Consider the following 144179-nt stretch of genomic DNA (forward strand, 5'->3'; position numbering starts at 1 on the left):
CACAGAAAACACAAATATCGGAAGGCAAAGATCGAAAATTGAAAGATCTTAAGTCGAGAGATCAATAAAAAAGGGTGCATGGTAAACGGTACATACTCAATTTGCGCGAGCAGGATACAACAGGAACAAGTGGAACAGGCTTTTCCTCCCGTATTAATGTGCGCGCGCAGAATACGGGAGGAAAAGCCTGTTCCTCTTGTTCCTGTTGTATCCTGATCGCGCAAATTAAGTGAGTATGTACCGTTTACCATGCACCCTTTTTTATTGATCTTTCGACTTAAGATCTTTCAATTTTCGATCAATGCCTTCCGATATTTGTGTTTTCTGTGATTTAACATTCTGGCTCGTCACGGAGACCGCATAAAATCATATGACAATTAATTACATCGTTTAAATGTCACACCATTCGAACAAAGCAAATGATAATATGAATTAACTGTTGCAAAAATTCTACACTGTGTAACTTTCTCCGCGTGTGAAAAATTCACTCGTAGAATTGTCATAACGCAAATAGCATAATACTTCCGTTCGACGAACATTTTTTGCAAAATTTCATTAAAATAAAAATTATAATGAGTATGCGACTAACATTGAGACTGAAATCAATTGCAATTGTACTCCAATTAGATTCGATCATGCACTAAATTGGGATTGAAAAACAATAGCGATATAATTAATTTTACGAGCAACATATCATGTATAATGTATAGCATGTATCTTGATACAATTACTTATGCTCATGGTTTGATTCGGGTGTGGCAAATACGCTTGCTGAAAATCCCATTCACGTTCACGTTAAAATTCACCGTTTATGAACTGAGCATATTTTTGACAATTTCGTGAAATTATAAATTTTACAAATTACGTGCAACATAGAATACAATGTTGTTATAAATCAAAGGTGATACTTTGATACTTGAATTCCAATTCTAGTACCTATTTTGTCCATACAGTTCATATCATAAAAATGTGTCTGGGATCATATTATATAATGGTTCAAATTTCGTATCATTAAGATGTAAATGTATAGCAACTTTTTTAACACCGGGAAACCCTTCAATAGTATGATACAGAAAACGTATTTATTATCTAATAAACTGATACATTTACTAGGTAGTATATATGTATGTACATTTCCTAAAATCTCACGTATGTAAATGTATTTTTACAAACTACTAATTTTACTATAACTCCTTTTTGTTCCTGTATATACATATATTATCAGGTGGTTTTGGAAAGGAATTGATATGTGAACCACACCCAAGGCCATTGTCGCTTTCGGTCAATTCGCACATATACACTGGATATATAATACTCGGCTCATTATTTATTGCTACTCTCTTACTACACCTCCCTGTGCTGCCACCTCACTCCATCCCCGCACTCTCGCCTGGCCATCCGGGTACAAATAAACATACGTCTCAGTGGACACGGCGTGATCTCCTGCATTATTATGAAATTATGATAATTTTCATATTTAATTTTTAATTTAATTTTAATATTTATAAACACACATACATACATACATACTTCCGTTTTTATAAATATATTATATATTATATGTATGTATTGAATTTTATTTTTATATGTCAACTTTTATTTTTGTGTTTAATTATATATATGTATATATGTATACATTTATTTGTATATTCAATTATTAGAAAGCCTCGCTTCGCTACTGTTTATTAAATCGAAATCGTAAAATATTTAATGCAAACTAAATCACATTCGTAATGGCATTTTAATCAAAAAGTTTATTTTTTCCACAGCTAGCGACCGATTCGTTTTAAACAGATGCCACCATCACTTTTCCTCTATTTTCTAAATCAATTCTAAAATGATTCAACTATTTCGACAATTTCTAATGCTTTTCAATTCGACAGTTCACTTTCGCTTTCGATACAATGAAAATAAAACCTTTTGTTATCATCATCAATGTCTGCACGTCAATCAAAAATATCACGAAGCACATACATATGTATGTACTTAGTACATGATCTTTCATTTGGTTTAAGTAAAATTTTATTTAATGTTTCCATTATAATACCTTTGGGTATGGTTGGTTCATTAGAACTAGAAAATTCATATGCTCTTATTTTTTTTTATTTTACATTATCTATGTACATTCATTATATGTATGTACATATATTATGTGAAGGAAAAGTTTTTCAATTTATATATTGAAAGTTCAAATCTGAATACCATTCCCAAACTCGATTACACAATATATATATATATCGGTTAGTGGAGTTTAATTGTATTCCGACAACAATATATGTATGTACATTGTTGTGTGTATTTTATATATGTATATTGTTATGTGTAGTTTAATTTAAATTCACTACGCTTTCCTAGATTACGCACAGAATACTAAGAGAATCTTAAATTCAAATTTACCAAGAACTGTACGGTAACTAAATCGTCAGTGCTGTGAATTCATAATCAGATCTCCTCGGTCTATTCCCAGTACGATTGAAAGATTTATTCGACTTTTCGAAAGTTAAATAGCGTTTAAATATCTTACGATGCGAGAAATCAACGATTGTATAATACTGTATAATAAGAGTGGTGCCCTTTCAACGATTGTATAATAAGAGTGGTGCCCTTTTATACGTATTTGAACGAATGTTGAGTTTTACTTTATTTCTTTGTTAACAAAAATTTAAGTTCAATACAATCAATGAGGTATGGAACGCTACATGCTTGGCATAATGAAGAAAGACGGAAAGTGGAATAAGGCTTTGGGTGGGTCACATAGCCAGAAGAATGGACAAAAGAAGTGCTAGAATGGTAGCCGAGAGAGTGTAAAAGAGTAAAAGGAACACCGCAAGGTAGACGAGATTGGGAAAATGTGGAAAATGTGTGGAGTGAGATGGATGAGAGTTGCGCAAAACAGAGACGAGTGGAAGTGTGAATACCTGTAAATGACGACAATGATGATATGTACATATATGCACACTATGAAGCAAAAAAAATGCGATTTAAACGCGAAATCGGAGTCGGATTCCCTTAAAGTGGAATAGGTTAAATACTCCGGCTCCAGCCAAAAAGTCATGACTCCAAACATCCCTGAATTTTCATAACGTAGAGACAAACATATGTATGTATGTATGTTACTAGCTGAATTGCCTGGGTTTGAAAAATAAGTAAAAACTGATCTTTTGTTATCTCATACCAGTCAACTTGACCGTAAGCAAATCCTAAATATGTATCTCTTAGTGTTGTTATAAATTCGCGATCCCGGTGATCAGATCGTCTAACCTGACCAATAGAATAAAAAATCGCGTATTTTTTCTTCCTACCGTCAAGTTAACTAAATTAATCAGTGAGTACTCTGATTATACAATACCAAATTTGTTGGAAAAACAAATAAACATCCATCTTCACATAATTATATGTAAATATTAGATGCGATTCGATTCAAAATTGTTACATGCTTTGTAACCACTGCATCGTTGTCTCCAAATAGTCCTTTCAAAATACGTAGCTGAATAGTAATAGTTATAGCATCACCGAATTATTTCTAGCACAATGCTATTATGTATATACAATTCAGCCACAAAGGCAATTATTGCCTTCGTGCAGTCAAAGTTCACAGAGACGAGACCATGTCTGGATAGAAGATTTTCCTCTTTCCAAAACAACGTAACGGAACTCAACATGGCACACAATAATGATGTCACGCGGCACGCGTCGGCCGCCAGTACCGCTACTGATACTCTAGCATAGTGACACACTTTGTCTTCTCCTCGCTTAAGGTGATCATGAGTTATTACTAGGACGCTATTGTGACAAATTTTGTTTCTATCATAAATGAGCGTTGCATTTTCGTATACCACATATTCCGTGTTCGAGATTTTCGTGACGTGTGCGAGATCACCATGTGCGAAATTGTCATCGAATCGTCAATCACAGCGCATGCGTATTGTCAGTATAACGTCTATACCAGTGGTTCTCAAGTGCGGCCACCAGCGACTTAATAGTAAATAATACTAATATTTAAAAAAAATTAAATATATTTTAAAAACTACAAAAAAGTAACTTAACAATAATAATAGAAACCATGCTCATCATTGACAAACTAAAAAATATAGAGAAAAGCCTTGTGACAGAAGTTGAAAATGACAATTTTTCAATTTTATCTTCTGTTAGTGATTTGATAGATAAGATGACAGACACAACTTCAAAATTTAAATTTAAATTTAAAATAATAGAGTGTCTTAAATCTCTGAATCTGGAACTTGATAAAAGGTTCGAAGAATTGAATTTTTTTAAAACTGTTTCTTTTGTATCTTCTCCTTTTATTATGATGACAAATGAAAATTTCATAGTACTACAAAATAGATTAAAATCATTTTCAGTATTGAGATGAATTAACTGGGCTAACGTAAAATATGCATTATTAGAAATTAGTCATGATCAAGTACTTAATAACCATTTTAATAATATTTCGGTTCAAAAATTTTGGTCGGAAATATACGTTGACAATGAAACAAACCAATATAAAGATTTGGCAACAATTGCTTTATTAATATTGTCTATTTTTCCCACTACCGTATATTGCGAAAGATCATTCAGTGTAATGCACTTTATTAAAAACAAATTTAGAAACCTGCTGACAGACGCAAACTTAGAAGCAGCAATGCGGCTTGCATTGGAAGAAAGGAGTATTGAGCAATTTCCATTTGCATTATTATTAAATAAATAGATACCAAAATGTAAAAATTTCTTTTATTTTATGAATAAATTGATCCACTTTTTTTGTAACTTTAATTTATTTGATTAAATTTGGTGCGGCCACCAGACATTTCCATGGGACCACTATTATCACCTGTGCGGCCACGGTAAAATTTCGCCTGAGAACCACTGGTCTATACGATCAATTAAGGTCAGTTCATACATATCTAGCACGAACCGGCAGCAGCAGGTATCCTGCAAGTACGGACAGTATTCTTTGGTGCAGTCTATATGGATGTATCCATACTCCATTCGCGCATGCGCATTCACGCATTCATACGCGTCCATTTAAAATGTACCAAAGAATACTTTCCGTACTTGCAGGATATCTACTGCTGCCGATTCGTGCTGGATATGAACAGACCCTTACCAGTGTGGCTAAATAACAATTATATTTATCCTTTCCACCGAGTATCAAGTAAAAGTCTTCGGACGTAATTCATCATTTTCATCAGCATAATCTTTGAGCTTAAATGGAAACTCTGGAATAGTTAGGCTCCAACAGGATTCGATAAATACACACTGAACAATATCCTAAAAGTAATTCAAGATTTGCTCTGAGGGAGTCCCTTGCCATATTTGTACTTTTCTCCAAAATCTACTCGTATATAGTGTTATTTTAATTTAAAAAGTTCAGAATGGTGTTTGATAGACACAAATTAGAATAATATTAGTAAATATTCCATAAATGCTTGTAGAGACGAGTAAATTAAAAACTGTTTTGTCTTTTATGGAACGCCTATACACAATTCGTCAGTACCGTAAAGGGAACAGAATTCAGACTGCGAGTCCGTGCAAGCGAACGACGTGGCGGACCATACCATAAGGACGAAAACACGCTGAGTGGTATGAAAAGTCATGTCCTTGGCTCCCCGCTGTGACAGTGGGTGTTTCCCAAACCGAATTCTGGTGTATGTACATACATAGTTGCACGTGCAGAGTGCATATGTTTTTCCTAAATTTCTTCAAATATGCGATTCGCCGTTATTGATCACTATCAAGCAAGGATAAATACAAGGATAAAATATCACCCAAAATACTCCAAGGGGTGAATTTTGGGATCGTTTACCATGTATATAGGCTAGAGGTGCTGCGTTTTTTTTCACATTTTTTTTACATATATACCAGGAAGGCCTTACAGGTAAACCCCAATGCGCCTTCCTGGCCAATTACAAATTACAATGCAGCATTTTTATTACAAGCAAATTAACGAGACATCTATGAATTGTACATAAATTTTATTGTACATTAATCATACTTCAAATAGTGGTGACATAGTAGGTAGGAAGGATTTATGTATAGCCATTTTTTTTAAACGGGAACCGTTTCAACAATGAAATCAGAGAAAATTGGCAAACTCTGATAGGAAACGATCGACCTGGAGTCACAATATCCAAGTCTGACCAGCAGCACTACAGATGTACTCAGAAAAATTCTTTTCCAATCGAGGTCAGCTCATGGGATCGAACACGGCGCCTCTCGGTGCTAAGCAGAACCTTAACGACCGAGCTATGCTGCTGGCTATGTTTCAAAAGCATCTAAAAAAAACCCGTACCACGTACCATTCAGTGTGTTTTCGTCCTTACAATCTACTACCACTACCTCAAGTCGGGCCGATTCCGGTTTCTGAACTTTGCTAATCTGAGTGAACGATTTGAATTTATTGTAATTGAATTTTAGGTACTAACCTAGTCCCTTTGTGCAATTACGGCACGCCACTAGTATATATGTACATATGTATGTATATATTTTGTATGAAAAATCAGTATTTCCAATCAATATACGTTCTCCAGTTAAGGTCTGACCGCACTATACGTCTGCGACACGAACGGCAGCGTGCGGCCAAGTATTGTTTGTATGAAATTGTATGAGATATAACGCACTATGCGTCACGCGACAGAGTTGCCTTTTGTATCAACTTTGTCGTGCTGCAGCAGTCGACGGCCGCATAGTGCGGTCATACCTTTAAGCTCTAGAGAAAGGTTCTGCTTCTGCTTCTGTCAATAAAGAATAGCTTGAACAGGCACTAGTCTTATTTCGTCACCCTTGCCACGTGCCCCATCCGAATGCAGCCACGTTGTATGATAAATCTACGCCGCTCAAAACTACAAAGCTAACATTGTTTTGGGATACGCAAGCTTTTGACAAATAGTTACACATTTGTCGCACTACATGCATATGTGTGTATATATTAAAGCCGTGCGTGCGCAAATCAATCAAGCGGATTTTTACATAATTTGCACATCAGTTCACTTTTCGCGGTGTAACCGATGTGAAATGGCAAGTTTTTTTTTTTTTTTAAGAAACTTTTAAGCTCAGCATTGCTTAAAAAGTGCACCGATAAGTGGGTCACGTATCTTAGTTCGAAAACAGCACTGGCCGTTTAATTTAGACATGTTACTTGCGAAGTTGCATAATGATAATGTGTGGTCGATACGATGCGATGACACGTTGACGAGTTCACTTGGTGAGATGTTTACAAGTGCAAAATCTCATTGCGGAAGCTGCGGTTCAGATGGTCAACACTTGGTTGGTCTCATGACGGAACTTGTTTATTTACACTTTTTTTTTGTGTTTGTAAAAACGCTTGAGAGTGTTTTTTGACCGAAAAATTCACCGGGTCGATTACACGTGGGAAAGATAATTTGAACTTGACCTAATTTATCGTTTAGTTAAATTCTACAAGTTTTCTACGCGTCCTTGATTATATGCATATGTATGTATGCAAGTCTAAAATAAATAAATAAAGAAAAGGTACTAAACATAAAAACATTACCTTGTTTAAATATTACACAATATATGTATGTATATTATTATATCAACTGAAGTGCATTACTTGAATGAATCCTCGTAAACAATTCCAATTTGTTGCTGGCATTTCATAAATTTTGAGCAATTTAAAATGGTTTGGCTCGTTGCCTTTAGAATTTCTCAATAATTTAACATTATTTGAACGAATTTGAACAGTGTAAGCGAAACAAAGAAAAAAAAACAATATGTGTATTTTAGTACGAATTTTCATTGTTTCGGATGTCGAAGGACGAGTCAAATGTTAGAACAATAGACTAAATCTCCATACAACGTAATAAAATACGTTTTTTTATCGGCAACTTCCGAAAAACACCCATTTAATAATATATCATCGTTTAAATCTTTAATTAAAAATTAAACAATAAAAAAAAGCTTTTAAAATATTAATCCTCATCGAAATCGAAGGGTCAAAATTTATTTTTAAATGAACTTGAACGCAATTTGACAGCCGGAAAACCGGTCACAAATGTCTCCGGATATAATGTAGTCGGATTAGTATGTAAAACCAGTTTTTGCGAATGGGTATTAAATGCCCATTAAATGGGTCAGGATTTTATTCATATATATACGTACATATAGAAACCACATATACATATGTATATACATACATACATACATATAATACAGGGTTGCCATAATTGTCGAAATGCTAACTGGGACATTTTGAAATTTAATGATACGTGGTAAAATTGAAATCCTGGGCCATTGAATTCAGATCATAAAAAACTTTTAATAGGTTTTTGAGCTCTTTTTCCTATTATGCTTTAGATTAACATTAGAATAATATAATACTGTGATTACTAACCAAATTAAATTAAAATTGTAAAATAGAAAATGATCAGTAGATCAGTAGCTATTAAAATAGATATAAGATGTATTGTGAACATAATTTCGTAATAATAAAAAGCATTTAAAAATCAAAAAAAAATAAAAAACTTTTGACTATTTTAATTTATTTAAAATATATATTAGGTAATCAGAAAGATAATCAAATTATTTATATTTCAACCGATGGCAGCGGCTATATAAAAATCTTCATTTTTTTATAATTTGGGGTCAAATTTAAATCCACCAATTAGTAAAAAAAACTTCGTCGCATTCATTTAAAATTTAAATTCGTGATGACGATTTCCGGGCCCCTTGATTTTGAAGCCCGGGACCGTTGCTCCCTTCACACCGCTCTGTGTATACGATTAAGTAATTGCAGATCGCACGATGAAAATACCACATTCGCATTCAACTCGAAATTACCTCATATTTACTTGTTTTTCTTTATTAGTATTTGTCTCAATATTTAATCTTAGTCTAATTAAAGGCAAACATGAATTATATGTATTACATATTCATATAAAAATTCCAAAAATCCAAAATTAAATTTCAATGATATTCATTATCCAAATATTTCAATGATCTTTACTTTACTGGAAAATTTAGATTTCTAGATTTAGATTTTAAGTAAAAATTGTTCCGATTTGTTGTTGAAATTTTTTAATGGTGTTTCAAAGAAAAAAATAATACATTTATAATTTTTCATGCTGATTATATATGAACATAGTATGTACGTAGTTACATATGTACATACAAATAGACTTTGAAACAGTCACCAAAAGACTTGTACTTTTAGAAAATTAAAGAATCCAAATTTTAATATGCAGTCGACTGTTGCAAACTATGTATGTGTGTAGTATAATATAATATTGTGGTACGTATGAAATTGAACATTGCTCAATTTCCTACATAAAATTTGGAGTGGTAGAGCGAAACGGTTCTGCGTACGAAATTTCATTAGGTAAAGATTCAATCTTTTATTACACACGCGCACCACACTTTTGGAATCGACGCATGTGCACACACACATACATACATACATATTTACATATGTACATTCTTTGTTTTCCAAGGTTGGAACGCTAAGTTCGATTAATCCGATAAAGTGAGTCCTTGCATTGAAACATCTTGTTCTTGTCAAATTTGTCAAACGTGCATTCGTATTAGGGGATAGTCGGGTATATTGGTATAAGTTTTTATATCATTTCAAATTCTATCTTAACATACACTCAGTGGTGTCACCCTAATGGTTTCCATGGGATTCTGGAAACCCGTTGTTAATAATCAAAAGTTTCAGGATTTGACAAAAATTCATATAATTTTTGTCAAAAATTATACAAATCTTGAAAATTTAATGAACTTTCATGTAATAATGCCTTGGACGAAAAAAAAATGTATTGTGTATATTTTCAAAATAATTTTATTGAAAAAAAAATTGGAAACCGGTTGTTCCAAAATTGGGGTGACACCACTGCATACACTACCAATTTACACAGTCGAATTTTTCCTTGTACAATCATATAATTTAATACTCAATCATCAATTGAAATAACATGTCGACGGTTTTCGATTACATTTCTCCCGAAAAAATAGTGTTAATATACATACCTAAATAAATTTATATGGTAACCAAACTTGTTCTAGTTCAATCTCAAGATTTTTAATTTAATTGAAATTATTAAAATATCTAAGAAATTCCTACTTGTTTCATATTATGTGTTCATATGTACATACGTACTGTGTGTATAAACCTTTTTCACACGTTTGCTTAACTTAGCATTCTATCACTTTTTTATTTCAATTCTTCTTCGTTTAACTCTTCGTTCAATTTAAATAGCATTCTAATTTCTTCCATTTAATCTAACCCTAAATATATCAATTTTTCACTTACATATTTATTATTTACTCAGTATCTATTCAAACTACATAAATTTGGTATCGCAATTCCACATTCGCGTCCTTTTTAATATTGAAATTTTATATAATACGTAAATATTAACTCACCATGGTCCGCAAAACCCATACGCTGTATTTTTTACTAAAACTTCATTGAAAGGCCGTCAATGCAACGTTTTTTTAAATCCCCCAAACTCCATAGAAAAAAAATGTTTAAAAGATTCAGTTTTAAACTTTCATTCATATATACATATATGTATTCCTTTATCCATCGATATCGATAAATAAATTTAAAAAAATGATACATTTCTATTGTTTATAAAAGCTTCGGTTGTCCAAGGAATGAATCGATAATATTCCAAAATAATTATGTTCAGAAAACATTCCAAATCATCGGATATTTGAAATTGACTGGTTTTTTTTTCGCGTAGCATACATATTTCTCAAATTGAATCTTTCATTTAAACGAGTAACACAATGAATAATGATCTATGTATATATTATATATTCTATAAGATAGATATCGTTTATTATATAAAAATGTGTTGAAACCTTTTAACATACATATAAAACATATATAAATCATATACAAAATTTAATATAGAAATCGCCACAGTTTGAGAAATATCGATTAAATAATTCATACGATCGAAGATAGTGTAAACATGCATTTTTTTATTTAAGCAATAGAAAGGTTTAGGATTTATATTTAATTTACAAAACCTATTATTTTCACCGTTACTTTGCGAAAACTACGAGAACTCTCACAGAAAATTTTCCGAACATTCGGGCGGCCCATAATAAGTTAATATACAAATGAATATTCATGATTTAAGTATTTTTTTTTAATTATGTACAAATGCATATTTTAAGTCTATTTCTAATTTTAAAATAATGTTTGTGGAAAAAATATTTTTCATTAAATAATTGACACTTATTAATCATTATGGTTTTAGTGATATCTAGTCGTAGTATATGTATTTTCAGGCAGAATTCTTTTCAGCACATAAAATGGTTCACTATTGTCTATTATTCGGAACGGTATGTAGAAGTATAAGTGTATACAAAATCTAAATATAACACAAAATCCAAAACAATGACATTTTTATCAGATTAAAATTCAACCATCACAATTAAAAATCATACCATACACAAAGATACGATTGTAGTCCAAATTATCCTACTTTCCCCCAAATAATTTGTAGATCATACACACGGAGTCAGTAAAAGCATTCCAGCTGTTGTTACAAGCTGTTTGGTATCTTATGAAAGGATCGACAGATGCACATGGCTTTTGAAACAATTGATCGTAAGTGGAGAAAATGACGTGCTAAATCGAAACAGTCACACGATATCGCAGGACTAAGGACTGTGCGGAAAATTCTTCCATTGAACACCCTAGTCGTGCAACGATTTTTCACATTAGTTTATGTATGATTGAATTTTGCGAAGTCATGTGAACCGATCCGTTGGAAAATGAGCGGCTTTCACCATAGATGGATTATTAATTCCATGGGATTCGTCCCATATCTAACCGGTTTTAATTTGATTTCTCGCCGACAAGATGGCTCTTCAAGTTCACATGCAAGATGCACTTGTAGCGAAAGTCGATACTTCGAGTAGATCGTAAGTTATGAAATCATCTTCATTTATAGTATTGTTGGGTTTTCTTATTTTTTTTTTATATTTCCAAAAGTCTCGAAATACAAACACAAGTGAAGTTCGATAGGGCTAATACGAGTATTTACTCGGAATATTAATAGCATCCGTGTGAAAGACAGTTTTGATGCTTGATTAATGTATGACCTTTAGCGGTTAGGAATCAAGACATCCCAAAAAAAAGTGAGAAAGATTATAGTTATATAATGGAATATAAACTGTAGCAATAAAGATTATAAAAATATTTTAGGGTTATATATGTTTGTACCTAACTACATAGGTCACAGTCATAAACATATCAAAAACATACTAAATTATAATAGATAATCTTAGGAGCAACACATAAATAGTGTTTAAAAATGAATCTTAAATATGTCTATATACAGACATTAATGGGTAGGAAGATTAGACAATATATGGGGGTCAAAGACGCGTGAGATTAGAGAAAATTCAAAATCCAGATCATCAATTACATATGCATTGTGATAATACTAGCAATTGTAGTTTATAGATTTTTAAATTGCATCCATGTTGATTTGATGCTATTCTCGTGACATATCAAATTATTATAGCAATGGCTATAGCACAAGATTTTACGGGAATAATATGTAAATAAACAAGTAAACATTCAAGAACAAGAAGCCACTGGGTGATGGCACTGTATATTTTTAATATTGATTTTTATTCAGTATTGACAAGTTTTCAATTAAAGTTCATGCATACGTACATATGTATGTATGTAATCAAATGAGATAATTTCACGTGTACCAAAACGCAATTAGCAAATTCAAGGTTTCACTTTAGGCCGTGGTTATTATGATGGATATGCGAATAACAATTCCATGCAAATGCTACATAGATAGAGATAAGAAAACGGATCGAGATTTTTAGATATAATATACGATTGTCGTTGGACGAAGGTCGATCATGAATAAAAACAAAAAAGAAACACGTTCCTACAGCCCACTAAATTACTTCTACATATAACCCTGTGTTGACCATTATTTCGCACAATGGAATATACATATGTATATCTTCTTGAGAAGTAAACGTTGAACGGAATCCAATTCATCAGACGAATTGACATGTTGTATTGCTAAATTGAGGAATAGGGCCGGCTTAAAGGTACAGCAGACTAGGCACGTGCCTAGGGGCGCCATGAGGCGCCTTATTTTTTTGTTTCATTAATAAATTGAAAAAAAAATATATATTTAAAAATAATTAACTTTTTTTGAATTTATACAACTTTATTACTATACTAAAACTATAAAACTTATATTCAACTTTATTTTTCTACTCGAAGTAACAATACTGACTGTAAAATATTATAATTTACGAGTAACGCAAGAAATTGACTGAAATATCAACGATTCACGAATAAAATATGCCAAACAATAAACTGTCGCCGGTACAAATGGTAACTTAGAACTGTATTTTAATAAAAATTCTTCTGAAATATATACATATACATATGTATATAAGGGATGGATGAATATTATATATTGAACATAAAACGTGTATATTTTTAATAAAAAATTGTAAATTTAATTTTATGTTTTTTTACTATTAAATTTTTCTTGAACATAAACTTTTATAAAATTTATTATTTAAAAAAAATTAGGGGAGGGGGCGCTGAAACCAATCTGCTTAATAAGCATTACATTCCTGTGAGAATTTCGCAGAAAACGTTCATGGTGGTAGTGTCTCAGTCAGAATGAAAAAATGTCATTCAAAATGCTCTCAAACATTCTAGAAAGTCCTATTACTCCTATTAGGTTCTGAAAATATCCTAGAATCATATAAAAAGCTAATAAACTATCTAGAGATATTTTGTAACCAAGAAAAATGAAAATTCTCGGCGAATAATCTTTTGGAGTACATATATTCTCGTTCTGCGAGAATATTCTCGAATTACAATACTAAATATAAGTAATTGAATAAAATTTAACAATTCGTTTGGAAATTGAATATTGTCTGGCATATTTTATATATTACTTAATTACGTATTCTCTTAAGAAAAAAAAATAAATAATAAGCATAAAAAAGTCATCGTTAAACAAATTATTATAAATATGCAATCGATTTTAAAATATGTTATGTACATACATATATACATATGTACATATATATCCTTTATATTATAATCTTTATTTGTTGATAGAAAAGTTGTTCATCACTAAAAAATCGCTAGATCAAGCTAAATCTACTGATTTGTCTACAAACTTTAAGTCCGACATATAAACAGTGCTGTCATCCAATTTCCATAACAACGAGTTTTCAACAAAAATTCTTGTCACAACTAGCTTTTAGAAAAACAATAATTAATACCTTTAACTACATTATATTCAATCGAAGATTGAACACATTTTGAACAAAGTGTTTCCGGAACTCCACTGTAAATGTACGTATCTGAAGTAAGAAAAAAACATTCCTTAGCCAATATTTTCGGAAATGTCACATGCAACGGCAATTACCGACTCAGGAGTCCGGTACAATCGCATAAAGGTCAAAATTTTGAACGTGCACACCAGAAGGCGTGGTGAGTGGAGACCAAACCAAGCAAGGCCAACTAGATTGGTAACCTTTGCGAATACTAAAATTGTGCACAATGAACGCCGAGATTCGGACACTTGTCTCGGCGATACGATACGAGCACTGAATAGTCGAAACAAAGACGAGCGGAGAAAGTGAGGGAGATTGTTTTGAACAATTGTGTAAGCTCGGTAATGAGCCAAGTGCCAAGACCGGGAAGAATTAATGGCTGCCGATCATTTCGAGCTGATGATGGTGCAAAATACGATATACTCCGTTCGCTTTAAGTATCCAATAAACTGGCTACGTCATCGAAGTGCCGAATAATTAATTGTATGTACACTCTCTAAATAATTTGATACCCAAAAAGCTAATTCGCATGCTTTTGAAGATTATGATTTCATAATTCTGAAGTTGACAAAAGACCTACATACATATGTATGTAACTCTGAGATGACAAAAATTCTACTTCCTGTTATTTTTACTTTATCTTTGTGTGTGCGTAATAACTATAAATAAAGTTTTAGTCTTAATCTTAATCTACAAACCAACAAGAAATTACAGTTTTGGAAAAAAATGTCTAAGCTCGAAAATAAAAGCATTACTTCCGATTGAAAAAAATCATTTTCCGAAACTCGCTATTCTTTAAAACCATTAAAATGTGATCAGAGATCGATAGTGAGTATCATACCAGTCAAAATCTCTCACGAGTACAATATTTAATGTATTAATATTTACACCAATTCAAATGCACTCAAAGAAATATGGAACGTTGTATGTTTAGTACAGTGGTTCTTAACCTTGTTGGAGGTACTGAACCCCACCAGTTTCATATGCGCTTTCACCGAACCCTTCTTAATTGGAAAAATAAAATATGTTTTTTTTCAAATTCAAAACATAGGTACATATATATTTTACTGGTGCACAAAATGAACCGTGCATCAACATCACTGTATTCAAAGAACTAAACCATTAAAACATTTATACTTTCACACAAAAACATAATAATGAATATAGATCAGTTCAGAAATGCGCGGCTTTAACTTGGCAAGTGCCACTCTCATGTTATTTTCGCAAAAAATTCTGTTCCTTTTCTTCGTTTTTATGTCCAGCATCCTCGAAAAGGATTGCTCGCAAAGATATGTTGTAAAAAACGGTATGAAAATCTCCAGAGCTTTCTTAGCAATAGCAGGGTACGTTACCATTTGTTGACACCAAAACGTTGAGAGCGTTGTTGTTCTGAAGAGTTGCTGTTGAACCTGGCTCTGCTGAATTTCCGCCGAACCCAGGTTAAGAACCTCTGGTTTAGTATAACGAGATGAGAAGTATGACAACAATAGACAAAACAGTAGGTCGGTTAAGAGATTGAAATTTCTCGACCAGTACATAAAATAATCTAAAAGAGTGTATGGAAGACCAGAAATTAGATGGATGGACAGAGTAAGAAAATGTTGCCCAGAACAGAGAAGAATGGAAGTGTGTAGAAGTCTTCATCCAGTAGTGGATAAGTGAATGGTAAAATTTGATATATTTCGATATCCCAAGAATCTGTGTTTATAACTTTTTTGTTTCATTTGACGAATTTCACCTGTCACGATATAAGGATAGATAAATAAATACAATACAAATAAAGTAAAAATAGTCTTCGTATCAAAAAACAATACTTATCAATATATAAAGAAAAAGCCCATAAGAAGTTAATGAAATGTTCACATTAGATAGTAAATTAGCAGTCATTAAGAGGGCTGAACAGCAGCACCTTGTCCATACAAACGAACTATACTTCTCCCTTCCTCAATTATGGCACTAGAGAAATTATTTTTTAATATGCTATGGATATCCACCATTGGGGTGCATCTATCGTTTTATTTTTTTGATTAATTATTTTTTATAGGACATAGGAGCCGCCAAACATCTATAAAATCGCCTCTTTTTTACACCCACGAAACGGGTCCAGCGTGCTTATTTAACGGTCGATTTAAAAAAAAATACGCCGATAGATGCACAGAAAGTATCTTTCTCATACCGATGATGATTTTTTTTTTAATTGGTCCAGTTTTGGAGGTGAAAATAGTAGAATACGAAACCTCGATTTTGTCAATTTAAAATACGTTTTATCTGGTCGAAGTGCAACTGTCGCATTCACTCAATATATATATATTGATATATATTGTCGCATTCACTCAATATATACAAACACTCAATATATATATCGAAGAAAGGAACGGTAACAAAATTAAGGTTTCGGGTGTACAGCTCTCTTAAGGGCGAAATCACAGAAGGAAGAACGGCACATCGTGTGCTTGACTCGTGTGTGACGTCACGTGCTCGTCGTGTGACATTTGGTTCTTCTACATTTCTTCAAATATGGGATACACTGTTATCGATCACTGTCAAGCAAGGATAAATACAAGGATAAAATTTTGCCGAAAACACTCCAGGGGGTGATTTTGGAAAGGTGTGTGCTGGGGTTGCCTGTTGGTCAGTACAGCTCACAGACATTCACTCAAACTATCAACATTAATATGAAGATGATTTCTACTATGCATATGTACGTATACATTCATATGAGCCGTTATATTTGAAAGTGTCATAAGTTAACTTTTCTCCATTTCGAGAAATATCTCGTAAAACATTAAATATAATGTTTTGTTTGCATTTAACAATATTTAAAAATACTGGTGACCTATATATAATACGTTTATTATGCTTTTCCAAGATTCTGGACATATCGAATTAAAATAAGTGATAACAATTTGTGAACTAAGCCAAACAGAAATAGTGTTTTTGGAACTGAAAATTGGACTTTCAAATGTAACGGCTCATACGGGTACACATGTGTGCATGAAAATACACAATATGATGAAAAAACATTGAGCTAATGTTTCCAAATTACCAATACCGGTTTTCGACGGGTTTATTTTGGGCATTATTTAAATCGTGTGGGAAATTTTCGTACAAATTAACACCGCATTAATCAATTGCGAGATTCGGAGTCGATCGGATCGCTCAAGTAACGGAACGTTCGGCCGCGTATAATCTCAAATTGACTCAAATGTGAAATAACCACACGCGCGTTCATTTTTTCCCCATAATGGGAATACACATATGTATACATATGTTGTTTTCGCATTCTTAACCCCGAAAAGAGCCAAATATCGCGTCATAACGGTGCAATATTATTTATATGCAAAATTTGCACACTTGGGTTAATGCGTTCGCCTTTGGACTGACACTGTACACACGTATTTATGTGTGTGTGTGTGTGTGTGTACTGATCGTGCGTTGAAAATTCAAATTTTGTCGAACAGGCAACTACATACAGTGAGGCTCGTAATGAAAGAGGACTGTTGAAAAAATAGTCAGTGTTGACAACCTTGCATTGCCAAATCGTGATTTAAAAGAGAACATTCGAAAAAAAAGCGGCTTACAACGGCCCGACAACGGAAGAACACTCAATGCCGTTTTTCACCGTCGTTTGTAGATTTCACTTTTTCAAATCGCAAATTGCTCCGCTTTGAAAACGTGCACACGATTTTACGAATGTGTGATTAATGATATTTATCGCCAGCGGCTCCCAAAATGTCCCGCATAGCACACGTCGACCCTTTGCACACTCGATTTTTAACGTTTCAGCGAAATGAGTAAGTCTAGACCGAATTTGAAACGAAACACTTTTGCCTAGTAAGTCACATTATCACTTTCTTTGAAAGCTCGACAGTTTGTGCTTGGCCTCTGATGTTTGGATGCGAAATCAGTAGACGCATGTCGCTCGCTTACGGGAGTTTTTTTTACATTTATATAAATAATTATTTATATTTAGGTCAAATAATTGACATGTCCGGTAGTAAAGAGGTTGGAATAAAGTGACGTATAAAATTAGGATGAATTGGACGAATGAATGCGGCTTTTATCAAATCAAAAATGCCACTTTGCCAGAAGAAAAAGATCTTCGATCAATGTGTTTTGCCAGTGATGACTAGAGGTAGGACCGGAAGCGTGCCGTTTATTGTTAAATTATTGTAAATGCTTTGTAAAAAAGGTTCGGCAAACCTTTAACAATGCATTTACAACATTTCAACAATAAACGGCCCCCTCAGGGTCCGGGCTTTAGTGATGACTTGAGTACGAACCCAAAACGCGCTGCCCATTGTCCAATTGTTGTAAATGCTTTGTAAAAGAGGTTCGGCAAACCTTTAACAATGCATTTACAACATTTGAACAATGAACGTCACCCTGGTTATCCGGGCTTTAGTGATGACGTATGGATGTGAAACTTGGACAATGAACACCGGTTGCTACACAAAGTCCAATGCACTCAAAGAAATATGGAGCGTTGTATGCTTGGCATATCGAGGAAAGACAGAAAACGGAATACGTAGGTGAGAAGTATAATAAGCATTGAAGTAGAATGCTTCATTATACTTCAATGATAATAAGGGTTGTGGATATAGTGTAGAGATTAAAAGGCCAATATGTGGGCCACGTGGCTAGAAGAATGGATGAAAGGTGGACAAAATCAATGCTAAAATGGTACCCGAGAGAATGCAATAGGGTAAAAGAAATACCGCGTGGAACATGGGTAGATAAAATTAGGAAAATGTGTGGAGTGCGATGGACTAGTGGAAGCGTGTTGGAGAGACCTTCATCCAGCAGTGTATGGCGAATGGCTGTAGATGATGATGATGATAATTCAGGTCCAACATCAAGAGAATCTTGACCGATTGATTAATTTCTTCTCCTGTTCTATTTTTCCAATACTTCCAATATTTTTATACTTTAGTTTAGTTATGTAATGTGCTATTTAATCATATTATAGCTTTCATTATTTTCCTTTTCATTTGTTTATTTTGTATTTACCTTTTTCATTTGTTTTATATTTGTAAATTTCAATTTCTTCTTATATTCTATTTTATAACCTTTTTCCAAATATTTTAATACTATAGTTTAATTATGCAATGTTCTACATATTTTGTCATGCCTTTATTATTTACTTTTTAATTTGTTTTCCTTATATTTATCTTTTTCATTTTTGTAAAAATCTATTATTGGACTCGGATGTTACATATATTATTTATTTACTATTTGTTTTTTTATACATATCTATGTACATCCTGTCTGTTGATTTTTCAATTAATAAAATAAAATAAAAATAAAATAATGATGGTGATATCGATATGTATGTATATTTCAACTTTAAAGGTTAAACTTCTATCGTGCGTGACTTTTCAAACATTCAGCTTTTTTCAATTCATAATCCATTCCGAGCATAGCAATAATAGTGATACTCGTAATCATTGATATAACGTCCTGTATAATAATTATTATTAATAACAGACACATCGAGACGCACATGGCGACACAAGGCACTCATACGAGACACAACAAACGCACGCACGTAAACATGCTTCAAGCGATACGAGTCTCATTTCCATCAACACATACCCCATGTCCCACCCGAATTTAGGGGTTCTGCAGCATGTCTGCCAAAAAACGTGATTTGATCCGTACCATCGTATCTCTGAAGACAAGACCGTGTAATTGCGTCCGTTAAATCTGTTGAACCGTTGAATCGAGGTTTCACTGTGCGCACACCTAACTATGTGTATACATCTGGCAGATTTCCTTCTCGGTCTCATTTTTCACGATATCGATCGGTTGCGCAGCAGCTCGATCGTGCACTTGATTTATCATGTCTGTAACACTTCCCGAAAACTCAAAGTTCTGCCATTGTGTTTGATAAGCAAAGAGGTGTTTCAAAAAGCAATAACAAAGACATCACGACTTGTTGTGCAATATAACTCGGGTCGAAGACCTTTCTTTCGCTCTCGCGGTGTTTGGCTTTTCCAGACAAATTTGGCAATTTGCGTAGCCGTTTAGAGTCCACTTCAGAGTAAGTCGAAATGACCCAGGTTTTGACTGTGTGTGTGTGTGTACGGTATTTGTGTAGTCATCGCTTAGCTCACTTTTGCGTGGGACGATCGGAAAGTCGCCGTTGACCAAAAAGAGCCACTTCGATTTTGGACCAATCTGCCAAGTTGCCAATGATATTATTTATGGTCATCGGTTAAGATAATTGCGGTGTATAATAAAAATAAATGAATACTATACATAAGGAGAATGCCTTGAAATGTAAAAGATTGAACTTCGAATACAAAAAAATTCCGATTTTATAAATTTGCAATATGTACTATTAACTGGTGTGAACCATTTTTCGACTCCAATGCGATGTTTAAAATGGTATTTTGTTCAATTATAAAATTATTTTCCCAATCCAGTAGGTAGTGCTCATACTGGTGAGATTTTCCAAAGGAAAAATGTTACAACATACTCCCCCCTCCCTTAGTTTAAGGAAGTTTTCCTGAGTGCTAATTTCAGCACATGCAAAGGAAGCTATGGGGTGGTGGAGGGGGCAATAGTAGCAATCATCCCCCTTCCTTTATCTATGGGAATGAAATTTGAAATGGACATAGACATGGACATTTACAAGATATTTTATACTTACATATGCTCGTTATATTTTGCACATATGTATCTATGTATACATTGACACTAGTTTATAAATAAAAAAAATACTAACTCCTCAACATCTATGTATTATTTTGGCCATTCTCTAGATAATCATACAAATGTATAAAGTTTTTATTTATTTTTCAAAAATCTCGCCCCCCCCCCTTTCAAAAATGACTGATTCCGTCGCTGGGTACACGTGCAATAGGTAATTTTTTGAATGCTGAATCAATATAACGTTTCAAGTGCCAGAAAATTAAGTTTTCAGGATAGACTTAAAACTATTAAAAAGTAAATAAATAATGAATACACATATTAATAAATTATAATTCTTCTCCGAGGTCTTATATACATTCAATGAGCAATCAATAAGTCTTAGATATAAGAAAAAAATAAAATAAAAGTACAAAACGTTTTTAGCGCCATCATTTATGCAATCATTAAGTGCTATAATAACGTTGTATGTATCACTTTTATAATAATAAATGGACGAATTCTATAGCGTCATCTCTCTCAACTCTCAGATGTTACCCTGATCATGATGGATGAAGATATCATCAGCTTTTGGGTATTAATCATATCTTAAGCAATATTCACCGTGTTAAAGAAAGTCGTAGAACTCAATAAATATACATACATATATCCATCTTAACGATACAAGTGAGAATGCAACTAATACTTAAAACGTTATGACTTGATACTTCAAGTTTCTACCCCTATTAGGCGGTATTTCAAAATTGTCTTAAACTCTTAAATAGTCACCGGAGCCTGATGGGGCCGTGTATTGTTCAAAGGTTGTAAATGCATTGTTAAAGGTTTGCCAAACAATGGATAGCACTGTGACTATCCTACCTCTACTCTTAAACTCTGCAAGTAAAGGCTGACACATACATTTCAAATCACGAATAAAACGCATTTGAGCCTACGTGGCCCTTACAACTATCTGGTTTGGCACCACTCATATCATGTTGATTAGAAGGTCCAGAACCAAGCTATCCCGTCGTAGGTTTAACGGTCTAAAAGTTTCAACTTAACACATTCAGCCCGGCGCATGATTTCATACATTTGCCCATGTGGCGGCACTGTCACGCGTATCGGCACCCAATTACGCGTGACGGAATTAAATCACTTTATATAATGAGTTGTCCCTAAATCTTTAGAATTTTATAGGAATTTTAGTGTTGGGGTGCTCAATGAAGTGGAACCGTAAAATTATAGTCTGCTATAGTACTATCCGCGTGGCCACCGGTGGTACACGCCGGGTTGAACGTGTTAAATTGAACTATTGATATATTTTAATGATATACATATACATATATGTATGTATGTAGAATTTGCGGAACAAACTAAAAATAGTTACTCTAACTTTTATTTCAATATTCATATCTTTCTACATAATAAGCTAATATATAAAAATATTCGCACGTTATATGTAGAAAGTCGTGTGATTGCCACACATACACACACAAATAGCATTCCGTAACGAGCGAAAAAATGTAGTAGACAATTAAATCTATTTTATCTTTCGAATTTTAGAATTCGAATTCGTTCTGACTATTGTTTCCGAATTGCGTATATAAGTATGTACATACATACGTATTAAATATACGTACATACACATAATATGATACACGTACGAAGATTAATTCAATTTTCGTATGAAATCGTTCGAATTTCAGTGTGCGAACGAAATGTTCATTGTTGGCGAGCGTGCTAAACGAATCATAATCGTGATGGATCTTTTTTTTATATTATTTATTGTTATTTTGTTTTGTTTCCGTACATTTTTACGCGTGATTTCGTTATTATTATTTTTAATGTGACCACTTTTGACTTTCGTTCGCGTATATAATAATAATACAGTGTGTACTTTATGTTTTAACTTTCTATCTCGACCGAGCGCGAGAAAATAAAAACACTATATTGCACATTAAAATATTGGATGTTAACACTCTGGCTGCGGGGACTCAAAATATCCGCGTCTTCTGAACTGGTGGAGGACGCGGAATCTGCGTACTTACGAAAAATCGTACTTCTTCCCTTTATCCAAGATTAGGTTCGAGTACTAACGTATTAAAGGTTTTTATTTCCTCCATAACTTCTAAATAACCGCCTCGACTAAGCTATACACATATGTATGTACCGGTCTCCGTGACGGGCCGGAATGTGAAATACCGAAAACGAAAATATCGGAAGGCAAAGATCGAAAATCGAAAGATCAAAAAAAAAGGGTGCATGGTAAACGGTACATACTCACTTAATTGGCGCGAGCAGAATACAACAGGAACAAGAGGAACAGGCTTTTCCTCCCGTATTAATGTGCGCGCGCAGAAAACGGGAGGAAAAGCCTGTTCCTCTTGTTCCTGTTGTATCCTGCTCGCGCAAATTAAGTGAGTATGTACCGTTTACCATGCACCCTTTTTTTTATCTTTCGACTTAAGATCTTTCGATTTTCGATCTTTGCCTTCCGTAATTTTCGTTTTCGGTAATTTCACATTCCGGCCCGTGAGGTAGACCCGTATGTACATATATATCGCTGTGGGTTTTGATCGATCTAATTCGCGATATGATCTGATCTTAGGAAGAATGCGTGCATAATTTCCCCGAAAATTGGAATCCGAATCGGAGCTGACAGGCGCGTAAATACAAAGCAGGGAGCAAAACAATGGTGATTGTGTACGAGCGTGGCGAATGCACAATGGCGCAAGAAATCGTTAATTAATTTGTGTATCGTTTCAGTTGATCAAGAAGTTCAAGCGAATTTCTCCGATCGGTCAAATTAGCGTTCCGATTGCAATTTCTCTTTTGTTTTTCATCGTGGAAAAACATCGCCATTGAACTTCCGCCAACATTGCTCTCGATTGATCGTCTAAATCTAATTACCTTTGTATGTATATTGTTTCAATGAGTCTAAGACAAAACACTCCTCTAAGAGATCAATAGATTGACAGATGAGTAAAAAATTTCTATTCAATTCATTTTACATTTATTCGTATGGAAGTACATATGTATTATATGTAGCTGACTAGCAAGATATTAATCTACATACATACACCAGACTTTGACCTTTTCTTAAGACCTTTTAGATCTTTTAGAATAGAGATTGGAAACATTCAGTTTATATTTATTAGCTCTTACATTTCCAAACAACTCAAATAATCGCATTTTGATAGTGTTTAATACTTTTCTATGTATGTATATGTGTTATTGTAGAATAAAATTTGTAAAAGCATTTAAAATGCTTAAAATACCATGGACTGACAAAGTATCAAATGCGGAAGTCATTGGAAGAGTAGGGAGAGATATGAAACTTCTGGAAGCAATTTATTAGAAGAAAAGCAAATATGATGTACACAATTACACAATTACAAAAATCATTCCTTCAAGGGAATTCATAGAAAATTAATCGCAAGAAAGTATTAGATACGGGGACGAGTAGAAGTAGATAAATAAATTATAAACAAAAAAGGTTATACATATCCCTAAATACTAATTTATCTAAACGAGATTTATGTCAAAGTTTTCAAAAGTCTCAAAGTACAAACATAAGTTACACATTGTGGGCTATCAGAAGTATTGATACAATCAGAGTAATAATTTTCACATAATCACAGAATTCTGCTTCGACAAACAAAGTAATTAAGATACGGAGCAGCATCCGTGTGGAAGATAGTTTTAATACTAGATTTATGTGTAGCCCTTGAGTGTTGGAGATAAACATATCACAAAACCGAGTAGATTATATGTACCTACACATTGTTTATTATACGGTTCTGGATAATGAATGATATTAGTATATGAGGGTTGCGCGGGTCGTGAGAAAGACGCAACTGCAACAGTAAAGATTATGGAAAATAATACTTTGGAGTTAAACGGGTCGTGTCACTGTGGTGTATCGCTTTAAAGTCACAGACGATATTGAAAACCCTAATAAATTTAATTAGATAAGAACGTGTGGCTGTAGAATCTTAGAGCAATAAAGATATCGAAAAATCTAATAAATTATAGCAGATAATTCTAATAGCAAAACATCAATGGTGTTAAAAAACGAAACGTATATACAAATTGTTGGGGAGATTAGACAATACGTGCATACGTGGGGTTAAAGGGTATTAAACATATGTATGTACATAGGTTGTGGGATCATACCACATAAGAACAGAAAAAAGTTGTTTTAGACAAATTTATGTAGTTCAGTGCTACTCAAACTTTTTCAGTTGGCGGACCAGCATATATTTTTCAGTAATTCTCACGGATCAGCATCATATTTTTCGCGACCATTTAGAAAGGTTGAGTTAGTTTATTTAATTATGAATTTATTAAGAATTCTTTTTTTTTCTATGTCATGTTTTATTTAATTATCTTTTCCTTATTTAATTTGTATATTTGTATATCTAATTTTAGTTGTATTTCATGTACCCTTTCTTAATCTTTTTAGCACACTCGTCGCTTTGGAGCAATATGTTAGACGAGAGTGCTTGATTAAATGATGTTGTATAATAAATAAATAAAAATAAATAAATAAATCTATATATCATATATGTATGAAAAATGAAAAAAGACAAAGATGAAAAATGAAAATGAAAAAAAAAACTAATGAGACATGAGCTTGTTTGTTATTAGATAACTTATCCAGTCGTGGTTTTATCGAAGACAATTAATTCCACACGTAATGGATCATGAATATTTACATTATTACGATATTTTGTCTTTATTAAACTAATGGTTGAGAAACCAGTCTCGTAAAGGTAAAAGTGTTTCAGTGCATATTCTTAAATATCTGGGAAGAATTCTGCTTTCAATTTGATCTAAAAGGACGCAAGTGAAGTTGTGGTTTCAAAACACTTTTTTAATTCGTCATTTGTAGTCAGATCAATTAGTTTATCTTCCAAATTAATTAATAGATACATACATACGTTATAATAAGCTATTGTTTTAATTTTTTATTTACTTCTTTGTGCACGGACCGGCTACCGCCGGTACATGGACCAGTACTGGGCCGCGGACCATAGTTTGAGTAGCACTGATGTAGTTGTTTCAAACATAACAGGATCGAAAGTTATTCACCCAGGTGGTCGCCAACTCCTGAAAGGAGACGGTTTTCAGAGAGGAATATTGTAGGATATATTCATTTAATATTTTGTCTACTCAAGATATTCTCAGTATTTTAGTGTAGCTCCACATTTTAAAGGCTGCTTTATTTTCATCTTAGATTGCGTGATCTTTCAGATATTCGTGCTATAAGTACGAATATCTGAACACTGTAATCGGACAGGTGTACTGCATAATGAAGAAGTAATATCTCAATCCTGGTGGTTTTGATTCATTTATTGAATCCTTCCAATTATATTACTATCTCTTCCCACTTTACGTTCATCCTCCAAAAGGCAATCTCTTCTGCTTCAAAACGCATAAACTTTGAATCAAAATTAGCCTAAATATAACAGCATCCATAAATTAAATTTATGTTTCACGTAGAAACAAATGCACTCTGAATATTAAAATGGAGTATAAATTAAATTTGAAAATTGTTAAAAGCAACCTCTGAAGTCTGCGAAAAAACTTACAAAGCATTTAAAATTCAATGTTTTTGACCTTTTACTGTATTGTATTGCCGAAATTTGACCTGTCGCATGTGTCCTATTTTCTCAACTTCACCAATGAGAAGATCAAGGTTTTTTCCTATGAATCTACATACATACATGTGTGTGAATCATCGACACATTTATTTCAACAATGTATGTCACAAAACCAAGTCAACCGCATCACAATGAGATAATCTTTATTTACGACGCACTTCCATCATCTCAATCTATACAACAATAGTTTTACATATGTATGAAAAATTCGATTAAGACATTGTCTTAACCGGCGATTTTTCAACCGAAAAATTTCAAGAAGTCTGGAGTTGAAAACTTCCCAATTTGTTATAAGTACTTACTTTGAATTCTCCCAATTTATTTTATAGTAGTATGTATTTATGTATGTATGTATGTAGACTATTTTCAACCATTACAAAATTCTTTTAAAAGTTATTTCTATTTTATCTTAATTTTGATAAATTTATTTATTTAAAGTTTGGACCATTGTAGCATTACAGGAATTCCTAATGCGCCAAAATGGTCAAAAATATAACAGAAAAGAAAATAAACAAAATAATAACTAAAGAAATTAGACATAACAAAAACAAAACATATATGTATATACACAAACAAGTAATAATAATAATAATAATAATTACAAATTATAAAAAACAGAAAAGAAGGGAATGTATGATAAAAGAAAAGAGAGAAAGAAAAATAAATGTAAACATATGTTTATACATAGACAATAATACATGTATACATAATCATAAAAAAACAATAGCAATTATAGTAATTAAAGAACTTTATAGTAGGTAATTAAAATTTATATATCAATGGAACTGATTTCCATTGTAATTTAGTTTTATGCAAGTTAATTCTGAGATAGAGTCCATCTGTGGCTTACAAAACGGTCTATATGTAGTGCAAATACTAAAAACCTTGTAAAAAAAAGTTTAAAAGCCCCGTCTTAACTGAAATCTGTTTTTGTTTTAGGTTTAGAAAAAAAATGTGGATCTCCACCAGTTCCAGTCAACGCACGAGTAAAACTCTCAAACGATGCACTGACATCCGGCACCACAGCCTCGTACACCTGCGATGATGGATACGAGCTCTTCGGAACGTCGATGCTGCAGTGCACACCGATGGGCAGATGGAACGGAGACTTGCCCTTCTGTGGTAATTTCCACACATCACACTAATTCAATGTCACAATATGAAACACACGTATAAAACACATCTCAACATGTTGCAGGAACAAATGTTGCTTATCGCAAGCCCGCAAATCAGTCGACATCGGTCCGCGGTGGAAGTGCATTCAACGGAAACGATGGCGAGAAGACGACGGAACATGACGGCAAAAGATGCACAGAAACGCAGAGGGAAGCGTCGCCATGGTGGCAGGTCGACCTCCTCAGACACTATCCAATCAAAGTCATCAGGGTTACGACGAGAGGCTGCTGCGGTGAATAACATTATTTTATGCATAATGCATCCATTTATTTGGACGCACTCGCAACGTATTCATTTTGGCTTGTAATCTGATATAGATTGATGCTATCGTCAGAAGGACACTTCAATTTCATCTATCTATTATAATAGTGTTGATGCATAACATGCATGCTCGTTGATACAAATAAAGTTAATGAAAATATTTTTTTTAATAATTTCAGGACATCAACCGCTTCAAGATTTAGAAATAAGAGTGGGAAACAGTAGCTCTGAACTACAAAGAAATCCTCTCTGTGCTTGGTTTCCTGGTACCATTGGTAAATATAATATATTTACATTATGTACATAGATGTTTTTCAAATTAGCACAAATAATACAAAAGTTGTGCTTCAATTATAAAAAATCAAAGCTATAGCCACCTTTAAGTATATAATTTGCTAATTGCGTGTAGTTAAATTGACCTTTAAATTCCTCCCTTTCAGATGAAGGTATTACAAAAACATTCACTTGTGCCAGAACTGTGATAGGACAACATGTATTTTTACAACTTGTGGGAGTAGAGGGCTCATTGTCACTGTGCGAAGTAGAAGTTTTCACAACAGAAGGTAATATTTTGTTTAAATTGAAATAATTCAAACTTTAAACGAATAGGAAACTCAACAATAGTAATAACCGAACGTTTTTTCTGCTCTACATTATATGAATTTGCCATCATGAACCAACAAGTATATTAAATTGAATATGATCAAACTTTGTGACAGGAGAATAATCAATGATTTATTATGTCTGTTTGGTGTACTCAGCGGAGTTATGGACTGTAGTGAATTAGTGGATCTCATAAATTTTCATATACCGGGGAGATTTACCAGATGCAACTATTTATTCCACATCAAAAATTATGCCACTAGTTTAGGGCTGCCATACGTCCCCGTTGACAGGGACATGTCCCAGTTTCGAGGTCTGTGTCCCGGTGTCCCAGTCCGAGAGTCATTTATCCCCGTCAATTTCAAAATTTAGACATTTAAAAAAATTATTCAATTATTTTTTAATATGTATCGAACAAGACCTTTTGAACCAAGAAATCTCAGGATGCACTCTCTATACTGTGGTCCTAAAAGGAAAGACATTTACACGTCAAAAATTGTACCCACTTAATATCTAATATGGATACGCGCGCGCATATTGGCAACACTGACAACAACTGCCCACTGCCGGCCACTGCCCAATTTCGCCAGCTGGCAACACCGACAATGACACTGACAAGTACGAAGCGCGCGCAGTTCGTTTACTGTCTGCTGATAATATCCGTTGTTTCTGTTTGTTTCTGATCGAAGAGGACTGATATTTTGATGTAAGTTTTTCAATACATAGATATATAATAATTTTCAATGATAGTAAATATCTAGGTAATCAAGCAACCCAGGCATACAATAAACTGAAAAAACACATATACATTACGACGACACAAGTAGAAGCATTTGAAAAAGATGTAGAGAATTTTTACAACGTTGGAATTAATTATTTGGCAAAGTGGTCAGTTCCACTGGCGAAATATGATGTTTTTTCATGGATGCTTCTCCATGAAGTACCCGAATGGGAACATGTTGAAAAAACTATTGCTTATTTAAGTGAAATGGGAATATTGTTCACGGATTCAATCTATGAGGAAGTAAAGTATATGAAGTCATTTATCGAAAATAAAAAAGCCGAAGAATGGAAAACGAAAGATGTGCATGATAAATGGTTATACTATTTCAAAAAAACTGAAGAGACAGAAAGAAAAGCTAATCTACTGAAAATGTGCCAATACTTGTTCGCCATCCCACCGCACAATGCACATGTTGAACGTGTGTTCTCATTAATTAAAACTCAATGGACAGATGAGCGCAATTCGCTTTCTATTGACACAGTAAAAAGCATAATTCAATGTACTTTAAATTATAAAATGTCATGCATTGAATTCTATAATGATATAAAAGGGGAAAAAGAGTTACTTCAAAAAACGAAAACATCGGAAAAATATGATTGGGCAAAGAAGAGCGATGATAATGAAGTCACGGAAATCAGAGAAGAGTGAAGGCGATAGAAGAATAGGCTACTGTACATGAAATACAATGTTAATGTAAGGTTTCATTTAGTTAAATTTATTTGAATCGTCCAATTATCTATATTTATTTATTTTAGATTTGGTACAGACGCTTCCACAAAAAAAACCTATTATCAATCTTTAAATTTTTCTTTCAATTCAATTTTTGTTTAGTTCCAATTACTTGTTGAAATGTTGTATATTTTTTTATAATACAGCTATGAATATCGATAAAAATGTTTTGTTTTGTTTGTTTTTTTTTTTTTTTTTTAGGGGGTTGTCCCCGTCGGTGCTCTGACACTTATGGCAGCCCTACACTAGTTATAAAAAAAATTCAACGTTACCCCGACTTCATAAACTGGGAAACGAATTTAGCCAAATTGATTCTTTTAATATTAGTAAATATAGTTTAAAAAAATTGTTACATCATCATTATTCTAATTTATACAAATGCTAAATGCATTTTATTTTATTGTTTAAAACTCATAATTAGTTTTCTTTTCTTTTCTTATATTAATATTGTGTTTTTTTTGTTTTATTGTTCTATGTATTATTATTATGTATGTTCTATATTATTATTGTTCAATGGTCCTTGCGGCCGATTATAAAATAATAAAAAATAAAAATAAAATAAAATGAAGTGATGAAATTAATTGCAATTGGCCAAATTAAGAATTAACTAGTGAGGGAGAATAATATAACTTCAATTATGTATTTTCAGAATTTTCAAATGACAGATGTGCTGTAGGAAGCTCAACGGAGAATTCTCAACTTGCCGTCTTCTCCAGAACTTGCTACGAGTTTATCACAAGTAAAGGTGGCTCTTTCGACGATGCTAGAAAGCATTGTATGCAACAAGGTGGTGATTTAGTAAACAATTTCCAGGTAAATATAAATGAGCTATAACGCAATAGTTGTTTATACTTAAGTTTGGATAGAATTTTAACTCACCTACCCATTAATTCTATGGCGCTGCGGCATACAAATTCTTGTATACTCAAACAATTCATATTATTTCAGGGTGCAACGTCTAGTTTTCTGCTGCAAGAGTTGGAGAGGGGTAAATCTCAGCTGAAAACCAATTTGGTATGGATCGGTGCACAAAAGGATGCCGGAATAGCGTCGCGAACATGGAGATGGGTCAACGGTAAATCTACGCTTTAACATATTGTATCGATACAGATGGCTAAAGCTTGCAATACTCTCTTACATAGCTTTCCTCATCTGAAACGCCTTATTCTTATCTAATGTAAGCAATGTATAATTCAGGGGATACGGTGAACAAACCAGCCTGGGGGAAAAACCAACCGAACAATTACAACGGTGAACAGAATTGTGTGGTGTTCGACGGAGGTAACGCATGGCAATGGAATGATGTCGGATGTAACCTCGACTATCTCCACTGGATATGTCAACACTGTGAGTGATACTATATCGAATCCAATTGCTTTGTGATACTGCGCCACGTTTGCTGAATTTTGATGATTTTTGCGATTTTTAAATTGTTTGTACGATTTATGTTCAGTTGCTTGCGTGTATGTTTTGCAGACTGCGCTAATCTTGTTCGTGTATTTCGCATAAGAGTAGAAATGTGTGGTTTAAAATGTGGAAACGCATAATTTATTGAATATTTCAGCACCGGTGACGTGCGGCAGTCCTGATAAACTATTGAATACGACAATAGTTGGAAAGAATTATACTGTCGGAGCTAATATCGGCTATAAATGTCCAATTGGACATATGCTCGTCGGAAATATAAACAGAACGTGCAGCGTTGAAGGATTTTGGACTGGGTTAGCACCCTCTTGCAAATGTAAGTTTTATTGAATTTGATTTTTACTATTTTTGTATATCATTTTAAGTGGTCTCCGTCACGGGCCCGAATGAGAAACGCCCGAAAACGCAAATATCGGACGGCAAAGATCGAAAATCGAAAGATCTTAAGTCGAAAGATCAAAAAAAGGGTGCATGGTAAACGGTACATACTCACTTAATTTGCGCGAGCAGGATACAACAGGAACAAGAGGAACGGGCTTTTCCTCCCGTATTAATGTGCGCGCGCAGAATACGGGAGGAAAAGCCTGTTCCTCTTTTTCCGGTTTTATCCTGCTCGCGCAAATTAAGTGAGTATATGTTTACGCGTCGTCAACGGGAATTGAATGCGTTATTGTGGCATTACTACTAAAATACAGATTAAATATCCTTAAGAGGGCTGTACACCCGAAACATTAATTTTGTTGCCATTCCTTTCTTCGATATATGTATATATTGAGTGAATGCGACAGTTGCGCTTCGACCAGATAGTACGTATTTTAAATCGATAAAATCGAGGTTTCGTATTCTCCTATTTTCCCCTCCGAAACTGGACCAATTTAAAAAAAAATTTCATCATCGGTACGAAAAAGATATTTTCTATGCACCTGTGTGCGTATTTTTTTCAAAATCGACCGTTAAATAAGCACGCTGGACTCTTTTCGTGGGTGTAAAAAAGAGGCGATTTTATAGATTTTTGGCGGCCCTAGCTCCTATAAAAAATAACTAATCAAAAAAATAAAACGATAGATGCATCTCAATGGTGGATATCCATAGCATATTAAAAAATAATTTCTCTAGTGCCATAATTGAGGAAGGGAGAAGTGTAATACGTTTGTATGGACAAGGCACTGGTGTCCAGCCCTCTTAAGCTGTGAGGTTTTTTTTTTAAAGAAACTCTTTTTAATAAAATAAAATTAGTATTTTTTATAAATCTAAATAAACTTCCCAATAGTCAATTGTCAATGTATTATTTTTCTTGAAAATATTATTAATATCACTGCACTTTTGTTATTCACATTATTTTATAAAAAGTGTTCTCGGGCTGCAGATTAAACAAGGTTGGCTTAAAAACCTTAATTTTTCAAAATACAAAGCAAAACTTTTTACTAATATTGCCAAATATATATTTATATATTCCAGATGTTGATTGCGGATCACTGGTCCCCATGGAAAATGGTACTATAACGTTCGCAGAAAACCGAACGACACATGATGCCATCGCAGAGTTTCAGTGCAAGCAAAACTACACTCTGATCGGGAACAGAGAACGTCAATGCGGAAACAACGGAAAGTGGTCTGGCGAATCTCCAAGGTGCTTGTTCGATTGGTGTCCGAGTCCACCAGCGGTGTCCGGGGCTACGGTGTCCGTTGACGGTAACAAAGCTGGTTCTATCGCAACGTATGCGTGCTATCCGGGATTCATTCTGTTCGGTCAACCGGTGAGCGCCAATATTACACATTTATTTACCGTTGAATTCGATCCAAGACTTCCAGAGCTGATTATTGAAAATTGCTATTTCAGAACGTCGAATGCACACTGGGTGGAACTTGGTCCGGAGTCACGCCATCGTGCAAATACGTCGATTGCGGCACTCCGGCTCATATAGACCACGGAAGTTTCAAACTCCTCAACGGCACGACGACGCATGGCAGTGTCGCTCAGTATACCTGCGATGAGGACCATTGGATTCTCGGAGATGAAATGCTGATTTGCAACAGGGATGGAAAGTGGTCTCACGACACTCCGTCTTGCGATCGTCAGTATTACTTAACAATCATTAATCATATGAAACTTACTTGTTTCCGGGAATTTGCGGACATTCTTACGACCACTTTTTTTTATCACCGAGTGAATTAATTTGGTTTATTTGTGAATGTTTCAGTCATCACTTGCGAGGAACCGCAAGGACCAGCAGGTGGTTATGTGGTTGGATACGATCTGAACGTTCACTCCACTATTGAATATCACTGTGAGGCCGGTCACAAGTTGGTCGGCGAAAGTGTATTCACTTGTAAAAGTAACGGCGACTGGTCTGGCGAACCTCCCGTATGCGAATGTAATGTCTCACATACAATACATAATCAGTAATGCACCATTTATGTATGAAATTAATATATAACGCTTTTGCAGATGTTGACTGCGGAAAAATTCCACCGATGCTGTACGGAGTCGCCGAATATATCAACGGAACCACTCATCTCGGAAGTCTCATCAAATATTCGTGCTCGCACAGTTACAGACTGGTCGGGCCTCATGTTAGAGTCTGCCAGGAGAACTTTCAATGGAGTAATTCGTCGCCGAAATGTGAAGGTATGCCCCATATTTTTGTACCATTTCTGAATCTGGACATTTTCCACTCGTACTTATATCTGAGCTAAGATCAAATTAAAGTTGTGGTATCTAATCAAGATGCTAAACTGGTGACGTGATATCTGGTGAATCTAATATCTGTTAAACTGGTGACGAACACCGATACGGATATCTGTAAACAATCGACGAGGTGGTTGTCAACGTCCGGATGCGAACAAGGCATTAGATGAAGAAGAAGAAGTAAAAATTAAAGTTCTATATAATCTATATGTTAAGCTGGTGACGTAATATTAAAGTAAATATGTATATTGTAAGATGTCATTTAAGAAAGTTGGAACATGTTTTAAAAATCTTGGAAGATAGGATGTCGAAGAGGATCCTCTTCGGAAAACTTTAGGGTAAAGTAAAAGGACAGTAGGATGACCTAGAAAGAACTGGAAAATGTTAGACGAGCTTAGCCACTGTTAGATAATCAACACTGTTAACCAAATGTTAGATTAGCTAGCAGTATACATATTAGCTAATTAAGCTAGGTTAAGCCGACTGAGAGATTCCGGGTTCGAATCCTAGGTTAGACTTCGATTGACAAAAAACATAAGATTTTATTTTATTATTTTTATTTTTATTTAATTTATACCAGGAAGGCCTAACAGGTAAACCCAATGCGCCTTCCTGGCCAAAGACAATTATATATACATACATATATGTACACCATCCATATATACACAAATACTTACACGTATACACAAATACACATACATACATACATAAATATAAAAATACACATATATACGGGTCTACCTCACGGGACCGAAAGTGAAAGTGACCAAAGATCGAAAATCGAAAGATCTTTCGATTTTCTTAAAGAAAGAAAGAAAAAGGGTCTCTCTCCCCGTCGTACATACTCACTTAATGTGCGCGAGCAGGATAGAACAGGAACAAGAGGAACAGGCTTTTCCTCCCGTATTCTGCGCGCGCACGTTAAACAAGGCTGTATGACAAAAAGAGAGATAATTTCACCGCATGCCACTCATATATATTATATATACATAGTACCCTTTAGCATGCACTTTTTTTTTTGATCTTTCGACTTAAGATCTTTCGATTTTCGATCTTTGCCTTCCGATATTTGCGTTTTCGGGCGTTTCACTTTCGGTCCCGTGAGGGAAACCGCGAAATATGTAGCTAGAAGAAGAAAGATGTATGATTTGAAGTATTTCTGCAATCAGATTTGGATATTTGTGACATCCAAGTCGATCGTTTCCTATCAGAGTTTGCCAATTTTTCTGACTTAAATATCGAAACAGATATTGACTCATTATTGTCACCAATAGGATTTCAACTGATAATTAATTATATGTATATATTAGCCAGCAGCATAGCTCGGACGTTAAGCTTCTGCTTACCGTCAAGAAGGTGCCGGGTTCTATCCCTGAATGAAAATGAATTTTTCAGAGTATGCTGTTGGTCAGACCTGGATTTGTGACTCCAGGTTGATCGTTTCCTATCAGAGTTTGCCAATTTTCTCTGATTTCATTGTTGAAACGGTTCCCGGAAAAAAAAATTGGCTAAAAATCCTTCCTACCTACTATGTCACCACTATTTGAAAAATTTGATTGATGTACAATAAAAATTTATGTACAATTCATAGATGTCTCGTTAATTTGCGAGTTTTTTCAGTGTCTCGCAATTCAACGACTTATAATAAAAATGCTGTATTTGTATTTGTAATTGGCCAGGAAGGCGCATTGGGATTTACCTGTAAGGCCTTCCTGGTATATATGTAAAATAAAATAAAAAATAAAATAAAATAAAATATTGTTCACGTTTAGCCACAGTGTCAATTAAATTTCCGGTTTGCTAAAAATATATCCATAAAAATTACAGAAATAAGGTGTCCAGAGCCAATCGTCGCCGAGCACAGCATACTATCGGTGACCGGCAACGACAGAATGTATGGACGCACTCTGATTCGAACCGTAGAATCAAGCTTCAGCGGAATGACCACATACAAAATCGGAGCTTTATCCAAGTATCGATGCGAACGAGGCTATGTTATCGTCGGCGAGAGTCTATCCACGTGCGAAGATAACGGAATGTGGAGCGGAGATACGCCTCGTTGTCAATGTACGTACATACAATACAAATGTGCACATGTAGCTGAACTCTTCAGCTCAACTCTGCTTACTTACAATAGAATCTAACATTTGACTGTGCTTTTAGACGTCGATTGCGGAGAGCCGGGAACCATCGTCCATGGAAAAGTCACCCTCGCTACGAACGCTACGTATTACGGAGCAGCGGCGCTCTACGAGTGCGATAAAAATTGGCAATTGGACGGAGTTTCGCGTCGATTGTGCCAAGACAATGGCACTTGGAGTTCGGAAATTCCAGCATGTAAAGGTATACATATTAAATTTATATCAATGGAAAGTCTGAGCGAAATGTGAAAAATATGATGATTTGATTTTGATTTTTAAATGCTTTTTATTATTACGAAATTATGTTCACAATACATCTTATATCTATTCTAATAGCTACTGATCTACTGATCATTTTCTATTTTACAATTTAATTTAATTTGGTTAGTAATCATTGTATTATATTATTCTAATGTTAATCTACAGCATAATAGGAAAAAGAGCTCAAAAACCTATTTACAATCCTTATAAATGCTCATAATACATGTAATACATAATATTAATTAAAGACTCTCTAAAGTCGATGATCTAAAGCAGATTGTGTTTAGGTAAGTATGATGATTTCACAATAATGTTTGATTGTAGAAATAACTTGCGGCGATCCATCAGTTATTGATCAGCAGCAATACGCTGGGTTGACTGTACTAGTGTCGACCAGAAGCGTTACTGGAACAGCTGCATACCAATGTGACAAAGGATTTGTGATGCAGGGCAACAAAACCAGAGTTTGTCTGGCCAAAGGAGCGTGGAGCGGCATACAGCCGCACTGTCAACGTAAAACTGATCCATCAAAAGAATTATTTCCATACGTTTCCTTAGTCATTTCTAATTTATGTGTCGAATGTTTTCAGCCATCGATTGCAAACACCCTGGAACGATCGAGAATGGTCGAGTTATAATTACCAACGGGTCTACGTTGTACGGCAGCGGTGTTGAATATCACTGCATACCACATTTCCAGAGAGTGGGTCCGTACCTTCGCAAGTGTATGGACAATGGATTGTGGTCCGGCGAGGAGCCAACCTGCGAGATCATGTCGAACGAAACACAAAATTCGAGCAACTTGGCCATGAACGTCGGAATCGGATGTGGAGTTTTATTGTTCCTTTTGATTTTATTGGGAATCGTTTATTTGAGATTGTAAGTGTATTAAAACTTGATTTTACAAGCCATCACTATAAGTTTAACAACCGAATTAAAAAAACAATAAAAAATTTATGGTTCTGAAGTGAACAAAATTATGAAATAAAATTTCATATATACTATTTCGCTTCCGCAATATCTTGAATACCATCTAGCATCTCTATTGTTCATTTCTGACTGATGGTTTCGATATGTTTCCTGCTCATTGCATCTTTTCACTATGTAGTTTCCAAATATTTTGTATCTGTAGTTGTATTCTTGAGGAATTCTGCAGCTTTTTGTTTGGTCGTTGAGCTTCATTCATTATTTATTTGAATTTGGTCAGTTCCATTTTTCAAGGATCTGCGTGTTCCTCTTCTTCTTTCCACACTCATGACTACAACCAATATTTCAAGATATCTTTTCCTTAACATGAAACGTGACCGAGAGATTATGGAAAGTCTATCTTCAACTTCGACCTTTCCAAGGACAGAGATGTTGGAGCAATTGACTTCAACACTTTATATTCTGTCTTCTTCTACCTTAACTGCCCATAATTCGACAGTAAAGATAGTAAATTTGATGCATCTATATTTAAAACGTATATGTATGTATGTATTTTTATGCTTTGAAGATGTTCATTGAATCTTATGTAGCATCTTAGAGAAGCTTTCGTTAAACCTAAGTTTAACAAAATATATGTAGAATCAAACCTAACCCAACACATTCTGTAAAAAACCGATTCAAATTCATAAAAGTATTTCCATTGTGTTTGTTATCGTAATTACATATATAGTAATCGAGTTCCGCTGTGTTAAATGTTGAAAATATCCATACGCGTGTAATAAAATTTTACTTTTGCGTTTTTAGGAGGAAAGCTATGCCTGTTAAAAACACAGAAAACATTGAAGGTGCTGAAAGGAAAGAAGATCAGAATGCAGCTGTGATGAGCTACGCATCGTTGCACGACGGCACAAATGGAATTAGAGGAAATCACATATACGACCACGTTCAGGATAACGTCTATGATGCACCATACGGTGATCATTTGACGGATAATCATACATATAACCAAAGTCAGAGTGGAGACTCAGATACCACGTATGAGCCGGAGCCACAAACAGGCTACGGTCCCAACGCTGTAGTAACAATAAACGGGGTGGCTGTGCGTTGAGACAACAATTTACAGCCTCAGAAGTCTGATTGTAATTTTAAATCGTATCCCAAAGTAAATTTTTATATTTAGAGTGTTTATACGATGTTTTTGTACATTCGTTTTCCTCCTGTATGTTTTTTTTTTTTTTTTATATTATGCATGTATTTATAAATCTATAAATATTTGTCTCCTTGATTTTTGTAAGATATCTGTAAGGTTTTTTTATGTGATTGTAAAACATCTCATATTTGATTTTTTTCTTATTAGATAGAAATGTTTATGTTTTAAATAAAATAAAAAAATATTACAATGTAAGTAATATACTAATGATTCTTTTTTTTACATACCTCCTTTACGTTTCACTTACGATTACAATTCAGGAAAAAGTTTGCCTCTTATCCGATCGTTTTCATACTTTGCCATATTGCTCATTTTGGTCATCAATACAAGTAAATGAATCCTCCGCCATTACGATAGAGATAAAATATCGTTTAAGAAGCGAAACAAGTCCGAATATTTTTAAAATCGGTGACAGTTGGTAGTCATTAATTTTATACATAGATGACGGTAGTAAAATAAAATTATTGGCATTTTTATTCAAAATAATAATTTTATATACAAATTATGTATAGAAGAGGTATGTTTTTAAAAACTGTTTTGCACATTTTATGATGAATCACTCCCATAATTTATATGTAGTTATATAATGGACATTGGTCCATAATTTATTCTAAATGGACACTGGTCCATTTAGAATAAATTAACAATTTATTCTAAACGGACCACAGTGAAAAATATATGGAATAGTCCTCGTGCTATTTTACATTTGTAATTTCACCAATTAAAATAAAACAAATGGATTAATTTTCGAAGGTATCTGGAACTGATACAAAGTAGCGCATATGTGGCGATTTGATTTAAGTCTTTAGTTTTTAAATTAATTTTTTAATATTTTTATAAATAACTACCTGCAACTTACAAAATGTACCGTCTTGCCGAATTTATCAAATATCGGACCTCTCCTAAATTTGGCCTAAAAATGAGATAAAGACAAAAATACCGCGGGTATCGATCTGCCTAAATTGGGAATTGGAGAGTTAGGGTGAAAACACACAAAGTGGGACGTGGGAGATGTTTTTTTATATGCTTGACAGTAATCAATAACGGTGAATTCCATATTTGAAGAAATGTATATGCAAACACATGCAACCTTCCAAAAATATTCATTCTGCCCGTGCACAGTGGGAAGCCTAGGACACATGACGTACCATGCCACTCTGTGTGTTTTCACTCTTACGTTCGTTAGTAATTTTTGTAAATGGATTATTGCGCAAATTGCGAACGTGCGCACGACAATCGTTGCCACAAAAATCACGAATACGGAATATATGGCACTCGAGTTCTCGTTAGTACAATTTATTAAGCTTTCGATTGATGGAGTTTTTGGGTGCCAGATGATACGTTATCGAGATTTTAGTGACGTGCACGAGATCGCTTTTTGCGGAATAATCACCGAACCAGTAATTTTACATTTAAATACATATATGTATTATTAATTATTATTGTTTTCAAATCAAAAATGCCACTCTGCCTGAAGAAAAAGATCTTCGATCAATGCGTTTTGCCAGTATTGACGTATGGATGTGAAACTTGTACACTGGACGCCAAGTTGCTACACAAAATCCAATGCACTCAAAGAAGTATGGAACGATGTATGCTTGGCATAACGAGGAAAGACAGGAAGCGGAACACGTGGGTAAGAAGAATGACAAGGGTAGTGGACATAGTGGATAGAGTGAAGAGATTGAAATGGCAATGGGCGGGTCATGTAGCTAGGAGGATGGACGAAAGGTGGACAAAAGAAGTGCTTGAATGGTACCCGAGAGAATGCAAAAGGGTAAAAGGAAGACCGCAGGGAAGATAGGTAGACGAAATTAGGAAAATGTGCGGGGTGAGATGGATGAACAGAGACGAGTGGAAGCATGTTGGAGAGGCCTTCATCCAGCAGTGGATGGTGTATGGCTGTAAATGATGATGACATTGATGTATAATACACTAGATGGGCCCAGACGTGTTATTTTGGTCGGAGATCTTGTCTTCACTAACTGAGGGGTGCGGGGGGTTTAACTACCGGGGAAGTTGGGTTTTTTTCCCTACGACGCAGCGGTACCTACCTACCTACTAACAGAAACTGTGCATGCGCCAAAAGGGACACAAGTATAACACGTGAGGGCGGATCTAGTATATTCTAGATCTATGGATGATGATGATGTATTATTAAGTAAAAATGTTGAAACCAGAGTCGCTCGATTTTTAACGACGCCGAATCTAGCTCCACAGTCCCGAATTTAGCTCTCGTCAAAATTAGCCAAATATTGAAAATTTTCCCGATTGAAATACGGAAATATTTTATTACGATGGCCACCCCAAATAATAAGCGCAAGCCTGGCCGCCATTTGGGATATTTTAGCTCAGTCGACGGGTTCACTCCGAATCGTTAATAGTACATCTCGTGGTTCGGAGAGGTGACCTTGGTGGCTCGGATAAGCTCGGTTTGAGACGGAACTACCCGAACGCTAGCCGGTGTCACCCGGGCTAGGGCTGTCGCCTTCAGGTTTATTAATACACAGCATTTTTAGTATTGATTTTAAATTTGCATTTTTATTGTACGTATTTGCGATTTGTAACGATGGATATGGATAATCTATCCAATTTTTTGTAATACATTACCAATGAGTGAACTTCCACCACGATTCTCAATGATTATATCGAGGGCGTCATTTTTTTTTTTATAATGATCACAAAATTAAACAGGAGATAACAAAACTAGCACTAGACAAATAGCACTATCGAGGTGACAAAAAGTGTTCAGTAATTTCACGGGGCTCAGCCTTTTTTCAATTTGAAACGTATTCAATATGCCAACGACTGCAGCGTTTCTTTATCATTTATTTGTTTAATATTTAGTTTAAACATTTGTTTGCAAACAGTGATGGTTAAATTGAGACCACTTTAGATCCTCTGTCTCCTTCAATATGTTTCATATTTATAACGTTGGTTTAATTTGTTCTGTTCTATTTGTTGGTAATTTTTTTTGTTTTTATAATTCGCGTATTGTTTTGTGTGTGAATATTAAAATGTTGCGATTTTAATTGCATTTTGATCAATTTCATCATTTCTTTGTCATAATTTTTTTAGCTTTTTTTTTGGACAAAAACGTGGATGTGGATAAAAACCACATCCAATTTTTCATGTATGCAGTGCGAGTATTAACACCCAATTCCTATTAGTTTTTTTTTTCGACTATTGCGACTTCTTAAATGTAATTTGTAATTTGTAATTTGTTTTCTATTTTTACATTTTGTGTTTGTTTAGAGTGAAATTCATATGTAAGTGTTGTATAAGGCTGGATATACATATGTTATGTACATAGAATAGAGGCTAATAGACGCGTACCGCGCAATAACATATGTACATGATGTATATTGCTGGTTGTGGAGTAATGATTTTATGGCCGCAGTCGTAAATAAGTAAAAAATTGAGCGAATCCAATTTCGTATTTATGTGAATATTAAATTAATAATTAACGTTTGGGATTGTGACTCACCAATACCCAATATGTACAATATGGAGATCCGAACAGCGTGGTTCTATCGTTGTTTTTTTTTTACAAGCCTTTTCTATGTTTCGTGTTTAGGTCAAATTAAGAACATTTGAAAAATCAAAAAAAAAGGTTTGATTTTCGTTTTCATAAATAAAAATACAAAATATTAAAAGAAAAATAGTTTAATTTAAAGTTAATGATATAAATATGCGCCACTTTGTATTATTCGAAAATTAACCTTTTCGTCGTATACATAGGTTGATGAAATTTCTACCGTATGTACATACATACAATGTATGTACGTGCCTATTTTTATGTCTGTAATATGTGTCATTTTATTACACTTATTTGCGGTTGCACAAATTATGTCAACATATGCGCAACATCTAAAAATAATGTAAAAATTGTCATAAATTTAAGCCAATTCATCGAACATTCTGGTATGAAATCGAAAAATTATTAGACTGAAACAAATGATGTTTGTGAAGCTGTGAAGGTTTTGGAATTGATTTCTATTTGCCCCAAACGCTTCATTATTGCTCCACAACAATTGTCAAGAATCGTATTAAAGTACGATAGGGGCGTAAACACACTGAGTCACGCGACACGGTTTTTTTTTTATATACTTTTGAACTCGCAAGAAAAAGCAAGTACGCCTAGCCTTACCCGAGGCACGTGGTCCCAAAAATCATCCCCTGGAGTGTTTTTGGTGATATGTTTCACAATGATCGATAACGGTGAATCCCATATTTGAAGAAATGTAGAAGCAACTTATCGAAATAATAAGATTGTACAAATTAACAATGAACTGGGAACGCCCTTCTTTGACTGGAAGCCCTGAAGACGTGCCGTGCCGTTCCTTTCAGTGTGTTTTCGCCTCAATTGATGTCCTTCCTCATAATCAAAGATCAGCTTTGGGACGATGCTTTTGGTACAAAAAATGGTTCAATTACTATTGTCAACCATGCTTTTTTGCTTTCTTGCTTTTTAGCGATCTATTGTTATTTGATGAGCACCTAGCCTATCGATCTCGGAAATCTAACTAATTGTATTGTGCTGTGAACAAAAACTAACCGGGTGGGAGGGGGGGATTTTCAAGCTTTGTACCAGGGCTCATACTATTGATGATACGCCACTGGGTCTACACATTATATATAGCATATCAGCTGTGGCGAACTTATGGCACACATGCCCAACAACATAGAATTTCAAAGAATATCCGACAATTATACATAAATATTCAAATATAATTTTTTGCTGTGCCATATTTTGAACAATAATGAAAAAATAATTCAGTTATAACTAAATTGAATGGTTATTAATACAAAAAATTCTTTCGAAAAATAATATGTGGCCTCTGAAATTATAATACTCACATTTAAATAGTTGAAAATACTATTTTAATTTTGAATTTTGAACACGTGAATTCAAAAAGGTTCGTCATCACTATAATGTATTCTATTCGAATCAGTCGGATGTTGGCATTTATTTAATTCTGAACCCCTTACAATGGTACATATCTTCATGACTATCAACGTTTAGGAATAGCAGATGGCTTTATACATGTACACACTGAATCGTACGACAAGCCATGCCTAGGTAGACTCCAACTGGGATGGACATATCCTCATGTCATTGTTATTTCTTCAAATATGGGAATCACCGTTATCGATCACTGTCAAACTTATGTTAACACACGAATGAAATATCACCGAAAATACTCCAGGGGGTAAGTTTTGGCCTGGGTGCCATAGCATAGATTAGGCGTGCTACCGTTTTTGCATGTGCAAAACTATCTTAAAAAAAACACGTGCCGCGTACCATCCTTATACTTAAAAAAATAATAATCCCATTAGAAAAATTACTAGAAAAACAGAAAACCAAAACTAGACAGAAAACCAAAACGTTAAGTTATGAACAGGACCAGACGACAAGAAAAACTGAAAGTTTTCAAGTTCTTTCATGAAAATTTTGTGTTTTACCCCCAATCCCACATTTAGGACATTTTTCTTTCGGCGACCAACCAATACTCAACTTCCTTGAAGAAATACATCTGGCAGTCGCAAATATAATAGAACATAAAATACCTAGCCCTATGCGGACCGACGCTATACCTGCTATCCCGTTTTTTTCCCCGAATTACAGTTCAGGTATGTTACAAGTTGAAACTTGCATCAGCCATCCACAAGTATACAACGGTGACACGACAACTCGTTCACAGATTTTCCGTAAACCGAGGATGCGCTCCAGGCATTACGTATACGGCCATCTCTATCTCACCCAGTCTGTTCACCAAGATCTCGTTTACTATGCCATTACGTATGCAGCCATCTCTTTCACAGACCGTCTGTTCACCGATAACAGACGGTCTGTGAAAGAGATGGCTGCATACGTAATGGCATAGTAAACGAGATCTTGGTGAACAAACGGGGTGAGAAAGAGATGGCCGTATACAACAAGCTAACCTAAATGCATTTTAAAAAGTACGTCTTGCTTCGTATTTTTTAATGAATATAATTTTTTCGACTCATTTCTTTCGGCCGCCTTTATATTTCGGCCGCCTGTGTGCGTTGCACACATTTGTACATATGCTAGGCGCGGCCCTGTACGTTTTGCTTATAGTTTTTCAAGTCAATTCAAATTATTTTGCACTTATTAGCTCAAATGGCAGTTGGGCAAAATATAGCATAATATCATTATGTCGAATTTCATAAATGCAGAATATTAAAATGTGGGGAATACAGTGTTCATTTGTATCAGGGAACAGAAACGTACGAAAAGGTGGATCAAACAGTAAACTCAGCGTTCAAACAATTACTTGTAATATTAGGAATATTGCAATTTACTGTGGTATTTTTATGTGAAAACTCTAAAAATTGTCAGTCAGCTGTTGTTAAACTTCGATTCAAGGACAGTGACTTCCAAAGCACACATTAAATATTCGTACCAATTATTTTTTAACAAGCACACTTCATGCCATAACACTGCAAGCGTTTGAGTCATAATTTCTCAAATAATTGGCTTATAATTCATCAGCCAATTTTTTTTTATAAAATATAAATTATGTTTATTTTATAACATTTCCGCTTTTAAACCATAACAATTATCGTAGCACGCTCTTTACAATGAATCAAGCGAAATGCGCAACAGCTAGAATTTTTGTAAATGTATAAGTATTTGGTTTTTTTTAAGTAGCACAAAATTATGCAAAAGTTCAATTTTTTAAATATGTACAATGATTTTGATTGATAAATATATTTCTTTTCTTGATTTTCGGGCGAGAGGAGGGGGATTGTGTGATGCATATTAAATTTTTGGCAATGCGGTATTAGTATTTTATTAACTATTGTTAAAATTCTTAATTTTAATATGTAATTTATTTATTTTGCAGCTCAAGTCAACTCATTAGCACTTGATTTGTTCGCAACTGGGATATTTGCAAAATGGGGACCCAACCGGTTCAACTATTTGCCGACTCCTTAAGTCTAATCACAATCGCATCATGCCTTGTGTTGAAAGTGCCTCAGATCATGAAAGTGAAAGAGCTGAAATCAGCAGCAGGAGTAAACCTGCAAGGCTTACTTTTGGAATTGTTTAGGTATTTATTTATTTATATTTTGAGGTGGACCCAATTTTATATTTTTCCCATGATGCCGTTATCGGGTTGCCCCTGAACAACATCTATGGTATTAAACTAGTACATATATAAATTGTATTGATTTTTGAAACCTTATTCAAATAGTGGTGACATAGTGGGTAGGATGGTTTTTGGCAATTTGATGAGGAACCGTTTCCACAAAGAAATCAGATGAAATTGGCAAACTCTGATAGGAAATGATCGACTTGAAGTCACAAATATCCGATTCTGACCAGCAGCACTACAGATAATACTCGGAATTAATTCTATTCAGTCGAGTTTAACCCACGGGATCAAACTTCTCGATGGTTAGTTAGCATTAGCGCAACCACCAAGCTATGCTGCTGGCTATGTATGTAAATATACATTAAATATTTGAAATTTCCCATTACAATACTAATATCAAATATATTGTATGTATCTCGTATATACAGTGGAATTATGTAATATTCCAATATTCTTGAAACCTCTGCCACTCAACTCTTTCACTGCGGAAGCTGCTATAGCAGCTCCGTCATATGCAGACGAAAATTAAAGAGTTGACTACAGTGCTCCTCAATATTGCTGCTGCTTTACGATTATTAGAGCCATGTAGAAATGGTTATAGCGCAATTTATCGCAAGAATTTTAAATAAAGAAGTGATAATTCAATACGTAGATTCTCTATTGAGACATATATTTAACAATTAGTTTGCAAACATTTTCAATTTTGAATAAGGGGTTTCCAGAAATCTTAAAAAAAAACCATTGGGTGAAAGCACTGGGTTTGTATGTACATATGTGTATGCAAATGCAAATTAATGTGTTTTTTAAATTTATTTTTTCAAGTTATTCAACAACGTTCCTGTACAACTACTGCAATTCGTACAGCTTACTTTCGTACATGGAGTATCCAATCATATTGTTACAAGAGATTGTTCTGATATATTACGTATTGTTATACTCGAAAAAGATTGAAAAATTCAGCACACAGATGTACGGTCTGGTTTATTTTGGAATTATGGCATTGTTCTTGGTCGACATATTGTCTCCGAAAATTTTATCGTTCCTATTGGTAAATTTTTATTTAAGCAGTTCACTCATGCTTTTAAATAATAATATTACATTTTATAGCTTAAATTAACAATATCATTAATGTTACTATAATATTTTCAGCCTTTTACAACTCCGATTAGTGCTTCTAGTAAAATGATTTTCTTATATGAAATCTACCATACTAAGAATTCCGAAGCTGTTTCACTTTTGACTTGGTTGCTCTCGGCTTTCACAAATTTGAGTGAGTAAAATACAATAATCCTATCACCATTCTAGGGAATCCCTATTTTTTTTTTTTTGATTTTTAAATGCTTTTTATTATTACGAAATTATGTTCACAATACATCTCAATACAATTTAATTTAATTCGGTTAGTAATCATAGTATTATATTATTCTAATGTTAATGTACAGCATAATAGGAAAAAGAGCTCAAAAACCTATTTACAATCCAATATAAATGCTCATAATACATCTAATACATAATATTAATTAAAGACTCACTAAAGTCGATGACCTAAAGCAGATTGTGTTTAGGTAATCTGTGTTAGGGAATCGCTATAAAATCTGCCAATCTATGTAAAATCTAGAGAATTGCTGACATTATCTGAATTTTGTTGACAGAATGTTTAACTATTGTTGTTTGACTTTTGATCAAATTCAAAATCAAAAACCTTCAGTTTCATTGAGAGCGATAAAACAATAATTTTACCCTCTAATTCAGTCGTTTTGTTTTGATAATGGGTGACCGTCACCGCACCGATAGTCAAAAAATATATGTTAGATTTATACGGTTAGTATGTATATATGTACATATATCAGTGGCGTGCGGTAAAACTCTCTCTCCCCCCATCGTACATCCTCACTTAATTTGCGCGAGCAGGATACAAAAGGAACAAGAAGAACAGGCTTTTCCTCCCGTATCCTGCGCGCGCACATTAAACAAGGCTGTATGACAAAAAAAGAGATAATTTCACCGCATGACACTGATATATATTATATATACATATTACCGGTTACCATGTACCCTTTTTTTTGATCTTTCGATTTTCGATCTTTGCCTTCCAATATTTGCTTTTTCGATCTTTTGAATTTCGGTGCCGATCTTTTTGAACGCCCAAAGTATATAACTTTGTGAATTCTACTATGTATAGTCAACTATTGATTCTTTCTGAGTGTACAGCGTATTTTAACCATCACAATATGTTGTCAAAATGGGTTATATGTATGTATAATATTTCAAACATTTTCTCTCTGTATTTACAGCTCGAATATTTACCGTGGCTGTTGACTCAGGTGATATAAACCTACTGGCAAACTTCACCATATCCACCGCATTGAGCGTCTCCATTCTATTATCAGCTTGGTTTTATAAGAAGAGGCGATATGCCGACTAATTTGACTCTGTCTTTTTTACACTTTATGTGGATCAGCGGCTAACTTATTATATATTTTTTTTATTACAATTTTACATTATTCATTTACTATAAGTATTTAATATCGAAACATACATACGTTCAAAGCTGACTTGACAGAATATTTTCTGTTGCACAATTATGTAGTACTGATGCTAAAATTTTACTATAATTAAATCATTTACTATAATTAAGTATATATGATGCTAAAATTATATATAAGATATAGTGAATATTTGATTATTAGGCAATAGATAACTCATTGTGGACCGTCCGAGGTTTCTGAAAACTCTCTATGACAGTCTGCGCATTTTTGCAAAGTATTACGTTTTGTAAATTAAACATAACTCTTAAACCTTTCTGTTAATCAAATTAAGAATTGGAATACAGCTTCTTTACAGTAAGTTGTCTTCGACCGTATGAATTATTAGAGCAGTATTTCTCAAACTGTGGTGATTACTGTATTAAATGTTGTATAAAATTTATATACATTTCACTATACTTTCATGTAATAAACGTTATCTATATTATAGATCATTGTGTATAAGTCATTAGTCATTTGAATATGTATGGCATGTGAAAAATAACCAGTCAATTTCAATATCTAGCGATTTGGAATCTTTTCTGAATACTATTGTTTTGGAATGTATCCATCAATTGCTTGGAAAAAAGCCAAGCTTTAAATCATATAAGTTTTTATATTTATTAATTTATTTATCGATACTCTGTATTTTGAAATTAAATCTTTGAAAAAATACTTATGAAATTTGGAGGATTTAAAAACACACGTTGTGTTAATTGTCCATAGTGAGTTTATATAAAAAACAAAAACTCAAAATTACTAGAATTTTATTTAATATGTGAATTTAAAACTCGTATTTGCTGTGTATGTATAACTTATTGATTATAATACTTGTATTTAATTGAATTTAATATTCATAATTGATGTGTATTGATATTGTACTTTATCTCATATGTATTATTATATGGTATATTTTTATCCTTGTGACTTTTAAGAGTAATAATTTACAATTGTATTCAGTGCCAGTATTAATTAGGGTGTGGGGCTGGGTCGGGTTTTTGTGGTTTTTTTTTTGTATCTTGTAAACAATCTACAGGAAAGAGCCTAAATTAAGCTCACAGCGAATTCAATATCTCATATTATTAGTAATGAACTTTTCGATGAACTTATTAATTTAAAAGCATTTCTTTCAAATAAAGTTAAAGGTAAAATTAATCCACTCATTGTATTCAATTTTATAGCATAATTTATGGATTATATCCGAAAATTTGGGTTGCTATTCGAATTTTGCTGACACTGGGACTCTATCTATTGAAAATGATATCGCACCTAAAATATAATTTTATTTATTTACCATCAATTGGGAAAAAGGAGGATGGTAACCCATTTTTTATCATTTTTTTCTAAGGGCGCTTACAAAATAAGCACTGGTTCTACTATGTACTGTTCTCTTATTGATATTAACAATGTGTCAAATTATATTGAAACCTTGCCGGTCAAATTGTACTAGTATTTATAGAAGTATTGCATTTTATTAACTATTTTGCTTATCGACCGGTAAAGTATAATTAGCAATTTTTTTCTGTGATTATATATGTACATATGTACATGTATACAGTTTTTTTTATATTATTTATTTATTTTCGATTAGCGTAAATGTAGAATGAATTGCATATTTTAAAACAAGTAGAATGCTTTAAAAAAAGTTGTTTTTTTTTACTATAAATACATAATTAATGCCCAACCTAGTCTGGAGCTGCGTTCAATCTATTTCTATCTTTATCGTTTATAAAACGGTATCAATTTCCGGATCTTCAATCATCGACTTCGATTAATTAAGATAATGTTTATTAATTATATAAAAATATTTATATTTTTGATTATTATTTATTTAAAGTTTGGACCATTGTAGCATTACAGGAATTTCTAATGTGCCACAATGGTCAAAAATATGACAGAAAAGAAACAAAACAATAATAAAGAAATTAGATATAACAAAAACAAAACATATATATACACAAACAACTAATAATAATAATAATTACAAATTATTAAAAACAACAAAGAAGGGAATGTCTTATAAAAGAAAAGACAGAAACAAAAATAAATATAAACATATGTATATCATCATCATCATCATCATTTACAGCCATTCGCCATCCACTGCTGGATGAAGGCCTCTCCAACACGCTTCCACTCGTCTCTGTTTTGCGCAACACTCATCCATCTCATTCCGCACATTTTCCTAATTTCGTTCACCCATCTTCCTTGCGGTCTTCCTTTTACTCTTTTGCCTTCTCTCGGGTACCATTCAAGCACTTCTTTTGTCCACCTTTCGTCCATCCTCCTAGCTACGTGACCCGCCCATTGCCATTTCAATCTCTTCACTCTATCCACTATGTCCACTACCCTTGTCATATTTCTCACCCACGTGTTCCGCTTCCTGTCTTTCCTCGTTATGCCAAGCATACAGCGTTCCATACTTCTTTGAGTGCATTGGATTTTATTTTGCATCTTGGCGTTCAGTGTCCAAGTTTCACATCCATACGTCATCACTGGCAAAACGCATTGATCAAAGATCCTTTTCTTCAGGCAGAGTGGCATTTTTGATTTAAAAACAGCATTCATCCGTCCAAATGCACTCCACCCTAATTTCATACGTCTCTTTATCTCTTCATTTTTACTACCAGACATGTCAATTATTTGACCTAAATATAAATAATTATTTACTACTTCTACTGGTTTATCATCTAAGGGGATGCTATCAGGCATGCAATAACTATTGAACATTAGTTTAGTCTTATCTACGTTAATTTTTAATCCTACTTTTCTACTTTCCCTGTCCAGCTGTGTTAGTCTGATAAGTAGGTCAGCTGAATCACGAGCTACTAAAACTATATCGTCTGCGAACCGAAGGTGACTCAAAAAGCGACCATTGATGCTTACTCCGGCTGTATCCCAATCCAATTTCCTGAAAACTCCCTCAAGCACCGCATTGAATAACTTGGGCGAGATTGTATCTCCTTGTCTTACTCCTTTTCCTATGCTAAATCTATCTGTACCTGAAAAAATTTTAACCGAAGCTGTGGCATTCTTATATATTGCAGCTAACAGTCCCACATAGGGTTCCGGCACTCCCTGTGTTTTTAGAGCGTTAAGTACTGCATTATGACTAACTGTATCGAAGGCTTTCTCATAATCGACGAAACCTAGGCACAATGGCCGTTGGTATTCGTTGGCGCGCTCGATTAGTTCGCCAACTACTTGGAGGTGGTCCATTGTGCTGAAATTTGCCCTAAACCCTGCCTGCTCTATAGGTTGGTTCTCGTCGAGGATATTCTTCAGCCTTTCTGTAATAACCTTCGTGAAGAGCTTGTAGACCGCTGAAAGTAGACTAATGGGTCGGTAGTTCTTGATATCGCTTTTGTCGCCTTTTTTGTGTATTAAAATGATAGTTGCGTTATTCCATCCTTCTGGTATAGCTTGGTTCTGGATGCATTTGCTGAAAAGCCTAGCTAAGATATTAATTAGGGGGGGGCCGCCACATTTTAGTAAGTCAATGGGAATATTATCTTCCCCTGGGGTTTTACCGTTCTTTGCAGTTTTTAGCGCGGCCTCTACTTCGCTAGGCAATACTGCAGGAACCCTTTGGCCGTGTGTCGATTCCAGAGCGGGGAATTGGCCGTTGTCGTTCTCGTATAGTTTTGCATAGAACGTGTAAACTCTGTCTATGATTTCTTCTCTATTCCTAATTATTACTCCGCTCTCTGATCTGATTGCGATCATTTGGTTTTTGCCTAAGAAAAGATCCTGTTTGCACTTTTTCAGGCTACGGTTATTCTTAATGGTATTTTCTATTAGCTTGCTGTTAAAATCCCTGACATCCCTGACTATTCTCTTTTTAATTTCCTTATTTACTAGATTGTATTCTTGCTTATTATTATCCCTATCTAAATTCCTTTTATGCTTAATTAGGTTTTTTGTTTCCGCTGAAATTTTGCTTAATTTAATCTGTTTCCTGAATCCACCTAATTTCTTACCTGTTGAGGTTAGAACCGAACTAATTACAGTGTTCAATTCCTCGATGTCTGCTTCTGGGTTTAATTTCCCGTATCGATTTCCAAGTTCGAGTTCGAATTCCTTTTTCCTAGACCTTAGTTGAGCGAAATCTGGAGAGTTACTGCATCCTTTTATTAATTTCCTTCGTTCGCAATTTATATTAATGGCCATCTTGGCACGGACTAATCTGTGATCGCTACCTATATCTACTTTACTTAAAACACTAACGTCTTTAACGGAGTGCAGGGCATTTGTTAGGATGAAATCGATCTCGTTTCTGTCTCCTTTAGGACTCTCCCAAGTCCACTTATTGTTGGTGTTTTTCCTGAAAAATGAATTAGTGATAAAGAGCCTGTTGTGTTCTGCGAATTCTATGAGGCGATCGCCTCTGTCGTTTCTTTGGCCGGTACCAAAATTGCCTACTGCTCTTTCTGTATTTGCCTTTTGTCCTATTTTTGCGTTAAAGTCGCCCATGATTATTTTAAAGTGGTGACGGCTGTTATCGTATGCGTCCTGTATTTTTTCGTAGAAGTCTTCTATTTCCTCGTCTGGGTGGCTAGATGTGGGGGCGTACACTTGGAAGATTTGACAAGTGTACCTGCTCGAGATTCTTAATACTTATATACACAGACAATAATAAATTTATACATAATCATAAAAAAACAATTGCAATTATAATAGCAGATACATAAAAATATCAAATATAAAATATAACATAAGGAATGCCTTGCACCTACAGCCAGTTCCAATAAATAAGAACCAACTGCAAATACAAAACATCCCTGTGAGGCCTAAATGGAAGAGAGTTAATCGAAATTCCACTCATAAATCACAATCAATCATGAAAACAATAATGAGCGCAGACTACCAGATAAATGGGTTAGAGTAATATCCGATAATTTACGCTTACTAAGGTGGAAAATATCACATTCAGTCTCGGCAGCAACGATTTCATTAAGAAGTCGAATAGCTCTTGGAATAGGAGCCATTCGAAAAAGGACTGTGCAGGTAAGAAATGATGATGTCTACCAGGCACATAGTTATTAGTGACATAAAGTCCCAACTGCTCTAGCAACAACGGCCATGCCGTATTACCACGTAGTAGCTGGAGAACGAAACGAATTAATGAGAAGTTTCAAGTGAATTATACCCAAGCATGCCCAAAAGGAAAGGAGTAGGGTAGAGATATGGGTAATACCCATATTCTTTCCTACATATATGTATAGGAAACGAAGAAATGATTTTTGTACTTTCTCCATCACCAAAGAGTAATTTGTTTCATGCAGATTCCACACTAGTGGCAATGCAATGCAATAATTTCAAATGTTTTCGCGTCACCACCTACGTTGTTAGGGTAAAATAAACAAACAATTGAATAATTTTCAATGTGTTCGCCGCCTGCATTTTTCCGACAAATGGGAACGGGAACGGAAATACAACGGGAATTGCATGCGCTATTGTGGCATTGCAACGCATGTTGGGTTCAGCTGGTATATTTATAAATTAAAAAAACTTGTTGCTAAAATAAATTTATTTGAAATAGCTTCTACTAAATAGCTAGTCTACATCTATTTTTGACACAAATTTTATTTTATTGGAGTGCATATAATATATGCATAAAATACAACACAGTTTATTCATTATTCAATAAAGCCATTGGCACAAATATTAAACTGAAAGAACTTCGCAGTTTTGGAGTAGGCATATCATGTTCCTTCCATTTGTTTATACTAGGATCATATTCCATAATTGATGGTGAACTCGAACCTAAAAATGAGATGAAACATTTATCAAAAGAATAATTATTTTATAATCATAAATGGTACTACATATGTATAACACGAGGGACTTTTTGTTACATTCCAACATACATATGTATGAACAACAATAATAATATAATATATAAATGTGTCTTCATAAAAATACTCGGATGATTTTTATATTATTTTCAAACTCGAAACTAAAATTTTTGGACACGTGGGCTCAAAAAAGTGCGTCACTATTATAAACTTTATGGAGACATAATAATGTATGTCTCGTTTATGTTAATCAAAATGAGAATGATCCCATGAAAACTCACCTATGCAAAGAATTCTTCCATCGAAAACTACTGCCCTGTGTCCGCACATAGATCTAGGAAGACTAGCCACCGATGTCCAGGTTTGAGTCTTGATGTCAAATCGCTCCACTGAGCTTTCGATCTTTTTAATAGTACGACCTCCAATTGCATAGATGTGATCTCCCAGTGTGACAGCCTGTAAGTTGCAATATGAATATAGCATTCGGAGAACACCTTTAACGTTTACAATTTGCGTTTAAAGGTCTGTTCATACCTATCCAGCACGACCCGTATCCTGCGAGTGCGGATAGTATTCTTTGGTACATTATATGGACGTATATGTCATACTCCATTCGCGCATGCGCATTTACGCATTCATGCGCGTCCATATAGAATGTACTAAAGAATACTGTCCGTACTTGCAGGATACGGGTCGTGCTGAATAGGTATGAACAGACCTTAACACGTTCAACCCGGCGTGTACCACCGGTGGCCACGCGGATAGTGCTATAGCAGACTATAATTTTACGGTTACACTTCATTGAGTACCCCAACACTAAAATTCTAAAGATTTGGGGACAACTCATTATATAAAGTGATTTAATGCCGTCACGCGTAATTGGGTGCCGATACGCGTGACAGTGCCGCCACATGGGCAAATGTATGAAATCATGCGCCGGGCTGAATGTGTTAAATAAATGTGATAAAACTAATAATTACGGCAAACGACATTCTTTCCACTTTCATTGGTGGGGCGGCAGTCCATTTATTTTGTCGTCTATCATATATTTCCATAGTATTGAACACATTTGTACCGCTATATCCTCCTATGACATAAACTTCCATTCCTACTACTGCTATTTCGTGACTGTAACGTTGGGTCGACATGGCAGCCATATAAGTCCACGTATTCGTACCTGGATCATACCTTAAAAAATGAAATATTAATCGATATTTTTTATTTTATTATAACATGTATAATATTTTACGTTAAACGAGATTCCTCGAGATAACGGAAATATTGCATTGACAGTACTGTGAATATGCACTAACCTTTCTACAGAGTTCAATGTATGTTCATAAGATTCAAAACATCCCCCAAAGACGAAAACTTGACCATCCATCACAGCAGCTTTAAATGATTGCCTTGCTTGTTGAATTTCTTTCAATTCTGTTATTTCTTTTGTCATAAGATCCAAACAGAAAACCTGTGATAATTATGTATGTATACATATATTGTATATGTTATCCGTGTTCACTCCAATTCGTTCATAAACATACTAATTAATTCATGCACGAACTATTGGTTGTAGTTTAAGTGCAAACAGGCGAAAGCTATCTTCAAATAGACTCGCCGGTTTCGCGTGAAAATTATTAGCTGTTTAAAACCTTTGAGATGTTAAAACGCCAAGTATTTGAAATGGGAAATCCTATGGAAACCTCATTACAACGTTAAATTTAACGTACGTGCGTACCTACAATTACAAATATTGCAACCCAGAGTAAGCGTCCATACATTTAGCATAATTAAACTTATGCCTAGTACATATAGTACATATAGCCAGCAGCATAGCTCGGTCGTTAAGCTTCTGCTTAGCGTCGAGAGGTGCCGGGTTCGATCCCATGAGCTGACCTTGATTGAAAAGAGTATATCTGTAGTGCTGCTGGTTAGACCTGGATATTTGTGACTCCAGGTCGATCGTTTCGTATCAGAGTTTGCCAATCTGATTTCATTGTTGAAACGGTTCCCGGTAAAATTGGCAAAATATCCTTCCTACCTACTATGTCACCACTATTTGAGATTGATTTATGTACAATAAAATGTATGTACAATTCATAGATGTCTCGTTAACTTGCGAGTTTTTCATTGTCTCGTAATTCAGCGACTTGAATAATAAAAAAAATGCTGCAATGTTTGTAATTGGTCAGGAAGGCGCATTGGGGTTACCTGTAAGGCCTCAAAATCTAAATCTCGAGTTCGAATTTTCGCATGATCACAAAACTTCATCTATTGTTACTACGTACATACATAGATAAAGTAAAAATAATATAGATACATTTAGATTTTTTCAGTGACCACCGCATCAGAACATCTTTCAGTAATCTTTAAATAATCAAAAGTTTTTTGAGATTTTCAATGGCATAGGATTTCAATTTTACCATTTATAATTCAATTCCCAAATGTCCCGATCAACATCTCTACAATAATTAGTGCATGAACAAATTATTCGTTTATCAAATTGTTCTTTTGTGTACACTAAAACTGGCCAAGTTGGTTCGTGAATATGACACAAGACCTACGACCCAAGCTCTCTCTATCTCAGTTTGAAATTATTGGGTTAAGCCACTTTTTTGCTTAAAATATAATATTCCAATTATCGTTTGAACTAATGATACCTTGTTGGTAGGTTCAATTAAAATAATACCGCTTATCATCATCAGTTTGTTATCCAACAAAACAGTTTCAAACCAACAAGTATTACTGTTTAAATTGTAAAATGTAGACCACTTATTAACAATGGGATTCCAAGTTTCAATTTCACTAGAATTCTGAAAGTCATCAATAAAATAATGTTTAAATAAATAAATTTTATCTAAATTAATCAAAATAATAATTCGTACTGTGCGATCCATTCCTCCAACAATTAACATTGTTTCTTTGTAGATATTTCTACGTGTTGGAACTAACCAAGACAGTTCTGAACCCATTTCGGGATTGTAAGACGATTCTAATACATCTAATAGCAGTTGACAGTTATAAAATGAATCGTAGCAGAGTGGCTTCACTTCTTTTATTAAAAACTGAAAATTCAATATTGAATTTAAGTTTAAAATTAGCCAAACGATTAAAACAAATTATTCGTAAAACTGGAAAATATCAATTACTTCAATGGAAAACTGTCTCCATCTGATGTGTTTCATCAGGGTATTTAAATGCGTCTTCCGAGATTCATAGTCATGTAGCACCCACATCTTCAACCCTGTAAGTACCTGTTCTTCCATTATCACATTTAATTCATCAAACTGTAGCAATTCACACAATCGATCACAACTTATATTGAAAAATTCTTCTCCTTGAATTACCTAAAATAGCAATAATTTCCCTGTCAATTGCAATGAATTTAGTGTGCACACATATATAATGATAAAATCTGACATGGTATATGTACATATATGTATGTAGTATTGGAAAATGAAACATGTAATTTCAGCTGTAATCAAAATCAATATAAAACCTATGCACCTCTAAATAATTGCTTGCAACATAAAACTTTGTTTGCTCAAATAATTGCAAATATCCATATTCTTTTGCAATGTTTTCAATGAAAAAAACATTTTTGCTATCTATAATTTTCTCTAGGTACTTCTCACAATATCCTTCAAGTTCACACGCCTGAATCATTTTGCAGAATTCAATTATGTTTCGTATTTGATCTAATCTCATGTCTGAAATAAAAATAAAAGTGGTATGGGGTATGTGCTATATTAGTATTTTATAAATTGGTGTCTGTATGCATTCTTACCGACTTGTCCCAAGTAAAAAAACTTTATAGCCTTCTTGACAGACTCGGCAAGAATATCTTGACTTCCTTCCAGAATTATTTCAGTAGTGGTAACATTTATGTTGTTTTTAAAAAAATCGTTATTGCTCATCAGTATTAGCTTATGTGTAGGGAATCTGGAAAAGCGCAAATTTCACGTGTCAGTCTTAAACTCTTAACCAGTGTATACTAAATATAATTTTTCTGTGTCCATGTCATAGAGGTAATATGTATGTATGTATGTACATATATACCTCTTAGGTCCACTGTGTAATTTTAATTTTAAATGTGCAATCATTATTATTTTTTGTTACATACTATTTGAGGTTTACTCAAATATTATAAGAAAAAATAACGTATTTCACCTTTTTTTTGTTGAATATTGACCTTTTAAATTTGCATGAAAAATCTAGCACACAATTTGTATGTACATATGTGCGTATGTAAATATTATTTACAAAAGTATAGCTAACCATACTACATAAATATATCAACATTAAAAGTAAGATTTTTTTGTCAAAAATACGTACATAATTGCATGTCCTTTACACATGGTTTGCATTACACATGCAAACCGGTGCAAATAGGAAAAAATTTCGCGGAGCACTATTCAATAAAATCACGGATCAATGGCTACGTTTACACTACCGATATCTACACCCGATCCCATATTGCAACCTGTGGTTGCTATTTAGGAACTGGTTATGGAAAAATTCCTAAATATCGGGTGGATCGGATGTAGATATCGGTAGTGTAAACGTAGCCAATAAAAACGGCTATTTAACAAAGAATTTTGTGTATTAGGGTTGTCAACTGGGAAGTTAAAAAAGGGGACATTTTTCAAAACTATTTGATTTTATTAAAAAAAATAATAAAAGCTTGAAATCTATAATGTCGTTATTATTTCGACAAGTTCTCCTACATTTCTTCAAATATGGGATACACCGTTATCGATGACAGTCTAGCAAGGATAAATACAAGGTTACAATTTTAGTGAAAACACTCCAGGGGGGTGATTTTGAGACATTGTGTGCTGGGCGTTCCATAAACATGCGCAAGGCATTCCACATTTTTTTCGCATGTTAAAACTATCTAAAAAGAAGCATTTGCCACGTTAATCGCTGTGTGTTTTCGCTCTGGATATAACATTTCGGCTTGCTCATATTTCAAGCAAACATACTACTCTGGGAGTGGTTTATTTGATGAAAAAATAGAAAAGAATTATAAATATTTTAAAAATATCACGATCAGGTCAAAAATGCAAGAACATTTTAAACTTTTTTTCCAGTTTCTTGATTCGTATTGTGCGGACCACCACTTTGGTTAGCGTATTTGCGGACCACCACTCTAGGTGGCATTAGATGACGTCATTGCCATGAACACGTAAATGATTAAATACAAATACATACTAAACATGATATGTATATGTTATATGCATATGTATAATAGAGAATGATACGCTCGTTCGTCATCATTACAAGGTTTTATCCGGCTTCGCTCTGTATTTGTAATACACATAAACCGCTAAAACATGGCTGATCTGATAGTAAACATTCTATTAAATTTATTTGTATAGTTTTATTTCATATATTTTTTTTTGAATATTCATGTGTTTTTTTATTAAATTTAATGTCACGGATTCTATGAACCAAAACTTACATATGTCAAAAAAATATATGTATAGACTAGATGTTTTACCCGGCTTCGCTCAGTATTTGTAATATAAATAGCGTAAACATAGCGAATCTAATAGTAAATATTCATTTGTTTTTTTATTAAATTTATTTGAATCGAAAAAAAAAATCGATTTTGACATGTTTACGAAATTCCCAACCGACAATACTTGCATATAAAGTATCTTTCGAAATTATATAGTGGATAAATTATATATACATTAATAAGTTATAATAAAATATGACGTTCGATATATTATGTTATAGTTATAAATATTAGTCTGTTATTATGTTTGCATGTTTTAATTACTAATTTGCTATTAAATAAATAAATAAATGATACTGACCTATTTTTACCGACTATCAAATCGACATTACACAACGAATTTTCTTCATAAAAATTGTACATTTGTTTTAAAATAGTTACTGCGCGTCGACCTCGAAGAAGCTCATCGTTGATTTCTGTCATCTTTTACGTATTTTTATTATATTTTGATTTATAAAACAATTTTAATAATTTTCCGATTTTGATGACACCGATGATAAGTTTCACAGATGCGTCAATGCAAATCCGACGCTTGGAGCCAACTGGTATATATACTACTGGTACATACATATTTACATAAATCGAGGAAGCATTCGCTAGGGTTCTCAATTATTCGTAGTTTTCGAATATACTAATATCGAATAAAAATTGATGAAATACTCGTATTTTTTATTTCTGAGAACCTCAAAAGCAAATTTAAAGTGGGTATTATGTATGAGTGGGGGGGTATTACACTATCGGTTCGGTGATTATTCCGCACAAAGCGATCTTGCAAATGTCACTAAAATATCGATCACGGATATCTGAAACATCTGAAACCTGAAAATTCCATCCTTCGAGATTTACCCACGCCAAATGTCATACTAACGCGAACTCGAATACCAGATAATCCGTATTCGCGGCAAGAATTATCATTTGCGCAATCGAAATGTGCGAAATAATTCATTTACCCACACTACGTGATTCTAGTATCGCGTATTTCAAAACAACCCGGATTCGCTACTGATTATCACCAGTGGCGTAGCTAGAAATTTTGGGCCCTGATGCAAAAATTACGTAAGGGCCCTTTGATTATATTTTATTTAAATAAGGGCCCCTTTGTAAATTACGTAAAAAATTACGTAAAGGCCCCTTGAAATAAGTTTATGTACATATTTTACATAATAAATATTCATATAATAGAGAAAATAATAAAATAATCTAGAAATAAGCTCAAAAATTTTAATTTTAGTGTTCTTGTCAACAATGTCACCAGTGATTTTTAAACAATGTTCTGCGGAGTCATAAATGCTCTAGTAAGAACAAGATATCAATAATATTTTTGAAACGTCAAACATTTCATCTAAATAATACGGTGCTAGCAAAAACTAACGCTTTTAAATCTTTTGGGCTTTGCACTTGCTCTTAGGCAATATTTGAAGAAACATTGAAGTTAGTATTTCTTCTCGAGAATTTGTATACTTAATGCATTTTTTTAACATTAAATTTGTATCAGTATTTTTAAAAGCTTTGAACCACAGCCTTTATTTGGTTCGGTGATTATTCCGCAAAAAGCGATCTCGCGTAATTCACTAAAATCTCGATCACGGAACATCAGGCGCCCAAAAACACGCGAAATATTGTACTAACGAGAACTCGAGTGCCAGATGTTCCGTGATCCAGATTTCGGTGACTTGCGCGCAGAGCTGTGGAGTCGGAGTCGGAGTCGTGGAGTCGCGGTGTTTTGGCCGGAGTCGGAGTCATGAAAAATGAGCGATTCCGACCATTTTTTCTCCGAACTTGAAGTCTGGCTTCGTCATCCTTATATGGTGACAAAAGTATTGCAAGCAAAAAACTTGACTCCTGGTGAATTTTACAAGGAGTGGATGAGCATTATTTTTCGTGTGTCTAAAATTCAGAATAATATTATTGAAATAATACTAAAAAAACGGCATGCTATTCAGAGAAAAACATTTACTGGATAATGATATTCTATTGACTGGGATATATGTTGACCCCATGGTTTGATCCATATTCACAAGAACATATAAATAGAGCTATGAATGCTCTGTTTGAATTAACGTATGAAAGGTCTTCGAGTGGGAAACGAGACGAAATCAGGCAGCTTTGATCAATCAATACTTGAATTATCATCATCTTCATCCGACACCACTGAATCTGGAGACGAATTTGAAAAACATCTCAATGAACAAGATGAAATAAATCGTCCTCGTTTGAGTCCCAATATAGCAGACGAAGGAGACTTTTTCAAAATTTAAAAATGAATTTTACGATGCATTGAAAATGGTGGAAAAAATTGACTGAGCTTATAATTTAAATGTTAAAATGGCAATACAGCAGTATCCAGAAATCTTAAAAGATTCAGTGTCGATCGTTACAGTATTTCCGCCAATCCAAGTATCCGTAAAGCGGTTATTTTCCGCTCTTAAAATCCTCAATTCTGATTTGAGATCTTCTACGAATACAGATTTAATAGAAGCAATGTTGTTTTTAAGAATAAATTCAAATAAATAATTAATAAAGTTTGATCTTGTTTTATTTTTATGCCTATAACATGAAAAATATTTGCAAAAGTAGAAAAACAACCTGATAAAATTTAAAATTTTTGAGTCGGATTCGGAGTCGGAGTCGTGTTGTTAGTAAATATCCAATTCGGAGTCGTGTTGTTGGTAAATATCCGAGTCGGAGTCGTGTTGTTGGTAAATATCGGAATCGGAGTCGGAGTCGTGATTTTTTTTAACGACTCCACAGCCCTGCTTGCACGAGATCGCTTTTTGCGGAATAATTAATCCCTTTACCCCTTTATAGGGGTAAACGGACTACTAATCATATGTGAACCAGTCACAAGACAACCGGTCGCTCTAGATCAGTCACACGTGATCACTCGTCAAACTAAAACTTGTCACGAGAAAACTGGTCACACCCTAAGACTGGTCACGAGAAAACTGGTCACATCCTAAAATCGGTCACGAGAAAACTGGTTGACCGATTTTAGGGTGTGACCAGTTTTCTCGTGACCAGTTTTAGTGTGACGGGTGATCACGTGTGACCGATCTAGAGCGACCGGTTGTCCTGTGACTAGTTCACCGGTCTCCGTGACGGGCCGGAATGTGAAATTACCGAAAACGCAAATATCAGAAGGCAAAGATCGAAAATCGAAAGATCTTAAGTCGAAAGATCAAAAAAAGGGTGCATGGTAAACGGTACATACTCACTTAATTTGCGCGAGCAGGATACAACAGGAACAAGAGGAACAGGCTTTTCCTCCCGTATTATTGTGCGCGCGCAGAATACGGGAGGAAAAGCCTGTTCCTCTTGTTCCTGTTGTATCCTGCTCGCGCAAATTAAGTGAGTATGTACCGTTTACCATGCACCCTTTTTTACATACCTCTTTTGTTTTTGATTTTTCCACTTAAGATCTTTCGATTTTCGATCTTTGCCTTCCGATATTTGCGTTTTCGGTAATTTCACATTCCGGCCCGTGAGGTAGACCCCTAGTACACATATGACTAGTAGTCCGTTTACCTTATAGCAGCGGTTTCCAAACTTTATGCTACTACGCCTCCCTAAAAAAAAATTTTTTTTTGCGCCTCCCTACTTTTTATTTTTTAATAGATATTATAATATAGACACGTTTTAAATAATAAACCTTTATTTTTAAAAAAATACTGAACACTACAATGGACAGAATAATAAAAAATAAGGGGTAAATGGACTATTCGTCACATTGGGGTGGTCACAAAGACAATTTTTGCCATGAAAATCGCGAATACACAATATTTGGCACTCAAGTTCTCGTTACTATGATAGTTATCGTTAGTATGATGGACTTTTCGGCTGCCAGATGTTCTGTTATAGAGATATTAGTGACTTTGTGACGAGTAATTTGTGACCAGTAATCACCGAACCAAAATAAGGCTTATAGGCTAACATGATCAGTCGACTATTTGTTAATGGCAACTCTGCAACAGATCTTCCGACATTGACAGACGGCTCTCTGACAGCTGGTGTCGCCGTATCTTCACCTTCGACTCCAGTCCAATCAAGTACATACTATTTAATTGCAATACACTTTTAAATGATAACCTGCACTGTAAGGGGGTCTGCACACTTGCCGGATCGTCCGGTGCGGCCCGCAAGCTGCCGGTAGCCGTTCCGAACGATCGCGGCCGCATTGAGGGCGTAAACCGCAATCCGCCTCGATCGTAACATTTTTTAAATTTCGTCCCATGCTCGTCTCTTTGCCGTCCTATCACTGTAGCTTTTGTCTTTCAAGTCCCAAAGGCATACTCTACTTTGGACCGGTGAAAAATGAATCGACCGGTGTTGAACATCGTGTAGTAATCGAGCTGTACACGAATGTGCGCGCCGACGACCGACTGAAAACCGCACCCTGAATTGAAACATCCGCAGAAGCCTGCGGTTCGCACGACCGCATAGTGTGGCGGCTATCGCTCATTTGTATGAAAACGGACAAACGGGAGAACTGCACCGGTCTGGTAAGTGTGCTGACGCCCTAATACAACCATTTGCGATGCGAAAAAATTTTTTTTTATATGTATTTCAATCTCATGTGCAATATCGCGCGTTTCTCTAGGCCCCATATGGAAAAACCGTCTATCGACTTGCGTATCCATATGGCCACATACTTCCAAGTGTTGCAATGAGCAATCCTATTATTTCCGTTTTAGCATCTTTTGATTTTCTGCCGGCTTAAACTCAAATTTTCATCCTATTGAGATTATGAGGTTAAGATTTAATACAGATGGTGCTTTTTGTGCAATGTAACCTGCTCTCACTGATTTTATTTCTAATGATTTATCCAGTTTAATTGTTGTGACGAATCCAATAAATGGATATCCTCCCCCTTAGTTTCTAGCAAATTCGAATTATTAGCATCTCGAATTTGTTGAATCTTATAAAATGCTGTATATCATAAAATATTGATATATTGTATATACAAATATACTCTATTGTATTATACTCTATTGTATTGTCCTGTTATATTTGAAAATCTAACTATATATGTCGCTTTGGGGTAATTTCTGTCATGGCAAAATAAAACAATACATATAATGTGAAGTTTAATTTTCCAGACCACGGTACGAAATGCAAGCGAATTGATTTATTCGAACGGACTTTTCAGAGGGCCTTTATAAAAATCAATACATAATGTATTTCTCGCAAATTTGCTCTGTATCATAAATTTGTTGATTGTCTCTATTTGTATTCTATGTACTGTTACGTTTGTAAAATTATTACTTATGTATAAAAAATTGATCTAACCATATACATATGTCGTCTTGGGATAATTCCTGTTACGGCACATGTGATGTATGTTTGTAAAAATAAATAAATATATGTATATGTATGGAAGTGGTATTGCACCATCGCGTAACTTGCGTTATTAGTTTGATTTTTGATTTTTAAATGCTTTTTATTATTACGAAATTATGTTCACAATACATCTTATATCTATGTTAATAGCTACTGATCTACTGATCATTTTCTATTTTACAATTTAATTTAATTTGGTTAGTAATCATAGTATTATATTATTCTAATGTTAATCTACAGCATAATAGGAAAAAGAGCTCAAAAACCTATTTACAATCCTTATACATATAAATGCTCATAATTACAGAGCGGACCCAAAGCGCGCTGTTCATTGTTCACATGTTGTAAATCCATTGTTAAAAGTTTGCCGAGCCTTTTTTACAAAGCATTTACAATAATGGAACAATAGACGGCGCGCTTCCGGTCCTACCTCTACTCATAATACATCTAATACATAATATTAATTAAAGACTCTCTAAAGTCGATAACCTAAAGCAGATTGTGTTTAGTTAATCTGTGTGTTATACCTGAAGGGTATAGACATTTTGTTGTAATCACCGAGACTCTTCACAAGTGTGTAGTATGGTTATTAGTGATTCTGTCATAGAATCTACTGGTTAGTTTGTTAGTAATGTCTGTAACAAACGGAATATTATATATGGCATGCAGTTTTTTCAAGTATATATGGGTGTATTATAAATTATTTTTAGGGATTTATTTTGTATTACTTGGAGCTTGGAAAGGTTAGTATTCGAGGCGTTATTCCATACAGGTGAAGCATAGGTTAAGCGTTATTAGTACATATGTACATATGTATGCTTATGCGAACGATTCTTTACTAATAACTCTCGTTATTCAATATATTTTCTGATTTACAACTTAAACAACCATAGTTGTTTCTTTTTTTTTCAGATTTCGTTGTATCTTTCGAAAGAGGAAGTTCTTTCGAACATATCATGTCTTCAGATTACAATAACGATTCGTCGTCGGATATCGATATGACCTCAGAAAGTGGTACCACGGAATCTGAAATGCCGACAGAACATGAAATGTCTACTGACGAATCATTGCCAGAATGCAATACGTTTAAGAAAGGCTATATTCACACCTCCTTACACGGTTGCATTGTTTGTAGAAGAGCCGTGAGCAAGTACATATATATACTGTTTGATATTATAGTACAATGACATTTGAATGTGTAAATGTGTTTGAAACGTGTTGTATTTGATGTATTTGATGTCCCCATTATATTGAATGTATGAATTGACTTGTGATCGCCAACGTGTTGAGGACTTCAGGAAGTGATGTTAGCGGCAACCGTTCGGAATACCCGACACGGCGAAAAGGTTAAGGTTGAAATATTAAGTTATAGTTCTACTCTGGAAAACGTATATTTGATTTTTCATTGAAAATGGAATGGATAATAGAAACCTGTGTATAATATTATCCAAACGAAAAATCGTTTTTGCAAATAATTTAAACGACTCTTTTCTTATTTCTTGAAGTCTTCTCATGGATGGTGTCGCATTCGTCGAAACGCGATTCGATAAACTACAGCACCATACTGCTATACAGGGTGTTCTGAAGCTAAGTGCAAGGCCTTAAAAGGATGATAGCTCATATCATTTAGAAAATTTTGAGCCATACATACATACTTTTCAGTACAAAGTTTCATATTTAGTCATCCTTAAAAATGAAATAAAAAAAAAAACCGTGAGACTTTGTGCTGAGGTATGTATGGCTCAAAATGTTCTAAGTTGTGACGCATTGGGGCAACCTGTCAGGTCACATTGGTCATTAATTTGTTATTGTTATTCTTTATCCATTTATTTATATTTATTATATAATCTATATATATAAAAAAATAATGTTTGTCTGTCTGTGTCGTATGCGTTCCTATACCATTCAACCGGTTGCGATGAAACTTACATGAGTTATTGTGTGCATGCCCACGATGTTTTCTGTAAAAAAATCCCACCCTAAAACGGGAATTGCATGCGTTATTGTGGCATTGCAACGCATGCCGGGTTAGTAATAAATATAATAAAATAAAAAAGTATGAGCTATCAAAGGCCTTGCAGTTAGCTTCAGAACACTGTATATTGCGATCTATTTTTTTTAATACTCTCGGATCTGCGGAACGATTTTTCGTACCATATACGGAGTTTCGGAAAGACACAATAATATTTTCTGTTTTCGGAGTTTCAAATATATTTACTAATTTTTAATACTAAGCAGCCACTGCAAAGCTACGTTTTTTTCAAAAATATTTTTAATCTTTTCAAAATTTGTCCTTTTTTATTCAAAATTTACAAGCTCGCCCAGGGGAACCAATCTTGTGCTGTTTCCATTAAATCCACCTCTATCAAGATACCAAGACGAACTTCGAATGAAAATGCTGGATATGAGGAAAAACAAAATATATTTTTTCATTGAGCCGATTATGTTTATGAAATGATTGTTTGTATAAAAATACTCTGTGTTGTATTTGAAGTACAATCGAAAATCACAAGTAATTATATGCATGTACAGTTGAAATGATTGTATAATAATTACTTGTGTTGTACCTTAAGGTTTCCACCGCATCCTAGGTTTATACAACTCTATGAAGAAATATAAGTAAGTATAAATTTTATATATTTTGCACATGTTTTCTAAAAATTTTTCACCATTTATATGCACCTATGTATGAATGTATGTATTGTTTAACAAAAGCTTTGCGAACATTTGATAAATTGTTTGTGGAATTTTAGATGATCGCATTAACTGTTGATTGCTTGTCTAACGACCGACTTTCATATATACTATACTATCATTTATTATTTTCTGCTTATATCACGCGACTTGTTGACGTGTAACATACCACTGAATCCATTGCTTCTTCATTTATAACCGAATGACTTCACATTGATATATATTTTTTTCACTTAAAATTGAATGATGAAAAGTCTAGACATGAAATGCTCGCATTTAATGTACGGTCAACTATTATTATAATCAAGGCTGTGGAGTCGAACGAAAACGCTTCCATATTTGATTTCAATGCATTGCTGAATGATTTGAAGAACATTCAGAGTGAGATTTTTTCACGACTCGACTCGGCACCGTTGATTTAGCAACTTTATATGTAAATTTATATATTATATAATGTATACCTGTGTTATATATAATGCTTTATGATTCGTGTTTTGATTTATATATATATATATACATACTGTATGTATGTATATATACACACACGCACACACAGAATAGCGCTATTATATTATATGTACGATATACATATCTTTTTCATACGATTTTTTACTTACTCACAGTTCTAAATTCGAGGAAGCCTACCGGTATGCTTTAATAATAATGACAGCATTTAAGGAGGACATCAGGTTGTTTAGACGGCTGGTCAGTGAGATTAAAACTGATATATGCTCATCGTGCTTGATGCTAGTGTACAAATACAAAAAATATCCCCCCGGAACAACAGTGGACTGGAATCACGTCAGTTGATATATAATATTCATTTGAAAACGTCTTTAGATTTATTATTTGAATTTTGAGTTCGACCAAACATTACAGATAATCGACTCGAGAATTCCTGGCGAAGAAAAGGCAGAGGCAACAATGGTTAATGTAGACCCTCTGGTACCACCAGCTAGAGAAGTTGAAAATCCACCAGACCAGCTCGATGACGATTGAAACACTGGATTTAAAAACGCATGTAATTATGTCAATATTGTATAAAGAATAGATATTTTTGTAAACGTGTACTCGATACACGGAAGACTGAGAAGGATAGTCATTTATATATAGTAGTATTTAAAATGTGATAATTAATATGATCAGTTTACATACATGTGATTGCTGATTTTTTTTTTTGTTTTTGTGAACTGATCGAATGAGATGTGTGAGCATGATGTTAAAATACATCAAATATTTGGCTGTGATTTAAGACGACCTTTGTTTTGTTTATTAGCTTGAAATATATATAAAAGTATATCATAATATTAGATGTATTTTGAAATTAAATTATACGTACAGAATTATAAAAAAATCCCAACAGTATTTAATGTATATATATATATATATATATATATATATATATATATATATATATATATATATATATATATATATATATAAATTAAATAGTAGAGAGTAAGACTGCAATTTATGGACTAATTTATTTGTTTATGTTAATTGTTATTAAACATGTTTACGTTTTGCTATACATATTTACAATGCATATATGTATGAATGTATGTATATATTTTATAGTTTATATGTTATATTTGTTAAACTACTGATTTTTAGTTACATATATGTATGTATGCTACCAGAAGATAGCATAGATGTTTATTTATTTGTCATGTAAATTTTTTTTAAAAATATACGCTGTACTTTGTTTTGTTCTAAAAACGAATAATGAGCTCTGACCGAAAAAGTCTTTGAATCTTGTGATTTAAGACGATCTTTGTTTTGTTTATTAGCTTGAAATATATATAAAAGTATATCATAATATTAGATGTATTTTGAAATTAAATTATACGTACAGAATTATAAAAAAATCCCAACAGTATTTAATGTATATATATATATAAATTAAATAGTAGAGAGTAAGACTGCAATTTATGGACTAATTTCTTTGTTTATGTTAATTGTTATTAAACATGTTTACGTTTTGCTATACATATTTACAATGCATATATGTATGAATGTATGTATGTACATATGTATATATTTTATAGTTTATATGTTATATTTGTTAAACTACTGATTTTTAGTTACATATATGTATGTATGCTACCAGAAGAGAGCATAGATGTTTATTTATTTGTCATGTAATTTTTTTTTAAATATACGCTGTACTTTGTTTTGTTCTAAAAACGAATAATGAGCTCTGACCGAAAAAGTCTTTAAATCTTGTGATTTAAGACGATTTTTGTTATGTTTATTAGCTTGAAATATATATAAAAGTATATCATAATATTAGATGTATTTTAAAATTAAATTATACGTACAGAATTATAAAAAAATCCCAACAGTATTTAATGTATATATATATAAATTAAATAGTAGAGAGTAAGACTGCAATTTATGGACTAATTTCTTTGTTTATGTTAATTGTTATTAAACATGTTTACGTTTTGCTATACATATTTACAATGCATATATGTATGAATGTATGTATGTACATATGTATATATTTTATAGTTTATATGTTATATTTGTTAAACTACTGATTTTTAGTTACATATATGTATGTATGCTACCAGAAGAGAGCATAGATGTTTATTTATTTGTCATGTAAATTTTTTTAAAAATATACGCTATACTTTGTTTTGTTCTAAAAATGAATAAAGAGCTCTGACCGAAAAAGTCTTTTGAATTTTAGTGTTTTTGGCAATATGTGTGCATAGAGAAATTAGCTGTTTGAAAGACAAAAATTTCGAAAGTTGTTCAAAAAATATTTTAGAAAATCAATGTGTATACTTGAAGATTTCATCAAAATATATATATTTTTATTTCATTATTCTTTTTCTTTGTAAACAAGCTTTCATCAATTTCCATGGTTAATCTATTTTTGTCTGCTATATTCTGTTTTCGTCGTTAAGATTCTTGGCGCAGATTTCTCATGTAATTATTGCAATCGACAGTTGTGTTCTTGGTTATGTCTATCACCTTCTTGGAAAATTTGATTGAAATCAATTCTTTAGCTCAATAATGTAAGAAACAAATATCTGTCACAAATGGTAGTCGGCAGTTTGTTTCGATTAGAGGATTAAGCACAATTCAAGATTCAAAAAAGGCAAAAGATTTTTCTCTTTTGTAAGAATACCACCATCTTCTTCAGTAGATGATAGAGCGAATGAGTCAAATAAAAAAAAATGACTAAGGATAATAAAATTTAAATTTATTAAACGTTAGCTATTTCCACATACGAGTAAAAGTAATAAAGGTATTATAAAACGTGTGATGTGGTCCAAATTTAAAGCAATTGAATTCTGCAATGGCAAAATCCAAATTATTTGTTAGTCTTCTAGCTTTAAAATGTCTTTAAAATTTACACAATTCGTCAGCTCTGCACGAATTTTTTCAATAATTGATTGCAATGAACTGTTTAATCATAACAAGGAAGTGGAAGAAATCATAAAAAAAATGTATACAGCTGTCTCATTTACAAGCGATGACTAGAGACACGTATTTTGGGCATTTTGCTATTAATGCTTAATTGATGCTAAAATTCGGAATATATGCTAATAGATTCTAAAAGCGTAAAATATGCGAATAGATGCTAAAATAATAAACAAAAGTGAAATTTGCATTAAATTTATAAAATTAATAGACAATTTAGAAGGTTCTTCCTATCCCTTTGCCCATTTATTATGTGAAGAATTCGAGGGGATAAAACAGAGCTTGCAGTTTACCATAAATGGTGTTTTTCCTGTCGAAACCAAGCAACTGCTTTTGTCTACTACTGTAAACAAAAGAAGACAGTTGGAGCTGTGTATCCAAAAGGCTGCTCAAAAAAGCGTCTTAAAACTAGACTCGCACTCAAGACTAAATGAGACAAATCTATTCCTCCAAACATTGAGTAAACTATCCAATCCATCTATGGCAGGCACAAAATCTAATATGAATGTTAAGGAAACAGTTTTGTTTTTTTAGAAACCTGCCATTGTTTAATGTATTAAGAGGCTCAATGTTTGGAAGGATATCAGCACTTTTTTTAATAGAGAATATAAAAAGTGAATCCACGCCGGATATATTGCTACTATTGATGGCAACAAAAATTAAATACGAAGAGTTTGGTTGTGCAGCTCTAAAATATAGTTGATGTCCCGTCAATAGTGTGGATGCTGAAAGGTATTTTAGTAAATACAATATACCTATAATAGTTACCGATCGTCGCACGAATCGGTAAAAAAGAATCTGTAGAAATATGCTCTATCTATGTTGAGTTTTAATAAATTTTAATTGGTATTATATTTTTATATTCATATTTTTTGTCTTTGTATTTTTATATTCATGTTTTTTTCATTGTAATTTTAATTCCAAAACATTTTAGAATTTTTCTATTATTTTTTAATTGTTGTGTTGTCTTTAAATTGTATATATGTATGTATATACATTTTATTAAAATTCATTGAAATTTTTTATTATTTAAAATTAAACTCTTTATAAAAATAGATACTAAAATTGAACATTTTTAATGCCCTAAAACGCTAAAATGCAAAACTGAAAATGCTAAAATTGACAAAAATAGATGAACAAAAATACGTATCTCTAGCGATGACATAGATGAACCTAAGTACAAAAATAAATTGAATAGTTATCCTTACAAATTGTGATAAAAAGAAAATTAACATAAGAACTAACAAATAACATTACATTTTACTGATAACGGATAACTCATATTGTATTATGTAAATATCCAACTCATGGCTGCGACTCTACGACTGTTTCTTCACCATTTATTGATTAAACGGGTATACCACTTTTCAACCATGAAATTGCTGAAGATACCAGAAAATAAATTTGAAGAATATGCTGAAATTATCAACGATTTAAGTGGTGAGTTTCCATGAAGATTTGGCGACTTCCGAAAAATTGAGATAGACTTGGCAATTATACGAGATCAATTGCAATATATATATATATATATATATATATATATATATATATATATATATATATATATATATATATATATATATATTGATAGCGTATCGACGGAGTTATAAATTAAGATTATATATTTACAGTGGGATGCTGATTTAAGGGAATTACACCGTCATGAAGAAATTTGCAAATTTTACAACGCCCTTAATACGGAAAAATTCGACAAACTTAGAGATTTTGCTCAAAAATTGTTGGTGGTTTTTTTAAACAAACATTTTCAATCATGAATATCAATAAAAATTCTTTACAATCAAGCATCACAGATGAAAATTTACAAGCATTTTTAAGAATTTCAACTACAGAATTTTCTCCTGAAATTAAAAAACTGTAAAAATGTAAAACAGTTTCATTCGTCAAATTAAATTGTTGTTTAGTATGAAATTTAAAAAAAAATTATGTTTTAATTTCTTTCACGATAATAAATAATCTACATGTATCTAAAAATAGCATTTTACTTGCGGCCCGCCGCTCATTTTTAATTTATAATTTGGCCCTTCATCCAAAAAGTTTGGCCAGGCCTGCTCTAGAGCAGTGTTCCTCGACCGGCGGTTCGTGGTTTTGTCTCAGGAGTCCGCGGGTTACCTCGCCTTATCGAAATATACAAACAGAGATGAAACAAGAAATTTTAAAAAGAGAAGTAATCCACTTAAGCAGATTTCTTTTGAGAATGCTGCTGGTATATTTTCCATTTTGAATCATCTCAATCTTTCTCTACAAGGTCGACGAAGTATCGTATTTGTAATCAATGACAAAATTACTGCTTTTAAGAATAAAAGCAGTGCAAAGGGGTTGCGACTTTTAAAATTCAGTTCTCGTTCTCGTTTAGTTCTCGGTATTTCTGTGATGGCAATAATCAAAACAAACAAAAAAATCGACTTCAGAATGGTTTCGAAGCATATTGTATGTATGGATGCGCTTGGCCCTTTTGTATTCACTAAAACTAAGGATAGATTTTTTAACGAAAAATATTCTAGAACCAAAATAATACTAACTTTATCATATTGATAAAATATTTCAATTGTTTTTTGTTTTATTTCTTAAATTTAATTAAAATATATAGTAACATTCTTTAATGTTTTTAATATGTTAACATCGCAATAAATTTATATAAAATTTGAGTAAAAATGTAACATTTTGAAATATTGTTTTAATAACACATTTTTTATCACAGTGGTCCACGAAACTTCAGAGACATTTTTAGGGGTCCGAGATACCAAAAAGGTTACGGAACACTGCTCTAAAGCAGTGCTTCCCAATTACTTTGATGTCACGACCTCCTAAATCTGAAAGAATTAATTCCCGGCCTCAAAAAAAAATTTTTTCTAGTTAAAAGGTTTTTTTGGCAGTAATTATTACAATTATAATACACATATTTATATTTATAGCACAAAATTATAGGAACTTGCTTACAAACATTTTTTTTAAATAAAAACTATACACACATGAAACAATTTAATGCGATAGATGAGGTTGCATGTTTTTACATAACAAATCGATATCGGGTTCAATGTCAGAAATGCTAACTTGCAAAGCATCTTCCAAAGTCTCCGTGGAAAAGTATGACCTTTGCTTATTTTTTAATATAAATAATGACGAAAATACTGTTTCGCATAGGTACGTAGTCGCGAAAGAAATAAGAGTTATCAGGGCTTCTTTTCCAATAGCAGGATATTCTTGCTGTCGCCTTAACCAAAATTCTGAAATACTTTTTTCATTAAATTCCACTTCAAGCAAATTATCTGATCTGATATCGATCAACTCTTCTTGGGCTGTCCACGTAATATGATCATATTGTTGCGTACGGGGTGGGTGGAGGATCCAAGTAAAAGGCCAACAGTCGTTTCACAGCATTTATTGATGATTAAGGAGATACACGTATTGCCACTGTTCAGTCCAGAATGACCTGATATCGCTTACGTACCGCCTTATAAGGGGTAGATCTCTCAGTACGTCTAATCTGTTTACCTACTGTATAGTCACGTATTCGGATATGTATTCCCACGGTATGAGAAGTGCAATCATTGTTCAGCTTTCATGCACTTAGCTTGTCGCTAATCCCTAAAACCACTTACACCGGTCTCACGGTCTCTCAGGACGTCTAATCTGTTTACCTACTGTATAGTCACGTATTCGGATATGTATTCCCACGGTATGAGAAGTGCAATCATTGTTTCATGCACTTAGCTTGTCGCTAATCCTTAATACCCACTTATACCAGTCGCACGGTATGCATTTAGTTAATCCGTTAACAGATATCCGTTACAGATAATCTTTGAACGGTCACAGTCTCTGGGATTCTATTCGCTTAATCCGCGGCGTACGTTACAATATTTTAAGGACTTGGCAAATGGTGTTCTTATCCAATTGTTCCTTTCATCCTCATTCGAGTTGGGAAATATTCCCTTAAATATATACATTCCCTAAATATGTAATGTGGAAAAATATTCATAAATGATTATTTGTACATTCTATTGAATATTTTCGCGGCCCCCGCGAGAAATCCTAAATTGGGGGTCGTGACCCCCAATTTAGGAAGCACTGCTCTAGAGCAGACCCAAAATCTAGGAAGGCGAATGCTCCCCTCTGAGCCCCCAAATGATGTCCCGACAGTCCCGCACAATCTGGGACGTCTGGCCACTTAACCATGCGCAAGGATGTTTCATTTAAAAAGTAGCCATTCTAGAACGCGACCGGTTTGGTTCATCGTTTTTTTATTTATGGGTTGCTCCGCTCGCTTTGCCCAAAAGTCGGGCCTGGCTGTGGGAAGACGGTTGGGTCGGTGCAGTAGCGTACGCTTGCACAACCCGCCCCCGTGCGTTGCGTGACTTGTCCGCTAGGGGGTGGCGACGGGCAACAAACGGCGCTGGCGTAGCGCTCGGCCGTGGAGTAGAGGAGTAGGAGTAGGAGTAGTGGACGTTGAATAGCGGTAGACGCGCACTCGCGCATGTTGAACGCCGCTCGGGGCGGGGGATATATGCTTTAGTGTGTCGCGCGCCGCGATGCCGCTCGGGTGTACCCACGCGCTTGTTGCGCGCGTGCCTCTATCTTTGCGCACGCGCGCGCAACTCGAGCTCGACGAGGCTCGTCGTCAGCACGATTGCTATGTGAGGCTGTTGCGCGAGCTCGGCCTCGACGTGCTCGAGCTGCCTCCGGACGAGGATAGGCCTACGGCCACCTTCGTCGAGGAGGCTGCCATCGTCTGCAACGGCACCGCGCTCATCACCAGGCCGGCCAACCCTCGCGACCCCGCACAGGTCTCTCAACCACTACACTTTCTTCATATCACATTTCTTCACAGGGCTGCCATCCCCTATCAACTTTTTGTCTACCCTACGCTGTTCGTTTCCTTCTTTAGACCGTACATATCCTCTTTTTACTTATTAAGGGCGTCAATTCACCGTTAATAATTAGCAATTGTATGCAGTTACTACGTCCCTTGGGCAAGGTTCAAAATTCCCCTTTAAAAATATAATAAGATCGATTATTTTTATAAGTGGCGTAATCTCCCTGGTGCAGGGTTGCGCAACTGCAGCAGGGCCCCTAAGCCTTGAGGTGAAGAAGTCGGTAAATGATTTCTAAAAACGCAATTGTATTACAAATTTCAGAAATGCCTCCCGAACTTTAATCACTTTCATACGATATGGGATTTTAAAGAATGATTCTCTAAACATTGTAGACGAGAATTATAAATACGTAATTACAATATTGTCCTCACAAAATAACCTTAGACTCGAAAAATGTCTTTCAAACAAAAAACTAGAGATTCCTTCTTTTCAAATAGAGTGGTTCAAATTCGGAATTTATTACCTAATGAATTAATAACTTAAAAAATAACTTCACTTCCTAAATACGTATTATTTTTTAGTTTTGATTTGTTTTATCTTATTTTTTGTTTAAATTCTTGTTTTTATCTTATTTTTTATTTCAATTCTTGTTTGTATCTTATTTCTTTTTTTTGTTATTATAATTGATAAACCTTTGAAACCTCATCTATGCCGCCTCTTCGAATTGTTTTTAAATAAAGTCTCACTATTTCACAATTTGCACATAGTGGTTAAATTGGAGTATTTGACCGTGCGTAGTTCTATAATTGTTTAAGTAATATAAATATATGATCAATTTAAATGTTGAGTATGGTAATATAAGATAATTTGCAAAAACTAAATCAAGAAAAGTTAAAACCCCATTCAATAAGGCGATGTCACGTTGTTTCTACACTTATTTCCGAACCATTAGCCGCTATAAACTCTGATTTAATATCCACGGCAGTTTTGAAGCGTTCTGACGACAGGAACACTTCAAAAGTAGATCTTCAGGAATTGACGTCTTTTTCGTTCTTCCTGGACCTTTTTTTTCGTTCTGGGGGTGTAGGATTTAATTTCATCTTGATATATTTGAGCACTGATGTCTTGCTGCATCCAACTTGACTAGTCATAGATCGGGAGCTGACGTGTTTCAAAGCCAAAGTTGAAATTTTGACTTTTTGCGCCGCGGTCAGTTTAGGATAATTTGGCATAATTTTAGTAAACAGCACGGGGACGATGTAAATGAGCCGAAAATCACGGCTAAAATGACTTAAATAAAAGCAAAGGATCATATTCATAAAATAAAAGGGCTTTGAACAAATCCCAAGCCCCCGAAAAAAAGTATATCTGCATTTAACGTAATTTAAAAGTGGACACTTTTTTATTGACCGCTACGGTATAGTATACAGTTTTTTTCGTCCAAGGCACTATTACATGAAAGTTCATTAAATTTTCAAGATAAGTATTATTTTTGACAAAAATTATATAAATTTTTAGATTAAAAAACGGGTTTCCGGAAACTTTTGATTTTTAACAACTGGTTTCCGGAAACCCATGGAAACCATTAGGGGACACCACTGGGGGAATCCACCCTGTTGATGATACGTCACTGCACAACCTTCTACCACTTTAATTCTGTCTTGAATAGTTCCTAAATCGAGATTTAACATCAACTTTCAAGAACATTTTTAAAAATTAGCGTACGAGAACTGAATCATCCAATTATGGACGAATTGGATGATTCAGTTCTCTCTTCGTAGAATTGAGAATTCATACAGTATTTTATCCATAACGTTCACTGCATAGATTTAAGGAAACAAATAGTAAGGTTTTTATAGAATAGCGCATCTTGTGCAGAATCAATGAAAATTTTTTTTGCAAACATTAAAAAAAATATTAATGAAACTACCCAGTAATCTCTTATTTTATATGTTCTTACTAACTTCTCAGTTAAAATTAAAAAAAAAGATATTGAATAGTTTTTTTTTAATTAAATAATTACTAGGACTTAAGGCTCTTGGAATTCTTAACCCTAGGAAATACTAGGGGATTTATCCAGTATCGTCCTAATAAAAATGTATTCTTAAATAAACAAAAACAAAAATTATTTGGATTTGTTTAAAAAATGTTTTTATTATTTCTAAAATCTCAATAAAAGTTTTATAATATACGAATCGAAAATCATTCATATTTTGCATTGTGAGAATTTAACAGTAATATGCACTTACTATTGAAATCAATTTCAATTTACAACACATTTCAATATACATAATGCATACCCGGCTTTTCTGGTTTGGACTCGAAAAGTTTGGACATTTCGATTTTAGACATGTGTCTCACGTGTCAGAGCTCGATATATTATGTAGGTAATTTTCAAATTGCCTTTTTGGTTTTGTTTTGCCCAAATTGCAAAAATTCAGTGGTTAGGGTTCAAACCGGTTTGCACTTCTGAAATTATCATAACAATTAAGTCGAAAAGTTCCTGCACATGTCTTAAATACCTTTTGGGAATCGTAACGAATCAATGCATCGATGTTATACCGTTTTCACCTCATGGAGATGTATTTAAAACATTTTATTGATTAGATTTTAAATATGCATATTCGAAATGAATACAAGTACATTGTTACTTTACATACTTAGGTGAATTAATAAAAGATTCACGAACTCCGTGACAAAACAATGGAGTTTGAGAAAGACTTCTCAAGGACATCTAAATGGGGAGTACATACATATTTAATAAGTTCAAACAAACATACAAAAGATTTTTCCGGCGAAAATCTGAATATGAATATTTACAAATGCTACATCTCCATGTTTGTACATATGTATTAATGTATGTATGTACAAAAGTAGCAGCCGTATGCAATGTTTTTATATCATAACGGCAAATTTAAATCAAGATTCAAATTAGAAAATTAGGTGTGAACCTAGTGTACAGAATTTTTTTTATAATTATTGGCTACTGATCATCATTGTCACTGCAATTCGCCATCCATTGCTGGATGAAGGCCTCTCCAACACGCTTCCGTTCGTCTCTGTAGCAGCTCTCACATTTTTACAAAGTTTTTTTCATTTTAAATTAACTACCACACAAGTCGGAATATCATATAATATATAACATAACAAAAACGTTAATCGGAAAATTTTGCAAATTGTTGACTAATTTTACAAAAATAAAAAGACGCATTCGTCATAAGTCGCATGGGACTCCTAAATTCTAGGGTTTGCCGTCATAATGACAGTTTTACAACTTTAACGTTCGTGTTGAGCAAAAGTTACATTTCAATGAGCGACAACATGCATTATTGTACATTTTTATTAAATTATGACACAATCAATGGATATATGTATTATAATATACTAGTAACCGGGTTCACGCAATCGTGCATTTGATAAAAAGTGAGCTTCATTTAAAAACCTACGCTTCACGTCTGTACGAATAATCAGTGTGATGTCAATTGACAAGCTGCGCATGCGCATGGTCGCTGTAACGTCTGTATGAACAATAAGTGTGACAAAATAAGCGTTTAATATATGTACATATGTACAAGATAAGAATGTTAACTTGATTGAGTGCAACTCTCGAGAAAACATTTAAGATATATCTACATATCTAAATAATTGGGAGTACGTCGTTTGAAACAGGATGAACTTGATAACCCTCTCCTACACGCAGCTGACGGTTTTCGTTATTGCTTATAAGATTATTATTTCATGTGTCGAAATGAAACTATGATAAATCGTAGGTACTTTTGGGTATCAATGTTCAATAGTTCATTCATTACCCCCGAAACAATTTGTGCCATTTCTGTTTATTAATATTGGCCCTTATTATCACAGATAAATCTATGAAAGAGAGCAACATCGCTAAAAATAATCAGGTTGCCCATGATTTAGATATTGTCCTATATTTTAAACGGGCTAATCTTATTCTATATGTATCTTCTTATATGTATATAAAACTGAAATCGCGTCTGTAATTCGTTTCTGTTTGGCTGTTGACAAATTCGTTTCTAATTGGCTGGATTGGTCAAAAACGTTTGTGATTGGTCGGTCGTTAAATAATATTAATTTTTTCGATTCAAATAAATTTAATAAAAAACAAATGAAGATTTTTGTTCATGGTTGGACGGTATTCTCACTACATACTACCTTGCTAAAATAGAAGAGATTTTTGGTTTAAAAATTCCAATGAAACTTTAGGAAAACTCATTTAGGGGGTGAAATTACACAATTCAACATCTGCATACATACATAGTACGTATGTACATACATATATAATATATACCAGCCTACCGTTGCCTAGGCAACCAACAAAATACTAATCCAAATACATATTGTGAGAATTTTTTGTTGGAAACCTTTGTCTAGAAAAAGATGACAACACGACACATAAAAACAGCACATATGTATGTACATATACATATGTACGTACATATAATCAATATTAGTTAGCCCGTGAACAGCTGGATACTTTCGCACGTTAATTTTAGCACTTTGCTTGCGGATCAATCGAAATTGCCCCTTGCCGTGTAGCGGGAAAATCAGATAAATTTTCAAAAAGACTGAAAAGATTATGGAAAATTGCAAAAACATTGTGAAAACTTTTATATATGTATGTTTGTAAATTGAACAAAACTTTTAAACCTATTAACTGACAAATAAAATTGAAATGGAAGTTCTTATGGTTGTTCAGAGCCTTCTAATGAATCGTTCTATTATATTAAAACAGGGGTTACCAACCTTTTTTTATACAACAAAATTTTTGAAGTGACAAAAAATTCCAAAAATATTCTCATCATATTTATGATATAAATGATTGAAAAATTTAAAATAAACTTATTTTTTGACGGGTAACTAGCGCTTTTTTATACAAAATTTTTTTTCAAGCGAGAAAAAAATGGTGAAATATAAAATATTTCCATCATCATAGTGCTATAAATTATTGCAAATTTTAAAATATAATTATTTTTTGGACTGGGGTAACCAGCCTTTTCATACGACAAATTTTTAAAGTCTTAAAATGTATTCGGAGGTGGCCGACCCATGGTTTGGATTCAATCAGGTAATTTATAGAATTATAGCCATTCACCATCCACTGCTGGACGAAGATCTCTTCAACACGCTTCCATTCATCTTTGTCTTCCATCTTTTTTGTGGTGCACATTCTCTCGGGCACTTCTTTCGTCCATTCTTTTAGCTACTTACTCGCCCATTGCCATTTCAGTCTCATTGAATATTTTGTAATAATAACACCTGAATGAAATTCGAAATTTTATTGCAATACCGAATTTTTGATGGATATTATTTTCTTGTAATTAATAACGCTAAAGTTCACCCTATAAATTTATCGTTCCTGGACATTTTTTTTTCATTATAAACCAGAGCTATTTATTTATGTACATACATATGTATGTCTCCATAAATCTTGAAATTTATTTTTACTTGAATGTTTTTTTTGTGTGTATGTATATCTAGACAGCACCGCCGAGAAGGGGGGTAAGCTGGGGTTAAAGTTCCAGGGCACAGACTACTTGAGGGGCCCCCGTGTTGGGACTTTCGACTGTTAATATTTAATATTATTTTGCATAAAAATTCATATATTTATTTAATGCTAAATGTTTATTATTTTTCAATCAAGTGTCAATGTGAAATTGTACCTATTATATCATACTTTCTTATTCGATTATTTCAAAAAATAGCATTTAACATATTCATAGGTAGTTTTATAGTAGTTCTGATTTTTCAGAGTTTTCGCATATTAAAAATATATCTATAAGATTTTTTTTTAGTTTGTCATAGGGTTTGGCATTATTTTTCCAGGGTCCGGGCTTCTTCAAGGCGGCCTTGTATATACATACATAGGTATAGATTTCATAATATATAGATTTAATTATGTATTGTATGTACGTGTGGCAGTGGCGTAGGTAGAAATTTTGGCCTTTGCGAAATTAATCCAATAATTAATCCAAAAAAAATTGGGAAATTAATCCAAGACCCACCCCCATTAACGTGAGTTTTAAATTATGAAATAAAATAATTCAAATTTTTTGTCAATACATATTGTATAATAATTCTACTATTTTTTTTTTTTTTTTTTTTTTTTTTTTTTTTTTTTTTTTTTTTTTTTTTTTTTTTTTTTTTTTTTTTGGTGCCATCTTATCGATTCCCGATAAATCATCACCAGCGATATTGTTGCTCTTCAGATCATGTACGGGCACTACGGAATCATCACTCCGTCCCCAAAATTGTGAATTGGGCTTCTGAATCTCTCACATTCAGAATACCAATTCGTGAGGCTTTTTTCGCTTTAAACGCCTCTGCTGGTGAGTTGTGTCCAATAGCTGCAGCGCTTCTATGTTAGGGTGACGGTGCAGTCTCAACTCGTGCCTCCCGGCGCATTCTCGGATGACTTCTTTTACTTTTTTGATTTTAAGGTCCTTGTGGATCTCTTCATTTGTGACGAAGCGATATGCATCGGTGATAATCCTCAAAAACTGGTTTTGACATCTTTGCATTTTTTCGATATTGGATGGCTTACTGCATCCCCACAGTTGTATGCCATATGTCCATATTGGCTTCACGATTGCCTGGTATATCAGTTTTTTGCATTGTAGGTCTAATTTGGAGTGTCTTCCTATTAGCCAATGCATTTCTCTTTGTTTAATTCGAATCTGTTCTATTTTTTTTTTAATGTGATGCCTCCACGTAAGCCTTGAGTCAAGATGCAGTCCTAAATATTAAGCTGACAAAGCTTGTGGAACTTGGATTCCGTTTATGAAAGTCTGAGTGCTGACACTATTTCGTCGCAGTGCAAATGTGACCTGCATTGATTTTAGCTCGTTGAGTTTCATTTTCCAGTCCTTGGTCCATTTGCTGATCTTGTCCAGTGCACGCTGCAGGCGTTCAAATGCTTCCTCCTGTGACTCGCTCGATGACATAATGACTGTGTCATCTGCAAATGTTCCAATGAATGTCTCTTCGCTTGTCGGGATGTCAGCAGTGTATATCAGGTACAGTATAGGCCCTATTACGCTTCCCTGTGGTACTCCTGCAGAGGCTGTGAAAAAGTTAGAGAATGCCTCCTCATGAGCAACTCTGAATTTGCGTCCGGATAAGTATGATTCCAGTAATTTGACATAATTTCCAGGTAATGACTTGCTGATTTTGTGGATAAGTCCTTCGTGCCATACCCTGTCGAAGGCCTGTGAGACATCAAGAAATACAGCCGGACAATACTTTTTTTCCTCTAGCGATTGCTCTATTTTTGAAATAACACGGTGCACTTGATCGATGGTAGAATGTTTCGACCTAAATCCAAATTGGAAGTCGGGAACATCGATTAAGGGCTTGAGTCTTTTTAATAATAGCTTTTCGAATAGCTTAGAGATCGCAGGCAACAAGGATATTGGTCTGTATGATGTTACTTGTTCGGGTGACTTTTCTGGTTTCTTCAACATTATGATTTGAGCAGTTTTGAAGCACTCTGGCACATGCCTGAGCCGGAAACATGCATTGTATAAGTATGTTAGCATTATAATAGCCTTTTTCGAAAGTTCCTTGAATAGTCCCGGTGAGATTTCGTCAATTCCAGGTGCCTTTTTAGGATTTATGTTGTCATCTATTTCTTTAGCTACTTCCATAGGGGTGACAGTTTTGATTAGTTGCTGTGGTTGATACATTGGTGTATAATCAGCATCAGATTGAATATTGTGTGGTTGGAATACTGTCTCTAAGTGTTGTGCAAACAGCTCAGCTTTTTCTTTGTTGCTTCTTATCCACTCTCCTTGCGCATTTTTCAGAGGTGGTATTTGTAGAATTGGTCGTTTGAATTTCCTAGTTGCTTTCCATAGTGAGTGATTTTTATCAGCTGCAGGGCCCAAACCTTCCAAATATTTTTCAAAACAATTTTGTTTATGCTCTTTAATAAGTCGGTTAACTTTGTTACTTATGTGGTTAAATTCTCTTTTGTCTGCAATATTTCTGGTTCTATGCCATATTCGTCTTGTTCTACGTCTTTCTTTAATCAATTGTCTAATTTCCATGGGGTAATTAATGATTTGGTCTGGTTTTTCTTTTGGTACAGGTGTAGCTTCTTTCGCAGCCTCTCGTACATAGTCAATAAAATTTTGAGTGTGTAGTTCGAGATCTTCTATAGTTTTAAGTTTCACTATTAAATTTATTGATTGGTCTAGTTTTTTCCTGAACATATCCCAGTTAGTGCGTTTATTTGTCAGGTTCTGTCTCCTTATTCTTTTAATTACCAGTGTGCTCAGTGTCATTAGCACTGGTGTGTGATCAGAAGTAAGGTCCTCTATTCCTTCGACCTCAATGTGGTTTGGGGCTATTCCTTTGGATATAAAAAAGTCAATTAAATCTGGTACCTTTTTACTGTCGGTCGGCCAGAAGGTTGGTTTTTGTGAGGAAATTCTACTATTAGTATAATAATTCTACAAAAAAAATAATTTAACTTGGCCCACCGATTGTAAAAATTATTTTTTCCATATATAGTTTTCAAAATTTTGTGATGAGTCTTATGGATATATTCCCAATTAAGTATTTTTTTTAATAAGGACGTTACGTGATTAATTGTCTCACTTTAACTCATATGGGTGATTCTAATATCGCGGATTTCAAATATTTCGATATTTTGATATTTTCTACAATGTTAAATTATATTGAGTGTACTGATGTACATATACATATATATATATATATATATATATATATATATATATATATATATATATATATATATATATATATATATATATATATATATATAAATTTGGACTCCCTGTTAAGCTGGGCTCTCATGATTTTCTCATACAAAGCATGAGAGCCCAGCTATGAGGTAGCTTCGTATGTGGTTTCTGCTATGAGGTAGCTACCCCACTGACGTGTGGCTAATCGGGTTGAGTGTTGCCGTCTACGTAGTTAATTAAGCTAAATGTTCGAACCCCATTGGGATTCCATTTAATGGAATGTTCCGTAAATGGATCAAATCAATTCTTGGATATTTTAGTCAGATTCTTGGATAAATAATTGGTAGCAAACAGTATACATATATAGAAGTTTTTTTCTTTTGTTATTATACCCTTTTACGTTTTGTTGGCAGTGACGCACATATGTACGTCGAATAGAAACGACTATTATAGTACGGCGAGCGTTATCTCAGACAGACAAATAGACAGACAGAATGGCGATATTATATATGTATATGATTATTTTTACTAGACATTTTGTCACCCGATGTAAAAGGAAAAATTTGCGCCCCTATGTAATAATTTCTTAAATAGTATTTTTTTGGTTGCCTAGACCAGCGTTTCCCAACTTTCCCGTTTTTTGACTCGCGTACCACTTGGTAGTACATAACGCTAAATTGTACCACCATATAAAAATGATTGTATTTCATGAAATTTGTTTTTGCAAGAGTAATTATTATATATAGTATTTGCATGGTAAAGAATGTGAAGACAGGATACACGCAATATGTAGATCTGTTTTGGCAAGAAATTTTACGGAAAAAAAATTTCACAATTATAATATGCTCAAAGTTTAAATATACTATCTTGTCATACTTCTATTATTGATGGTTTTAATAAAAACACAAAATTACAAAGTACATAATATAATATGCTTTCTTATCATTAAATCTCATTACAAAATAAATTTAATGAGATCCTTGTACTTAGTTTTTTTTAATTTGGTTCAAATGATGCGATATTTACCTTTAAGTTTGGAGCTGGATTCAATCAATTTCTATATTTGTCTTATTAAAATATATGAAAAGAAAGCTCTCTCAACCAGTTTAGTGCTAGTTAACGGCGACAGAAATTTAAGCGCTATGTCATAAAGCTGTTCATATTCTTCACTAATACTTAGCCAAAAATTAATAACCTTATTTATTTCGAATTCAGTTTTTAAATGCTATAATTTGAAAGTTTAATCAAGTTCTCCTTTTCCTTGTTAGCTGTCCGAAAATATTCATTATCAAAGGGGTTTGAAATCAAATTGTTTGCTTCTTAAGGTTTGGGAAAGCACTGCGTAAAAGACGATTTCATCCCAATTAAATATTCAATTATTTTTTCACGTATGTATATCCCGAGACATACGACTCTTGTTTTCAGATAAGAATTTATGTCAAGTTTCAAATACTCAGTTTGATCATTTTCGATACATAAATTCCAAAAATCTAATTTTTTATTCATATGTACTTTCAATTTTATCTGCAACATTAAAGATTATTATCGAACTGCTCTCAAGTTTCAAATTCAAGTTATTTATTTATTGGAGCGTGAACGCGGTAAGTTTTAAAATCCATGCGGGATCTGAGGAAAACGTATCGATTGCCAGATTTTTGATCATCGACTGTACATATTGACGTCGATGATGACTAATTAAGATAATGTTTATTAACTACTAGTTGTTTTACCCGGCTTCGCTCAGTATTTGTGATATAAACAGCTTAAACATGGCGAATCTAATAGTAAATATTCATTTGTTTTTTTATTAAATTAATTTAATCGAAAAAAATATAATATTCAACCATTTGAATTGTCGTCATGGAAATTTTAATTTGGTTTTGGAAGTTTTCAAACAAAGATACAAGCTTACAAAGTCTCTTTCGAAACTATATATTAGATATAAAAAATATTTCTATTTTTATGATTGTAAATCATTCATTCCTGCGTGTCCGCCATTACTGATTTTTTTTCGCGTACCACCAAGTGGTACGCGTACCACAGGTTGAGAAACGCTGGCCTAGACAATGTTGTACTAGTTAATTTCGGACAATTTTATTTCTTAAATGAGTTCCTAAAATCGAGACACATTTCATTTGAATTTTTGGGATTGAAATGGGAAAATAAAAAGTTTCATTAAAATTATTATTAAAACCTTTCTAAATAAAAAGTCAAATGTATATACATATATACACATTTATACTATGTACAATGGCTTGTTAAATAATATAGGATGTATTTCTTAAACGTAAAAATGACGTTCGATAGTTGTTTGGTTGGTGTTCTTTAGCATCGTCAAAAGTCCAAGGCCTCGTGTTGAATTTTTAAAAATTCATTAGAAATGGAAACGAATAAATTATCCAGCATTTTCTCGAAAAAAAATAGTCATTTCTGTATTAAAGTGTACGGTTTGCATAGTCCGTTGCAACGGACCAATTAGTGTGACCACGCGTTTAATTTTCATGGCCCGCATTGCGCCAACATCAACGGGTTATTTGTCGACCCCTAGACGTTCAATTTAACATCAAATCTCTCCACGAAATCGTCGCAACCATTTAAAAAGAAGAATTTTTACACCGTGAGTCATGTGTTATCATAAATATGTATGTAGGTTATGTACATATGTACATACTTTGCGAATGATGAAATTGATGATTGACCGCAAACGTTTCATCATATTTAACCACACGCACAAATCATTCACCGACTCTATATTATGGAAAAATAATATAAGATTTATCGGTTTGACATAATACACAATATCATTAGTCAATTTTTCTTAGCAGAATGTAATGGATCACGTTGACAAAATAAACGAATCTTCGTCGTTAAATATATTCATAAATTTTTTTTGTTATTTTAATTTTAAATCTATTATTTGATGTGAGTTCTTGAAAAAAAGTGACGATCACAAATCACAATATTAGAATCATTCGATTGTGTTTTACTGCGAAAAAGTCGTTTCTGTGGACGCACCAGACTTTTCTTCGAGAAACCGCTACAACAGATAAATTACTACATCAATTACGTGAATGAGTAAGGTTGAAATCACTCAGCGGCGAATGTGGCACGTGGTTTTTTTTAGATACTTTTAAACATGCGAAAAAAATGACCCTCTGGACCTTTTTCGGTCAAATTGTATGCTTGTATTTGTCCTTGCTTGACAGTGATCGATAACGGTGTATCCCATATTTGAAGAAATGTAGGAGACCACCCACGGCGAGGAGCCATGCACACGATGTGCCGTTCATCGCTGTGTTTTTTCGCCCTTAAGGTATGCTGCAGGGAAATTTTTTTAACTAAATAGTAAAATATAGAGCCCTCCTATTTTTACAAGCTTTTTATTATGAGCATTTTGTCATACCAAATATGCCAAGATACCAAAAATATACTACTGTTAATTATTATTATTATTAAATTATATTATTATTATTATTAAATTATATTATTATTATTATTAAATTATATTATTATTAAATTATATTATTATTATTATTAATTAATTATTATTATTAAAATATTATTATTATATAATTATCAATATTATTGAATTATTTTTTTTATTATCATTATTCCTTTTTATTATTTTAATAATAGAGATTTTTATACTACAAATATATATATTTTTTATATGGTATTAGCTTTATATTTCATAAATTGTGTTACAAAGTATTGAAACCTTGTCATTTGCTAAATAAAGAGGCTGGTATTGAACATTTTTTTCGGTAACTTTTGAACATTTGAAATGGAACATTGAAAAAAAATAGATTATAAAAATTATATAAATTTTCACTTTTTTTCTTAATACCTCACAGAATCATTTTTAGGAAGGAGAGAATGTGCCAAAAAATTTCAAAAGAAATCGTCATTCGATATTACAATTGATTTAACACCTTAACACAAAAACACTCTCGATAGGTACCCAAGTATTTCGCCAGCTTCATGAATAAAATAACGAGTTCGTCCTTTTCATGAATTATGCATTTTTTGCCCATTTCAGGTAATAATCGATTTCACGAGTTCGGTGCAGCATTTTTTATACTCCATCTATGCATGCTTGTATATTTGGCACTGCATTTACATATGTATGTAAATATTTGTCAGTATGCGCTAGGTTTTGCAACAGTACAAATACATACATATATAACCATAGTTATAGTAAAGGTCTTCGCACTTTTTGCCAGCGCTTCTCATTCTTTCACCTACGCCAATTTAGCGCCAAATTCACCTTGCAAATTGGCCTAATTTAGCGCGCTGGGTGGATTCATCTACGTCATTTCTTCGTTAGGTAACTCTTTCGACGCTATATTGTTTTTTATGCTCGAATTTCATCTGACCCGTCTAATCTCGTTTGAATTTTAGTATAAAAAATTGAGAACATTTTCATTGAGGGCGTGACCATTTAGTACGTCGACTACCAGTTATGGAGTACATACATACATACATATACATTTGTATATACATATAATAGTTAGTATTGATATAATCAGTTATGTCTAAACATGGGAGGTTATAGACCTGTGCACATCAAAGATTTGTGTGCGCAAGTTTTCGTAGTGCAGGGACTGACCGGGAAACGAGGACTCGTTCCTGCATCGATAATTGGTCAGTAATCTAAGCGTCGCGTAATCTTTTGATCCATTATATCAGATGGATGAATACAAATGAATTGATATTTTTGTTTCGTACTTAAATAAAGTCGGTGGACCCGCGCGCCATCTACATACGTGTACGCAACAAGTAATTTTTTATTTTTTTTTTATTTTTATTTTATTTCATACCAGGAAGGCATTACAGGTAAACCCCAATGCGCCTTCCTGGCCAAATTACAAACAATACAGCATTTTTTTATTATATAAGTCGCTAAATTACGAGACACTGACTTAAACTCGACAATTAACGAGACATCTATGAATTGTACATACATTTTTATTGTAATATTTACATTAATCATACTCAAATAGTGGTGACATAGTGGGTAGGAAGGATTTTTAGCCAATTTTTAATCGGGAATCGTTTCAACAATGAAATCAGAGAAAATTGGCAAACTCTGATAGGAAACGATCAACCAGGAGTCACAAATCCTGGTCTGACCAGCAGCATTACAGATATACTCAGAAAAATCAATCGAGGTCAGCTCAAGGGATCGAACTCGGCGCCTCTCAGTGTTAAGCAGAAGCTTAACGACCGAGCCACGCTGCTGGCTAATGGTAATGATACGTGTAAGTGATTTCAGTGTGGTTTTATGAGCATCTACCAAGAACTATTGAATTGTAAGCGATTTGGCGTCGAAAAAATGTCAAGCAGGCCATTCGCAGGGCAATTTATTCGCCGATAAATTGTTCTCTGTGGATTTTTTTTTCGTATGAAATTAAAGCTAAAACGTTAGTTTATAATATGTTTAGTGTGCGAATGGCAGTACATTTACACAATAACCAGCAACATAGATCAATTGTTTATTCACGGGTTCTATCCCTGGCCTTGTTGCTGGCCAGACCTTGGATATTTTATTTTATTTTATTTTTAAGACATTAGCCACAGTTATATTTACAGAGTACTCTATCGCGTCACTGTGGTCAGTCAAACAATCATAACACAAATAAAGGTATATAAGACATCCGAGCTTAATCGGTAAAATCAACTAAGCTCCAAGTATGTGACTCCAAGGTCGATCGTTTCCTTTCAGAGTTTGCCAATTTATCTAATTTCATTAAAAACGGTTCCAACAAATTGGCGATCCTGTTCAATCTCTCACAGAATTTGAGTTAACAGCGTCTCAAACATTTTTGATATTTAAAACGCTACAAAAATTTGTCTTTAAATGTTTCTATGATTGTTAATCGATGTTTGCAATTGGCCTTGAATCATACTTACAATGTTTTACCCTAGATGTCAAAATAAAAATGGGTGTATACCTGTATAAATAAATAAATAAATGTACATATTATTTTGTGAACAAAAGCCTTATCAGTTGGCAGACAACGGGTGCATACCAAAATAAAAATGGGGGTATATTCGAATTATTATTTTTTTCACTGACACAAATAAACGCTAAACTTTCTACAATTTGATGTTTTGAATTCGAATAGTTGATGTTTTACATATTTCATATTATATTTTACATATTTCATATTATATTTTACATATTTCATAGTACATATATATTTTATTTCAGATTCTACATATGTATGTAGATTATGATTCAATTCGTTAAAGTACACGCGGTATCGGTGGTAATTGAGGCTCTTTCGGCGCTTTAAATTATGTTTATTTATCAATACACTCAAATGAACTGTCGTTTGGTCGCAGGTTTGTTACACTGCATACCAACTCAAAGAAATACACTCGGCCCAGCATGCCAACATTATCGTTTGCAAATGTACTCTTCTGGGTTTGAAAATTACATAAATACCACATACATAATAGAATCGGTTGATACTGAACGCACGTTCAAATTACTAACGAAGAAAAAAGCCTTGTGAAAGTGAACGGTCTTGTTTTGAATCTTTAACACGTTCCAGTTAAAATAAACACTGAAAATGCGTTTTGTGTGCATTGTTTTAAAACACGTTTTGAGAGCGAGCGTTGTATTTACGGAACGTTTGCACTTTCAAATGACGTATTTATTATAATAGAATATGTATGTATGTATGTTTTTGCGCAGATCGTGTTGCATACTATAAAAGGACTCGATCAACACGAGGTATAATATGTTGACGTTTTGCACGAAAAATGCGCCCTCAGAAGAAACCGCACATTGATGAATGCACAAATTATCATTGCGCAATTTTCGGTGAACGATATTTACGCGATTAAATATCTTATTTTATAGAAAAATATTTTACGATTTTAGAACGTCGACTTTTCTTGCCAGCAAATAATAATAGTGATTTTAAAAATATAAAAAATTAAAGGATTGAAAATAAATCACTAAAAATTGACATGTTACCTAATTTATTGAATTTCATACACAATAAAAAAACAATTTAATAAAAAAGTATGAGATGGAGGAAACTATCGGTTTTGGCCACAACATATCAAAATAGTGCAATTCAATGATTTTGTTTATAATATGATTTTAATTCGAGATTGAAATTATTAAATTTCAATTTATAATATAAGTGCACTCTAAGTTGACGCATACCGAAATAATATTAATTAAAGAAAATAGTAAAAATAAGTCGTAGTTGGTTGATTTTTTACGACTCCGACTCCGCTCGAAATGTTGACTCCGTATTTTGAAATATCTACATACATTAACAAAATTTGATATAAAATACGTAAGTTGTTGATATTGTTAATTTATTTATGGAATACGTATATATTTTATTTGAATGGAAATTAATATTTTTTAGACGATGTAATTTTCAACGTCATGTTATGGACAGCATAACTTACAGTAGTATTGTAAAAATTAATATATATGAAATAGAAATTAATATAAAAAAAATATTTTAAATTACGTAAGTCTCACGCTAAATCGGATCGACTGTAGTTATATGTACATATATATTTTATTTTAAATTAAAATATATGGACATTAAAATATACTTGTATATGTGAAAGCATTAATATTATATAAAGCAAACATGTTTATGCTTGCTGTTATTAAACTTTATGATTTTATCTGCACATACATACATTATACGAAAAAGATTTATGAAGTTGCACATGTCAGAAGATTATTTGAGCGTTTGTAGGCTTTTTAAATTGCATTATAAAGTGGGGGTACCATGTTTGAAAATGTGCCGCTAAGGTGTATAAATGCACGGAGTTGGGACTAATATGTACGTAATGGAGAAGAATGAAAATTCCTGCCAAAGGGTCATAAAAGGCATACACCCTTTGACCCCCCCCCACACATGGTTTTGAACTCGAGCTAGAGCAATTAAAAGCTTGCTTGCAATTAGTGTCGCATGAGGGCAATTGACCGCGTGGTGACCCTAATGGGCGTCATTTGGTCACCCGACTCGGTCACCCAGTGGGCAGGTGTGTGTGTGTGTGTGTGTCTTCGCGTACATTTTGGGTCAAAAAGAACTGGTTTTGGATTATGGCCGTGACGCAATTTTGTTAAGCGAATTACCCACTTATAAATTATGTCACTTTTTACATGGACCGCGCCCAACGATGTTAAACTCAACTGTTATCAATACTGAAAATTTTATAACCGAATCATTTTAAAGGACATTTATTTTGTATTTTTATTTATGAATAGTCGAATATATACATATTTAAATTTTTTTTTACTATAAATATTATTAAAAAGAATAGCCTTCAAATTGCCGCCATTTTCAACTTCAACTTCAGGCTCATTCGAATACATTAAGTTTGTCTACCTGTCTGTCTGTCTCGTATGGGCTCCTAAACTACTCAATCGATTACAATGAAACTTTCAGGATTTGTGGTATGCATGTCCGGGAAGCTTACTGTGAAAAAGAAAACTTCTTAATAATAATATTCGTAATTACGATTTTACGTAGTCAAGGAAATGTGTTCGTTAGTAACCACGTTACCAGTTGGTTTATTACGACACGGCGTTGAAGAAACGTTAGTTCACTTGAACCATCACTTGAAACGGGAACGGGGATTGCATGCCTTAAACCAGCAGCGTGGTCTAGTGGTGAGTGTTTATATTCTCTCGTGCTAGGTGTCATGGGTTCGATTCCTACTGGAGTCTCGTTGCTGGCCAGACCTTGGTTTGTCGAGGTCGGTCGTTTCTTATCAGAATTTGTTATTTTTTCTGATTTGAAACGATTCCTGTAAAATTAGCTTTTCCTATACAATTTTCTATTGCGAAAACCTTGAGTTATTCTTATTTCTCAGGTTTCGCCAGATTTTCTCTCCATAGATGTCTCTCTATGGATGATTATTGTATGTAAAAATTTCGTATTGTTACATAATAAATGCTACTATTCATATTGTTTACGTTGTCTGACCATAGGTGTCAGGTATTGTTTCGATATGTATGTATGTTATAATTATGTATTTAATAATATATATATATATATATATATATATATAGTATATAATGTTGGAGCAATCTGTTAGGCGAGTGTGCATGATTAATTGAAAAAAAAAATATTCTGGCATTGCAACGCATGCCGGGTTCAGCTAGTATACATATATTATTCAATAAATATATAAATGAGAGTGAAAAAAGTAACTGTCATAACTGTTTAGTCTGTGAGTTGTGAAGGGGCGGTATAAAGACGTGTTTGGATAGCTAGCTGTCATCGCTTCACCTCCCCATTACCGTACAAAGCAAGAATCTAGTGTACAATAGTGAACCATTTTTTGTGCATATATTATCGTCCAAACCCCGCCATTTAGTCATGACCAGACTTCGGTGGCTGAGATGTCGCCATAAAATAACAATAGATCTCTCCATTGTCCGAGAAAGCAGGAGAGCAAAAAAACTGGTTAATAATAGTAATGTATAGAGGTAGGACCGGAAGCGTGCCGTTCTTTGTTTATTGTTCGTTGTGCATTGTTCATTTTTATGATGAACCTTTGTTAAAGGTTCGCCGAACCTTTTTTTATTGCACTCTAGCTTTGTTAATAGACCCAAAACGCCGTGTTTCCTGGAAAAAGCACGCTCTCTATCCGCCCTTTAGTAATGTATAACAGTGAACCTTTTTTTTTGGCCGTCAAGCATCGTCGCCGTCGATCTCTGGTCTTGACTAAAGTTTCCATTTCCCAGGAGAGATAGTTGACTATTTTCAATTACTAGTGTCCTACTAACTTAGAGAGCAAAAAAAAAGGTTGACATAGAAATTAACAATAGTGAACCCATTTTTTGTCCAAATAGAAACCGGCCACCGTCCCTTAGTCATGATTAAAGGCCGGATCCACAGCGCGCCGTTTATTGTTCAATTGTTGTAAATGCTATTGTTCAATTGTTGTAAAAGGTTCCCCCAACCTTTTTTTTGTACTCTAGCTTTGTAAATATCGCCAAACCGCCCCGATCTATTCGCAGTCTAGTCATGACTAGAGGTAGGACCGGAAGCTTGCTGTTTATTGTTCAATTGTTGTAAATCCTTTGTAAAAAAGGTTCGGCAAACCTTAAACAATGCATTTACAACATTTGAACAATATACAGCCCCCTCAGGGTCCGGGCTTTAGTCATGACACTTGAATTTGTTACGGAGATTTGTAGGAGTTGGTAAAATAGTACTCACACTGGTTTTCTCAGATGCTTAAATCCCAATATTTATTTATTTACAGGTAAGACCCATTTTAATACATAGAAAAATAAAATTACATAAAAATAATAACAAGAGAAAAAAAAATTAATAGATAAAAGTAATAACACATGTTATTTAATCATATAAATATGACAAAAACATGGTAATATGGAAATGTAAAAATAGTAAAAAACAGAATAGATAAAAGATAAAAGAAGAGGACAATAATAAAATTCACAATAAAAAAAAATTGTGCTGTATAGAAGTAATAAATTGACCATATAAATATGTAGATATTAAATAGTGACGTGTTATTAGGAATGCAACCAGAGTAATAATTTTAACTAATAACTGAATTTGAAACGCACTAAGTAATTAAGATACGTGTAAGACAGTTTTAACACGAGATTTATGTATAGCCCTCAAGTGCTATTGTTGATAAAGACATACATACATACATAGCTTATTGTGGAACTATTTGAGAGTTGCATGGGTCATGAGTTATGACTCATGAGACATATGCAGCTATGTTCATGAAAATAAAGCTCGTGCGACCACTTTGTCTTAAAATAATTAATCAACGTATTGAAAACCCTAATAAATGATGGATATTTTTTTCGAGTTAAACAGGACGTAGTCTTGAAATAGTAAAGTTATTGAAAAATCTAATAAATGCTGACAAATAATTTTAAGAGTAAACATCAATAGTATTTCAAAAAGAAATTGTATTCAACTAGTATGTATGTATTTACGTATCAGTGGGGTGCCGTGGAAATCTCCCTGTTTTTGTGGCACAGCTTCACAGGCGAAAACACACAGCAATGTACGTGGCACGTGGTTTTTTTTTGATACTTTAAAACATGCGAAAAAAATGTACCGTACCTTGCACATATTCATGGAACGCCCAGCACGCCCCGTCCCAAAATAACTCACTGGAGTGTTTTCGGTAAAATTGTATCCTTGTATTTCTCCTTGCTTGACACTGATCGATAATGGTGTATCCCTTATTTGAAGAAATGTAGCAGACCACACACCGCGGGGTGCCATGCACACGATGTGCCGTTCTTCCTTGTGTGATTTCGCCTTTACATGTATGCGAGCAGGACAGAAGGTGATTCGGTATGACTTCACCATGTCTGAAGAGTGAATACAATATCTACTACTTTATTACAACTTAAAAGTTCTTATCTATCTTTTCTCTTTTTCTCGTTTTCTTTTTTCTTTTTTCTTTTTTCTTTTTTTCATTTTCTTTTTCTCTTTCACTTCTCGTTTCTGTTTGTATTTTCCGATGTGTCGTTACAGAAAAATGTTGAGAGTTCCTATCCCAAATTTGCTATTGCAATTTTTTTTTCAACTTTTATTTTCGGTTACGCTCCCGACGGTAATGTTCATTCACTTCCTCTATCTGAGAAATTTGACTTTTAAATAAGAAATTAGAAATTAACTGCTGAATGTCTTAAAAAAGAAAAGCGGTCGTTGCACAATAAAGGAATTCAATGACTGTGTAAAACGTGCCTGAAATACAAATTAGGCAAAAAGAATAACGGAACCTTCCATAATAGTATTTCTACATAGGTACGTGCGAAAAAAAAAATGTTCCGAAAAGCCAGAGCTGGCTCAACTGCGAGTTCAATTTGTTATAGTATGACACTAAATTAGACACAAGATTGGTTTCGGAAGGGCGCGGAGCTCGGAATCGATGAGCTCTCATACAAAAACACCCGGTCTACGCCATGCGTGTGTTGTCAGCTATGCAAATTTACACCTCTCATGTTAGCAAGGTTTGATTTGTTATCATATGACTTTAAATTAGACCCAAGATTGGTTTTGGATGGGCTTGGAGCCCGAGATCAAAGTTCTCCAAATGTGTATTTTTTCGCTATGAAAATCCACAGCTTTCGCTTTGGAACTAAAAATTAGATCATATATGGTTTTCAGAAGGCGTCGGAGCCAGAAATTTAGGGGCACCCATACAATATTATACATTTAGAAAGTCGCGTAGACAAGATTCTCTTCAAAGAAGAAATCCATCAAGCAGTTAGGTAAACAATCGACAGTTGGTAACAACGAGGTCATGTTGATACATTGTGTCAACTGTAAAGTAATAAATACTCTTCTGTTTCAAGGTTATTGATTTGAAATCGATCTTTTAATGCGATGAGTCGTTTATTTAACCATTTGCTAAAAAAAATCGCTTTATCACAAGTGATATCTGAGAATATATGTACATACGTATGTAGTTATTCAAAGTTATGATCGTGCGAATTGACTGTCGCGAGTCATTGCTGACTTTGATTGAGGTGTGACCAGAAATTTTCGTTCATAGCTTTATGATACGATCCATTGTTCGACGAAGAATGCGTCTAAGTTCTCCAATGCCAAAATTTGACTTTGAATGCTGATTGGTGTGTAATATAAACTGGCACATCCGTTCCTGCAACACGTCTGAAGTTTGATTGTATGCGAAGTATGTATACAGGGTGGGAAGAAAAACTTACACAAATCAAGCTGAGCTCAGTGCTTTCACTAGTAATTAGTAGAGGTAGGATAGCCAAGGGGCCGCTCATTGTTCCATTGTTGTAAATCCTTTGTAAAAATGGTTCGGCACACCTTTAACAATGCATTTAAAACATTTGAACAATACGCGGCACCTTCTGGGTCCGGGCTTTAGTAATTAGAATCCAGAATCATAGGACTTACACATATCCGGGCAACGCCGGCCAACTCCATAGTTTTCAATAAATTGGCAACCGAAAGTGACCAAGAATCCGTTGGCTCCTTAAGAGTTGTCAATGTATGATTATACAGTCACACGTGAACATATGTAGCTTTTACTTTATCTATGTACGTAGTAACAATATATGAAGTTTTGTGATCATGCGTGAATTCAATATTTTTACCTGAACCGGAAGTAATAATTTTACTCTAGAGAATATAGTTTTTTTTTTTTGTTTTTCTTATAAAACCTTTTGGTTAATTGAACTGAAATTTCATATCTAGAAGTTTAAGCTTAATACCAAGTTATGTATAAAATTTGGTAAGCATCCGTCAACCAGAAATGGCAGTTTACTCTTTTCCGATTTTTCTTTCACTATTTTTTTCGACCCCTTAAACATGTGTGCTCTTCGCGAAAAAAATCAAGTACAATTCTTGTATCAATGTGATAAAAATCATTAAATTTAATAAACCGGAAGTGGAATTTTTTCCACTACTCATTATTACTCATTATTTCCACACCCTGAACGTATCAAGCTGAAAATTTATATTTGTATTCTTTATGTACTAACTTAGAGCTGATAAGGTTTTGGTCCGAATTAGTGGTGGTTACTCCAGCAATAAAATCACCGTGACCAGACTAAACGTCGGTAACCGATCAGCCGACTATATTGATTGGGAAACCAGTGAGTTGCCTAAGCAATTGCATACATTTGATCTGGTCGCGCAACTAAGTCCCGGCCAAATTGCTCGCAAGTCTCCAGGTGTGGCCCGGCGCTTACGATGGGTCGACGGGTGAAGCGTTTTTCACAGCATGTTTTTTCGTGAATATTGGATACAAGCGGTATCAATACTGTGATACAAGTCTAGTTTTCTGATGTGCTTTTTTTTTGCATGTAATTCGATCTTATTGTGTATTGACAGTTTCTAAAAGTTCCCATGTAATTGTGTCGCGTCAATTTGGTCTGTCGCTTTGGCTCGAATCGAATTTGGGTCAATTTGCGGCATGTCGCGTAAACACATTACGTACAAAGCCAAATGACCGACAGGAAATTGCCGGAGTTGACACGAGCGACACCTCAAAGCAACCAGGATATGCGAGTTCGTTTTTTACAGGAAATCTGAAATTTCGATTGAGTATCACTGGTATGTATAGTAAAAATTTGCAACCGTGCAATTGACGACCGTCGCGCTCTACATGTTGTAGCCTCGTGCTCTACATTGTATGTATGTACGTATCGCTTGTATCTTTTCCAACTCTAATATCATAAGGAATGTGGAATCGGAATTGTCGATTCAAGAAAATTTGAAAAAAATTTCGACAGCGGCGCATGTCTTTATTGCTATATTATTTATTATTATTATTTTTTTTTTACATATATACCAGGAAGGCCTTATAGGTAGAGTACGGATAGCCAAGGGGCCGCTTATTGTTCAATTGTTCTAAAATTCTTTTCAATCGAGGTCAGCTCATGGGATCGAACCCGGCGCCTCTCGACGCTAAACAGAAGCTTAACGACCGAGCTATGCTGCTGGCATATATATGCCAGCAGCATATATGTGTACATATATTGAATACTAGTGGTTTTACCCGGATTCGATCGGTATTTGTAATATAAACCGCATAAACATGGCTAATTTAATAAATAGTAAACATTCATTTGTTTTTTTATTAAATTTATTTGAATCGAAAAAAAATAATATTCAACGATATCGATATCGTCGTCATAAAAACTTTGATTTGTTTTCGATGCTCCCAACCAAACCTTACATACATATGTAGTTACAAAGTTTCTTTCGAAATTTTATATTAGATGGTGAATATTTTTAAAATTTGTCTATACATTTCTCTATATGTAATATTTTATTAAAAAGTACTCGGGTGACCCCGCCACACTGATAAAAGTTGCAATACACATTACGTAAGTAAAAATTCCACGTGAAAAATCTAGGCTAGGAGGGGAAGAAAGGGATGAGATGGTACGCATCTTTATGTTTGCGTTATGTGTACAAGCGCAGCACACATAATCATACGGTACGGCATGCCTAGGTAGACTCTAGCTGTGAATGGGCGTGTCTTATGTCACTGTCAATTCGTACGATCTTATTATTTTTCCAACATTTCTTCAAATATGGGGTCACCATTATCGATCACTGTCAAATCTACGTAATTACAATGATAATATATCACTGAAAACATTCCTGGGAGTGAGTTTTGGTCTAGTATAGATCAGGTATACTAGCGGTTTTATTCTGCGTGTCTGCGCCCTATTAGTTCAGTGTTTGAAAAGCTTTGTAATGCTGACGTCACCATCAAAGTGATTCTCCCCCGCCCTTAAAGAAGTTGAGGGTTTTTTTAACACTTGCCGCACGCAAGTAACAGGGACTTATATTATATTTTATTTCTCCAAATGTACTGAATGCAGGGTTTTCATATTTTATGTATTGCTCATCAAAACCTCTATGATTCTAATTATGTCATTACGAAATTAAAACGTTGATCAATATCAACGGAAATAATTATTTTCGCGGGAAGTCCTTTCTAGACGTGCCCCACAGATGCGAGGGGGGGGGGGATTCAGTACGCGCCGCGCTCAACGTTCACTTTGAGAATGAAATCCGCCTTCAAATGACGGCTCTGCTTTAGCCGTTATTTTTTTTTCCATTTCTTGCACTTATTTTATATTAGTCGACGTTTAATAACAATAATTAACCTCGCAGATTTTGTATTATTTCAACTTAAAACACACATTTTCAACTGGACGCTTGGTGTTAGTGTATTCTTTTAGCACAGTAAGGCAAGTGTTGAACATAAAAATTAAAAGAAATTAAATTAAAATAACGTATAGATTGAAAATATATCATACGGTGTGACAACCTTCTAAACCCCTAAAATTAGTGTTTGATTTTAGTCACTGCATTACGAAATATTGCAGTTTGTGCAACGACGTTGACACCCATCCCGATGAAAGCTTGTTTAGATTTGACTTTCAGAATGATTTCTGCGGATATAAGAAATTGAAGTTGACGGTCTCCACTGCGAATGACGGTGCAGCCCTTTGGCGAATACCTGATAAAACAAGTCTCAAAAAGATTCTACTCGCATAGATTAATTTTTATATCTTAAAGATGATATTACATACATATGTACATATGCATGAAAAATGGTACCCGACAAACAAGTGCACGCAGCCCAACATTTGGAAATCGACAAAGTCAAAATTCAATAACAGCATTGAAATGTCTGATATGACTACATATGTATATAAACATAATGTTTGAAATGTTATTCTGCCTGTCCGTTAGCGTTTCATAATTTTCAACTTTGAACCAATCGGTTTCTATCATAGATACGAGCAGTGGTGTCGTTTAATTTTCGTAAAAAATCCAATTCATACTGTATGCATGTTTTTTGAATCAAATAATATTTAAATATCCTGAACTTGTTTATTTTAAACGAATGATGCTTGATCTATGGTAATTAACAGACATCGCATAGGGACTATCAGTACTGAAAAGTTATTACAAATAATGGGTACAATAACCGAACTCAATCAATGTATTATTAAGTAATGCTACACCTTTTTTTATGGAGAGTTCGTAATTACAACGAAAATCCCTTTCCAAAACCAATCGCTGATTACAATTGGCACAACAATAGTTTTATAATAACTTCACAAGCCATTTAAAAAAAGCTTTTTAAATGGCTTGTGAATATATGTTAAAGTCGAAGTGTATTTTCAGTTGTAATATGTACATATGTATATTCCAACTGCCGTTTTAGGTCATTCATATTCGAATACAATTCAACTAGTAAATTTTATGTCTATAACCGCAAATACACTTTTAACAGTGTGCGCTAGTTGTAACAGTTGAGTTATGACAGCTCTGATGTTTTTAAGAATTCAATAATGCGTTAATACTTGCTAGGTATTACGAATAAAGGTAAATGAGTACCGTATTACGATAGCTCTAAGGGCCGGGCCGCACCGCTCAACTCGCGAACAACTTGGTTGAGGGCGACCAGACCAATGCATGCAGATAGATGGGACATGCCGCACCCGTCAACTTGTTTGTCGCACACATTTCCATACATTTTTTCATGTCGCGCGACTAGTCAGCCGACAAAGTTGCACGGTGCGGCCCGGCCCTAAGGATGTGTTTAAAACAAAAGTGTGACTTTTACTAGTGGAGTGGGGTTTTCACGAAAGCCTACCCTCTCTATTTAACCTGGTATCATCTCATAGTTGAACTGTATTTTCAACTGGAAGATACATTTCAGATGTAACACATATGTATATGACCGAAGTTTGGAAAAAAATAATATCGATGTCAGTTTTATGTAGGTTCGATTGGGATGAATTTCAGTGCTCCACTTCGCACGCGATGATCCGATTAATTTCGCTTTGATGTTGATTGCCGGTCCATTCTATTATGGGTCAGTCGGCCAGTCGGGCATCGGGCGAGTGATTTGGCAATCAAATTCTCTTCAATGGCGAACCGCATCCTGCAAATTGTCGTTTTGTATATACTCGTATTCATACATTACTTTTACAACTCTTTTTCACGTGAAATTAATGTGTATACCGCAGTTTTGTTTGAGAGTTGATTTAGTTCATTCGAATTAATCCTTACGGTGCGTTTCTGTAGTTTGCGACCATAAAGATGCCGACCTAACCCCAGGCCTAAAATCCTTGTATTGAAATATGTAGGTTTGACAGTGATTTCCATATTTGGAGAAATATTGGAATTGATTTTTCACCACAGAGGCCAAGTATGTTCAATTCGGTGTGTTTGCGCCTTAAAGATGCAGACACACATGAGGGCGAAATCACACAGGGAAGAACGGCGCGTCGTGTGCTTGGCTCCCCGCTGTGGGTCTCCTCCATTTCTTCAAATATGGGATACACCGTTATTGTTCACTGTCAAGCAAGGATAAAATTTTAGCGAAAACACTTCAGGGGGTGATTTTGGGACGGTGTGTGCTGGGCGTGCAATGAATATGTGCAAGGCATGCCACATTTTTTCGCATGTTTAAAAGTATAAAAAAAAACCATGCGTTTCTTCCTGTGTGATTTCGCCCTAATAGTTTTGCACACGCAAAAAAACCGCTAGCATGCTTAGTCTGTGCCGTCTCGATTTTTCCAAAACTCGCCCCCCTGAAGTGTTTTCGGTGGTATTTTATTCTTGTACAAGCTGAACCCGGCATGCGTTGCAATGCCACAATAACGCATGCAATTCCCGTTCCTGTTCTCGTTCCCGTTCCCATTTGTCGGAAAAACGCAGGTAGCGAAAACATTTGAAATTATTCAATTATTTGTTTATTTTACCCTAAAAAACACTTGAAATTATTGCGTTGCAATGCCATTCATTCCCGTTTTTCCCGTTTCCGTTCCTGTTTTTGGCCGATTTTTTTTTACAGTAATCTTTCATGCATACAACAAGTTCTGAAAGTTCCATCGTAATCAATAATAATCAATTCTTTGGTTTAGGAGCCTATTCGAGACAGACAGACAGACAGACATTGATTTATATATATATAGATATAGAAGATGACATAAGTTTGACACTGATCGATAGCGATGTTTCCCATATTTGAAGAAATGTGCGAGAAAATTGTCAAAATAATAAAATCGTACGAATTAACAATTACCTGAGGATACGGATATAATTACCTGAGGATACGCTCAGTCCAAAAATCACCCCATAGAGTGTTTTCGATGATATTTTATTATTGTATCGACATAGGTTTGACAGTGATCGATAGCGGTGATTCCCACATTTGAAGAAATGTTTGAGAAACTTAATAAGATCGTACGAATTGACAATGCCATGAGGATACGCCCATTCACAGCTGTAGTCTACCTGGGCGTTCCGTGCCTTACTATTCTGTGTGTGCGCCTTTCTTAGTTTGTACTTTTTACCTTCTATCACACTACGATTATTCGATTTCGCGGTGTCGAATATGGCATTGGTTTTTTATATGGAAATTATTTTCATTAGGCACCACTGCTTACTGATATTTTTATTCCTACAATAACGAACCAGATTACTTGTATATCACTAATAGTCCGGTGCACTTATTCGTGTACTTGATAAATATCGTCTAACGGAATTTAAGCTCAATTAAACTTAGCCCTTTATATAATAAGATATTGTCATTTTTAAATTACATAACAAGGCTTACTACATGTTACATATGCCGGCTTATTTTAAACATACGTTTCGTTTCCTGATTTCAGGCTGATATCATTCGAGCAATACTGAAAAAAGAGTTGGATCTTTCAATAGTGGAAGTGACCGACGAGAATGCCAAACTCGAAGGCGGAGATGTTCTTTTCACAGGTATTAAAAATTTCATAATGATTTATTTGTATGTATAATAGATACCCTGTCATATTTGCATTATGAGTGATGTATTTTTTTTTTGTGATGATGCTCATCGTTGTATATATTATAATATATTTATTCATACATATATTGTATACCTTGATAGAATATTTATTCAAAGCGAAACTTCAACGAGAGAAAGCCGTCTTCGATGATAGATTCATCCGAAACCATAATAAAACTGAGCGACTCTTAACCGAGTGTCGACAAGTCATCTATGGCTAGTACAAACTAGTTTATGACAAATTTTATTTCTTAATCGCTCCACTTGAAATTTTTCTGCACTTTTGATCTTTCAACTCTAATTTAATTCGAATTCAATTGGCCCAGTTCAAAGTGTATAATAATATAAAAAGTAATCATGTCATAAATAATTTTCAATTTTGATTCTTTGTTACAATTATTAATTTCTGTGGCGAAATAGAAAAGCTAGTTTTTATTTTAGTAATTTTGCTTGATTTGGTCAGTAAATATATTGGCAATATTTCATGTGTTTGGCTGTATTAGTCACCGATTGATTGACTATTTTATATTTGTCAAAGAATTACTTAAAATCGGAAGCAGTTTGTTGTTCATTTTGTTTTGTATGGTACTCTACGAATTTTTGCTCAAGTTACTGTCCACTTAATTTTTGTCGAATTAGAAAAAAATAGTATGTACATACATATATGTAAATGATAGTAAACGGATTATTCCGCAAAAAGCGATCTCGCGCACGTCACTAAAATCTCGACCACGGAATATCTGGCACTCGAGTTCTCGTTAGTACAATATTTCGCATGGGTAGCTTTCGATTTATGGAGTTTTTGGTTGCCAGATGTTCCGTGATCGAGATTTTAGTGACGTGCGCGAGAACGATTTTTGCGGAATAATCACCGAACCGTAATTGATATACCAAAATCGATATTGTTCAGTGATCATAGAACTATTTCAAATTAACCATACATATACATATGTTCATATATATCATCATCGTTCACAGTCATTCACCATCCGCTGCTGGATGAAAGCCTCCAACACGCTTCTATTCGCCTCTGTTTTGAGCAACTCTCGTCCATCTCATTCCACACATGTTTCTAATTTCATCCACCCATCTCCCCTGTGGCTTTCCTTATACCCTTTTACATTCTCTCGTGTACCATTCGAGCACGGGTCTACGTGACGAGCCAGAATGTTTAATTACAGAAAACACAAATATCGGAAGGCAAAGCTCGAAAATCGAAAGATCTTAAGTCGAAAGATCAAAAAAAAGGGTACATGGTAAACGGTACATACTCACGTACATAATCACTTAATTTGCGCGAGCAGGATACAACAGGAACAAGAGGAACAGGCTTTTCGTCCCGTATTCTGCGCGCGCACATTAATACGGGAGGAAAAGCCTGTTCCTGTTGTAATCCTGCTCGCGCAAATTAAGTGATTATGTACCGTTTACCATGTACCCTTTTTTTTGATCTTTCGACTTAAGATCTTTCGATTTTCGATCTTTGCCTTCCGATATTTGCGTTTTCTGTAATTGAACATTCTGGCTCGTCACGGAGACCGTTCGAGCACTTTCATCCATCTATAGTCGTTCTTCTAGCTACGTCATCTGTCATCTGCAGAGAAAATTTCTGCGCTATCTCTATATGAGAGAGTTTGGGCGCTATCCCTATTTTTTCACACTAAGTTTGTCATGGGCTCTTTGGGCTGTGACTCCTAAGAAACGCTCAACTCGGTAAACTTTTTCTAAAAATCCTATTGGGCGAATGTCACCTTCCTGAATTTCTGTTTAGCCTCAAACTTCGGGTACTTGGGAAGCTGAGAGAATCTCGCTCCAGAACTCTGTTTCTGCCAATTCGGGCCAGAACTAATGTGTTTTATGACTCGCCCCTTTCAAGAGCCATTCAACTGCTTAACCTGCTGTCTGAGGATCTTGATGTTTTTACTGCATCATACAGTTCTGTCGGGCAACATATTTTGAATGGTTCCTAGCTGCATATTTACAATTCCACTTTATTTTAAGTGTGTGTGTGCATATGTGTTTGTGTGTATGTACATATGTTTTTTTTCTGATTTATTCAATGATTATTACTTTTTTTTTGTAATTTGCCAGGAAGGCGCATTGAGTTTACCAGTTAGGCCTTCCTGTTAAAAACATATAAATAAAATAAAATTTCAATTTCTTTATTTTAACCATTACATCAACTACCTTTGTCATACTTATAATCAGGGCTGTGGAGTCACTTCAAAATACATTGACTTTAATGGTGACTTTTACCTTATGCTTCGACTCTTGACTCCGACTTTGATTTGAACGATTTTAGTTAGATCGACACTTCTTGCCAACATACATACAGCAGCAGTCACATAAAACGGAACGCTTAAGCGAAACATGTTTTTGCGTGAAATTTCGGTAATCTTATATAAAACCAAAACCGAAAGTCATTTAAATGATAGGTTGTATCATAGTGCATTCGTGTAATACCAAACGTGAAAATAAAAGGTGATAAAGATGAGTTGGGGAGAAATTTAATGGAGGGCAGATTTTACGACCGTGCGTTGACTTCACGGTTAAATGAAATTTGAAATGAAAATAGCACTATACATATACATTTTTAATTTTATTACAGTCACATATTATTATTTACAACTTATAAAAAAGAAATTAATATTTTGTAGCGGCTCCTTTCGATTTTATAACTTATTTTATTCGGTTTGGCATAGAATCTACTAAAGTTTTTAAATTTTCGATTGGGTGGTCTTTGTACCATATCTTTTCTATTATTTCTTTCAACGATTTAAGAGTAGAAACATTGTTTTTCCTTATCCTGTACTTGATACACATCCATAAATTTTCGATTGGATTTAAATCGGGACTATTGCCAGGTCATGGTAGTGTCTTTATACCCATTTCTTGTAAATAGTCCCGAACTTAAAAAAAAGTAAAAAAAAAATTTCAGTTTTTTTATTGAAATTTTATAATTTATATTCAATGCTATCAAATAAAATGAATACTCACCAATTTAGCTCGATGACAAGGGGCAGAGTCATCTTGAAAAATTATATCATCGGAATATGAAAGGTGGTTTTCCATCGATGGGACAAAGCTTTCTTCTAAAATTTTTTTATATTTTTTTCCATCGATGGCACCTTGTAGAAACTCCAATTGTCCAATGTTATGGTACGAAAAGCATCCCCAGACCATTTGACTTGGAAGATCCTTAACAGTTTTAAGGGTACAATTTTCATTATACCTTTCGCCAACTTTCCTTCGGACATACGGAAAACCATCAGGACTATAGAGGTTAAACTTTGATTCGTCGGAAAGTATCACTCGTTGCCAATCTGATGGACTCCAATTTTCATGTGCTTTCGCCCATTCCAATCGATTGTTTTTCATTCTCTTGGTTAGTAATGGGTTTTTTTGCAGCTTTCCGACCGTACAGTCCAGCTTCTCTGAGTTGCCTTCTTACTGTTGAGTCGCTGATTTCCATGGAAAATTGTGAAGATACATCTGTTCTTAATTCTACAGCAGTTTTGAATCGCTGCTGTAAAGATAATCTGGTTATTACACGGTCTTGCCTCTCCGATGTGCATCTTTTCAGTCCGGTCCCCTTCTTACGATCAAAACTTCCAGATTCTCTTTTTTTTTCCAGTAATCTCGAAACAGTCGATATAGAACATCCCATTTTCTTGGAAATTGACCGAAAGGAAAATCCTGAACTCGCCAATGTCGCGATTTTTACACTCTTCTGCAATGATAACTGAGCTCGTTTTTTCATGTTGACGTGTTAAAATTCGAATTTGATGCTTTCTCCTCGAAAACCCACACTAAACTGAACTCAAATCTTAGAAAACAATCATATTTAGAATATTTGGTCGTTAAAAACCCTACACATAAAGGGATAATCCTTTAATGGCTTCGAAGTCGTAAAATTCACAAGCGTTCCGTTTTATGTGACTGCCGGTGTATATAAAATAAGACCGATTTTCAATATATAAAAAATTAAATGAATTAAAAAAATCAACAAATTGGGTTACAATTGACATTTAACCCAATTTATTGAATTATGTATTGTTAATAAAATAGGTATAAATAAAAGTAAGTACATTCATAGTGTATGTGTATTAATTTCGTACACAAAAAAAATCGATTTAATAAAAAAAATGAGAGTAAAAACGACAATAAAAAAGTATGATATATATTGAAAACAATCGGTTTTCACCACAACACATCAAAATACATATGTATGTACAATTCAACGATTTTATTTATAATGATGATTTTTATAAATAAATTATTAAATTTCAATTTATTAGTGGATTTACTTCAATAAAATTGGAGACTCTAGTTGACACATACCCTAATATAGGAGTTCTTAACCTTTTTGCATTTCTGGGCGCATTTGAGATTTAGTAGAATAGTGAAGGGCGCAGGTCAGATTTTTAAAAAACAAGATATAAGTAGATATTTATTTTTTTATTATTGCTCCCTGGAAAGCTTTGCATATATGCCTTATACAATTAATTAAGGAAAATAATGAAAAAAGGAGTCGTAGTGGGTTGATTTTTTACGACTACCACTCCACTTGAAATTCTACGACTTCGTGACTCCGACTCCAAAGCCTTGCTTCTGCGGCATGTGTTCCGTTTTCTATTTTTCCTCGTTAAGCAACCATACAGCGTTCCATATTTTGAATGCAATGGACTTATTGTTCATTAATATATTATAATTCAGATTTCATTGTGTAATTTTTATTAGAATTTTATTTTATTATATTAGGTCTTTATATCAAAACTTTAACTTTAGTTTCGACGAAGTACATAAAACGTGGCATAAAAATGAGTCGATTCAATATAAATATGTATGTGTATTTTAGTTAGTATTATTTTAAGATTTTCAGTATCTGTTTGTGATTTTTTTAAATGAAATAATCGGCCACACTTTTTTCTCTGTATATAAGATTCGTTGATATAGTTTTTGTGATGTTTAGCCGACGAAATCGTTTGAACACATTGCCTATGGTTTCCCCATGAACAAATATTTATCCAACAAGAGCATAAGATCAGAAAATCCCGTCCAGTTTCGTCCAACAGTTTTAACCCCAAGTACGGCCATCTGGATTGTTTCCACAGTCGACTTATTAATATACTGTTATTGGTGGTTTAGATTGGTTGGATCTGAATATTTCATTTTTATTTCTCTACTTCTTGGTTTTTTCCCAAAAAATGTACATACATATATGATTTTAAATTCGAAACAATTTAAATTTTGGACTTTTAACTAATCTTTTTTTTATTATATGTTTCAGGAAAAGAATTTTTCATTGGTTTATCACAAGGAAGTAATGAAGCAGGTGCACGAGCTGTTGCAGCCGCCTTCCCGGAGTATCCCTGCACGCCCATCAAGGTAATGGAAGTTCCGACAGAAAGCGATGCGCCTAGACCCCTATTGAGATCTCAACTAATCCAGCAGGATCAGGTGGAAAGATTTAGCTATGGGAATGATCAGTAATGGAAAACATGTTACCTGAGCTGCTTCGATACACGCCAATACCACATCCACACCATTAAGCCACGGAAGAAATTTGAACCAACGAGTTTGAATCAGCATAGTTTATAAAAGATCCAACTCATACAAGCAATATTGAGTGACGATCGACAATTCGATTTCTTTCTTTTTGTACAATGTGAAGTTTGGTTTGTGATTCCGTTTTGGTTTGATTGTATGTACCACGAAATCAAATTATTTCCTATATAGACTTACATAGTGATGTATGTATATTATTCTGCTGAAAGCCAGTCTGAAGAGGATGTAGTTATTTAATATATGTAGTATAATTTCAGCAAGTAAAATCTCTTCACCGTTCTTTCATCCAATTGTGTAGCACGCTAACTTTTGCTCGCAGATCTCAACTGTGCTGAAACGAATCCCAAACTCGCTGGTCAAATTTATGTCCAATTTACATTTTGGCCGTTTTATATTATAGTTTTTTATGACACCGAGAGCTGAGCCCAAAAGCGCATTTCAACGCTTTGTTGCACCGTGATTACCGTCGATTGTGCTATTACGATTCGAGCCCATGTTCATTATGCTTATTGCATATTGGTTTATTTTTAGAAAAGTAATGCTGTCGTTCAAAACCGAAATTTAAAACTATGTCAGTATGTGAAGAAAAATATCTACAATACTACTAATTTTTTTTGATATTTTGTATTAAAATTTTATAAAGGTTTAATTAAGTTTGTATATTTAATTTATTTTTTGATGTTTAATTTATTTGTGAACGACATGCACTCTTTATTACGTAAGCATGTGATGTAAGCGGTGAGTATGGATTTTTAGATAGCTTTCCACTGATTTATACCGGCTAGTTTGATTTACATACTTTTTCAATGCATTTTTATTTTTTTTAGATTAAAATTTTGTTACTTTTTTGCATAATGACATTGAAATAATGTAGTGTTCTATTATATAAATGCAAATGTGTTATGCACGGCAATATGTAAGTGCACTTTAATTAATAGTTATTTTTGTTTCCTCTTAAAGTTGGAGCTTAAGTGAATGAGGTCAATATATTATGAATTACAATTTTTATACATTTTGCTTTATTTTTCATACAAATCGATAGGAATCTTTCAGTGCAATTGTTGTTTATTGATTGTGCATTATTTTTGCTTGTTTTATTCACACCGACCGAGTTTGATGTTGCCTATATATTTAGTTTAAATGTAATAACTAGAGGCCAGACGTTTCATTGTAAACATTCCCAAAATTATATGTTTCGTACTCCATCAACTTAAAATACATTTTTGTATATGCAATAATCAAGAAGGAGAAGGGCTTGGAAAATGTGACATTACAAAAGCAATAAAATATATAATATTCTTTTTAAATATAATATTTGTATTATATCATAATTTTCGGTAGTTCTTCAGCTTTCCCTTCAATGAAGGAAGGAGGGGGATATAAAAAATACCTAAAATTGTTTGATTTCATTCATGGGCTATTTACTGTTTTTATAAATATTTTAAATTCTTAAGCATGTCATATAGACAATTTTTTTATTTCATGAAACTTACATTTTTAGAAGAGCATATTTTTATTCATTTTTAAAAAAATTAAATTAAAGCAAATAATCATTACAATTTAAAATGAGAAAATAAAATTTCATTTTCATATACATATGTAAACATTTGATTCACATTGAGAAATTGATAAAATTCTAAAAAATTAGCCAGCAGCAAAGCTTGGTGGTTGCGTTAATTCTATCGGCTGCCTGGTTGAGTGGTTGGGTTCGATCATGTGGTTTGACCTGGATTGAAAATAATTTATTCCGGGTATTATCTGCAGTGTTGTTGATCAGACTTGGATATTTGTGACTCCAAGTCGATCGTTTCTTACCAGAGTTTTCCAATTTATCTGATTTAATTGTTGAAATGGTTCTTCAACAAATTGGCAAACGCCATTCTACCCACTATATCACCATTCTGTTTGAATATGAATTCAAAATTTTAATTTAATACCGTTTAAGTACAAGTTTAATACCATATATGTCGCTCAAGAGCAACCCGATAATGGTATCTTGGGAAAATATAAAATTGGTTCTATCAGCCATGCCGCCCTACCCAAGTAAACATATCATTTTGGGTCCAACGTTTAAGTCCGGACTCTAAATACGACTATGCAAGTATGTCACTTGCAATTTGAAGTCTGCATCACTCGTCGGTATTGTATCAAGCGTGGAAAGCATATGCACACATCGTAATTGCAATAATATAAAATAATTACTCGCCCAATTTTTTATAATTGAATTTGTTTCAATCCGATACCAATTTGATGGCGATTTTTTTATCAGGTTTCCAGTATGAAGCGTTTGAAAGCGTTCGTGACGATGGCTGGCCCGGATGTCCTGTGCGTTGGTGCCAGTCAGGAAGCCCAGGAAGTCTTGAAGAGGATTGAACGGGAAGCTATATATTCTTATCAGACCTTAACCGTCCCCGAAGACGCCGCTGCTAATTGTCTCTATGTCAACGGAACACTCATACATAGAGCGATAGAAGAGATACCCGAATCATTCAAGGTATATTCACTGATGGAATTTGGCAGAGTTATTTGCAAGCGTAGTGTATTTACAAATGATAACTGATCATCTACTATATATATTGTATACATATATACATACAATATGGTAAACGATCAATTTTCGTGTAATTTTTGACTAAAATTTCCAATTTCAGTTACAGCATAGCTCACTGATTTAAGTTGTTGTTTAACAGTTGAGGGGTTTGGGTTCAGACGGAAATCAAAAATATTATTCGATTTTACGTAAAACCTTGATATAACGGAAAATTTAAAGCAATTCGTTAAAAATATCGTGTTATAGATTTAGTATTTTTTCACAATCGAAATTTTGTCGAGTATGTTGGGCTCAAAAGGTTTTTTTTTAATGCTAAGATTGAATTATTCAAATATTCGGATACAATCGTGTAAACAGCAAGTCTCTTATGCATAGTTAGAATCAAATATTTGGTTATCGAATTGGTTGGTTATCAAATATTCGAAATTGAATATCGAATAGTACATAGCTTTAAAGATTTAAAAAATATTTTGGTTAAGTTTTAGATAGGCTAAGATATGATTAAAATTTTAAGAGAAGTTTAATCTGGTACATCGAATAGAATCAAATGTGCTGAAGATTGAAATTAAAAAAATAAGTTCGTATAAAAAGTATTCGAATATACAGATTTGAGATCCCCAGTCCAGAACCCAGCTCATTTGAAGTCTACTATTTGCGCTTAATCTTATCTAAATCTTAACTTTATTTAAATGTCAGAAGCTGCCGCTCTTTTAATGCATGTTGGCCGATTGTATAACATACTTTATTGTATAATATACATCCCTTTTCCCTCCCTAGTCTCTTATATCGAGGTATTACTGTATGTCTATCTTTTTTCGATTTTCTTCTGTCAGTGTTTGCCGGTTTTATCTGATAATAATTGTTGATACAAAAATTGGCACCGTCAAAAATCCTACCTATCCACTTTCCATTCTTTCCACTCCAGATGACAAATTAGAAACCACTGGGGATAAAAACATTTTCCAAGACAACTTCACTACTTGGCAAATAGTACAAATATTCGACACGAAAAAGTCAGCTATGTTGGGAATCGAGTGTTTAAAAGTAAAGTAAAAAAAATTGCTGGCGTATGTATGAATGTATTGCTTTGGCGTTGCTATTTTGAATGCGATTTAATCAATATGCATCTTTTAGCCGAACGTTTTTGCGCGAAAATATTGTTGTGTTGATAATCGTGTGAAATGTTTTATATTTCTGTTTGCAGGTATTCTGCGAAAAGGTGGACTTTGCCCGACGGTCGATTTGTTTCTCGGAACTATCCAAAATTTCAAACGGTCTCACGTCTTGCTGCTTACTTATCAAGCGTCCAAAATATTTCAAAAGTCTTTAAAGACGACAAGACAGTCTGAGATTCGAAATCGCCAACACAAACTAGTTGTAAAACGACAATCTCACACAATGCACAATAAAAACGCTCACGCGCAAAAAAAAAAAAAATATTCAAATCAAACAACTCAATCAATCTATAATTGTAATGATAATCTAAGCAAAAAGCATAGATGCACGCAATCAAGAGCGAATGCATATTTTAAATATTTATAAATGTTTGCATGTTCGATTGTACTATACATATTGTTTTCCTTTTGTCGATGTTACTAATTTTAAGTTATAACTATTATAATAATATGCGGATTATGTTTTCCGCGACTGTGTTTCTTTAATTTTATTTTTCTTTTCGCACGAATGTGCATGAAGGTATACATATACATCATGTAAATGTAATATAGCGCAAAATAAAAAAAATTTTTGGATTCGATCAGATTTGAATCATTCGAATTCGAAGTCGGATGTTTCGATTCGTGAGATATTGTGATTTATATATATTTTTTTAAAAATTAACCATATCTGGATATCATTTAGAACGGTGTTTACCGAACTCTTTTTTCTTACGGAACACTTAATCGCTGTATTGGCGTATTTGATTCTGCAAAATTTTCTGTATGCACAAAATACCTACATACATATATATGTACATATTGCAATAACATGTTGACTCACATACCTTTGAAAATAAATTTTGCTTTTATGATAAACGTATGTACATACATTGTAAAATAGGATATAAATACTGGTTCATGTTATATTTTAGTATGTACATCGTTTAAGTGTGTTAAAATATTGATTATAATATACGGGAAGGTTTTGGCGTTTTAGTATAGGCTCTTCTCACGGAACGAATGGTCAAAATTAACTCAACTTGGATTTGAGGGCCGTAGGTTAATCGGTAAGTACAAACTCTGTTCATCAGAAGTGTTAAGATTTCTAACGCTTGACCCAATCACTGGTTTTTTTTTTTGGATAAGGTATGAACATAGGTTTGAAAAAATAGTCTGACCTAATGGAATAGGCTAAATCTGGTCTGAACAGATTGAAGTTACGGTGATCCCAATATATTTTCATTTAGTCGCTCAGGAGCAATCTGATGACGGTATCTTAGGAAAATATAAAATTGGGTCCATCGGCTATACCACCTTTCTCAAGTATTAAATGAAATAAAATATTGATGATTTCACAAATTTAAAAAGCTATTTCGTTAAAATATATAATTAAAAATCATCAAATGATGCATACAGCGGATTTTACAGAATTAATCATATCTTTCTTTTTTTAAAACACTTCATAATCTTATTTAAAGTTTTAATTATAAAAAAATGCGCCACAAGAGAAATATATCACGCTTTCAATTTGTCTAATGAAGAAATCCGATCTTGAATTGTATCGATGACATTGTAGGATTGTGAAGATTACAAATTTTGTAATCCTTGTGGAAATGTTGATTTAAATGTAGATTCGCAAAACTTTGGTGAAATTTACAATTCACGATGATTATTCTGTGCTTACTTTCGTCGGATATAATTCGAGATTGTTACATTTTGATTCCTTATCGTTGTCGGTGTTCCGCAGAACATTTGTAGTTTTGGCAAACACTGTCTTAATCGTTTTAAATGTTTAGCAATACGTGTTTTAGACAATCATTATATATGTCAGTAGTGCATGTTATCGTCAATAATTCCCATTATCCATTAAAGCCCTAAGTGTTGAATACTATTGTAGTGTTGTACGAATGCGTTTTCATGTATCAATGTTATATTTTTATTAAAATTTGATTCCAATGATTAGTGTAATGATTAATAGTACACTTTTATTTTATATTTTATTTCAAAACTATTTTTTGCAGCTTGCCTTTTATTTGTTATAAGGTAATTAAATTTCACATTGCATTACATTGTTATTATTACTGTTTTACGAGTATAAAGTTGCATTTAAGTATGTTGTTTTGCAATCCCATAATCAATTTTGACGCTACCATATTAATGTTAGCAAAAGTAATAGTTCGTAGTTATTTTTTTCTATCACATAAAATGCTGATTGTACAACCAATATAATATAATATATAATATATAATAATATACATGTGTGTCTGTGGAAAATTGTGAAGATTGAGATATTTAAAGTAAAAAGTAAGCAATGTGCGTTTATACATACATAGATATTATTATAATTCTAATCAATGAATTGTTATTACGGTGATGTTTTATTAAAAAAGTAAAAAGAAAAAACGTTTAAAAGGAAGTTGTTGAATTACCAAAGGATATAATGTTAAAATTTTATTTAGAAGTTGTTGGATTTCGTGAGAAACCATTAAGTCGGCATGTCATTCGCATTTCCAGCATGATTCACATTTGTATACTGTCTTCTTCACAAACGTTCAGCTTGTTTATTTTTAATTAATTATATTATATCTTACTACATTCTAATAAGCAATGCTCAAAGCTTGCAGTTTCCATATTTATATTGTTTTCATAAATGATTAAAAAATAAAAATAAATCAATTACAAAAAACAATGAGGTTCTTTTATTCATTATCTTCTAATTCGATCAACTCTCCATCCTTACCTGGTTTCTATTATTTTTAAGGAATGCGATAATATCATTGTTCACTATTTCCTTCACATCTTTCGCATAGACGAAGTCACTATGAGTGGCGTTTTTTTTCGGAACTAGTCATTTTGATCAAGTTTGAAATCTCATTGGATAGCTTCAAAACGTCTTCCTTTGTTGCGAGGATATCATATTCCGAGTAGAATATTCTGACAGGGGCGTCCACGTTCGTCATATTGTACGGAGGTGGTTGTAGCTCATCATATAAATCGATGTTTCTCATCATGCCGTGATTGAATTGTCTGAAATTTTTGGCGTTATGGTTCTCTAGGTGATGGTAAAACTCCCAGATAGACCCACCGCCTGGTTCGTGTCCCATAAAAGTCGAGACCATGTCCTGCAAAATGATGTAATTTTCGGGTAAAACTTCACATTAGGTTTGTTTTATAATATTGGATTAAAGTACACACCGATTTAAATTCTTTGGGATCGATTCCACCCAGTTGGAAGTTGAAATTTGAACATAGTGGGAAATATTTTCAATTCACTTCACAAAATTGTGAGGTCATTATTTTTATAAACTTTGTGCTAGGTATGAATTCTGCATTGCCGACCATATCTTGAAACACCTGCAAATTTAGTAAGATTGTAATGGATGGTAAAACACGATTCGAGATGTATTTTTGCACATTAGGGGATTTGGGGCAATACCAATAAACCTGTTTATCGATAAATGGCCCGAAAAATAGCTTGATAAATTATTATTATTACCGGTGAATCAACAAAACATATTCGCTGCGTTTTATCCTATTCCTTTAATAGCAATAATGAAAATAATAGAATATATAGAACGGTCTAGAACAAGGAAGATGCAAATCTATCAGTTTTATATTTTAGATGATGATATTATAGTAGTTCCATATATGGCTAAATGTGTGTTATCAGTAAAATAAAGGCTTCAGTTAGCTATTAGAAATAAAACTGAAGTCATGACATTTTACACGCAGGCAATTATATAGTTTGAGATGAAAAATACTTACATCCATATTATTAGAAATATTTGCCATCGCCATGAATATGGGAGTTTCGATATTTTATTTATTTTTTATTTTTTTATTTAATTTACACCAAGAAGGCCTAACAGGTAAACCCAATGCGCCTTCCTGGCCAAAGACAATTATATAAACATATATGTACACCATCCATATATACACAAATACTTCCACGTATACACAAATACACATACATACATACATAAATATAAAAATACACATATATACATATACATACATACACACCTACACATATATATATATATATTCACATATACATACACATACATATATATATATACATATACACATACACATACAATACATACATCCATATACATACAAACATTATACATGCATATACACATAAACACATAAATCATTACAATTAGTTATTGAGTTCAATTGACTCATATTAAATAGTTCTGACATAAAAATTAATTCATTAGGAACAAAATTCAAACTCCTAGGATTAAAATCACCCAAGATCATGACTTTCCTGCCAGCCAAAACATTAAAATTATTTTGCAAATTTGAAAAAAAATGAATTTATAATTCGGAGGAAAATACAGTACACATATTAAAATAGAAAAATTCTTTAAGCGAAGTTCAACCCAAATATGTTCACCGATTGTATTGAGCTGATCAAAAAGGCGAACAGATTGAAAACTAGCAGCTCGTACAGCGAGAAGTACTCCCCCGCCTCTGCTGCAACGATCCCTCCGAAAAACTAAATAGCGGTCATCGAAAAGTTCGTCATTTAAGACAGAATCGCAAATCCAAGTTTCAGAAAAAGCAATTATGTCATGATCTTGAGCAAGAACAGCAGATAAACAAATGTCGGTCTTTGAATTAAGTCCCCTTACATTTTGGTAGTAAACATTTAAGGACTCACAAAGGCGCGCCCGTTTCTTTCGGGTCTTATTAAATTGCGGCCTTTGAGTTATGAAAGTTATATGAGTTGTAAAAGCCACTGGCGCCAGTGCCACCATGGTTATAATTTTCCTATTGTATTGTGGTCGTGTAGACGCCATCGCAAAGAATACAGTATTTCCTTGAGAATGGGCGACGTAGTGCAAATTTTGCCTTTTGGTCTTCATCTAAACGAAGTCGATCATTGCTGGTACGTCGTAATATCCTATCTCGTGGAAGCTAAATTTCCAAAAGTCTTCGTCTTTGGTGTCCATTGGATTTACAGAGTAATAAGAGCCACGAGAGTTGCCCAGCCACACGTCGAAACACTCATCCACCAATAGATAAGCTGCAGTATAAAACGATTATATTGTTATTATCCCCCGACTTAAGATATTAAAATAAGTTCTATATTTATTATCATTCCTAATTGGCAACTCTTGATTTGTATTTAGATTTGCGCCGATTTGAATTGATTAATATTACAATAAAATTCGCAGCCAAGTCGAGTCAGTTTTCTTAAGGATGGCATATGAAATAATATTGAATCAAAATGATTTGTGATATTTGCATGAGATTGGATAATTACCTAAGGATGTTTCAGGTCCTAGAAGAATCCACTCGCCCGCTGAGCTGTACAACCCATGCATCATAAATACTGGAATCCGTTGTAGGCAATTTGTATCCGTCTTCGGTCCTCACACTGTATTCTTCGATTGTGTAGTTATTTTTTCTAACGATAGCAGTCTGAAAATGCAATCTTTCCATGACAGTATTCAAATTGGTGCTATTTTTACGTTTATAAGTATAATTTTATACAATGTCAAGAATAGCATCTTCAGTTATATTTGTGGAGGAAAGAGACCTAGATGCCAAACCTGATAATAATTGTCTTCCATGAGGAGACAGTCTAGCGCTCACAGTTGTCTATATTGCTAATAAGACAAGTAACACGGACTGCATTTTGAATCGAACAAACGCTTTGCATTTGTAATTCAGTTTTTTATACAATTTATGTAATTTACCGTGAAGTATGTATAATTAGAATTTTTTTATGTGATCATCGATAAAATATTAACATGAATATAAGGTAATTACAAAAACACTGTTAAAAATATATTTTGAATTATTTTTAAATGCAAAATTATCATTTAAATACATATCATTAAGGGCGGAACTGAACAAAATATAATATTATATTGTAATAAAAATTTAAATAATAGACATGTGCAAATATATAGTGTTGTGCCCGTTGATTTCAACGGGTGGTCTCAAAAAGGAAGTGATACATGAATTCAAATAAAGTTATATGTTATATATAAATATAGTTTAAGGTAATTTATAGGTAAAAAGTCGTAGTTATAAAGTAAAAAGTCAAGTGCACATTAAACGCTCTCCGTTCGCCCGCCACGAAATGATGAATGAATGTGTGTCTTTTTGGTTTTTTAACCTGGGCTTGGGTTTTTTCTCAGAATTCTGTATCGATTGTTTTAATTTTTTGTTTTTGGGTATGGCGCACTTCAGGTACTCGATATTTGATACAATGCAAGTGTTTAAGGTTCGACAGTTTTTTGTTGGGCGTCATCGCGCAAAACATCTCGATTGTTTTAAAATCAAAAATTATTACGTTATTCGAAGCAAATCTTTCTATACGTGAAATATCTCAATGAGTGAGATTTGGAGAGCGCTCAGTTCGTCGATTTTTGAAAAAATATCGAGACACTTACTCTGGGGAGGAAACCTGGGATCGGAAGTTGACGTGTGATCAGTAGAGGTAGGATAGCCAAGGTGCCGCTCATTGTTCCATTGTTGTAAATCCTTTGTAAAAAAGGTTCGGCAAACCTTTAACAATGCATTTACAACATTTGAACAATACGCGGCACCCTCTGGGTCCGGGCTTTAGTGATCAGTGTTCACGAAGATCGTCGTATCGAGCACATAATGCTAGAAAATCCATTCAAAACAGTGGTAGAAATTCCAGCAGAGCTTCAACCATCAGATCAAGTGACATTTTCAGAAAAAAACATCGAGGAAGTGACTTTCGGAGCATGAATATCGGTCACACCACCCTGCCAAAAAGCCGTTTCTTACACTTAAAATGCGAAAAAATCATCTAAATTGGGCTAAGAACCATAGGCATTGGACTGTCGATGATCGGAAAAGGGTTGTAGTTTCTGAAAAATTGAAGTTCAATTTCTTTGGGCAGGATGGGATGTGTATGGTTCGTCGGAAAGTTGGCGAAAGATTCCGCGCGGAATGCATTTCTCCGGTCGTTGCGCATTCACCCCAATTAATGGTTTAAGGGTGTATGACCCGGTACGTGACGATTGGGCGCCCAGGACGATTGGGCGATCAGTGTTACTCGCCACTGCGACAATTGGACGACGAGACTGGCGGACACTGCGTCAATTGGGCCCTGCGTCAATTGGGCGCCCATCGCACTGGGCGATCATCGACTGGCCGACGGCGACCGGGCGACCAGGGCGCGTGGGCGACCACCGACACGGCCCGCTGGTGAAGTGGTCGCCAAGCTTACGTAAACTCTGCGTTTTGCAAGGAACGACCGCGAACGGAGCGTTATAGGAATTTCCGATGCACTGACAAATATTCTACCTACATACATATGCTTTATACCGCTTTATTTTTCGTTTCAGTTTTACCAATTTTTCGTAACAACACGAATCATACTATTAATTTTTTTCGCTATATTATATTACATTTGCTGGAATTTTATATTAAACGTACTTTTATAAATACATGTGTAGCACCTTTTCACAAAAAATAATTGTAAGATGACAAATCATATGTACCTAAATATTCTCCAAAATAATATAAAAGAAAAATGATCGATTGAATCTTTCGCGCAGTGCTTTTAGTTTTTTTTCAAATGGACACACTTTTTTTTCTTTTAAATGTTATATTTCAGTTTTATCAATTGGATAAATTCACACTCTATTCTCAATTTTCTCAACACTGTATTAGTTATACATAATAACAAAATATTTTCTAATAGCGATTCTCAAAGTTTTCAAGATTATATTTTTTTTCAATGATGAAATACGTTTACGAAAAAAAAGCGCATACTTAAATTCGTTCGCGGAGCTCGAATAATTTTTTTCGGCTTTTCCCATAATTAAATTATTACATCGTTTACGATTCGCAGAGGCAATTCTCGAAAAAAATAGCTTTTTAAAGTAATTTTAAACATCTCCCGTTCTATGGTTATTGTTGAAAATTACATTGAGCCACAAAAAATCACGTTTTTTAGTTACCAGAGCGGAGACTAACCAATCTTTACTAACTTTGACCCACTGAATTCGAATATGATATTGATTTTTGCTGGTTGGTGATTGTTTACGAGATATGAGCGTTTAAAAAAATGCGCGATTTTTATAGTTTTTTGGCTTTTGCGGTCTTTAACTCAAAACCTAGTATTGCTGTGCTCAAAGTGAGTATTGGAATCAATAGTCAGATGTTTTTCCTATTTATTTGTGATATTGCATTGCTTTAAAATACTTATAATTAATTGTCTAGCGAATTTTAAAAGTCAAAAAAATATTTTTTTTACGGATTTTTTCTCCGTGCTATTTTGCATTTATTTGGCAATTTTTTTATTTCACCTCGTTTATAAGGATTGGTTTTCTATTTCAATATTTTTTATTTTTATCTAAACGTACTAACTCGAGCGGTAATTGCAATTTAAATGCTTTCGTTTTTGTTGCTCAGTGTTATTATAGTCACATTAAAATCTATATGATAGTTTATAGTAATTAAGGCTCATTTCGTTTATCAATAATTTAATAAGGTATATTTTTACTAATTAATATCTTTCGCTTTTGTAAATTCGAAACATACATACATATGTATAACGAATTATGTTTACATCTATAACTGTCAGCCAGCGCTCATCTGTTCATCTAATGTATAATTTCTTTAATAATATTTTATGCGTATAAAATATTACAAAGACCTTACAAGAAATTATATATTTTCAAATATTTGGACCGAATGAACGAACTCATTCAAAACGTTTTTTTTTTACTATGAGTGGCAGTTTTATTGCCTAAAGATAAATAATACCGCGTCTCATAGGCTAGGCTAGAGATGCTCTGCAAGTCATTTTGATAAAAGAGTTCTCAAAACGACTTTTGACAACTGTTTCTCGAACTACTTTTTTTCTTGATTGTTTTACATGACATGTTATACATACATACATATGTAAGGTTTTTCAACGGGTTTTTGCGGTATCATAAATTCATGGCCCTCAAATTTGGTTTAAAATAATGCAATGACGTAAATGATTTTATACCCTTTATCCTTTTATTAAATTCAAATTATTCTGAAATGGTTTTCATCGTTTTTTCAAAACCTCTCCGATAAAATAAACGTTTTTTATTCCAAAAAAAATGGCAAAGTTTCAAAGCGATCGGAAAAGTTTTAGGAGGTTTGTCCAAAACTAAGATAAACCTTGTAATTTTCAAATGTTATAATTAGCATGGAAATAATTTTTTCAATGTATGTATGTGTGTGTTGTATGAATGTACATACATATGTACATATGTTATTTTGAAAATTTTCAATTTAATATTTATTTTCATTATTCATCAATGAAAAGTAAATCAAAAAACTTTATTAATACTATGATTTGATGAATATACTAAATACTGGCGATTCTAGAATTGATCTAATGTTGAGAGTTACAAATTTTACACGTTTTGGATTTTCGTAAGATTAAAAATAAGCACCAATCACACGGTTGATCCCATATTTTTTAAGATCATCGAAAGCCGATGCAATTCGCGCTATTATATAAGTATTTATATTTTTATTTTTGAACATTTAATTTGTACGAATTATTTTTACGTAAATTTGTACGAATATCGATTTTTATATTTTCGGGGCAATGAGAGAATTTGTTCGCAGAAGGGCCAAAGAGGCATTGTATTGCATTAAGACGATTGTATCGTAAAAATATCAAATATTATGTTCTTCCCCTTTTTTTTGTCGAAGGGATCGGTACCTGAAGGGATCGGTCCAAAATATCATCTAATGTTGAATGAATCACTGTTAGAAAATATTTTGTAATTATGTATAACTATTACAGTGTAGTACAAAATTGAGAATAGGGTGTGAATTTATCCAATTGATAAAACTGAAATATAACATTTAAAAGAGAAAAAAGTGTGTCCATTTGAAAAATGTTTGCAATTTTGGGACCGACCATTTATTTCATTGTTTTGGTAGGTAATCGTAAAACCTGCTTCGAGAAGAAAAAAAAATACTGAATGAAAATCGACGGATTGATTGCAAAATTATTTAAGGCTCATTTCGTATTTACTTACCTATTATACAGTTCACATGGTTTTTAATATCTATTGCTTTTGTAAAGTAGCAACATACATACATACATATGTACATATGTACGTGTATAACGAATCATGTTTACATCTACATATGTACATATGTATAACGGTCATCCAGCACTCATCTGTTTATCTAATACAGCGGTTCAGATTTCAAATTTCCAGCAAGAAATTGTAAAAGTAAATCACTTGATCAGTGATATATTAATAATATTAATAATAATTTGAATACGATATTGAAAAAATAATATTGGAATAAATTAAAAAAGGTCGAATAAAACGGGTCGATTTATGAGTTTCTAGAATTGACTACATACCAGCAATTCTAAAATTAATTTAATGTAAATAAATAAATGTCTTTGAATACAAATTTTACATATTTTGGAATTTCGTAAGATTAGGAATAAGCATTTATTACGGTTGATCCACATTTTTTAACAAACAAACCGATGATAGTCGCTCTATTGATCGACTAAATAATAATTAAAAAACACAAATCGCAGCCGAATTGATTACAGTTATACAGGAAAAAAAATAATTACGTAGGTTAATTCTCGCTCGAATGTTTGGTGTTAGTTGGGTATGTTTTTGAGAACAATAAACTGACCATTTAAGACTCAAATTCATTGAAGTATCTACTCCAATGCTCAAATGTGATACGAAAATATCTCCCTACAATAGAAAGTTATAAAAAAAAACTCTCGAATGTTAGACAATACTTTAAACACGTTTTGTATATATTTTCCTTTTTTAATGTTAACTGTATAATTTATTTAAGTTCAGTTATTTTTTTAGTCAAATGAATGGTAAAAAAAGGAAGCAGATGATTATAATGAAAAAATTAAGGTGAAGAAATAGAGAATATTAAATTGATCACCAAAAATACAATGTCGAAAGTCAGTTTTTACGAGCCCAGCTCAAATATGCAAATTCGAAAATATGGCTGCCATATCTACGATAGAAGCTCACATGAATATGATCAATATGCTAATAAGTTACGAAATGTGTTTGATAGATTTAAAGATTTTTCAAAAATAGAGGATATAATATTATTCATGTCATTCCCATTCAATGATGAAATACAAATAGAAGAAATATCAATCAAATTAAAATAATTTTTGGATGTAGACCAAATACTAGTTGAGGATGAAATACTTAAATTAAAATGCGAAATATTTTTGAAATCAAGACCTTCCCTCAAAATAGTTATTGGAATTTACTCTGTGATGAAAAATATTTTCAGAATAATTTGAATTTAATAAAAGGATAAAGGGTATAAAATCATTTACGTCATTGCATTATTTTAAACCAAATTTGAGGGCCATGAATTTATGATACCGCAAAAACCCGTTGAAAAACCTTACATATGTATGTATGTATAACATGTCATGTAAAACAATCAAGAAAAAAAGTAGTTCGAGAAACAGTTGTCAAAAGTCGTTTTGAGAACTCTTTTATCAAAATGACTTGCAGAGCATCTCTAGCCTAGCCTATGAGACGCGGTATTATTTATCTTTAGGCAATAAAACTGCCACTCATAGTAAAAAAAAAACGTTTTGAATGAGTTCGTTCATTCGGTCCAAATATTTGAAAATATATAATTTCTTGTAAGGTCTTTGTAATATTTTATACGCATAAAATATTATTAAAGAAATTATACATTAGATGAACAGGTGAGCGCTGGATGACAGTTATAGATGTAAACATAATTCGTTATACATATGTATGTATGTTTCGAATTTACAAAAGCGAAAGATATTAATTAGTAAAAATATACCTTATTAAATTATTGATAAACGAAATGAGCCTTAATTACTATAAACTATCATATAGATTTTAATGTGACTATAATAACACTGAGCAACAAAAACGAAAGCATTTAAATTGCAATTACCGCTCGAGTTAGTACGTTTAGATAAAAATAAAAAATATTGAAATAGAAAACCAATCCTTATAAACGAGGTGAAATAAAAAAATTGCCAAATAAATGCAAAATAGCACGGAGAAAAAATCCGTAAAAAAAATATTTTTTTGACTTTTAAAATTCGCTAGACAATTAATTATAAGTATTTTAAAGCAATGCAATATCACAAATAAATAGGAAAAACATCTGACTATTGATTCCAATACTCACTTTGAGCACAGCAATACTAGGTTTTGAGTTAAAGACCGCAAAAGCCAAAAAACTATAAAAATCGCGCATTTTTTTAAACGCTCATATCTCGTAAACAATCACCAACCAGCAAAAATCAATATCATATTCGAATTCAGTGGGTCAAAGTTAGTAAAGATTGGTTAGTCTCCGCTCTGGTAACTAAAAAACGTGATTTTTTGTGGCTCAATGTAATTTTCAACAATAACCATAGAACGGGAGATGTTTAAAATTACTTTAAAAAGCTATTTTTTTCGAGAATTGCCTCTGCGAATCGTAAACGATGTAATAATTTAATTATGGGAAAAGCCGAAAAAAATTATTCGAGCTCCGCGAACGAATTTAAGTATGCGCTTTTTTTTCGTAAACGTATTTCATCATTGAAAAAAAATATAATCTTGAAAACTTTGAGAATCGCTATTAGAAAATATTTTGTTATTATGTATAACTAATACAGTGTTGAGAAAATTGAGAATAGAGTGTGAATTTATCCAATTGATAAAACTGAAATATAACATTTAAAAGAAAAAAAAGTGTGTCCATTTGAAAAAAAACTAAAAGCACTGCGCGAAAGATTCAATCGATCATTTTTCTTTTATATTATTTTGGAGAATATGTAGGTACATATGATTTGTCATCTTACAATTATTTTTTGTGAAAAGGTGCTACACATGTATTTATAAAAGTACGTTTAATATAAAATTCCAGCAAATGTAATATAATATAGCGAAAAAAATTAATAGTATGATTCGTGTTGTTACGAAAAATTGGTAAAACTGAAACGAAAAATAAAGCGGTATAAAGCATATGTATGTAGGTAGAATATTTGTCAGTGCATCGGAAATTCCTATAACGCTCCGTTCGCGGTCGTTCCTTGCAAAACGCAGAGTTTACGTAAGCTTGGCGACCACTTCACCAGCGGGCCGTGTCGGTGGTCGCCCACGCGCCCTGGTCGCCCGGTCGCCGTCGGCCAGTCGATGATCGCCCAGTGCGATGGGCGCCCAATTGACGCAGGGCCCAATTGACGCAGTGTCCGCCAGTCTCGTCGTCCAATTGTCGCAGTGGCGAGTAACACTGATCGCCCAATCGTCCTGGGCGCCCAATCGACCGTGTCCCGTATGACCGCATATGGTTTAGGATCCCTGACCAGTATTGAGAGAATAATGAATGCAGAAAAGTACAAAAATGTGCGCTGTTCATTGTTCACATGTTGTAAATGCATTGTTAAAAGTTTGCCGAACCTTTTTTACTAAGCATTTACAATAATGGAACAATAGACGGCGCGCTTCCGGTCCTACCTCTAATAATAAGTATAACATTATCCAAAAGTAGTTTTATTCACAAAATATCTTTTCAATACCTCACAAGGAATATGGTGTAAGGATAGTCTGACCCTCATAAAGTCATAAATTACTTGGGCTCAACTTCGGCGCAAGTACCGTTAATGACCGCTTTCTATTTATGCATCCTTTCCAAGAATATCCTGTTAACTATTTCTATTTTTTTTTTCTCAAGTTGAAGTTTACTGATTAACCTTCAAACCCCAAGAATTCAAGAATTCTTTAAAAATTACAAAACCGAACATAAAAAAAAAAAAAATGTAAAAATAGTCGAGTGCGGCATTTTCTGTCTACGACTGTATGTATAATGTGAAATTTTTTATTGTGAACATCTATAAAATCTTAATATGAATATAAGGCCATTACAAAACCACGCTTTTAAAAGATATTTTGCATTACTTTGAAATGATAATTATCATTTACATACATATCATTACGGCCGAACACGAACAAAATAATAAAAAATATTAATTAGAATTGCGATATTTTACCGAGTGCACAATAAAAAAGTGAATATATTAAAAATATTCACATAATAATCCGTAAGAATCACAGTTATTGAAATATGTATATTGATGATTTTCTCTCTTCCATTTGGGCCTCGCAGGGATGTTTTGTACTTGCAGCTGGTTCTTATATCATATACATATATCGTATATATCAATTCAGTGGTGTATTTTTTGCTAAATTTTGAGGTGCCGATGCGTTCGATTTTGCACAATTTTTTTCAATTCAATTCTATAATTTTTTCGCATACACGTGATTTCATATTTGACCAACATAATCAATTATATTCGTTGCACTATAACGCGAATGCAAACTATGGCTAATTTCCAATCCATTTAATTCTTGTAAAAGTAATATATAGATCAAAGCAATCAGTATACGGTCTATCATGTTTTGCTATAAAATACGCAGTTCTAAAAACTTAACTGGTCGATACAATTTCCGAGTCTTAAATCTTTTCAAAAGGCTGCTCTTTCGAACTTACTATAATTTTTTTGGCGTTAATATGCGCTTGTGATTTCATATGATGCTATTGTTTCCGTACGTAGAAATTGAAATCGAGCTCCATTCTTCAGAAATGCTAACTCCTTTAGATTTAAAAGTTGAAAGACTTTATACATTACAACAAATATCACATCCAATATTATTAGATTTACATATTAACCAGGGATGTTTGCGTTTTTTTTCTTCCCAAATCTCCGTACTCCAAATATTTGGCGAGGAAGACACACATATCACAACACTACCACTACTAGATTCTAAATTTATGTTATTTTCTTCATTTGATTTTACAGACGCAATACTGTTTTCATTGTGTCGAACATTGCTTTCGTTTTATTTAAGAAAACCTATTTTTATAATTTTAAATCAAAATTAAATACGTATGTTGTAAATGTATAATGCAGTAAAACATCACTATTCAACATATGTTTAAACTACTTAATGGCTAAACATGATCAACATCTACTGAATGCTTTTTTTTATACACACCTATTACTGCTTAATTTATTGCGTAACTTCTCGGAACCATACAAAAATAATCAGACCCTTTTTTTGCATTGTGCAAGAAATGCATCAATGTATCCTCAAAGCAATCTTCTAGCGATGAATGTATCCTTCAGTTCATGACACAAAGCCGTTTGTTTCGACGCCGCCCTAGACAATGGTTTGACCTGTCATAAGCGAAAAAAATTCCTGGGCCCATTTATTTCGTTAATGAGTCCATGAATGGGGACCAATATTTAAATGTGTTAAAGACACATCTGGTGCCTCACATAAAACCTGGTGGTATCATTTTATCCTGGTAGCATTTTTATGTCATCGAGCTTGGGTGAAAAATATTGCTAAAGTGGTAAAAATTTTATAGTATTTTGATTTTTGAAATTTATAAGCCGGGTCGCGACCCAGTGCCGATAAAAGGTGGCGAAAAAAATAATGATATGAAGCACTGCATTTAACGTTCTGCTTAGGAATATTGATCAACTTCTTAATTTTTTTTCAAAATTGAGACTATCCTAGTATTTTAAATTAATTAAGTCATACTACATTCTAATAAGCAATGCTTAAAGCTTGATTAAAAAATAAAAATAAATCAATTACAAAAAACAACGACCTTCTTTTATTCATCATCTTCTAATGGTGCATACGCACCAAGCCTACGAAGGGCACCACAGGCCAACTTTGCTGAAACCAGTAAGTAGCGTATCAAAATTAAAACTATTATTATTATTTATTTATTTATTTATATATTATCTTAGCTATCAAGATAATTTAAAAATACATCTTAATTACATTAATTAATAAAATAAATTATATTAAAATAAAAATTAAATAATGAAAGTTTAAAACAAAACATACACAATTTAAATAAATTTGGGCTAAAATTAGATTATCAACAATGATATACAGGTAGTTCGAACATTATTTTTTTTAAATCGCTCTTTAAATTTGATTTCTAATTGATTGGACTTTAATTTACCCGGTATCTATTATTTTTAAGGAATGCAATAACATCATTGTAGACTATTTCCTTCACATCTTTCGCATAGACGAAGTCATTATGAGTGAAGTTTTTTCTCGGAACTGCAGTCACTGCAATCAATTTTGAAATCTCTTTGGATAGCTTCAAAACGTCTTCCTTTGTTGCGAACTCATCATTTTCCGAGAAGAACATCCTGACAGGGGCAACCACGTTCCTCAGATTGTATGGAGGTGGTTGTAGCTCACCGTATAAATGGATATTTCTCATCATGCCGTAATCGAATTGTCGGAAATTTTCGGCTTTATGGTCCTCTAGGTGGTGGTACAGCTCCCAGACAGACCCACCACCCGGTTCGTGTCCCATAAAAGTCGAGACCATGTCCTGCAAAATGATGCAATTTTCGGGTAAAACTTCACACTAGGTTTATTTTATAATATCGGATTAAAGTACAAACCGGTTTTAATTCTTTGGGATCGATTCCACCCAGTTGGAAGTTGAAATTTGAACATAGTGGGAAATATTTCCAATTCACGTCGCAAAATTTTGTGGCCATCATGTCCAAAAAGTCTGTACTCGGGATGAATTCTGCATTGCCGACCATACCTTGAAACACCTGCAAATTTGTTAAGATAGTAATGGAAGGTAAAACACGATTAAAAAAAATGTATTTTTGGACATTTAGGACATTACCGGTAAACCTGTTTATCGGTAAATGGCCCGAAAAAAAGATCGGTAAATTATTACTTTTACCGGCAAATCAATGAAACGGTTTATCGTATTCCTTTCCTTTATTTTGTCTTCTAGCAACACTGGTATATAAATATACAATTATGAAAATAATAGTAGAAGTTATAGAACGGACTAGAACAAGGAAGATGTAGTAAATCTATCTTGATATTGCAGTAGTTCCATATACAGCTAAATGTGTGTTATCAGTAAAAGAAAGGCTTCAGTTAGCTATTGGAAATAAAACTGAAATCAGTTTGGGTATGGGACCCACCCATAAAACAAATAAAGAAATTTTACGAAATGTTGACATTTTTGTTAAAATTAAAAATTACTTGTAAAATTAGATCAAAATTATCGGACGATAGCTGTGGATACATCGAGTTTTCTTCCCTGTTCTTTTCTTAAACAACGAATAAAAAAATAAATATTTTTTAAATTCCTATATAAAATATTAATTTATAATGAATTCACTTTTGGGCAGTATATTTTGGTATATAATAAATAATGTTAATTAGGGTTTGGTTAAACATATTGAGTACAAAACAAGTAGTTTTTTAATATTTATGTACATAATTGACAAATCCGGTAAACTGGTAATTGAGAAAAAAATAATGGAAATGGTAAAAAAAATAATGGATATGGATTTTAAAAGATAAAAAATGAATGTGCTATTTATCTGAAATAAAACTCGAGGATAAAAATTAATAAAACAGGTGACGTTTTTCATGCGAGCAATTTTATAATTTGAAAAGTTTGCTTTGAGATGAAAAATACTTACATCCATATTATCAGAAATATTTGCCAACGCCGTGAATATGGGAGTTGCGACATGAGTCGTAAAAGCCACTGGGGCCAATGCAACCATGGTGATAATTTTCTTATTGTATTGTGGTCGTGTAGACGTCATCACAAAGAATTCACAAGTCCCTTGAGAATGGGCGACGTAGTGCAAATTTTGCCTTTTGGTCTTCATCAAAACGAAGTCGATCATTGCTGGTACGTCGTAATGTCCTATGTCGTGGTAGGAAAACTTCCAAAAGTCTTTGTCTTTGGCGTCTATTGGATTTATGGAGTAATAAGAGCCACGAGAGTTGCCCAGCCACACGTCAAAACACTCATCCACCAATAGATAAGCTGAAGTATAAAACGATTATATTGTTATTAACCCCCGACTTGAAATATTAAAATAAATTCTATATTTATTGTCATTCCTAATTGGCAACTCTTGATTTGTATTTAGATTTGCGCCGATTTGAATTGATTAAATTACAATAAAAATCGCAGCCAAGTCGAGCCAGTATTCTTAAGCATGGTATATGAAATAATATTGAATCAAAATGATTTGTGATATTTGCATGCGATTGGATAATTACCTAAGGATGATTCGGGTCCTAGAAGAATCCACTCGCCCGCTGAGCTGTACATCCCATGCATCATAAATACTGGAATCCGTTGTAGGCAATTTGTCTTCCCTTTCGGCATGCGAAATATGGTCACATTGTATCCGTCTTCGGTCCTCACTTTGTATTCTTCGATAGTGTAGTTATTTTTTCTAACGATACCAGTCTGAAAATGTAGTCTTTCCATGAAAGTATTCAAATTGGTGCTATTTTTACGTTTATAAGTATAATTTCATACAATGTCAAGAATAGCATCTTCAGTTATATTTGTGGAAGAAAGAGACCTCGATGCCAAACCTGATAATAATTGTCTTCCATGAGGAGACAGTCTAGCGTTAACAGTTGTCCATATTGCTAATAAGACAAGTAACACGGACTGCATTTTGAATCGAACAAACGCTTTGCATTTGTAATTCAGTTTTTTATACAATTTATGTAATTTACCGTGAAGTATGTATAATTAGAGTTTTTTTATGTGATCATCGATAAGATGTTAGCATGATTATAAGGTCATTACAAAAACACTGTTCAAAATATGTTTTTAATTATTTTTAAATGCAAAATTATCATTTAAATACATATCATTAAGGGCGGAAATGAACAAAATATAATATTACATTGTAATAAAAATTTAAATAATAGACATGTGCAAATATATAGTGTTGTGCCCGTTGATTTCAACGGGTGGTCTCAAAAAGGAAGTGATACATGAATTCAAATAAATTTATATTTTATATATAAATATTATATCATCATCATCATCATCATCATTTACAGCCATTCGCCATCCACTGCTGGATGAAGGCCTCTCCAACACGCTTCCACTCGTCTCTGTTTTGCGCAACACTCATCCATCTCATTCCGCACATTTTCCTAATTTCGTTCACCCATCTTCCTTGCGGTCTTCCTTTTACTCTTTTGCCTTCTCTCGGGTACCATTCAAGCACTTCTTTTGTCCACCTTTCGTCTATCCTCCTAGCTACGTGATCCGCCCATTGCCATTTCAATCTCTTCACTCTATCCACTATGTCCACTATCCTTGTCATACTTCTCACCCACGTGTTCCGCTTTCTGTCTTTCCTCGTTATGCCAAGCATACAGCGTTCCATACTTCTTTGAGTGCATTGGATTTTATTTAGCATCTTGGCGTTCAGTGTCCAAGTTTCACATCCACACGTCATCACTGGCAAAACGCATTGATCAAAGATCCTTTTCTTCAGGCAGAGTGGCATTTTTGATTTAAAAACAGCATTCATCCGTCCAAATGCACTCCATCCTAATTTCATACGTCTCTTTATCTCTTCATCTTTACTACCAGACATGTCAATTATTTGACCTAAATATAAATAATTATTTACTACTTCTACTGGTTTATCATCTAAGGGGATGCTATCAGGCATGCAATAACTATTGAACATTAGTTTAGTCTTATCTACGTTAATTTTTAATCCTACTTTTCTACTTTCCCTGTCCAGCTGTGTTAGTCTGATAAGTAGGTCAGCTGAATCACGAGCTACTAAAACTATATCGTCTGCGAACCGAAGGTGACTCAAGAAGCGACCATTGATGCTTACTCCGGCTGTATCCCAATCCAAGTTCCTGAAAACTCCCTCAAGCACCGCATTGAATAACTTGGGCGAGATTGTATCTCCTTGTCTTACTCCTTTTCCTATGCTAAATCTATCTGTACCTGAAAAAATTTTAACCGAAGCTGTGGCATTCTTATATATTGCAGCTAACAGTCCCACATAGGGTTCCGGCACTCCCTGTGTTTTTAGAGCGTTAAGTACTGCATTATGACTAACTGTATCGAAGGCTTTCTCATAATCGACGAAACCTAGGCACAATGGCCGTTGATATTCGTTGGCGCGCTCGATTAGTTCGCCAACTACTTGGAGGTGGTCCATTGTGCTGAAATTTGCCCTAAACCCTGCCTGCTCTATAGGTTGGTTCTCGTCGAGGATATTCTTCAGCCTTTCTGTAATAACCTTCGTGAAGAGCTTATTAGACCGCTGAAAGTAAACTAATGGGTCGGTAGTTCTTGATATCGCTTTTGTCGCCTTTTTTGTGTATTAAAATGATATACTGAAAGGTAATTTAATAAGGTGAAAAGTCGTAGTTATAAAGTAAAAAGTCAAGTGCACGTTATGGTGCTTACGGACTAAACCAACGACGATTTTGGGCCAACTTTTTAACCAGCAGTAGCGTACAAAATATCGTAATAAAAATTAAATTTTAAAATTGAAATTCAATATCAAAATCAAGCTAAAGAGCGAGATTGAGCTTAAATTAGATCATCGTTGATGTTTTGAATTACAAAAATGTTTTGAATTACGACGATACCGCATTTAAAACCAGAGAAATATTGTAATTTCTCTGCATACGAGCGAAAAAAAATAATGTTTAAGTCGTCACGAGATGTTACTGTATTTCCACGTGGATGATCGATAAAAAAAAAACAATTCATAAAAAAACGCGGTGTCGGATGTCGGTGATTTGTCAAAGGGTTTTTTTTCTTTCGTCGAAATAAAATTAATAATCACACATTATCCGATAAATTTTACCTCTGAAATGATTTAATTACTTGATTTATTTCGAAGAGAGAAACAATTGAAGAATAAAAAAATCCGTTTGATGTGACCGACAACACCCCGGGTTAGCTTCCATCGTTGGATCACCCATACTAATACATGATATATTCTCAGTAACTGCGCATTACGGGGAAGTAAAAATAATAATTCTTTGATTTTTTTTCGATCTTAGTGCGTATCTTCGTAAGTCAAAACATCTTCGACAAACAAGAGTCGAGGATTACCTGTATGTGATTGTTGATGATCTAATTTTAGGTCAATCTCGAAAATTTATTTAAATTGTGCATGTTCTGTTTTAACTTTCAATATTTAATTTTAATTTTAATATAATGATTATAATTTTATTTTGATACTTGAATTTAATTTTAATATAATAATAATATTTTTAATTATGATATTTAATTTCAATTTTTAAATTTAATTTTTATTTCGATATTTTGTACGCTACTGGTTTTAAAAGTTGGCCTGTGGGCCATTCGTTGGCTTGGTGCGTACGCACCATCAAACGCTCGCCGTTCGCCCGCCACGAAATGATGAATGAATGTGTGTGTCTTCGTGGTTGTGTGTATGTGTGTACGCTCCCTCGCAGGGTATCTGACACTGACATCACCCGTTCCAAGTCAGGTGCTCAATATAAGGAGCACATGTCAGATGGTCCACCCCCCACTTCCCCGCGTCTTTCCGACACGATCGGTCGTCACGCCACATCCATATGTATAGCTTATACTCCTGGTATTCTAAAATTTGTTTTTTTGAAATCTCCATACTTGTCGAAGCACTCGCAAATACATACATTTCCCAAAATTTTTGACATCATCCTTCACCGTTTGATTCTTGCGCAGTTTAAAAGATTATTGTGTGATGAGCAACATGGTTTTACACCCTGTCGTTCCACTACCACTAATCTCGCCTGCTTCACACATTTGATCATGTCTAAAGTTGACGTTGGTCAGCAAGTTGATGTAGCCTACTTTGACTTTCGTAAAGCCTTTGATCAAGTCAATAATGACGCTCTTTTGATCAGGTTAGCTGAAGTGGGTTTTTCAACGCGTCTTCTTAAACTCTTTGCTTCTTATCTTAGTGATAGGAAGCAATTTGTTAGATATGGTCTTTATGAATCTCCTTCATTTTTTACTCGATCTGGTGTTACTCAGGGGTCCACTTTAGGCCCATTACTATTTACAATTCTTATTAATAACCTCCCTAGAGTTTTATGTAATGCATCATGTCTCTTGTTTGCTGACGACGTTAAATTATTTTTTGCTGTCAAGGATGAGAGGCAAGCCTCTCTCCTTCAAGCTGATATTAACGCTGTCTTGGAGTTCAGTTCTAGTTTAGGCCTTGAACTTAATTTAAACAAATGTGCAATTATGAGCTATGGACGTGCACATTCACTCTATTGTCACGGATATTCCATTAGATCCGTCTTGTTGAAGCGTGTGGAATCTATTGTCGATTTGGGTATCACTTTTGATCCTCAGCTCACCTTTCACAACCATATCAAAAAAGTCGCTGACGTTTCCTTTCGTCGACTTGGATTTGTTTTGAGATATGCAAGATTATTCTCCAATCCTTTGTCTTCTCGCTTGCTTTTCAATTCGCTTGTGAGAAGTAAGCTAGAGTATAATGCGATTGTGTGGAATCCGCATGAAGCAAATTACTCTCTGATGATTGAGAAAGTGCAAAAAGCATTTCTTCGTTTCCTATATAGGAAAGAATATGGGTATTACCCATATCTCTACCCCACTCCTTTCCTTTTGGGCATGCTTGGGTATAATTCCCTTGAACTTCGGAGAAACTTCTCATTAATTCGTTTCGTTCTCCTGCTCTTACGTGGTAATACGTCATGCCCGTTGTTGCTGGAGCAGTTGGGGCTTTATGTCCCTATTCACTATGTGCGTGGTAGACATCATCATTTGCTGGCTGTACCTCCTGCCCGCACAGTCCTTTTTCGAATGGCTCCTATTCCAAGAGCTATCCGACTTCTTAATGAAATCGTTGCTGCCGAGACTGAATGTGATATTTTCCACCTTAGTGAGCGTAAATTGTCGGAAATTACTCTAACCCATTTATCTGGTAGTCTGCGCTCATCATTGTTTTCATGATTGATTGTGATTTATGAGTGAAATTTTGATTAACTCTCTTCCATTTGGGCCTTACAGGGATGTTTTGTATTTGTAGTTGTTTCTTACATATTTATTGAAACTGGCTGTAGGTGCAAGGCATTCCTTATGCTATATTTTATTTGATATTTTTACTTTATCTGTTATTATAAATGCTATTTTTTATGTATGTAGATGTATTTATGTTTATGTTTAATTGTTATTTTGTTTTTTTTCTTTTTTGTGTTATATTTTTTGACCATTGTGGCGCTTTAGGAATTCCTGTTATGCCACAATGGTCTGTTTAAAATAAATAAATAAATAAATACATACAAAAATATATGTATGTATGTACATACATATACAAAAATACAATTTTTTTTTAAGAGATAAAACCTTTTTAAAATAATGCCCTTTCTTTTAAGATATCACTCATGTAGATGTTTTGTAAATTATCAGAATTAAGGTGTTAAACCTAATTGAGGAAGCGCGCCGAACAGAGGCCGTCATTCACAAGCGACTTTGATGTCATCGTCTAATCTCAAATAAAACAAAAGTTTTGATAAAATTATTTATTATTCATGTTCAAATGCCAATTTCTAATGCATACTAGAGTCCTTCGTCTCACTTTCGTGATGGCAATTTTTGGTTTTATCTCTTCTTCATGGTTTTAAAAGACTTTTATATTGTTCTGATTATCTGTTATTTTGTAATTTTTTTTTTGTGTAAAAAAGCTCAAGAAGTTCCTTGACTCTTCCCCAGTGAAAATGTAACTTATGGTTATGATTTCACTGAATTGTCATTGAAACTATAATTTCACTGTGAGTTATATGTATGTACATTCTTATTACTATTTTCACTGTGACATATACATACTATTATGTTATCTCTGTTTTATCTTATTATATATATATATATATATATATATATATATATATATCATCATCATCATTTACAGCCATTCGCCATCCACTGCTGGATGAAGGCCTCTCCAACACGCTTCCACTCGTCTCTGTTTTGCGCAACACTCATCCATCTCATTCCGCACATTTTCCTAATTTCGTTCACCCATCTTCCTTGCGGTCTTCCTTTTACTCTTTTGCCTTCTCTCGGGTACCATTCAAGCACTTCTTTTGTCCACCTTTCGTCCATCCTCCTAGCTACGTGACCCGCCCATTGCCATTTCAATCTCTTCACTCTATCCACTATGTCCACTACCCTTGTCATATTTCTCACCCACGTGTTCCGCTTCCTGTCTTTCCTCGTTATGCCAAGCATACAGCGTTCCATACTTCTTTGAGTGCATTGGATTTTATTTTGCATCTTGGCGTTCAGTGTCCAAGTTTCACATCCATACGTCATCACTGGCAAAACGCATTGATCAAAGATCCTTTTCTTCAGGCAGAGTGGCATTTTTGATTTAAAAACAGCATTCATCCGTCCAAATGCACTCCACCCTAATTTCATACGTCTCTTTATCTCTTCATTTTTACTACCAGACATGTCAATTATTTGACCTAAATATAAATAATTATTTACTACTTCTACTGGTTTATCATCTAAGGGGATGCTATCAGGCATGCAATAACTATTGAACATTAGTTTAGTCTTATCTACGTTAATTTTTAATCCTACTTTTCTACTTTCCCTGTCCAGCTGTGTTAGTCTGATAAGTAGGTCAGCTGAATCACGAGCTACTAAAACTATATCGTCTGCGAACCGAAGGTGACTCAAGAAGCGACCATTGATGCTTACTCCGGCTGTATCCCAATCCAAGTTCCTGAAAACTCCCTCAAGCACCGCATTGAATAACTTGGGCGAGATTGTATCTCCTTGTCTTACTCCTTTTCCTATGCTAAATCTATCTGTACCTGAAAAAATTTTAACCGAAGCTGTGGCATTCTTATATATTGCAGCTAACAGTCCCACATAGGGTTCCGGCACTCCCTGTGTTTTTAGAGCGTTAAGTACTGCATTATGACTAACTGTATCGAAGGCTTTCTCATAATCGACGAAACCTAGGCACAATGGCCGTTGATATTCGTTGGCGCGCTCGATTAGTTCGCCAACTACTTGGAGGTGGTCCATTGTGCTGAAATTTGCCCTAAACCCTGCCTGCTCTATAGGTTGGTTCTCGTCGAGGATATTTTTCAGCCTTTCTGTAATAACCTTCGTGAAGAGCTTGTAGACCGCTGAAAGTAGACTAATGGGTCGGTAGTTCTTGATATCGCTTTTGTCGCCTTTTTTGTGTATTAAAATGATAGTTGCGTTATTCCATCCTTCTGGTATAGCTTGGTTCTGGATGCATTTGCTGAAAAGCCTAGCTAAGATATTAATTAGGGGGGGGCCGCCACATTTTAGTAAGTCAATGGGAATATTATCTTCCCCTGGGGTTGTACCGTTCTTTGCAGTTTTTAGCGCGGCCTCTACTTCGCTAGGCAATACTGCAGGAACCCTTTGGCCGTGTGTCGATTCCAGAGCGGGGAATTGGCCGTTGTCGTTCTCGTATAGTTTTGCATAGAACGTGTAAACTCTGTCTATGATTTCTTCTCTATTCCTAATTATTACTCCGCTCTCTGATCTGATTGCGATCATTTGGTTTTTGCCTAAGAAAAGATCCTGTTTGCACTTTTTCAGGCTACGGTTATTCTTAATGGTATTTTCTATTAGCTTGCTGTTAAAATCCCTGACATCCCTGACTATTCTCTTTTTAATTTCCTTATTTACTAGATTGTATTCTTGCTTATTATTATCCCTATCTAAATTCCTTTTATGCTTAATTAGGTTTTTTGTTTCCGCTGAAATTTTGCTTAATTTAATCTGTTTCCTGAATCCACCTAATTTCTTACCTGTTGAGGTTAGAACCGAACTAATTACAGTGTTCAATTCCTCGATGTCTGCTTCTGGGTTTAATTTCCCGTATCGATTTCCAAGTTCGAGTTCGAATTCCTTTTTCCTAGACCTTAGTTGAGCGAAATCTGGAGAGTTACTGCATCCTTTTATTAATTTCCTTCGTTCGCAATTTATATTAATGGCCATCTTGGCACGGACTAATCTGTGATCGCTACCTATATCTACTTTACTTAAAACACTAACGTCTTTAACGGAGTGCAGGGCATTTGTTAGGATGAAATCGATCTCGTTTCTGTCTCCTTTAGGACTCTCCCAAGTCCACTTATTGTTGGTGTTTTTCCTGAAAAATGAATTAGTGATAAAGAGCCTGTTGTGTTCTGCGAATTCTATGAGGCGATCGCCTCTGTCGTTTCTTTGGCCGGTACCAAAATTGCCTACTGCTCTTTCTGTATTTGCCTTTTGTCCTATTTTTGCGTTAAAGTCGCCCATGATTATTTTAAAGTGGTGACGGCTATTATCGTATGCGTCCTGTATTTTTTCGTAGAAGTCTTCTATTTCCTCGTCTGGGTGGCTAGATGTGGGGGCGTACACTTGGAAGATTTGACAAGTGTACCTGCTCGAGATTCTTAATACTATATAGCATATACGTTCCGATATGTCGCTTATTTCTATAATATTTCTTTCTATTCTCTTATTGATAAGAAACCCTACTCCTCCTATTCTACCATTTGGTAGCCCTCTCCAGTAGAGACAGTTACCACTTTTTAGGATTATTTGGTTTTGCTGTTTTCGTCTTACTTCACTAAGTCCTACTATATCCCATTTGATATTTTCTAATTCATTCTCTAATGCAAGCACACTTCCTTCACTCGATAACGTTCTTACATTGTACGTGGCTAAATACAGGTTTCTATTAGCTAAGCTATCATCCATCGTCACTCTTACCTTGTTGGAGGTTTGGATATTATTTTTCTCGCATGTATCCAAGATGTGTTGAGAAAAAGGCGGTACCTGAGAGAGATTTCCATTCAAGGAGTGAGTTCTTACCGCCATAGACTCTTCTCTGTGGTCAGCTTTGACAGATAGTCATCCTAGGTATCACTTGGATCACTTATGAATTATTACATGCCATTTAACAGGGTTACTTTGTAAGTGAAAGTAGTTAGTTATGATAATAATAGATTAGCAATTGTTATACTACTTTTTTATAGATCTTTATCGTGAGACGCCTCTTTGGAGACAACGGATTTATATATGTGAGTGCGGTTTGCAATTTAATATTTTAATAATAACTTTAGTAAAGAATATAAAATTACACGAATTACTTTAATATAATTTAAATATAAAAAAGAACTGATAGACAGTTGGGAAACACCGTTTCTGTTTGCTATTATTCTATTAAGTAAAGTTCGTTAAAGATTTTTGGCTGGAAGCAATTATGTGGAAGATTTATTGCTTCTGTGGGACCGACTGAAGGACCCTTTTTTTGTATTCAGGTAAGGAGATGTATCTCGTTCGTATATTTTTTTGCTCAGATTTGACACAAAAATTAGCACAAAATTTTTCGAAATAACTGATATAAAACCGCTTTTTACGACCGATTTGCTGTTTATTTTTACACTTAAATTATACTAGGATGCAATTAGTAGAATAAGTGATTAGATGGTTAAGTTTTTAGATTAAATTTCGTGCAATAGCCGGGTTTAAGCGAGTAATAGCGGGAAGAACGCAGAAGCACGTCTTCCCCGCATGACACGAAAGACCGAACTCCATATATATATATATATATAAATAAAAAAAAAAAAAATCACCAAACATCATTTTTTTTTAATTTATCTTCCACTAAAGACCAATTGATATTGTATTTACTATATACATACATATATGCAGGGCTTTGAGGTCAGAATCGGAGTCACGAAGTCGTAGTATTTCAAGGGGAGTCGGAGTTAGCGGTCTGAAATCTGATTTTATAATATATTAATTTACATTAAATATGTAATTCCATTGTACTTTAAGTTTCGAATGTTGTTTGCATGGATAACGAGGATATATAGACAACGAGGATATATAGTACGTAAGTTAGTAGCAGGGCTGTGGAGTCGTAAAATAAATCAACCGACTCCGACTCCTTTTTTTATTATTTTCTTTATAACTTACTTTTAATTTATACCTGAATGTACGTTATGAATGTACTTACATTTTATTAAATAAATTGGGTAAACATATCAATTTTTAGTGCTTATTAATTCTTTTATTTTTATATACATACATATATCGAAAACCATTATTATTTTTATTACTAACAATTTTATACTTTGCGAAAAAAGTCGATCTTACTAAATCTTTCCAGTTGGAGTCGGAGTCGGAGTCGAATCATAAGTTGGATTTGGAGTCGGTAAACTTTGAAGATAAATCAAAATCATCTATATTCATACTTCAAATGCCAATAAGCCAACTATCACTTTTCTGGAATAGGAACCTAAGGAAACTTTATGATAATAAATTAAAATATTCAATACATATTTCTTATTTGGTATGTATGTATAAAGATTTTACATAATTAAATTTTAATTTTATAGTTGATACAAGCGAATCGAAAATAATTATATCATTAATATTTCGAAAATGCATTTTTTAATTCACAAGTAAAATTGGGTCATTAAATGTTTATTAATCTCGTTTGTGTGATAAGCGATTACGTTTGCTCTATGCAATAATTGATTGATTTAAACAACATAACGCATTTAATCAGGGCTTCGAACGGCAGCTGAACCAAAAACCGAAAACAGGAAAAACCGTTATTTTTCCGGAACGAAAACAGGAACTGAACCGATGTGTATTTTTTTACCTGAACCGGAACGGAAAAAAATAATGATTCGAAGCTCTGCATTTAACGTTCTGCTTAGGAATATTGATCAACTTTTCAAAATTGAGACAAACCTCGTATTTTTAATTAATTATATCTTACTACATCCTAATAAGCAATGCTTAAAGCTTGCTGTTTAAATATTTGTATTGGTTTCATAAATGATTAAAAAATTAAAATAAATCAATTACAAAAACAATGAGCTTCTTTTATTCATCATATTCTAATTCGATCGACTGTCTAACCTTACATGATTTCTATTATTTTTAAGGAATGCAATAACATCATTGTTCACTATTTCCTTCGCATCGTTCGCGTATACGAAGTCACCATGAGAGAAGTTTTTTTTCGGAACTGCAGTCACTGCGATCAAGTTTGAAATGTCATTCGATAGCGTCAAAACGTCTTCCTTTGCTGCGATCTTATCCTTTTCCGAGTAGAATATCCTGACAGGGGCGTCCACTTTCGTCAGATTGTACTGAGGTGGTTGTAGCTCACCGTATAAATCGATGTTTCTCATCATGCCGTGATCGAATTGTCTGAAATTTTTGGCGTTATGGTTCTCCAGGTGTTGATAAAGCTCCCAGATAGACCCACCACCTGGTTCATGTATCGTAAAAGGCGAGATCGTGTCCTGCAAATAATACAATTTTCGGGTAAAACTTCACACCAGGATTGTTTTATAATGTCGGATTAAAGTACACACCGGTTTCAAATCTTTGGTATCGTCTTCGCCCAGGTGGAAGTTGAAATTTGAACATATTGGGATATATATCCAATTCGCTCTGCAAAATTTTATGACATTTGTTTTTACAAACTTTGAACTAGGTATGAATTCTGATTTGCCGACCATACCGTGAAACACCTGCAAATTTAGTAAGATTGTAATGGGTGGAAAACACGATTCAAGATCTATGTATATTTAGACATTAGAGCATTTGGGGTAAATGGCCCGAAAAATAACTGGGTAAATTATCACTTTTACCGGTAAATCAACAAAACATATTTGCTGCGTTTTATCTTATTCCTATCCTTTATTTTATCTTCTAGCAACACTGGTCCGCCCTAGTCCTTCATCCAGGAGAAAAAAATGTACAATAATTAAAATAATTGTATGTAGAAGTTATAGAACGAATTAGTACAAAGAGGGTACAGTAAATCAGTTTCAGATTCCGATTATGAAATTGCAGTAGTTCCATATACGGCTAAATGTGTGTTATCAGTAAAATAAAGGCTTCAGTTAGCTATAAGAAATAAAACTTTAATAAGTTAGTTTGGGTAAGAGACCCACCCAGAAAAAAAAAAAGAAATTTAAAGACTCTTTTGCTAAAATTAAAAAATTAGATCACAAATATCGGACGATATCTGTGGATACATCAAGTTTTTTCCCATGCTATTTTCTTAAACAACGAATAAAAAAATAAAATTTTAAATTAAAAAAAAATAAGTTCTTTATTAAAATATTAATTTATAGTGAATTGGATTCTCATTGTAAATTGAATTCTCATTATTAATTCAATTCTCATTATAAATTCAATTCTCATCTTTTTTGGGCAGTATATTTTATTACATCATCATATGCTGGCTGTACCTCCTGCCCGCACAGTCCTTTTTCGAATGGCTCCTATTCCAAGAGCTATTCGACTTTTTAATGAAATCGTTGCTGCCGAGACTGAATGTGATATTTTCCACCTTAGTGAGCGTAAATTGTCGGAAATTACTCTAACCCATTTATCTGGTAGTCTGCGCTCATCATTGTTTTCATGATTGATTGTGATTTATGAGTGAAATTTTGATTAACTCTCTTCCATTTGGGCCTTACAGGGATGTTTTGTATTTGTAGTTGTTTCTTACATATTTATTGAAACTGGCTGTAGGTGGAAGGCATTCCTTATGCTATATTTTATTTGATATTTTTACTTTATCCGTTATTATTAAATGCTATTTTTTATGTTTATGTATGGATGTATTTATGTTTATGTTTAATTGTTATTTTGTTTTTTTTTTGTGTTATATTTTTTGACCATTGTGGCGATTTAAGAATTCCTGTTTTGCCACAATGGTCTGTTTAGAATAAAATAAATAAATAAATTACATATATTATATCATATATATAACGACGGTAATCTGTGTGTGTGTGGGTGTGTGTGTGTGGGTGTGTGGGTGTGTGTGTGTGTCCTAA

At 33.8% G+C, this 144179-nt stretch overlaps 7 protein-coding genes and 1 long non-coding RNA gene across 8 annotated transcripts in view; 5 read left to right on the forward strand and 3 right to left on the reverse strand.

The window, feature by feature from the left end:
• The first annotated feature begins 29244 nt into the window (after nt 1–29244).
• fw (CUB and Sushi multiple domains furrowed) lies at nt 29245–39024 on the forward strand. The gene is made up of 14 exons (XM_077445660.1): nt 29245–29358; nt 30815–30978; nt 31114–31240; nt 31363–31512; nt 31730–31906; nt 33049–33347; nt 33431–33665; nt 33792–33965; nt 34040–34219; nt 36107–36346; nt 36443–36622; nt 37006–37194; nt 37272–37560; nt 38413–39024. The coding sequence occupies exons 2-14, from the start codon at nt 30943–30945 to the stop codon at nt 38714–38716; spliced, it is 2580 nt and encodes an 859-aa protein (XP_077301786.1). The 5' UTR covers nt 29245–29358; nt 30815–30942; the 3' UTR covers nt 38717–39024.
• A 2125-nt stretch (nt 39025–41149) lies between these two features.
• LOC143922555 (solute carrier family 66 member 3) lies at nt 41150–50109 on the forward strand. Its single transcript, XM_077445827.1, has 5 exons — nt 41150–41312; nt 45694–45900; nt 46768–46993; nt 47095–47215; nt 48240–50109. Exons 2-5 carry the CDS (start codon nt 45746–45748, stop codon nt 48368–48370), a joined length of 633 nt encoding a protein of 210 aa, XP_077301953.1. The 5' UTR covers nt 41150–41312; nt 45694–45745; the 3' UTR covers nt 48371–50109.
• Nucleotides 50110–53983: 3874 nt separating this feature from the next.
• On the reverse strand, nt 53984–60348 carry LOC143923002 (kelch-like protein 5). The gene is made up of 10 exons (XM_077446481.1): nt 60091–60348; nt 58053–58207; nt 57773–57975; nt 57415–57612; nt 57151–57330; nt 56926–57078; nt 55582–55736; nt 55249–55456; nt 54550–54724; nt 53984–54236 (listed from the first exon to the last, which is right to left on the reverse strand). The coding sequence occupies exons 1-10, from the start codon at nt 60210–60212 to the stop codon at nt 54103–54105; spliced, it is 1683 nt and encodes a 560-aa protein (XP_077302607.1). The 5' UTR covers nt 60213–60348; the 3' UTR covers nt 53984–54102.
• Nucleotides 60349–63720: 3372 nt separating this feature from the next.
• Nucleotides 63721–66815, forward strand: LOC143922273 (uncharacterized). The gene is made up of 2 exons (XM_077445498.1): nt 63721–63835; nt 66039–66815. Exons 1-2 carry the CDS (start codon nt 63721–63723, stop codon nt 66311–66313), a joined length of 390 nt encoding a protein of 129 aa, XP_077301624.1. The 3' UTR covers nt 66314–66815.
• Nucleotides 66816–68449: 1634 nt separating this feature from the next.
• Nucleotides 68450–68963, forward strand: LOC143922754 (uncharacterized). Its single transcript, XR_013261643.1, has 2 exons — nt 68450–68621; nt 68700–68963. It is a non-coding gene; the product is annotated as an uncharacterized LOC143922754 (long non-coding RNA).
• Nucleotides 68964–75684: 6721 nt separating this feature from the next.
• Nucleotides 75685–114022, forward strand: LOC143920796 (N(G),N(G)-dimethylarginine dimethylaminohydrolase 1). The gene is made up of 5 exons (XM_077443761.1): nt 75685–76057; nt 103997–104099; nt 109439–109536; nt 111986–112210; nt 113472–114022. Exons 1-5 carry the CDS (start codon nt 75803–75805, stop codon nt 113595–113597), a joined length of 807 nt encoding a protein of 268 aa, XP_077299887.1. The 5' UTR covers nt 75685–75802; the 3' UTR covers nt 113598–114022.
• Nucleotides 114023–129337: 15315 nt separating this feature from the next.
• On the reverse strand, nt 129338–131967 carry LOC143922274 (lipase 3-like). The gene is made up of 6 exons (XM_077445499.1): nt 131824–131967; nt 131559–131751; nt 130964–131319; nt 129911–130069; nt 129454–129837; nt 129338–129352 (listed from the first exon to the last, which is right to left on the reverse strand). The coding sequence occupies exons 1-6, from the start codon at nt 131965–131967 to the stop codon at nt 129338–129340; spliced, it is 1251 nt and encodes a 416-aa protein (XP_077301625.1).
• A 9500-nt stretch (nt 131968–141467) lies between these two features.
• The window catches only part of LOC143922275 (lipase 1-like), a 4919-nt gene continuing 2207 nt past the window's right edge, over nt 141468–144179 (reverse strand). The window contains exons 3-4 of the mRNA XM_077445500.1: nt 142243–142631; nt 141468–141531 (exon numbers count right to left, since the gene is read on the reverse strand). Of these exons, the coding sequence (XP_077301626.1) occupies nt 141468–141531; nt 142243–142631 (453 nt within the window). The remainder of the gene's footprint in view (nt 141532–142242; nt 142632–144179) is intronic.

Source organism: Arctopsyche grandis, chromosome 2, assembly GCF_051622035.1.
Source record: "Arctopsyche grandis isolate Sample6627 chromosome 2, ASM5162203v2, whole genome shotgun sequence".
Lineage (NCBI taxonomy): Eukaryota > Metazoa > Arthropoda > Insecta > Trichoptera > Hydropsychidae > Arctopsyche > Arctopsyche grandis.

What these genes read in the sequence shown, in the direction of transcription:
- LOC143922273 (XM_077445498.1), top strand. Translation starts at nt 63,721, where the DNA reads ATGATCAGTCGACTATTTGTTAATGGCAACTCTGCAACAGATCTTCCG. An exon ending in TTCGACTCCAGTCCAATCAA is followed by an intron (nt 63,836 to 66,038) that starts GTACATACTATT and finishes TTTTTTTTTCAG; the next exon opens with ATTTCGTTGTATCTTTCGAA.
- LOC143920796 (XM_077443761.1), top strand. Translation starts at nt 75,803, where the DNA reads ATGCCGCTCGGGTGTACCCACGCGCTTGTTGCGCGCGTGCCTCTATCT. An exon ending in CGGAGATGTTCTTTTCACAG is followed by an intron (nt 104,100 to 109,438) that starts GTATTAAAAATT and finishes TATATGTTTCAG; the next exon opens with GAAAAGAATTTTTCATTGGT. An exon ending in ATCCCTGCACGCCCATCAAG is followed by an intron (nt 109,537 to 111,985) that starts GTAATGGAAGTT and finishes TTTTTTTATCAG; the next exon opens with GTTTCCAGTATGAAGCGTTT.
- LOC143923002 (XM_077446481.1), bottom strand. Translation starts at nt 60,212, where the DNA reads ATGACAGAAATCAACGATGAGCTTCTTCGAGGTCGACGCGCAGTAACT. An exon ending in TTTTTACTTGGGACAAGTCG is followed by an intron (nt 57,976 to 58,052) that starts GTAAGAATGCAT and finishes TTTTTATTTCAG; the next exon opens with ACATGAGATTAGATCAAATA. An exon ending in TGGAAGAATTCTTTGCATAG is followed by an intron (nt 54,237 to 54,549) that starts GTGAGTTTTCAT and finishes TCTCATTTTTAG; the next exon opens with GTTCGAGTTCACCATCAATT.
- LOC143922274 (XM_077445499.1), bottom strand. Translation starts at nt 131,967, where the DNA reads ATGCAGTCCGTGTTACTTGTCTTATTAGCAATATGGACAACTGTTAAC. An exon ending in AGGACCCGAATCATCCTTAG is followed by an intron (nt 131,320 to 131,558) that starts GTAATTATCCAA and finishes TTTATACTTCAG; the next exon opens with CTTATCTATTGGTGGATGAG. An exon ending in ATATTTCTGATAATATGGAT is followed by an intron (nt 130,070 to 130,963) that starts GTAAGTATTTTT and finishes ACAAATTTGCAG; the next exon opens with GTGTTTCAAGGTATGGTCGG.
- LOC143922555 (XM_077445827.1), top strand. Translation starts at nt 45,746, where the DNA reads ATGGGGACCCAACCGGTTCAACTATTTGCCGACTCCTTAAGTCTAATC. An exon ending in TTACTTTTGGAATTGTTTAG is followed by an intron (nt 45,901 to 46,767) that starts GTATTTATTTAT and finishes TATTTTTTCAAG; the next exon opens with TTATTCAACAACGTTCCTGT. An exon ending in AAATTTTATCGTTCCTATTG is followed by an intron (nt 46,994 to 47,094) that starts GTAAATTTTTAT and finishes TAATATTTTCAG; the next exon opens with CCTTTTACAACTCCGATTAG.
- fw (XM_077445660.1), top strand. Translation starts at nt 30,943, where the DNA reads ATGCAACAAGGTGGTGATTTAGTAAACAATTTCCAG. An exon ending in TCATTCTGTTCGGTCAACCG is followed by an intron (nt 33,348 to 33,430) that starts GTGAGCGCCAAT and finishes TTGCTATTTCAG; the next exon opens with AACGTCGAATGCACACTGGG. An exon ending in CATACAGCCGCACTGTCAAC is followed by an intron (nt 37,195 to 37,271) that starts GTAAAACTGATC and finishes GAATGTTTTCAG; the next exon opens with CCATCGATTGCAAACACCCT.